This window comes from Microtus oregoni, unplaced genomic scaffold (assembly GCF_018167655.1).
Source record: "Microtus oregoni isolate MIOR12 unplaced genomic scaffold, Mior012 000021F_ref0000039, whole genome shotgun sequence".
In the NCBI taxonomy this organism is placed as follows: Eukaryota; Metazoa; Chordata; class Mammalia; order Rodentia; family Cricetidae; genus Microtus; species Microtus oregoni.
Window position 1 is genome coordinate 38710072 of NW_024543080.1, and position 144179 is coordinate 38854250.

Genomic DNA, 144179 nt, shown 5'->3' on the forward strand with positions numbered 1-144179 from the left:
TGAGTTTTAGCCTCTTTGGCAACTTCCAGCATTATACTAAAACAGATCTGTTTTCTTGGATTCTCTAGAGCAAAGATAACCCAAGAACAGGTTTTCCATCAGCCGTCAGAGTAAAGCTTCCTAGTTTCCCCTTCACTTGTTACCTTTTTTGCCAAGTCCCCCTCTCCCAGTGACATGTGGAGACAGGAGGATTCGTGGATCCACCACACCCTCAAACCAATGGGATTTACCGTGGAGATCTTTGCAACATCCCAAACCTCTTCTTTTCCTGATTTTCACTAATGGCCAGTGGCGTTCTAAACCCTGGGTTCTCAAGCTCAAGATCTGGAACATTTCTGAAAATCAGTTATCAAGAACTCAGACTCTGGAGTTAGACTGATATCCTATCTAGGTCTAACTAACTGTGGGAGATTTACACAGCCTCCAAGTCTGCAGTATTTGCAGGTTTTGCAAGACTTAAATGATGTTAAGGAGCCACCTCCCCAACTCTCAGGAAGCCATACATTTTGAGGGTCCATTACCAACTCTCCAGAAACATAAATAACTGTCACTTGCAAGGCATCCTAAGATCATGTGAGCCCTAAACTGGTGGTTCCAGTCAATGCAGTGGGTGGGGCAGTTCCTGGGGCTTCTGGGCTTATTGGTCAGTATCTGCTGCATTATGCTTCAATAACAAATATCTTCAAATCTAGCACTGTGTCATAAAGTAAAGAGTTCCAAACATGTGTGAAGAACACATCTTTCATATACAAAGTATGGAACTAGGTTGATGGTCTTCACGGTCTTCACAGCTGTATGCGAAGGAGCCCTCTTTCCCCAAAGCAGCTCTGTGTGGAGATCCAGAATGAGGAAGAGGTAACAGGGCGGTTGCCTAGAAGAAGTAATGGGCCCTTACCTTTCTTTCCTTGATGTTCTGGGAGAATAGGGGGAACCCTGGGTTCTATAGGACGTGTTTTGAAAGCCATTAATGCAGAGACACTTGAGGCCTATAAATCTGTGACTCTAGGGCCTGCAAAACCAGCCTTTGTCAGGAGAAACCAGTGGCTTCAATTAAGCTTTGTCACTTAAGATCAGGACTTTAATTTCCAGACACACCCTACCCTGGATCCTGCTGAAGGAGAAGGCCACCTTCCGCTGAAGTCTACTGTTTAGGCTCTCAACACATTATCTCAGCACTCCTGGCTCATCGTAACAAGACTTTCCCTGCATGGTTTCCTAAAGGAGAGATGTTGGTCCACTGCTAGCTGCCTAGGAGCTTGGTCAACGTTCAATGCAGTTGCCAGAATGGTGCCCTGATATCAGGAAGACGCCAGAGAGCTCTGCAAGCCAGCTGTAGTGGCTGGAGTTTCCTAGTTTCCCCAAGTAAAACTAATAGACACATACAATCAAGGTTCTAACCTGGGCTCTGCCCAGCACTGAGGACAGTGATTTCTTAGCTTCCAAGCTAGTTACCTCTGGGAGGATTAACTGCCTCTAGCCTGAGGTCCCTCCCAGCTTCCTGTCATTATGACTCCTTGGCCCTGGTGGAAGCTTACAGAAGGCCTCTGTGAACTCCTCCCTGTGGGTCCCAGTCCTGGGCTCTGAGAGGTGCTGGGATAGTTTGTGCAGCCAGCTCCCTGATGCAAGCTGAAATGGTCCCATAGTATTCTTATGCTGAAGTCCTAACTACTGATACTTCACTATGTGACTGTTTGGAAATAGAACTTTGCACGGCACTGAGGTATAACGAGGATGTACTGTTGACACTAACATGATGTCAAGAGAGAGCCATGAGGACAGAAAGCGAGACAATAGTCATCAACCACTCAGGAAGAGAATCTAACCAGAGACCACCTGGCGGCACACTGATCTTGAACTCACAGCTAGAGGCAGTTAATCCTCCCAGAGGTAACTAGCTTGGAAGCTAAGAAATCACTGTCCTCAGTGCTGGGCAGAGCCCAGGTTAGAACCTTGATTGTATGTGTCTATTATTGTATGTGTCTGGAGTAGGAGGAAACAAATTTCTGCTACTTAAGCCCTTTGGTCTTTGGTACTTGTTTATAGTATAGTGGCCCTAGCAAGCCATGATTCCTCCCTTTACTTGAAGAATATGGAGTGCTTCCTACCAGCCCCAGATGGCCAGAGAAGATGGCAGCTCAATGATAATTCTTGCAGTAGGACATCTGAGCTGCGAGGCCGAACCTCACACCTGTTCCAAGCTCAGTCCTCCCTCAGGAGCCTCTGTGTTTCCCACCTGCTCTCTGAGCTCAGCAATGCCCCTCAGGGACAGAACAGCCAATTGACAAGTTGCTAAGTGAGGACTCCCAATGGAGTTCAGCTGAGCTGACAGTGGTCTCCAGGGATGGCGCCAACAGATCAGATCGCAGACCCTTAAAGCAGCAGGTGGTTCCCTGGCGCAGGGGTAGAGGTGCCAGATGAAACACAAAATGTCTCTAATGTGAATCTGAGATAAGCGATCACTATATTAAAGCGTGTGCCAAGCAATGTGCTTTTATTTGCCCCATCTACGGGCCCTATCTAGGGATTCTCAGTGAGCTATCAAGGGCGGTGGAGAAAGAGAGCTGAGATACAGCAACCGTCAACAGGCACTGTCCTGGTGGCTGCACACAACGAGGGGACAACAGACACCACCACCCACCATAGTTGAGCCAAATGTTAAAGGGAGAAAAAGACTGCCCCGGGGGCCACACATCTCAGTTACCATCCAGGCCTACTGCCCTCTTTCTGGAGTCCGGTTAAAGAACCTTGGCTTTTCTGTCTCCTATGGCTGCCACAAAGATCTATCACGACAGTGACTCAAGACAGCACGGATTCCCTATCTCCTGCTCTTGAAAGTCAGACTGATAACTCAGAGTCAGAAGGAAATTCTAGGGGAGAGTTTGTTCTTACCTTCTCTGGCTTCTTGAGGATGTGTGCATGCCCTGCTCTTGGCTCTCCTTCTCCATCTCCAAGGCCCACGCTGCAGCATCTTCAAAACTCTCCTCTTGTTCCCTCACCACCTCGTTTTCCCCATTTCTCTCACCATTGCATCCTCTCTCTGTGTAACTATCTTGCTCGCTCGAGCTGTCTCTCTACCCGCTTCTCTGACTTTCCTGACTTTTCCTTCTCTGGCTTTCCTGATCTTTGCTCATAAGAATCCTCGTTACTACATCAGCTCACATGAAGAACGACCCTAATCACGTGATCTGGAGGCTAGGGCACAATAGCATCTGTGGGGCCCATTAGTCTGCCTACCACAGTGTTTCTCCCCTGTGACAACTGTGACTTTATCAAGGCTACTGTAAGGGGAAAACACAGGGTTTGATGAGAGTTCTGGTTCCTAGGACATGCAGCCAAATCAAGGTTCTAAGTTTTAGACACTGAGGTTTTAAGAGGTTAACGGGTGTTGCACTAAAAGAAGAAATAAGGATTTGGAGCTAAAGTACCTAGATAGATAGCCCTTAGCCAGAACACCTCCTTGATGTCAGTACTGTGGCACCTGGGGGACATTTCTGGTGCCCTAAGACTAACTCCAGCCTGCTTGCAAGATTTCACTTAGCTTTGGCAGCTAGTGCAAGACTCCTTCTTTCAAGATAGACACCCCAGAGCAGCCATGAGCTTGGCGTTGTCTCAGTCACAGTCCCATCTACAGAAGGTTGTGGGATACTGTGGAAGGTTGGGGGATGCTGACCATTCACGAATCCTTGTGACTGTTTGGGAATGCTGTGGCTGCCATCACTAAGGGCCTCGGGCTGTGTAGTTCTCCAGGAAGAGATCTGTCTTGCATTTCTGAAGCTGAAAGCCCAAGATACAGAATGAGCTGTCTGGCTCCTTCCAAGGACTTGGAGGGAGAATCTGCTCCAGGCATGGAGGTTGGTGGCCAACCTGAGTGTTCTTTGACTTGAAGAAGCACCATCCCACTGCTGCGTCCAGATGCCTGGGGTCTTCTTCCAAGTGCATGTCTCTGTATAAGGACATGGGTCACCTCAGATTAGGGCCATCCTAGTGAGTCAATGACAATTGCAAATGCCATCTCTAAATATGGCCATAGTCTGAGGTGTTGAAGGCTGGAGGACTTCAGAATGGGTTTGGGAAAGACAAAGAGCACCCATAATCACCTCTTTGGAACTTCATTGTTTCCAAACTGCCCAGCTTTCTGTGAACTAGGCATGAACCACCATACACAAGGGTATTTGTGTTCTCATTCACTAGGTGAATGAGGAGGATGCCTTCAAGTGCAGGCAACCCCTTGGCTGCCCAGTCTAGATCAGACGTGCATTGCTCTGAAGATGTTCACTACTTTTGGAGGTGAGCACAGACCTCAGTTTATGGCATAGCCCTTAAGAAATGAGTTCTAGATCCAAAGCCATGCTACCTACCTATGAGGGCAGAGCAGGAAGGTGCATCCTTAGGGCACAAGGGCACTAGCCTCCTAATAAGGACCAATGGGCAAGACATGGGTCTACCATCACCAAAGGATGTCCTCTGGTAGGGAGGTGAGTCCTCCACAAGGCACTGATTGGGTGGCTGGGTCTTCACTCAGATTTCTGCCAGGGGACCACTGACGTAGGAAAGTTGAGCATCCAAGGAGGCCAGCTCTGGGACAGCACAGCCCACACCTGTGGGAGAAGGGAAAGCCATTCTCAGGTCACACATGCAGACACAGTGTTTGACCTTAAGCATCCTAAACTTCCAGATGTCATACCAATAGGTTTTGTGCATGTCTGGACACCCAAGCCGCATTTTGGGGATTCCCCAGGAAAGCGGGAGGGGAGGGAGGCTATCGCCTTCTCAAGCAGTAGCATACAGAGAACAAAGGAGGGGATTTCAGACTCTGGGGCTTTGGCCCGAGGGTCTCTTTGAGACTCAGAGAGATGTGTTGTTGCCAAACCCTGGGGTGATGTTTGTGCAGCTGGACCAACAACTGGACTTTGGGAATCTCTAATCTAGAACTTATTTGTTAGCCTGTTTGATTTTTCTTTTCCTAAGGTAAGGATGGCAAAATGACAGACCTCATCAATGCCCCTATTTGTGAGCCACTGGAGAGATGATTGAGTCACAGGCTGGGGGTGACTGAGGACTAAAAAGAGGTCAAGGGCAGGGAAGAAAAATCAACCTTTCTGTTCTGAAGGCCTCGTGAAACAGGAGACACACGTTACATGGATTGGGAGGGACATGGGGTCAATGTCATGAGACCCTCCTAGCACCTGCCTCAAATCCTCCCTCTGAAGCTGGACTGGGGACGTCCATTTTCAAACCATTAAGAACTGCCTGCTTCTCCGACTGGGTCAATCCCTGCCATGTGGTTCCTGCTGCTCACAAGACTGAAGGTTGCCTGTTCGCACCAGCTGTAATTGTGAATGAGCTTTACCCAAGGAAGAGGAAAGCTTCCATGAGTAGCTGTCATTGCCTATTATTGGTTTCCACTCCAGGACTTTATCTCTTCGTGCAGACTGCAGGTTCACCCATATGGCCCCTGCTACTGGCAAATGGCAAGACAGTCTCCAAAGGCGAGAGGTTCTGTGCATGTGCACAGAGGGCTGACCAAATGAAACAGGCTTACCTTCCTTTCTGCCCATTTTGGCCTGTCAAAGTCTCATTTTTAGCTTTCAAAAGCGAAATATGTTAATTAGTTATGAAAAATAACCCTTATTATTGAGTATCCTGTGGGAAAGATAATCTTATTAAAGTGATTCTGAAACACTGGCCTCTTGTGTGTACAAGTAGAGTTTTAGAAATTCAGGGACACCGGAGGACAGCTGGGTCTTTTATGGTGAGAAAAGTGTTAGCCTCACAAGGCAAGCCAAGAACAGGAAGCTCCTGACAGAAAAAGGGGGGAATCTGATGGACGTTAGCACAGTGGAGTGAGCACCCTAGAGTTTGGGGTGGTAGAAAGTGGAGGAGCATTTAAGACAGGTGAGTATTTACCTGACAGAAGAGAGACACTGGTCAGAAACATGGTTTTCTTGGGGTGAGGTTCATCCATTGTACTCTAAGTGTGTTAACTCCTGAAATTGCCCTAAATTTAGGAAACTCAACTGCATAATTGGGGTAGTGGAGGTACATTGCACCATCTTTTGGCTATCACGATGTTTGTGGCTCAGCAGGAGCTCCATGCCCGAGCATCCACAAGGTCCTGAACTCTCCAGCACCACCCGTGAGTGTGGACAAGGGGGACCCTTAGAGGAATAAAATTATGGTACATGAGCAGGGACTTGGGGATGAGCGATGATATGACTTAAAGGCCCTGAATGCTGAGAGTCATTGTCCTAGCTCCAGGAGGAGTCAAGAAAGTGTGAAGCAGAATCGGAGGTTGCTGAAGATGGTCCGTGATCTCCATAACTATTGCAACTGACTGTGTGGCTTGCTCTGACCCAAAGAATGGGGTGAAAGTAACACTGAGAAAGTCTGGAGCTGACTAGTGGGGGGCCTTGAGTATCCCCATCATTCATTGTCATTAGCAGCTGTTCCTAGGGTAAAAACCAGGGCAACTCTGGGCCTCACCTGCCACTCAAAGCTAAGTCCACAGAGCATTAAACAGGCCTGCTGAACCGTTGGTTGACAGAAATGTGAGGAGAAAGCCAAGCTCTACATACAGCTCTAAACTCGGTCTGCTTTGTTACACAGCATCAGTACATCAGTAGCTGACTGGTACACTGTCCTTCCTTTGTTTCCTACTATCTGTATGTGTTTCCCATGCTTTCCACCAGAAACTTTCTGTCTAAACATCTTGGGCCAAATCTTTAACTCTTGGAGTAAATTTAAGCTGCAGACTTTCTCCTCCCCCTTGTGTATATTCTTCAAGTCACTTGTTTCTACAGAAAGACTTTACTATTAGACTGTTAGGCATATTCAAACAGATGAAAATGGACATACACAGGCGTTTCTCCTGGGTCTCTTGATGTCACACTCTCAGGGTAATGCAAACTCTAGTATACAGCTAATTTTTATTTTTCAGGAAGACTCAAAATCCTCAGCAAATGCCATGCATCTTTCTCAGCCTCTTGTTACTGGGAGAAGGTGGGAGCATGGTGGCACCCCCAGCCAATAGATAGCAACATCTCCTCCCTGTCCCTGTTCCATCTCTGGCCAGCTTCCCAGTCCAAATGGCAGAATGCATTCAGGGAGGTGATTAATGTTCACAGAAGACTCCAGAGAACCTCTCGGGGCCCTTCTGTTTATTAAATCAAGAAAACCATGTTTAAATATAATGTCAAGGGTATGACATAGACCGACGGATCCAAAGCAGACTGCCAGCCTTAACCTTGAAAAACTAGGTGTTCTTCAAGCTTTGACTCGAAGGCTTAAAGTCTCTGACAATTGCTTTTTTTGGTTGTTTTTTTTTGGGGGGGGTTGTTTGTTTTGTCAGGAAGGTGCAGAATTCTGGAGAAGAGGTCAGAACTGGCCATTTCTGTCCATCAATAATACTATGAATGATAAAGACGGAGGTCATGGTTTTCATGCTAGGGTGAACACTGTGTACCAGGCAAGGCCCCCACCTGGGCTAGAGAGGCTCAGTGTGTCCATCCATCACCCGTAGAATTCTCACATGCCTCTACTCAATCCTTTGTAAGTAGCAAAATGCTGTCACACATGGAGTACCTGAAAATGTCCTGTATCTTCTGGTTTAGAAAGCACATTGCTATGCTGTAGGCAGTCTGTTGACGGGTTGGAAAGCAAATAGAACAGGGTGATGTGGTTTCTTGTGATAAAAGAGTGCACCCAATTAGGTGAGGGTGACAAGAAGCAGTAAGATGTTGCCTGGGGCTGTCTGACAGACACAATACATGCCGCCTTAGGACTTCTTACGTCCCCTTATACAGCTGAAGATACTGATACACAGAAAGGCTAGGTAACTCCATCTGTATCACACAGCTAATGACACATGAGGAGCTGGAAGGCAGGTCCAGGTACACTTTTATCTACCAGGCTACACACAACCTCGTGGAGCCAGAGAGAATGGAGTGGAAGCAAGCAGCAGGAGGGGGCAGCTATGTAAAGAAAGGTCCAGGGGAGAGTGTTCTAGACACACAAGGACAAGATCATTTCAATCCTATACGCAAGAGATGAGGGGTCGTGGGCCAGAAGGGAAGTGACAGGTTCAGGAATGGTTTTCACTGTGTTCCTGATAAACTAATAAAACCACAGGACTCATGTTCCTTAGCACTACAGTATGGTGTTCAATTCGTGAATTTGTTTGTCTTCTATGATGTCTTAATTCTTTTGTCTTTGGCAATTTCGTACATGTATTTATGTATGTATATGATGCATTGTAGACATATTCACCTCTCCTTAACCCTTTCTTATTCCCTCCCACTCTGATGACTCCGTGTGTGTGTGTGTGTGTGTGTGTGTGTGTGTGTGTGTGTGTGTGATGTGAGAAGTCCTTCTGTGTACGTGTTGCTTTTATGGGTTAATGAATAAAGAAGCTGTTTTGGCCTGTGATAGGGCAGAGTGGAGCTAAGCGGTAAAACTAAACTGAATGCTGGGAGAAAGAAGGTGGAGTCAGTGGGAAACCATGTAGCCACAAGGAGACAGATGCTGGACCTTTGCCCAGTAAGACACAGCTACATGGCAATACACAAATTAATAGAAATAGGTTAATTTAAGATATAAGAGCTAGCTAGCAATACACGTAAGTGATTGGCTGAGTGGTGTTTTAATTAACACAGTTTCTGTGGGGTTTTTTTTTGGGGGGGGGGTATCTGAGTGGCTAGGAAATGAACAAGCAGCCTCTGCCAACAAATTAGCACCAATGTGGTCAACTAAATCCACTACATGAGGTAGCTTGAAAAGGAATTCTAGACACACAAAAAAGGAGACTTTAATACAGCTTCTTGCTCTGTTTGCTGGTGAAAGCAGAGATGTGGCTCCTTTAAGAGGTTTCCTGACTCAGCTTTAGTGGCAAAAACTGCGAGGTTTCTTTAAGGGAAGGCTTCCTGGTTCATGCTAGTTACAGGAACAGCTCCAGCTCTCTTTTGATGTCCACCACCCACCTCAGGTCTGGATGCTGTGTGCCCACTCAGGGGTCTGGAGGAAAGTGGCTGAGACCGTGTCTCTGGCTCAGCACTTCCCATCTGGACAGGCAGCAGGATCAGGTCTGCAGGGAGTTCACAGGCAGGAGAGCATGGCAGATTCCCACTGCCATGCACAGAGATATTTCCAGGCTGCACAGTGTGCAGATATAAAGGGTTTATATGCTGCACTGTACTATCCAGAGTTGAGGTGGTGAGGGTGGCTCCCACCCAGCAATCCCAGAGTCAATGAACAGACCTTTGTCATGTTGTATTGGAAGGAGCAAAAGGTCAAAGCAGTCTTAGTCCTAGCCACACCACTTAGCATTTTAAGAAGTGGTCTTGGTCAGAAAAGGATTTTAGATATGCAATAGGACAGATTCTGGGAAATGAACAAGCAGCCTCCGCCAGCATGTGTGTATAGATCTCATACAGGTAGCAATAACTGCTAGGTGTTCATTTCTGCACCAACCATGTCCTGTCCAGATGACAGCATCTTACAGTACTCCTCCCCACCTTCAGGCTCTTACAGCCTTTTTCACCCTTTCTCAGACCTCAGATGGGGTGAAACAAATGTCTTGTTTAGGGATAGGAAGACACAACAATCTCAGAATTTTGATCAGCTATGAGTCTCTGCAATAACCTCAGCCTACTGAAAGAAGAAGTTATTCTGACCAAGGCTGAAAGCAGCTCTAGTCTATGGATATAAACATAAATATTTAGAAGACAATTTGATATCGTGTCTATTTATCAAAGCATCAGTAGTAGAATGTCCCCCATTGACAGGGAAAGCTGTGAGCTCCCCAGCCACAGGTTCTTGATCAGGTTTACAGAAGCAGGCATATATTATTTTCCTGACCAGGTTTACAGTAGCAGGCCTCAAATCAAGTCAGAGAGTAGTTGGTTAACCCCCAAACAGTCATGCCACTATTACACCAGTGTGCATGTCTTGCTCGGCAGGTCCATAACATAGTATTCAAGTCTACAGCTGGAGATGACTGTTGACTTTTCTCCTGCAGCAGCTTCTATTGTACCTTCCGACATTATGAAAGTCAGCCGGCAGGGAGGAAGCTACCAGCTTAGCATCAGCTTGATGTGTTCTGTATCCAAAGTGTGTGGTCTCTTTGGTAATCAGCCTTATTGTCTAGTTCTGGTATATATTCGATAGCCTGCATTGTCTGGGAAGCCTCTAGAGACTCTCTAGGCAACAACTCATAATGAAGCATCCCATGCCCGGCACTAAGATTTTTCATTTAAAAACTCATGGCTCCTGGGATCAGTATTCAATTCTCTTTGGAATGATTAGTTAGATAACTAATTATTGAGTGTTATTGTGCCAATATGATCTTGGCTTGAATCCTAAACCCTTCACTTGTTAATTGTTCAACCCTGGAGAGGTCACTAAGCTTCTCTGATTCTTTATGTACAATGGGGATGAAGGCCATCCCACAAGATCAACTGTGGAGAGGTTTAAGTGGGACAACTTGTGTTGAGTCAAGGGGGAGGCTGTCAAATGGCAGATCCTGTGGAAATCTCAAATTTCTTCCACTACAGGCAAAGCATGACAAGAGCATCATGCAGAACTGAAAGATGACAAGGACAGTTTGTATGTCTGGCAGCTCAGAATGCTGCTCAGTGGCCAGCTCTACTGGATCTTGGAGGAGGCGGGGACTATAATTGAACCCAGATCTACCTGCAGACACACTGAAACAGAATTTGTAAGGGAAAGTCCTGGGTTTGTATGTTGAATAAACACCTGTCCTACCTCCATGTCATTCTTATCATCAAAAAGGAGGTTGAGAGTTGGGAATGGTGACACGCATGATGACATTCCAGCATTCAGGAGGCTGAAGCAGCAGGATTGTGAGTTAAAGGCTAGCCTGGGCTATTGTAGTCAGGTCATCTGAAACAAAACAAGTTTATTGGCTTACACTTCTGTCATTGGTTATTGACTTACACTTCTGTCATTGGCTATTGGCTTACATCTCCGTCATTGCAGAGAAGTTACAGCAGCAGGAACCCAAGCAGCTAACTCCATCACAGCCAGAGTCAAGAGCAAAGACATAACAATCCCATCCTGCTTTCTCACAAGCTTTCACCTGTCTGTATACTTCAGGAAGCTTTGCCTTGGGGATGACGTGATCTACAATGAGCTAGGCTTTCCTACATCAATTAACAGTCAAATCAACCCCTCAAGGACATGCCTAGAAGCCAACCTGACCTAGACAGATTCCTCCATTGAGTCTCTTCACAGGTGGCTCTAGGTTGTGCCAAGCTGACAGCTTTAACCAACCTGCAGTCACCAAACCCACAACCTGAGGGTAGAGGCAGAAACAAGGACAGATCCTTCCTAGCTCATCAAGCATTTCTCAGGCCTGGCTACAGCTGTTCACCTACTCTGAGCAGAAGAGGTAACAATGATTTGTTTCCCACTTCTATAATATAACCTACCAGAAACAGAATTTTCTTCTCTTAATTGGCACAAAAAGAACTCCTGAGAGGCATGGGACCAGCTTTCGGTTTCCCATTTGGGCTGGTGAGGAGAGCTAAGAACATCTCACACATCTCTCTATGACACCTTTGCTTTGCAACTCAGTGTGCCCATTGTCAATGCTACGTGGTTGCATTAAAACCTAACTTACAAATGGGCCTCGGTACTCTGCTATAACCATCCTACCTGGACAAAGTGGACACACTCGTCAGCTCTCTGTCGCGATATGAAATTCTGAGGTAACTAACCCACATAGCACAGGAAAGGGAGGGTCTGGATGACAGTGTCAGAGGTTTCAAATGCGTGGATTTTAGAAAGAAACCTATTATGCCAACGTGGGAGGTATGGTGGTCTGAATAGGTACAGCCCCAAAGCCTCATTGTTTGAATGCTTGGCCCACAGGCACTATTGGGAGGTGTGGCCTTGTTGGAGTAGGTGTGGCCTTGGTGTTTGGAAGTGTGTCTCTGTGGTCAAGGTGTCTCTTCACAGCAATAGGAACCCTGACTGCGACAGGAATCCACTGGCACTCTTGTTCTAGCCCACACTGTTTGCTTTGGTGTGGTGCTGGGGGTTGGCCACACACTTCACTGTCCCCCTGAACCACATCTTCAGCCCTCCTTTTACCTTTGTATTTTGAGACAGGATCTCACTAAATTTGTCAGGCTGGTCTCGAACTCACTCTGTAGCCCATGGAGGACTTGAACTTATCATTCCCCTGTCTCAGCATCCCAAATAGCAAATACAGCTCTGCACCCCCAGGCTTGGCTCATCTTTCCATCCTTACTGGGCTGGGCCTGACTTGGATGCTCCAAATATAAGAAAAAAAAAATCTACTTTCCAGGTCAAGTTCGAGTTTTCTGCCCTCTGCTGGCCAACACAGTGCGAATTTTACCTATCTCCACTTTAAACCCTGGTGACATGTAAAAGCTCTTGCAGAAATGATGGCGCTGTAGGCTCCCCGCTGACTTACCACAGCATTCTACTTTCAAAAGGATGGACACAACGTGCAATGCTTGGTAAATAATGTTCTTCTAAGCTTACATTATAAATTAGCGCTCAAAAGAGTCTCCAGTCAGTAATGCTGGTTGACTGGCGGGGTCCAGTGCTAGCCCAGACTCTAAATTCTTTCTCTGGACCAGATCCCAACATAAACTATCTCTCTCTCTCTGGATCGGCGAGGAGGCGCAGGAATAAAGACACAACTCACATGGCTTCATCGGGAGGGAGATTCTCCATGATCCCTCATGAAATCCTGAGTTTACATCCTGAAGAACCCCTCACGTTTATTCTCCAAACAGCCTTATATAGCAAAACATAAACTGAAGGGGAAATCCATTAGCATTCTGTTTCCTAGGTAACCAGGTGAATGGCTTTTAGTCACGTCTACCTCTTTGACCACACCTTTCTATGCCCATTTTGTCACGTCCACAGCTCGGTCACCAGCTTGGAACTGACACCTCTTCTCAGGTGATCTACATAATTGCAAAGCAAGGAGCAGCAGATCCTGAGCTTTTCTTAGGGTGGTCTCAGCAGTCTGGAAGGGTAGGTGACCACCTCAGGTGGGGACCTATGGCTTCATACCATAGCCTGGCTCCCATACCATATAAAAATATGGGCCTGCAGTTGACACTTATCTATCCCTGGACCTGGCACTAGAGCTGTTAAGTCCAGGAAGACACAGACTAAATGACAAAGGAAGTGGCCAGAGATATGGCTCAGTTGGTAGAATTCTCCTCTAGCGTTCATGAGACTTTGTTTTTTGTCCCCAGTGCTACACAAAATCAGGCACTCTGGCTGGCGCACACCTACAGTCCTGGAGAGGTGGAGGTGGAGCTCAGAAGTTCAAGGTCATCCTGCACCACAGAGTTTGAGACCAGCCTGAATGCAGCCCTTGTCTCAAAAAGAAAAATCAAAAACACAGAGGCCACATGGTAGTGGCGCACGCCTATAAGCCGAGCACTTGGGATTTTTGAGGCCAGCCTGGTTTACAAAGTGAGTTCCAGGACAACTGGGGTTACTCAGAGAAACCCAGTCTTGAAAAACAAACAAAACAAAACACAGAGGCAGCCTCCTGATGATGCTCAAATCTGAGCCCAAGAATTCAGAAGAGCAGGACTTGCCAGGAGAGCCCAATGGTGGGCCCAGTCCCCACCAAAAAGGCGGTTCCTGTGAGTGTGCGCATGTGCATACGTGTGTGCATGTGCGCATATCCAACTGTCATGGATACGTGTCGCAGCAAAAACAACTCCCTTCATACAGCACCCTCCCATCAGAGGTCAGAGCAAGGTCTAGTCTAGTAAGTTTAACTACTCCAGAAACAAAACAGAGACAGATGGAACAAGAGAGAGGGGCAGAGACAGAGGGAGAGAGAGACACAGGGAGAGACAGAGACAGAGAGAGAGGGAACGAGAGAGAGGAGCAGAGACAGAGACAGAGAGAGACAGACGGAGGGGGGGCAGAGACAGAGTTAGAGGGAGAGAGAGAACTTTCATATCAGAGAGTCTCTGGAGACTTCGTGCAGTTCAGAAATGGTCATTCAGAATGAACAGCTCTGGACTGGACCCTGATTGTCCGTGCAAATGGACCCCATGCCTGTCAAGTGATTTCTGCTGCTGCTGTTTCACAGACCCACAGAACCTGCTCTCTGGTCGGGGTCAGGCGGGAAGGCTGCGTTGTGGTCCAGGGGATGTCCTCTCACCTAAAACTAGATGTAAAGTCTCTGGGAAAGAGCGCGTGAGAGACAGTGAGGGGGACAGTTGCTTTATGGTCTTTATTTGAGCACTGGAGCTACCCACCCCAGTGAGCTTGCATGAAGTATGGACAGACACTCTTCTGGACTCTGGGACGGTACTATAGTAGGGCAGAGAGACGATGACGATGCCCGCTGTCTAGCGGGTCTCGTCTTCCAGTGGACGAGAAAGGCAGTAAATGCACATTGCAGGAAGAAGCCCTGCAGACACAGCAGGGAACGAGGCCAGAGCAAATCTGCTGCTGCAGGCCGCAGGACAGGGCCTTCCCTGCCTTCAGTAGCAAAGGCCCATGCTAGAGCATTAGCCACCAGAGTGAGACACTGTCGGAGCCCATGGGAGACGGTGAAACTTCCCAAGGATGAGGCTCTGTATAAGGAAGACAGACCACGTGGTGGTGGCGCACACCTTTAATCACAGCACTCAGGAGGCAGAGGCAGGCGGATCTCTGTGAGTTAGAGGCCTGCCTGGTCTACAGAGTGAGTTCCAGAACATCCAGGGCTACACAGAGAAACCTTGTCTCATAAAAACAAAAGGGAAGCTAGAAGTCATTGGGAGCTGTGCCTTTGAAGGAGCTAGTGGGGCTCTGACTCCCTTCTCTATTTCTCTGCGCTATGAGTGGTCAGGATTCTTATGCCTCATGCTGCCTTCATGATGCGTACCTTATCATGGGTCCAGGGCGCCTTAGCAACCAGGTCTAAAGCCTTCACAAGCAGAAGCCAAACTAAGCCTTTCCTCTTGTTAGGCTGATTATCTCGGGTATTTTCTTACATTGATGGAATGCTTTTTAAATGGCTTGATTGTGAGAAAACACTGTGTATTGCTTCTTTGTCCTCTGCGGAAAGAGGCTTGCGGTGAGTGCCACATGCTTACCTTTAGAGGAAAGAAAACAAGGGTGATAACTGGAAGGAATAGCCACTCCTCCTGAGCCAGGTGTGGTAGCACAAGCTCGTGATGCTGGGAGTGGGGAGACTGAGGCAGGAAGATCTCGAGCTCCTCACCAGCTTGGCTGCAAAGCTAGATCCTGTCTCGAGCAGAAAAATAAAACTAAGCCAACAAACAACAATTCAACCAGGCTCCTCCCCACCTGAGAGCAGATTCTTCTTTGTCCTTAGTCCTTTACCCCAGTCAGCAATATTCTAACAGTTCCATTTCTGAGTGATTTCCGTCGTGTTTCCTGCCTTCTCTTGTCTGACAAAATTGCCTTCGGTGAGTGTGTATTGAGCCACACTAGGGGTTTCTTCCAGGGTCCCTTGCTATAAGTCTAAGCAGACCCTGACCAGAAGAGTGAGGGCCAAGGGTCCCCATAACTCCAGGGACAGGGAGGTTCTGCGGCTCCCTGGAATGAGTTTTCCCTGGTACCGGGTGTCTCCAGGCAACACCTGGGTGTTGGCCAGGCTTGGAGCAAGCAGCTCTGCTGGGTGAGGCTTTCCCACTGAATCCTGGAGCTGTGCCAACAGCGGCAAGCAAGGGTGAGACCCACACAGTGTGCTTCATTCCCAAACTCACCCCTCCCTGCCCCGCTCACCTCTCCACTAGCGCTTATTTAAATAATTACCAAATACTACTGCTTGGTCCCTCGTGCAGGCCCTGTAGGTTTGAAAATAGACGGCCTAAGACCTTCTATCACCACCCTCTCCCCCCACCCCAAGATGCCTACCCATTCTCAAAGGCAGTTGAGACTCGGAAGCATCAGAAATCAAGCGAATAGCCTGCCTCTACCTGAGGAGGGGCGAGTGAGGAAAGAGAGGGAAGTCTGAGTGACACTGGGCATCAGAGAAGCAGCCAGGAGTTTGCAGAGAACGTGATATTTGGGCCAAGCTCAGTAGATCATGCTAGATTAAAGATGACAGGGATGAGGGAATAGGCATTCCCGGCAGAAGCAAAGGACACAACACAGACAGAAGAGGAACTGACAGGGGCAGGTGGGGGTGCAGAGCCAGGAAGAGGGAAGAAGCCAGGATACAAATGAGGCAATGGGAAGTGGGGCTGGATCCGCTTGGCTTCCCTAGGTATACTCAAAAGGTTCTCCTTTTACACTAGAGCTCTGACAATGACCTCGGCCCTGGAGAATGGTTTACATTTTTTTTTACCTGGGGCGGGGGGAGGCTGAGCAATGTGTGTATGTGCCACATTATGCTTATGAAGTCAGAGAACAACTTTTTGTTTCCTTGTTTGTTTGTTTGTTTGGTTGGTTGGTTTGGTTTGGTATTTGTTTTTTGTCAAGACAGGGTTTCTCTGTGTAACAGTTTTGGTTGTCTGGGAACTTTCTTTGTAGACCAGGCTGCCCTCGAATTCGAGAGCTGGGATGACAGGCATGTACCACCATCTCCCAGTTTAGAGCACAACTTTTGGGAGTTGACGCTCTCCATCCACCATGCTGGCTGCAGGGGCTGAATTCCAGTGTCAGCCTTGGCAACAGTCCTTATTGTCTGAGCCACTTTGCCCATGCGAGGGTAACAGGATTAAGAGAAAGCTGTGATACTACTTTTAATTCAAACATCCCATTGGTTTATATGGAAAACCAAAGTATATGAGGAGAAAAACTCATTAAGAGGAGCTTGGAGTAACTAAATATCAATGTAGAAGACTGAAAATAGATCCATATCTATCACCATGCACAAAACTCAAGTCCAAATGGATCAAAGACCTCAACATAAAAGCAACCACACTGAACCTCATAGAAGAGAAAAAGGGATGTAGGCTTGAAGCATTGGCACAGGAGACTACTTCCTAAATTCAACTTCAATAGCACAGACACTGAGAGCAACAATCAATAAATGGGACCTTCTGAAACTGAAAAGCTTTTGTAAGGCAAAGGACACAGTCAACAAGACAAAACGACAGCCTACAGAATGGGAAAAGATCTTCACCAACTTCACATCTGACAGAGGGCTGATCTCCAAATTATATAAACAACTTAAGAAACCAGACATCACAATACCAAATAATCCAATTTTTAAAATGGGATTCAGATCTAAACAGAGAATTCTCAACAGAAGAATCTCAAGTGGCCAACAGCCCTTTAAGGAATTGTTCAACATCCCAATTATCAGGGAAATGTAAATGAAAACGACTTTAAGATACCATCTTTCACCTGTCAGAATGGCTATCACCAAAAATACTGAGGGCGGCTTATGCTGGAGAGAACATGGAGTAAGGGGAACACTCCCCCACTGCTGGTGGAAGTGCAAACTTTTATAGCCACTCTGAAAATCAATATGGTGACTTCATAGAAAATTGGGAATCAATCTACCTCAAGACCCAGTGATACCACTCTTGGGCATATACCCAAAGGATGCTCAATTGTACCACAACGACACTTGCTCAGAAATGTTCATGACAGCATTATTCGTAATATCCAGAACCTGGAAACAACGTAGATGCCCCTCGACTGAAGAATGGATAAATAAAATGTGGTACATTTATACAATGGAGTATTACCCAGCTGTAGAAAACAATGACATCATGAAATTTGCAGACAAATGGTTGGAACTAGAAAAAAATCATCCTGAGTGAGGGAACCCAGACTCAGAAAGACAAACAAGTATGTACTCACTCATAAGTGGATACTAGATGGAAAGCAAAGGATAACCAGACTACAATCCATACATCAGAGAAGTTAGGTAACATGGAGGAGCCTAAGAGGGACACATGGATTGCCCTGGGAAGGGGAACTAAATGAGATCTCCTGGGTAAACTGAGGGAGGGGATTAGTAATGAGAACATGAGGGAACAGGATGGTTGAGTTGGGGGAGGGTCAGAGTGGGAGAGCAATGAAAGAGATATGTTGATAGAGAGAGCCATTATGGGGTTAGGGAGAAACCTGGTGCTAGGGAAATTCCCAGGAACCCACAAGGATGATCTCAGCTAAGACTCCCAGCAATAGTGGAGAGGGAGCCTGAAGTGGCCTTCCCCTGTAATCAGATTGGCCACTACCCTGTCATCATAGAGCCTTCATCCAGTAACTGACAGAACCAGATGCAGAGATCCACAGCCAAGCAACAGGCCAAGCTCCAGGAATCCAGTCGAAGAGAGGGAGAAGGGATTAGATGAGCAGGGGAAAGACAAGACCATGATGGGGAACTCTACGGAGACAGCTGAACCAAACTCGTGGGAACTCACAAACTGTAGACCAACAGCTGTCAAGCCTGCATGGCACCTAACTAGACCCTCTGCATGGAGACAGCTGTGTAACTTGATCTATTTGAGGGGCCCCAGCAGTGAGACCAGGATCTGAGGATCTGAGATAGCTTATTGGAGCCCATTCCCTGAGGTGGGAGGCCATGCTCAGCTTTGATGCGCAGTGGGGAGGGGGGCACGATGCAGTGGTCTTGGTCTGGTCCCAACTTAATGTGCCAGGGTTTTTTGACTGCACATGAGAGGCCTTACCCTTTGCCAGGAGTGGCTTGGGGGTAGGCACGGGGGGCAGGAGGAGGGGTGGGAGAACTGTGGTTGGAATGTAAAATGAATACAAATGAATAAATAAATAGGAGCTTGGAGAACCCCATGCAAGAAGTGATGGAGATTTGGATACTAGTGACCTTGGAAAAAGTCAGCCAGAGACAAGAGATGTTCAGCTCAACAGGATGGCCATGTAGGTTCAGAAAAACTTTTACCTTTACCTCCCAGTTGTATGACTGTCCTAGATCCTGCAGGGGTACCTAGAAGTGACAGGGCTGGACCACTCATGGCAGCTCAAGAAAGCGCCTCATAAGGGAGGGTGCTGGCCGTTAAGACGCGGCAGGCTCTAGGACTCTAAGACACCTCTTTCCCGGATGCTAGAGTACCTGGCCCAGAAACCAGAGGATGGAATTAGGATCTTTCTCATCTCCTTGCATTTTCAGGTGCCTACCTACAGAACTTCAGCTCCTCATCCCCAGATCCAAGGCTCTGCTCATTGAGACGATCAACCTGTGACCTGATTTTCTTTAAAAAAAAAAAAAAAGTAAATGAATAATCAATATGTCTAATCGCTTCGGATGCCCAGCCGACATGCGGTCTCGTGTGTTTGGCTGCACACTTCTTCCTGCTGGTTCAAAGGAATCTGACTAACATCAACATTTGCTTTTGGGACGCTTTGAAAATTTATCTTTGTCGTTATTTGCTCTCAAGTCCTTGCCCTGTGTGAGAACCACAGCATGCAGGGCCTGAACTCTAATTGCTTCTGCATCTGTGGGATCTCACGCACCTGTGTTCCCTCACGCCCGTCTTATCTCATGTGGACTAGCACGCCTTTGAGTTCCAGGTGATGAAGCCAATGATATTGTTTAAGTGGTTGCTGGTCACCTCACCTGCTCCCCTGGGAAGGTGGTCTCCTTCCCTATAGGTGGAAGTTTCTCATTGGAGGGCAAGGGCCTTGGACAGTTCCCATTTCCTCCTCTTCTTATCAGTTCCAGGGCTCTGGATATTCTGTGTCTTTATCAGCCTGTCTCTGGGCTGCACTCAACTGGAAGTTCTGCCTCACGTCATGTCCCCTCAGCCTCCAGGACTCAAGTGAAAACACTTCCACCGAGGGGTAACTGTGGGGTGAATGTGTATGTTCTCAGAAATTCAAAATCTGAGCACATCTTCCTGGGAATGGATTGTCTATCTACACCAGAGAAGGCATGCCTGTCGTCCTTCCCCTGAGCTCCGTGTTCGTCGTCTCTGCTCTGGCCAGAAAAAGCAAGAGGGAACGATTGGGTCTGAAACTCGGGTCTCCCACATCCACACTCATGCTTTTGACTCCAGTCCAGAGTCAAGGTTGTCCCCGCTGACTTTTGAGCTTCTTTACAGAAAAGGAAACAAATAGCGAAGTAAAGAGGTAGGCTGCAGCAAGGGAAGTGATCTGTCAGCTGACAGCAGACAGGACACAAATACCCAGCTGTAGAAAGAGCTGCAAGAATCGATCCTCAGAAAACCAAACCAACCAACAAACGGCTTAGTGAGTTGAATCGACAACCCTCAAAATGTTGTCTATTCAAAAGAAATACACTGGCCAAGAAATATTCAGAAAAAAAAATGTTTAATATCCTTATCCATTAGGAAAGTCAAACAACCCTGAGATTCCATCCCACCCTAGTCGGAATGGTTGTCACCAAGAAAACCAATGCTGGAGAGGATGTAGGAAAAGAGGAACTCTTCTTTGTATGTTGTTTGCTTTTTGAGACAGGGTCTCTCTGTGTGGTCCTGAGAGATCACCTGCCTCTGCCTTTGTAGTGGTGCGGTGAGTATAGGGGTTCATCTTTTAAAATCCTGAAAAACAAAACTACTATATGACCCGTTTATAGCACTCCTCAGGTATAGAGCTGAAGGGCTCTGAGTCAGTAGACCCCAGGGACACTTGTGCATTGTGTCTGTAACTGCGTATTCATAGCGACCAGGGAATGAATCTGACCTAGCTGTCCATCATTTGGTGAACAGATCAAGATAGTGTGGTCGATATACACAGTGGAATCTATGTTGGATAAAGAAAATGAAACTGAACATTTACAGGAACATGGGTAGAAACCAAAACCCTGCTAAGAGAAATAAGGTAGACCCAGAGAGACAAAACCCACGTGTTTTTTTTATCATATGTGGAACTTATATTTAAAATTGTGTGTGTGTGTGTGTGTGTGTGTGTGTGTGTGTGTGTGTTAGTTTGGTTTCTATTCCTGTGGTGAAGCACCACGACCAAAAGCAGCCTGAGGAGGAAAGGGTTTATGTGGCTAACACACCCATATCGTAGCCATCACTGGAAGAAGGCACAAACCTGGAGGCAGGAACTAGAACAGACGCCATGGAGGAATGCTGCTTACTGATCGCTCTCAAGGGCTTGTTCAGTTTGCTTTCTTATAGCAGCCAGGACCAGGGGTGGTAGCACCCCCCAGGGGGCGGGGCTACTTCACATCCATCTATCAAGAAAATACCTCAGGCCAGCAGCGGTGGTGCGCACCTTTAATTCCAGCACTCGGGAGGCAGAGGCAGGTGGATCTCTGGGAGTTTGAGACCAGCCTGGTCTACAGAGTGAGTTCCAGAACAGTCAGAGCTACACAGAGAAACCCTGTCTCAAAAACCAAACTTAATTAATTAATTAAAATTTAAAAAAGAAATGCCTCACAGACCTGCCCTGGGGAATCTGATAAAGACATTTTCTCAACTGAGACTACTCTTCCTGGAGAACTTTGCCAGCCTGTGTCAAGCTGACAAAGCACTAACCAGAACAGTATGTAAATACACACGTGTGTTCTTAACGGAGTGTGGATAGGTTAGGAAACTAGAAAGACGATTGTGCGAGGGTGGGAAGAGAGCCTGCGGAGGTGGGAAACAGAAAGGCAATAGCGTATCTATGTTAAGAGAGCAGAAAGGGAGGGAAAAGAACCAGGCTGGGGGTTCAGGTGCAGGCAATGGGGCTGGGTGGGGAAATAAATGAAAACAAGGTATAACAACACACATATGTGAGGATGTGATGATATACTTTCCATACCAACAGGGCTGGCCTTTGACAGATAGATCCACTTCAATGGCTTGCCCCTTATGCTTCTCCACATCCTGTAGGTGGTTCTGTATTTCTTGGGAGAGGGGAGTCACAAAGTGTACCAAGTCACAGCTGAGAGATTTTGAGAAGGCTGACATGGGCCAGCACCCTGAGACGTGGGGCTTCTTGGGTCAGCATCAGCACCACCTGGAACCTCTCTATAATGCCACTTCTTGGACCCAGTATCCTTTCTACATCAGACACTGTGCAAGCAAATCCTAGAGACCTGTGGTCTAACCTCACATGACTCTTCAGGTCAGGTCTGGTAACTGCCAGTCTAGGGTAAGGACATCTGCTCTGTATCCAAGCTCTCCATCCACAGTCAGTGTGGCATCATTGATGGCTTGTGACTGCCTTGAGTCCGGCTCAGCACAGCACTGAGTGGGACAATCATTCCCACTGCAGTCCACAGGGAGGCAGCAGAGAGTCAGGTGAAAGCCCACAGGGAGCAAGACTAACCTGCCTGGATTCAAGCACCCTGTTCACAACTTGGGCCATTTCTGAAATGTGCTCAAAACCCGAACCCTGTACAGGGATTTGATGATTCTCCATGGGATCCAGGGGCCCATCCCAAGATAATCAAAATTATGGAATGAGCAAACCTAGAGGGCAACTTGACCTGGCAAAGAGGACTTGGATTGAGAACAAAACGTTCCGGTAGAAACTGCGGAGCTGGCTCAGTAAATAAAATGTTGACCACACAGCCATGAGGACCTGACTCAATCCCCACCACTCACAAAAGAAGAAAACTGAATGAATGAATGAATGAATGGCTATGGGCACATGTTTACAGTCTCAGCACTGGGGAGGCAGAGACAAGAGGAATCCCTGGGACTAGCTGGCCAGACGGTGTGGACAAATAGGCAAGCTCCAGTCTCAAAAACATAAGGTGGAGTGTTAACAAGGAAGACAGGCAGTATCCACCTCTGGCCTCCGCACACACGTACACAGGAATACAAATGAACACGTCAGTGTAAGGAAGCAACAGATTTTGGACCTGTACCAGCCTAGGTCTGCATTGCATCTACGCTGTGTATGGTCCCACTGCATCTATGCCGCAGCATCTGCCAGGAAGTACTCAAGGCAGCACTTTTGCCTGTGTGGAGAAGTACCAGCTCCTGCCTCTGGTGCTGCTCGGGAGGCTGAGGAGGGCGCAACGGAGCTCTCACCAGCGCTTGATCCTCAGGACATGGGTGACACACTGTCACTCCGGGTGAGTCCTGTGCTCGTCACTCAAACCAGGATCAGGGAAAACGAAAGAACAAGGTTTAACTAAGGTGGGTAAATTTTAATGGAGTGTAATGTTTTAATTTAGCAAACATATACATTGTTAATTTCTTGATCTTTTTATACTGGGCCAAGGCCTCTCCTTGAGACTGTGTCCACTAATTAAAGTTTTCTGTCATTTATTTTTCTTGCAAAAATGTCACCCCAAATCTCTGACCTTGGGCTTTGCTTAAAATACACTTTTCCCAGTCACTTGTGAAACTAAAGGGTCAAAGAGACATGGGGAGGTGAGGGATGAGGCACACATAGAGATGCCAACAAAGGTCAAAGGTTAAATGAGGGCGACAAAGGCTCTGTTTGAGCCAACCCTTTCCCAAGCCCTCAGCTGTCTTCTCCCCCAGGCCTCCCATTGGCCTACATGGAGCTGAGCAAACAGTAGCAGTTCCTGGCCACTCAAAGCCACAGCCTTGGGATGACCTTCCTCCCACGGAGTGCCTGCTTGAGCAAACTCAAGGCCGGGGAAAGAATCTGCTGTTTGTTCCGACACCTGAAACGGGGGTCCCATCTCCTCCACCCATCTGGCATCAGTTAGTAAATCCAGATGGACTTCAGTAAACCAAGCCCCACCAGCCCATCCATACTTTGGGAATAAAAAGGAGAGACAGGGAAAATGGAAGGGGGTGGTATCCAAACACTGTTAAAGGGGAATTCTTCGGGCATGAAATAAAAAGAAAAAAGAAATGGAAGACATGAGGAAGATGAGAAAAATGAGTTAACCCAGGGTAAAGGGGGTGGTGTTGGGGGTGGGATGTATAGAAACACAAATAATTATATCACTATGTATATAAAAAAACCACAAGAATTTTTTAAAATATCCTAAAATCTTCCAGAGAAGAAAATACAAATCCAAACAGAGGAGTAAACTGTAAGAACAAAGCCCAAGCCTCACACAGGGTACAGGACAGCAAGTCAGGGACTCTGGGAGGGAGAGTCTACATAAGAAAAAGAAAGAAAACATGTACAATGATTCTTGATACACATCTAAGTATTTGGAAAGCAGGTATGGTAGATTTTTAACCAAGTGTAAGGTGTTTGCTACTGATCTCCAGCACTAAAAATCGTCAGACACACACAGTAACTTTGAATTTTGGATCTGATGGAGCATTCTAAAATAAAGAGTTGGTTGTGGAGAAAATGGACCAGAGAAAAGCAATGCACTCAAGAACTTCAGGAAAGGCAAAAAGATTTTTGAAAAGGGAATCTAATTCCAGTGTATCCTATATACTGTTTTGTTTTCATACTTTCAGAGAAAGACTCCTAGTAATGGGGGACTTGTTTAACTCTGTGACACCATGATTCTGTGCCTGTCTAAAACAACTGATGGTTCTAATAACGCACTGAATGGCAAATAGCAAGGCAGGAGCAAGGATAGGCAGGGCTGGCGGGGCTTACTAATAGAAGGAGAAAGGCGGAGAAGCTGCAATGAGAGAACAAGGGAAGGAGAATGTCAGGGGCCAGCCACCTGGCAAACCAAGGAGTCAGAGTGAAAGTAAGATACACAGAAGTAAGAAAAGGAAAAAAGCCCAGAGCAAAAAGTAGTCAGGATAATTTAATTTAGAAAAGCTGGAAAGAAGCCAAGCTAAGGTCAGGCACTAATAACTAGGAATAAGACTGTGTGTGATTTATTTGGGAGCTGGATGGTGGGCCCCTCAAAAAGCCAGAAGAGTAAAACATGGTACAAGCGTGGAAATGTAATTTGGCAGATGCTTGGGGGGGGAGTGGGGGTGCGACACAGACTTGAGAAACACAGGCATCAAATCAACATGGCCAAGGATAATGGACAGAAATCGCCAAGAACCCAGATCTTGGTTCCTTTAAGTTGTTGATGTCAGGGGTTTTGTCAGAACATTGAATTACGAAGTAGTGTGGAATCCTTAGCAGGCCTGCTGATGAGACTGCACTCATGTCTCCTTTCGGGGGCTTCTTCCACATGGAGACCCTGTCTCACATACGACAACGCAGACACTGTTACCTAAAACCATCTCAGAGTAGCTCATCTCCACCTTTTACCGCCCACTGCCGTCTTATCGAGGAACACTCCAGTATGGTGGTACCCATGAATTTGAGAGTAGCTCCTACAGTGCTCTAGTAGGCCAAAAAGAGAGGAGTCATCCTGCGGGCCGTGTTGCAGGGGAGCAGAGGGGGAAAGGACTGTGCAGGCTGCGGGGAAGTGTTACAGCGAACCCCCAGGCTAGTCACATACATCAAACTGATTCTGTAACATGTTACTCTATTGGCTAAAAAAATCAGGGGTTTGCAGCTCCCCTGCCCCAGCACTTCTAAAGTACACATACCTTATATGCTTCAGTCTCTAGAAATATCTGTTTCAGGTGCCCTGGGCTTCACATCAGCACCTGCCAGGTCATCTTTCTTACTGCTGGTCCACGGCGAGAAGTCAGTGTTCCAACCATGTAATGGAAAAGGTCAATATTCCATTCCAAAAGACCCCTTAGTTGTGTTCATGCTCAGAGCAGGCCTCTGAGACATGTAGTGGTTTGGATGTGTGCGTGTTTCTGTGTTTTCCAATTCAGTTCTCTTCTGTCGGCCCCTTTACTGCTTCAGATTCAGCTTTTCAGCTCACCAGGCATCTCTACACCCATCCTGAGGTTCTTGTCATCTAGATGTGAAGGGAATACACATGGCCTTCCAAGCACCAGGCCGCAAGGAGAATCCTGTGCAGCCCCCACCCTACCCTGTATCAGACAGCCATGCTGTTCTGGCTTCTTTTATGTTAACCTGACAGAAGCTCAAGTTATCTGAGAGAAAAGAAACCTCAATTAAGAAAATAAAATAAACCTTTCCCTCAAGTTGATTTCTTGGGTCATGGTGTCTTCTCACAGCAATAGTATCCCTACCTCGGACATGGCTTAGCCAACGTACTCTTCTTACTGCATAGACTTCTTTTTATTTTAAGACTTTAAGTTAGTAAAAACCGCCCTCATGAAAAAGAAATCCAGTTACAATAGAGATGATGTTTTTGCTTTAACTTCTGGGTACCTTCCATTCAGATACTAAACAGCTGTGGTGTCTTGACACTTGGGTCACCTAACTGGTTGTGCCTAAGAATGAATAATTTTTAGAAAGGCAACGTTCATAGCCCTGGAGACGGACTAGCTAAGGATGTAAAGAGAAACTGAATTTCAAACTGGCTGTTAGCTACTTTGCAGTGATTTGGAAAACATTTGACACTATTAGACAGTGAAGTGCTTTCCTTTGTCCCGTCAACCAGTCCTGCTTCTGCCTAGGACCACTAGGTTTTCATTTCTGAGAATCTGCAGTTAATCCTTCCCTCCTGGGGACTCCTCTACACATACTGGAGTCGTTTCTGGACAGGCAATGCAGGACTGCTGCGGTTCAGTTTTGTGCTGCCTTTTCCCCTAGAAATGCCTCCTGATTCTCCACAGCAGCTCTGCCAGGCAGGGACTGCAGTACTGCTGGCTGCATCTGAAGCACCTGGCTGTGGCGCTGCTTAGAAATAAACCAGGTCTAAAAATAGACGATGCTGTGCAGATAGCAGAGACCAGGAATCTCACTATGGAAGCTTACACACAATAACCTCAGAGGTTGGAATTGGGATGACTCTGTTGTCTCCATCTTCCCGTGACATTTCTGAGTCTCAGGCCAACTTGACTTCCCAAGTTTGCTCCAGCTCAGTCACTTAAGGGTCTCGTCTGCCAGCTACAATCAGGGGAATGCACGCCAGCACTGCCAAGGGCCTGCTGCATGTAGAAGGGACATTTGTGGAGAAAGCTGGAAGGCACAGGCAGTTTAAGCATGTGCCTTTAGAGTTGGGCCTCCTTTCCACAAGCTGCCTGGTCTATTGGTTCACAGGAACTCCAGCACGAAGCAGTCTCTTACCTTAGCAACCTCAGCATTTTCCCACCCACAACTGGAAACCCTAGCCTCCCACAGAAACTTGTCAGCCCCTGGAGGCTTATTTGGCCCATTTCTCCCACCTGCCCTGGTGAATCCCGAGGTGACTGAAGGATAGAGGAATGAGTGACCCTCTATCCTTGACAAGATGATTTCAAGCGACCAGGGCTTTTTTTAATCTGCAGTATCACATGCAAAAACCAACATTATCGTTCTTTTTGAGGGAAAAAGCAGCAGCAGACATCTGCCCTGCACTCTAGAGTCACACTAGCCTAGAAGACCTAGGTCAAACAGAATCTTAAACCCAGCAGCCAGAGCACAGGCCGAACAGAGCAGTCTCCAGCATATTCTCAACTACACTGCCCTCCACCTCAATGAGACAAAGTCTAGTGGAGACTCATCTAAACTTCATATACTAGATGAATGGTAGAAAATACATAATGGTAGATTGATAGGGCTTTGTTTTCATTTTCCTAAGGCCAACATGAAGTCAAGCAACATGGGATGGCTACCTCCAGTTAATACCTGTTTTCTGATGACGACCTGCTATTTTCACCAGAGAACAGAGATGTGCTGAGATGTTTGGGACCACTCCATGTGTATGCCATATGTATTTATGTGTAAGACCTGAACAGAGGCCAGAGCATCAAACGTGAACAGCACTGCTAAAAGGCAGTTTTGAATCTGCCACGACAGGAGCACACTTCAGCTTCTTCACCGAAGTTGAAGAAGGCCAGTGTTCTTCACCGAAGGCTCAAACTGAACAGTCCATCTCCATAAAGACACAACTCTCCACACCACCATCTGGAGTCACCCCGGGTCCCTGGCTCTGACAATTAAGGTGGAAAAAATCTAGTGTGATACTTTGGAGGGTATCTCTGGAAGATCTTGATGCAATTGTGACACCCAGCTAACTTAAATGTGACCTTGAGAAAACTAACAGTTCCCAGCTAGTCTCCTCTCTAAAATAGGCATTCTGGCTCAAGTTGGTTAGGAAAGTAACTTTCCAGTTTATAAGTGGCAACGAATGTGACTTGCCCTGCCACTTTCCCCATTGTCCTGGAGCATGCCAGGCATCAAGCACACTAGGAAAGCATTCTGCTACTCAACAGGATCTCCACTCGTCTCCATAAAGCCTGCCTCTCTCCTTGTTCCTTTGGCCCACGTTTATACACTATCTTAATGTACTGAGAAACATCAACTAGGGTTTAAAGAGGCAGATAGATAATTTATCATCTAAACAGCTAAAAGTGTGTATCTGGAGGCAAGAGTCTTCAGGGAGAAACTATGGTTAACAAGGCCCTATGGATGGAGCTTTTGACTGTTCTCTCTCTTGGTGTAAGAGCAGTGAAACTGGCTATCTGAAAGCCTGAGAAAGACCCTCACCAGAATCCAACTGTGCTGGCTCCTAAAGCTGTGAGAACCATTCTCCAACACTGATACTTAGTCTATGGGACTCTGTCAACAGCAGCAGTACTTGGTAGAGTCATCTCCAGAAGATGACTGCACCATAGTTGAGCTCTGGGCCTGGAATATTACAGAACCAAGCCCTGGTCACTAAAAGATAAGTCTTAATACTGGGAGGCCAGACATGGTAGCACATGCCAGTAATCTTAAACATGGAACAAGCACCAAGAGCTTAAGGCCGTCCTCAACATGAGACTAGTCTAGGATACATGAGACCCCCAAACAAAAGCTAAATAAATAAATATGAATACCCCTTCTGATAAGTGACTACACATATTATCCCTTACCTTTTCTCTGAAGCTCTTCCCAAGGATTGATGATGTCCTTCTGTATGCTGTGAATGTGTTGCTTTTATTGGTTGATGAATAAAGCTGTTTTGGCCAATAGTTTATCAGAGTAAAGCTAGGTGGGAAATTCAAACAGAGAGAAAGTAGGTGGAAGTCAAGAAGACGCCATGTAGCCACCCAAGGAGAAAGATGCCAGAACATTAATTACTGGGAAGCCACAACCTCATGGCCATACATAGATTAATACAAATGGGTTAATTTAAGATGCTAGAGCTAGCTAGAAATACGCCTGAGCCATTGGCGTATATAAGAGTGTTATAACTAATATAGTTTCTTTTATTTGGGTCTGGGCGGCCAGGAAACAAAAGCTCAGTCTCCATTTACAAAGGATTACACCGTTTGTGCCTTTGGAACCTCTAAGCCACCAGCACACTCACAATTCATGAATTGGCACTGCTCTCTCAGGAAAATAAATACTAAGAGTAGAGCATCTCTCAATGCCAATTGTCCAACTGTCCCCAAACCTCCAATTATTTCCCAAAACATTATTATGCCATGGAGAATTTGTGACAGAGGAAATCAATTTAAGAGGCCACTGTAACAATAATCTGGTCACAGCCTTCGTGTGTGTGTGTGTGTGTGTGTGTGTGTGTGTGTGTAGGGGGTAAGATAGACAGTTTGGAACGTAAGCAAATCCTTGGAGCCCAAATCTGTCCAGCACTGGCAGGAAGCATGTCTGGATAAAGAACAATGACCAGTGTGTACCGAGCAATGGCATAGGGGGTGGTAAACACTAGGCACATTCATTGAGCCAGAAAGGCCTCAATGCTGCACCTACCTCCCACTCACATCTGCTTACAGAGCATCAGATTTTAACTGACACTTCCCCAAAGTCAACACTAATTCCAACAGCTGTAAAATAATCTATTTGCATTTAGTATACATGCCACTTACACACCTTTTCTTGTATTACAGCTTATCTGCAGTTCTTGGGTTAAAAAACCAAAACTCACCATGTTTCCTGCATCTACACCTTAGTCCTGATGAATACTCCTACTTCAGAGTGTCAGTGATCCTACCCCTAACTAAGGGTCTGTACACAGGGGCCCAATCAGAAAGGGTCTTGGGCTCCTTTCTCACGGTTTTCTCTTGGCCCTGTGCTCTAGGTGTTAACCCCAGGTTGGAGTGAGTCAGTTACCTCATGGGCATTAGATATGTAAAAGCGTCATCTGTCTTTATCAGCTGTTTTCTATTGCTAAACATTTTTAAGGGACTCTTTTATGGTGTACAATTTTGTGTTATTTATTTTTTGAGATTTTCCTCTATGACCACTCATGTTATTGTATGTGCAATGTAACATAGCTTGCCTTCTGTACCATTGTAATCAGGGACCATTTAGGGATCAATAGCCAAAGACACAATATATTAAAACCAATCTTTTCAAGACTGCTCAGGAAGAGATCATATACTACACATTCACAGTATGGACCACAAGCTTGCTACTCTAAATTATAAGCAAAACAGCCTACTGACAGTCTCAACCTTTAAAGACTTCACAGTGCAAATTTCAACTAAATTACTTCTTAAGATAGAAAGAAACAATTATAGCAAGGTTTCTTTATCAAAATTCTTACAACTCCTTTTTTGAAGGTCAAGGAAGCACTAAACCTGAGATCAGAAATTGTATAATTTCTTCCTTTATATTTGTCTCAATAATACATAAATATATTCAGCCCTATTTTGGGGAGCCCCCAAAGGCATGAACTGCCATTATGTATCTTTGGTGTTCTATACAAAATGACAACTCTGTACTAGAAAAGCAAGCCACTGATAAAAGCTGTCTCCAGTTTTGTTGGGGTTAGCTTGAGAGATGTGCCCTTTGAGTAACTCCCAAACACAAGAAAGAGAATCACTTTTAAAAACACTGAAAAGGAAACTAATTTAACCTAATTATTACTTCAATGTCATCTAAAAGACAAGGTAACATTCTAAGTCCACAAACTGTAATAAAAAATTTAATTTTATCATTGTGAAGTATTCTGAAATCAAAGACGATGATACATGCATCAGGCATATCCCACAGAAGACATTTACAACGGTTTACATTTCCTTTTTATTTATTCCTAGAAACTGCCCATATTGCAGATTTTTCATGGATGAAATACGGAATTGAGCAGATTCTTTTTCTACAAAATTATGGTATAAACTTGCTCAATGTTCTATCTTATTGCTAATAACCCTTACAGGCGCACAGTTTGTAAAGTAAACCCCTTAAGGACTGAATGTGTAGCATGCTGCAAGGTACAAGAAATAAGCTAAAACTGAGCTTTCACATAAACCTACATCGGGACTGACACAGTACTGAACGCTGGCAAACATCACGACACAGGGAGAAATTAACAGGTGAAACAGCTCAGTCCTCAACGGGTTAAGTAGAAACCCTCATATATTATTGTTTCTAACCATCCATCCCAAGTTACAGTGCTTGAAAAATAAAACAAAAGTGACACAGAAAACCACACATTTGTTCAGTACTCACCAGAAACACAGCTGCTTTGGAAAACAATGTCCATTAACCTGGTTAATAATCAAATAGCATTTTCTTTCAAATAGGAATCCCCGCCAACAGATTTTCTGATTAAATAACTAGTTGGGGTAATAAAAATCACATTAGAATTTCTTTGTGGTTGGACAGATAGACCAGTTTCTCTCAAGACAAAAGCAGTGGTGGCATCCTGCCATACCTGGCATCCCAGCACCTGGACACTAAGGCAGGAAAGTTCAAGAATGTCCTGAGGGGCATGGGTGAGATCCTTGTCTCATGAAAAAAACAAACAAAAAAGCCTTAGCAAGTATGCTTGAGGCCCGGGATTTGACCCCAGTACCACACAAAACAGAAAGGTACAGAATCGTAAAAGATGGCAGCAAGAGTGACAAATGACTCCGCTAGTCAGCTGAGCATGAGGAAGCTGCTATGGTTTAAGAACAGTCTGCAGCAAGTTCAAATTCCACTTGTGCTCTGCTCTACAATCATAAAGGGCATCCCCTATCCCACACTTTCAGTTTTTAGCCTACCTCCCAATCTCTTGACAAATTTAAGGAGCTAAAAGATATGCTGGGTCTCAGGTTCTGCACCTAGGCATGTTTGGAGAAGCTGTGCAGACTCATTCTAAACAGAATGGAAACACAAACCAACACTGCAACTGAAGAAATCCCGTTCTAAGAAGTCTTCATGAGGGCAAATACCCAGGATCTGTAACAGCATCTCTGGGAGGAAACATTCCGAGTAAATGGGGGGGAAGAGGCAAGACTCCTATACATCATGTATTAAAAATGATTTACAAATCCATAAAAATGACTTTTAATGAAAGCAGCTGACAAAAGAACTATCAATAACATGGTAAAACAGACATATCAGTTCACTCTATTCTGTGGTAGGACTCTGGCATAGAACCATAGGAAAGATGCCTTTATTGTTACATTCTTGGACTTTGTAAAAAAAAAAAAAAAGAAAAAGAAAACCGGAAAATGACTTATAGTCTAGTTATTTCAATTCTTATCAAAATAAAACAAAAGAACCGAAATAAGATATAAACATTTAAAAAAGTCAAAGTTCACTTTAATAAAGCCATGAACTTGAACAGTTACTGTAAGCTACAAACCTGGGTAAGGAATAGTTTGTTCTTCAAAAGCATCTCATCTGTTCTCAGTTAACTTAATGCTTTCTTAACTAAATCCCAAATCTAGAAGGAGAGATGTGTGACCTGGGACAGCACAGCGATACTGAGACCGCTCAGGCTCTGAACAGCCTGAGGTGCTGCTTCCTCTGCAAACGAGGAGTGGTACTTGGAGGAAAGATGAGAAGAGTTACTGCAAAGGTAGGTAAGGCCACAGTGAGCTCTGCCCTTGACCACTGAGGCAGAATGAAGGGATGAGGAAGGGAGGACACTGGCTGGAACAGATCTGGAGAGAAATAGTGAGCAGAGCACAGCCTGGGGGTGATTAAGAAGGCTGGCAGTAACAGAAAGCTGCAGCCACAGATTCAACCAGCACATTTTACAGATGGCCTTCCCCTTGAAAAACCAAGGAGGAGGCAGCTTAAAGATGTTCAGAGTGGCATTTACAGTAGCAGTCTTCAGGAAACTGTGGGTAACAAAGCAGGTGGAAAACAAGGCTCTGACAAAGGATTCTTAACAAGACTACATGAAAACTTTCAGAAGGCTGGGAGTCAGAAAGACACCGAAAATGCTGGAGAAGTTACAGTTTGCATCAGAAGGTACTTGTGGCTCCTGTTTTAAGGGACAGTAAAAGCTTACCACAATCTAGAGGTAGTTTTTACTCTACAAAGGAGAATGGCATCACTAGACTGTGTCCTTTAACACACACATGTGGTTCCTGTAATAAATGTAGCCCAATGAGTCTGCTGCAATTCCCAAGAAACTGAACAAGGCATCACCAAAGTGCAGGAATGGAAGCAAAATAAAACTGGCAATATTAGCACACAAGGCTGACACACAAGCCTGAATGCAATCAAAGTTTAACAGAAAAGAAAAAAATTGGACAGAACATTTCTACTAGGGAAAAATAAACAAAGGGCAAAATGGGAAATGAAAATATAAGTTACATTTGTATTTTTATAAACTTACAACTATCTGTTTCTAAGGTACTGTCTTCTGGCTATTTTATTTAGTTCAGTTTATTTAGTTATCATCTAATAAAAGCCATCTTATGATCTTATGTTCAGAATTATGAAGTTCTGGCCTAGGCTAAAAAAAGGAAAATAAAGTACAATAGATCATCTTGCAGAGACTTTCCTCATTTTACCCTAAGGGCACCATCTTGGCAGCAAATAATTCTCATGATATTTTTTGTCATTTGCCAACAAGGTGGGAAACACCCTGTTAAATGTAAGCACTGGGAACATTCCAAGTTAAAGATAAAATGTTTAACTTACACATAATACAAGTTATGTACAGATTTGGGAAAGGAAGGAAACCCGAACAAACCCTGGAACACAGATAAACTGATGAACAGGCAGAGGCGCAAACCTTTCAAATGGTGATGTTCTGTGCCATTAACTCGGAAATGACTAAATGGTCACGCTGAACTCCACGTACATGTTAGAATCTCTTGGATTACCACTATAAATACATTTTTTTTTTAAAAAAAAGGAAAACAGAAATAACTACCAACAGTATCTGAGAATAGACTAAGTTAACATACATTGCATGTATTGCAGGCAAGGCAGAGGCATTTTTTTAAAGCTTTTGCACAAACTTCATATAATCTTAAAAAAAATATGCAGGCCTTTACAAAATTTGATTTGCTGAAATCAAAATAATTCCAACTTATGAAAAAGTCATAAGACTTCAGCTTAAAAAAGTTCCAGCCTTAGACCAAAAGAACCTGGAAGTGTTCGGTACTCAGATTGAACAAGCATGGTCAGGCTTGAACCTGAATGTACTTTAGAGCCAAAGCTCAGAGGGGTGGAGAGTGCAACCTACTGGTAATAAGGTATACTACATACTGGGATATAAAAAAGGCATGGTGAAAATGTACCTTTACTAAAGCTTATGCAAGTCCCTTGGTCCATAAAAACTACGTTAAGATTTGTGTCTTCTAGCTTAACCTGTACTCCAGCCACATATCTATTTCTTGACCATTTAATCAAAACCAATCAAAAACCAACCAAAAAGGGGTGTGTGTGTGCGAGAGAGAGAGCTGAAAACTGTGATTTCCAACAGTTTGCACATTTTGATGTTTTCCGTTTTCCTGTGGCTTCTGCGTTTCTCATCAGCACTTGCAGGTAATGGGGGTTTGAATAGATCACCTGGTATGAAAAGTTTTCCCAAGAAACCACAAAAGACTGTTCATTTTATCCTTGCCTTTCTTTCTTTCCTTTTTTTGTTTTTTCAACTTTTTGCCACATTCAAGTCAGTTTAAGTCCTAGCAAAAAGACGGTAGTTAGGACACCACGGTTGCTGTGGACGATGTGACACTGGTAGAATTTGTGCTGGCGTTCGTGTAACTTCCCTCGCTGTTTGTGTTTGACTCGTTGGTGGGCACTTGGCTTGAGTTGGCTCTGAGGATTGCTCCTGCTGCGCTGCAGTGTGGCCTCGGCCCTGGTTCTGGGGTGTAGGTAAAGGTAAGGCTGGTAGAATAAATGATTCCATCATTACGGACCAAAGTTACTGGAACCTGGACTGGCTGCCGGACCCATCTCCAACCTTCTCGGAATGCAGAAATGTCTGGGACCACACAGAGCATGCTCTCTCCACATCTGAGGAGGAAACACACACCACTTAGAAGCATTTTCAAAGCAAAGCAGTTCTGCATTGCCCAGACCCTCCCAATCCTGGGTGATAGAACAGGCTCTAGCAGTACCTGTACATTGTTTCGGCTTCTACATCCCCAAACCATACTCGTAAATTTGGAGTAAAATTCTGTCCTGTAAGTTCAAGCATTGCTACGTCCCCGCCGCCATTCAACTGCAAATCAGAGAAACCATAACATTGAGACAGCTTTTCACTTTCCACTAAACACAACTTGGGTTATACTTGCTTTCATTTTCATGAAGGTTAATTTAAGTTCAGATTTATAAAACATTTCTGTTAAATGACACAACTTTGAAACTATTTCAAGATAACATTCAATGTGATTTAAACTTTTTTCCATGTAAACATGCCGCTTCCATTTTTATTTCCTATCAATAGTACAGAATCAATTAAAATAATCAGCATCACAATACAGTAAGTTTATAGCAGGTTATTCTAAGAACAGCAGTAAAGGCAAAAGTCACCTTGTGACTAAGTGGGCTCACCTGAAGACTTTCTACGACAGGCACAGGAGTGACTGGGGCAAGGACAGGGCCCATTCCCTCATAGAATGTATACTCTGCCTTATCTGTGCTAATGATTGTCCAGGAAGCTCCATCATTTATCATTTCTTTATTTGGTTCTTTCGGACATGGAGTGGCCTTAAGAAAAACAAATGTCTATACATTGGTTTTATATACATAACAGTATACGAAAATTTACCAAGTAACATTCACAGACTTCAGTTAACAATGAGAGAATTTAGGGGGGAAAATCTGGGAACATCCTAATACACTTAATCCCCAACATTCCTAAATTAATATGAAGCCCCACAGGCAGTAATTTTTGTTAGACCACAAACTCTTCAGTGAAAAATTAAGTAATGAGTCTTAGAAATCATTCAAGGGTATCCTATTCCTATAGAATTCCTTTCTTTTCGTTCTTTCTTTCTTTTCTGTTTTTGCTTGTTTTTCATGACAGGATTTCACTGTGTAGTTTGGCTGTCCTAGAGCTCTCTCTGTGGATGAGGCTGGCCTTAAACTCCAAGATCCACCTGCCTCTGCCTCTAACCCTAATGAGTACTGGGATTAAAGGCGTGTGTAATCACTAAGTGGTTCATTACTATACAATTTCACTAACAGATCAGTACCTGTGATGTGAAATGCAAGTGGACTCCCAAAGAAAGGGAATCATGGGAGATCCTTGAGCTTGCAGAACTATTAGTTAGGAGCTTTGGCACTTTCAGCAGGTGTAAACAAAGTCTGAACTAGCAGCCCCAAAACCTGGACTGGGATCCAGTATAGCTATTAGTGTGGTATGGAGTCATCGCTCTGCATGAAACCACAGCTATCCTACTACAGCATCAATCCATGTCAGAAGTGCCCTCTTGAAAGTTTCTGAGTAAATGCAATTGAGTATTAGCACTTAATTCATGACAGTTTTACTACTGGGGGGAGGGAGCCCTACTGAAAAGTGGATGAAGATTTGAACCCTCTTGCTAAATGCTTTATATACACAGTGTGTGTTTCTATACACCATTTTGGAGGATTCACAATGCTCTACTATTAGATATTCTGAGGCTCTCTGAATGGCAGATTAAAAATCCTGAAACTTGTAAACAAACTTCTCTAAGAATACTCTAGTTTTGAGTTATTTTTGAGATAGGTCATGGGCATGCTTGAGAGTAGTGTGTTAAGGAGCAATGACCTAAGATAAACATAAGAACCCATCTTCTCGTAAGTGGATATAATTAATAGCCAATAAGAAGTATGTCTCCGTAAATGGCTAATCCAGCAGTTTTTCAGCAAATTTTACAGTCATTACTGATCTGCAATGCTGGGGACTGAACGCAGAGTTGGGCAGTATCCCAGCCTTATTTGTATAGCTTGGATTTCAGTCATTGTATAACATACCTGAAATTGGATTATTCTTTCTTGAGAAAGGCACAAGTACATTCTTTCAGTATCCTTAAGGTAAAATGCACATTTGTGGAGTTGTGATACGGGGTCATCTGCATCCAGTAATGCTGTCTGCTTATCAACTTTTCTAATTATCTGTATTTCAACAATTTAAAAAAGTAAGTCATTTGCATGCAGCTTTTATTTTGTATACTGTCCATAGAAGATACTACATTATAATGTATCAGTCATTTATTTTATACCTACATATTAAAAAACATTTATAAGCAATAAGGTATCAATATAAACTTTATAAACATATAATGTAGAAATCACACCTTCAAAGAATACATTAAGAAATAGGGCAGCCCGTTATTTTTTGTCTAGACTAGAGCTTTTTAAACATTAATGTACACAAAAATTGTCTGGAGTCCTTGACTTAAAAATGCCTAATCCACTATGACTCATTTGGGGCTCAATATCCTGCATTTCTAACAAATGAGTGTTGTGAATGTTGGTAATGGACAGAAGTATTTTCATTGTCACTTTCTGTTGATCTTTTTAATAATATACTAATTTAATGCCACAAGGAACATCTACAGTAAGCTATTGAGTGTCCTAGTCAAAGGAGACAGACATATTGTGGCAGGATCAAATATTTCATATTTCAAAACAAACACACTCATCAGAAAATGGACTCAGAGAAGAAGCAAAGTCCTTAAAGTCCGCATTTTAATAACTGAGAGAAGAGAGTGCGAACCCAAAGCAGGCTGTCTGATTACACCTCTTTTATACTCCAGAACTTTTATAATCGAGATCGATGGCTCTCAACCTCCCAATGCTGCGACCCTTCAATACAGTTCTTCACATTGTGATGACCTGACCCCTCCAATCATCAAATTACTTTCATTGCTATTTCATAACTGTAATTTTGCCACCACTATGAATTATAATGTAAATACTGTGTTTTCTGATGGTCTTCTACTTGACAATTCCTGGGGGTCATACCACACAGGTTGAGAACTACCAGTCTAGATGGTCTATAGAACCCATGTGGGTACATGAAAGACTGTGTTCTAGCAAGCGTTACATGACACAACACACAAAAGGTGGTCACTAAGTTCCATGGAGAGAAACTGCTGCTTGTTCCCAACAGCATACAAGCACATTTAGACACTCGTCTCAAAATCAACAGTAAGTCTCATCCATCTTCCTTCCCTCTTCCTAAGCCTTTTTCTCAGTTCTTGAGAAAGAAAGATATTGTCCTCACAGGCCAGTCTTCTGAAGCCTCTAAAACAGTGGTTCTCAACCTTCCTAATGCTGAAGCCCTTTAATATAGTTCCTCATGTTATGGTGACCCCAACCATAAAATCATTTCATTGTTACTTCATAACTAATTTGCTAGTTATGAATTATAATGTAAATATCTGATATGCAACCCCCACAAGGCCACCACACAGATTAAGGACCACTGCCCTATAACCTTTTGCCTTGAAGTTTTCCATTTCCAAGGCCACCACCAGACCAAGAACCTCCAGAGAGGTGACCCTCATGCATTTCTTCGCCACAGTACTTCACAACCTCTGAAGCACCTGACTTGGACATTTTTCCAAGAGCTACATCTGGTCTATCAGACTTTTACAGTGACATTATATGTCACACCCAGTCAACATTTCCATTTATGATATTTAATATTCATCTTAAACTCACTGTTCTACAAAGCAGAATTTTGGAATTTTTCAACTTAGGGGAAAAATAATGTCTTTACAGTTTTATAACCTAATGAAGAAAAAAGGTACAAATCCTGTGCATTGTTCCTAAAGCAAGAAATATCAACTCTACCTAATTTTAAACAAATGTATTAGTCAAGTAGCCTAATAAAAATTATGCTTGTATTTGTAGGTTTTTGAAAACTTAGTCCTATATTCAGCTACAGCAGATAACACAAAAAATATAGTATAACTGCAACACTAAAGAAAAAAAATGACAGACACACACAGTTAAAAAGGAAACCAACATCAATTCATTCAAAATTGAGTATGAGAGTGACATCAGCAATGCACTTTTAACAAACTAATTCTTCAGGAGCACTTATAAACCGAGGCAATGGCTAACATGGGATAATCAAGATACTATTATTTTCATGTTACAAAATACAAAAACCGAACTCCATCCTTTCTGATTTGTTTCTACCTCATATTCATTGAGGTAAAGCCAAGTCTTACCAATCTTGGGAGTGCCATGCCAGTAACTGAGCACACAAGTTTGACAGTCTGTCCATAGTGGATGTAACCATCTCGAACTGTGAACTCCTCTCCTTCTGATTCATCATCATCCACTAGAGCAGGTGCAAAAATAGACAAAATTGCAATCTTTTAAAACTTAGTACATGATTAAGAAAACAAACAAAATGACTATTCATACATTTTATGCCCTCAAAGAGAATATTATTTTTACACTAAAAATATCAGATGCACATTTTTATACTCACAGAGATGAATATAAAATGCTCCCCACTGTTGTGAACTAGCATGGAAGTTTCCTCCTTCTACATGCAGGTATCTGGTACTAACTGTCTGGGATCTAAGCCGATTAAACAAAGCCACCTTTGTTCCTGAGGCAATGCACACTGCAAAGACAAGGAGATTCCTATATTATATGACTGGGGCAGAGGTTCACAAAACAAAGGACTTCTGCTTGGCAAATCATGAATATTTTTACAATAATACAAACAATGAGCAGATTCTGTTGGCAAATATTTTATTTAGCTTTCTAAAACAGAGGATAGCAAAAAGAAGACAAGGAAAACAAGGTTTTAATGATATAAAAAGTTTTAAATGGTTGGACTTCTTTTTTTTAAAAAAAAAAAAACTAGTTTCAGTCTTTTCTTGTTTGTTTTGTTATTTTTCAAGACAGGGTTTCTCCTGTAGCCCTGGTTGTCCTGGAACTCCCTCTGTAGACCAGGTTGGCCTCTGCCTCCTAAGTATTGGTATTAGCCACCATTGCCGGCTAGCATCATTTCTTTTTTAATTAATTTTATTTTTTAAACTTAGTTTAGGCTTTACAAAAGACAGAAGTAAAAAAAAAATGCAAAGAACTTTTTTGTACCCTTTATTCAGCTCTTAACACCTTACTCAAGAGAGTTACACATAGTACACTTAATGTAGTGATGAGTATTAGTTAAAAAATTATTTTTAAAACAACAAATGTCTAATGTTAGACACTTGATTAAATTGACTATAACAATTATGTACACATAAATTCTTGGAATATTACTGAATGAAAAGGCCAACTATGAGACGCTTTATACATTGAGGTCCTACTAAGCACCATACACATTTCTGTGTGAACGTAGGAGTGCCTCCACGTGCTTCATCCCACTCTGTAAAATATGTGTAGCAAGGTCTCTAGAAGGATGTTTACCAAAGCAAACAGCTACATTATGATTTTAAGAATTCTGCTATCTCCCAAATGCCATAAAGTGTTGTATTGTATGAAAACAATACCTGTTGTATAATGTATAAAATGAGTAAAATTAAAAAAAATAAAGATGTACTTTAGATATGGAAAGCACATCTACTTAAGAAAATATTCTAAAAGTAAAATATGTTCTTTGCACTAAAAACTATCAATACAAACCCTTAAAGTTAAAAATATAAAAAAGAAAGAGAACAGCAACCCCTACCCGAACCAAAACCTCAACCCTCTGCAATCTGAACTGGAAAACTGCCTGAATACAAGATGTCACATGACCTCACATGACCTGGAACACAAGAGCATATGGCTATCAATGAGGCCTTACCTTTCCAAAACAAAATATCAGATGCACATTTTTATACTCACAGAGATGAATATAAAATGCTCCCCACTGTTGTGAACTAGCATGGAAGTTTCCTCTTTCTACATGCAGGTATCTGGTACTAACTGTCTGGGATCTAAGCCGATTAGATCAATCTGACCATGACAAACATGCGCTGAACCACCTTCAGAGGGGCTCCTCCTAGCATTCCTTTCTATCAGTTTTCATCTTGGGGCATCATCACCACCTTCTCTAAGACGGTAGCAAATCGATTATGCCCTTCTCTTCCCTTGATATAGGATCACTCTGGCTATCACTAGCAGGACTCCTATTAAATTGCCTTAGCAAAAACTTCCTTGCCCTTGCCCCCCCCCCCTTTTTCCTCTCTTAATAATTGTTTCATCCATTGAGCCCCTCATTTTCCTCCTTGGCTGAAAACTGGAACTTCCCGTTATTATATTGAAAGTGAACATGACTCTATGCTAAAGTCTCTTAGCCTAAAACAGCATTAAGTGAAGTCTGTCTTTCCACTTATCACTAGTGTTGCTTCTTCTAAACAATACCAATTTATAAAACATACATTGAACTACACCAAAAGAATAAAATTAAAAAATCTGAATGCATAAATTCCTAATGTCTAAGGTTAAGTGCAAGGAAACATAGATTAAAGAATACCCATGTAGATGTCAATGTTGTCTATTTATTGTCTATCCAGTAAATTTGAATTTTGACTCCTCTGGTTAAAAATTCAATTATTTTAGACCATTCTAAATTTAACTCTGACAGGACATTAGATGACACTAGAAGTATTTCTGCCTATGCTTGCTTTGTAAGTTATTTTCTTGTGATCATGGTACTATTAAAAAATAAGAAATTCTACCTTTTGTAGCCACACCATAATATTTATATATGAAGCAAATAGGTCTGAGATAACATCAAACTAAAAATAAGAGGAAAGCAGACTGAAGCAAAAGAATAAATTATGATGAAAATACACTGGCCAGAAATTAAGGTCACTATTGAAGTTAGAATTTCCATTTATTATGTAATTAATTCTGTTTGCTTTAGTGTGTCTAGAATTTTCCACATTAAATAAATGATAGGAACAAAGACTGAATGGGGTAAAATACAAATAACATAAAAATCCACAAGTTTATATGTTTGATTTTAGTCAAAGGCTAAGAAATGATCTTTTCTTTTAAAAAAAAAAAAATTAGCGTCTCTGTGAGTTCAAAGCCAGCCTGGTCTACAAGAGCTAGTTCCAGGACAGGAACCAAAAGCTACGGAGAAACCCTGTCTCAAAAATCAAAAAAAAAAGAAAAAAAAAATTCACTGGCTGCTATCAAATATTATTAATCTGAAAATTAGTAAGCAATCAATTGTTTATCAAATCTCTAACAGTTGTTATGTTGAAATTCTTCATTGAAAACCCCTTCATCTAAATATGTGGAAGCTATATAAAAAAATTAGAAAATCAGTACTTTGTGTCCTCAATGAAGTAACAGTCACTGAAACACTGGTTTACAGGTTTCTCAGGAGCATTAGAAGTAAACTAAACTGCTGAATTTACTACAGTCTTGATGTAACAAAAAAAGAGAGGTAACCAGATCTCTAAGATTTCTAGGGCAGTAAGAATGACCAGCTAATTTTACAAGTCTTTCATTACCAAGCAATAGAAAAACAGGAGGAAGAGAAACAAGGGACAAGTCAAGTTCAGAGTATAGAAATTCTATAGGATTTAAAATGATCCAGCTTCTTTAATAAGTAACTTATACCAAAGGGGGCAGGGAGAGAAAAATAAAGAAACTATCACAGATTAAAATTTATGGGGCTTAATTTATGGGGTTTGTTTGAACAGGCTAACTAAAAATGGAACAAAACGTAACAACCAAACAATTATAGAAAAAAAGACTGCAGAAATACTATGATTAATCTACTCATGAATATTAAATGACATTAAAGGACTGTCAACTTTGTGAGATATGCTTTAAAAAAACAAAAGTTATGCATTAAGAGTCATGATGACAGAAATGTTAGTTGAGAGGATAGGATGTTGGAGATTTACATCAAAATACTCCAGCAGTTAGAAACAGAAGAGGTGCTGTTTGTGACTGACCACAAAACAAAATTAGTGAAATTACTGAGGTTGGAGAGATTGCTGCATCATGCTTTCTTTCTTTTCCATAATTTCAAAGTTTATGCAACATATATAAGGAAAGTCAGCCAACCAATTTCAAACGTGTTGAAATGTAGACTACTCACGGACAGTACACAGCCTTGGAGTTTAACAATCTGCAATGAGACAGCAGTTCCTGCTGCAGAGGCCTTTAGACGCTTGGTTTAGTGTCTGTCTTACCTGGCTTCCCAGAGTTCGCTATAATGTTTTTTGAAATGGGTACTTCTGTCATTCTGGAAGGACAGATTCTTTTGGAATGGGAACTACCTTGGACACTGTAGGGCATTTAGCATCACATGTCAGGTGTTTAACATTTATCTTCCCTCCCAGTCACTGTGACAAAACAAGAAAATAACTTCCATTTCCCTGGAATAGTAAGAAACCACTCTAAGATAATTCTAATGAAGTAACTAAGATTCTCAGAACACTAATTGAGAATGAATCACTTCATTAAGCCAGACACTACTTATTTTCCACTTAAATTTGAAACACAGAAAGGCCAAAAGAATAGTGGTAATCAACGAACTGGCTACTGACAAAACAACCTTTAAGTTCTCAAAAGTTTGCATCATTAATGTAATGTGAGAATAGGGAACAAGTAAAGAAATTCAAGCATACATACAGTCAGCATTTTTCAATGACTGCTTCTTTTTGGAAGGTTTAGAAATGACTTTTATCCGCTTGCTGAGGAACACACCAATGTCATCACTGTTGCCATAGAACATTTTTACAGACAACATGAAATGCTTTCTCTTGTCTGAATCAGATATGTACAATGTTTTAGCTGTGCAGTAGTTCTGTGAACAAAAAGAAAATGGTGTTAATAGCAAAGCCTTTGCACCTTCAGCTCAGAATGGTATGGTCCATCTGACCCAGCATGAATATCACGCTGATGGCTCACACAATGAACTGCTAACATTGCTCTCTAAAGAGAAGTCTTTTAAGGAGTTTTCAAAACAAACAATGAGGAATGACAAATTCATGAAAGGTGAGCCTCCTCAGAAGATGGAGGTCAGCAAGGACAGACCAAACTTAGCTTAAGTGACAAGAACAAAAAGCTTAATCCAGAAAGTTGGATTTAAATCCAGTGTCTCCTAGACTCTTCTGGAGATGGACATTACAACCATTAACAAAGCTACCCTCAGGGTGGTTAGAAAACTATTACGTCTATTATTCCAGTTCCTCAACTTGAATGTTTTTTAGAAAATCCAGGTCCCCATAGTACAGGGAAGCAAGCATTGCCTAAATCAACTCAAAAAAGTTGCATAGAAGATAATCCAAGTATCTAGGGGCCAAGCTCTGACAGCTACGGTCAAAGAAAGCAGTGCTTGAGGACTTGGTCTTCCCAAGTCTAACTGTGAGAGAAGATCCACAGAGATGGATGTGGCTGGCTCCGACAAGATCATCTGACCAAGAAAAGCAGAACACGCAACATAGGCAGACACTTACCAGCAAAGGCATTAATTTGAATACCTCAGTTTTAGTTATATACAAAAATGACTCCAACATTTACTCTACAAAGCCCAAAAAAACCTATGATCCATATTTACTCTCTTTAAAGTCTTTGTTTTATATAGCTTTATGTGTTTCACAGAATCAACACTCAATTTTACAGAAATTATTTGATTTTTATACTTAAAAACTAATAAAAATAAAAAATAATAAGGCTATCATAACTTAGTAGAATTGTGTAAAAAACTTCTGGTTGTAGTTATCAAACTAGCTCCTACAATGTTTCTCTTTATATGACTGAATGCTGTAGTAACAGTGCTCGGCTGAAAGGGAACATTAAATATCTTACCTATCTTCAGGAATATACTAAGGAACTATTTTAAAAATAGATATGCTTTATCATACCATTACCACAGGAACCAAGTTTAAAGATACAAGAGAAAACACTCAGTTGCAGAAAAGCAGCAATACTTTGAAATGCTACTGCTTCACTTGTATAAAATGGTTCTAAAACTCACTCTATTCCCTTGATCACCCGAGAACAGTGGGCGTCCAGGCCAAAATACTGACATCCTTTACCAAACAGGGTAAATGATGTCCAAAATTCATTTCAACTACTTCTGTGGTGTGTTCCTTTTAAAATGTGTATGACTCACCAGAAAGTAATGAATTCTAGGTTCTTACCCTTAAAATTGACTAATTATGTACAGTTAGAAGATAAAAATACTGCAGTAGTTTATGTCTCTAGAACAAAGTTACATAAGAAAATTTAAATGTGATCCTGAATATTCTAAATTTTGGAAGGTCTTGTTGTGTAAAGGGCAAAATAAGACAACAGTAAGAAAAGCAAAACGCAATAGCCCTTTGCAGTAGCTATCTTATGTACTGAAATATAGAATCTTCAGGTTCATACATAGGCCCACCGTATTTTTTTAAATACTAGCTAAATGTCAAATCTGAAACTGTTCTGCTTCAGAACACAGGATAAAGTTAATGTACCAAAACAGTCACAGAACAAAATGAGGTATGTATCTAAACAACAGGACGACATCCTAGTGGAATAGCTATAAAAAAAAAAAAAATTCACTTAATTTTGAGTGCAAACATAATTGGGTATAGTCTGCATCAAGCAAGAGAAGATACTGCCCAGCATCAATGAAGCAGGTGAACAGAGCTGGTGAGACAGCTCTGTGAGTAAAGGCACGAGAAAGACAGACTCCTTTGAGTAGTCCTTTACCTCCTCATATGCACATGTGTCCTTGCATCCTACCAATGTCCAGAACTTGTATAAGATAGAACTGGGTAAAATGAGAATGAAGCTCAATCAACACAGTTACACATATGGTAGCTATATCCTTGGCTTTTTATTACTGATCTACTCATTAAAGAATTGAGTATCTAGGTATAGAGTGTGTTGATATAATTCCAGGAGAATAAATCAATCCCTCTGTAAAATATTTTTTAAGCTCGACAGTCATAATTTAAAATGGCTTAACAGCTCTATTTTCTTTTACAATAAGCATTCACTATTATAATAAACGTGATACCAAACCTAATTTAAAACCCATGGTCACCATGCCTTATTAATTAAAAACTATAAAAACGTAATGACATACAAATAGCCAGATTTGAAGGTCAGTTTTATGGTTTCTTAATAATGCTAACACTTAACTCACGACCCTCAATATTGTGGGTCATCCTATCCTAGTGTCAAATATAAAACATAAACACTAAGCTAGCCAAAAAAGAGTTATTACTAAATAAGGAAATACCTTTTAATATGTTATTTAAGAAACTAGGAAGCAGGGCGGTGGTGGCGCACGCCTTTAATCCCAGCACTCGGAGGCAGAGGCAGGCGGATCTCTGTGAGTTCGAGGCCAGCCTGATCTACAAGAGCTAGTTCCAGGATAGGAACCAAAAGCTACGGAGAAACCCTGTCTCGAAAATAAAAAAAAAAGAAAAAAAAGAAAAAAAAAGAAAAGAAAGAAAAAGAAAAAAAAGAAACTAGGTAATCTCTTGAGAGATCATAACCATTTTCTAAATATTAATAATAAAAAAATAGTGACCATTAGGAAGTGTAATAAATGAACAAACTATCTTCCTGAATTGCGACACTTTTGTTCAGACTCAGAGAACGCTCTCTCTACTGTCAGCAAAGCCAGTAGACAGAGCGTTCTCTGAGTAACCTGTATCCTGCACTGGTGCACTGGTGTGTTGGTTAGCAAAGGGTCACTATACCCAGGATCCATGCTCTATCTACCCTGTGTCAGCAGTCACTTTTCAGCGAGAGATGAAGATTGACGGGCTAGAGCAAACCAAAGCTGAGGGACATATTTTCATTAATATCTGAATAACACAGTCCTGCCAGACAGAAAATGAGGGACTTGTTTCCTGAACTATTAGCTTCTAATGAAGCCTGACTTAAAGCTAAGGCAGCCAAGAAGGTGGAAAAGTGTCCTGGTGCTGCCTTTAGATGCTAACACAAAAGCTCCACGAGTCACCAGACTATACCTGTCCTGCAGGTATACTTTTGATTCTGATAATATACATTTAAGCACCTGTTTTTAAAAATACTTAAAAAATATAATAAACACTGACACAAAAACAACTAAAAATAAATACAGCAAAAATGAGTGCAGTATGTATATTTTGAATTTACCTTCCCTTCCAAGTTCAGCTGCTGCATTTCTTGGTCACTATTTCCTATCCCAATAAATGCACAGGGCTGTGACTCTTGTTCCGAACAACCATCTCTTTCCATTTGTTCTTTTTTTTTCTTCCAACCACTGCCCATAAGATACACACAAGGAGGAGGGCAAAAAAATCTGTAAATAAAAGGGGGGTGGGCAGGGAAAAATTAAATTCAAGATCATACTTCATTTTTAAAAAAAATATATGAATTCATATATTTCATATATGAGTTCAAAAATCATACTTCAATGAAGTTCATTCCTAACAAAGCATTTTGGTGAGTCATCTATAAAACAAATCACTCTGTCAAAAGGACTGAAATCAAGACTTTCTTATCTGCTCTAATAAAATCTGAGAGTTATACCTTCAGTTAGATTACTCCTGCTTTGGGCAGCTTACCTTTGAAAACTCACAGCTCAAGGCTTTGAGCTACACTATTGGAATTTGGCAAATGCAAGACACTAAGCACAATAATCACCACAGAATCTGTGATTACAAATTAAGTTCAAATCAAGAAAACAGCATCATTAATCTTAATGTTATTCTTAGTATATTACATTTAACTTTATTTGGCAATTCCCCTGGGAAATAGCATTAAAACAATAGTTCAAGCGAGGCAACTAAGGAAAGATAAGTAGGTTACTTGATATGAGCTCTACAATGAGACCATGTTCTATGTATCTTTGCCCCTGAACACCTGCTATGCATGACTGAGAAACATCTTGAACCAAAAGAACAAATACACTATCTTCTTTCAGCCCATGACTACTAACAGATTTGTTCCGCTGTGTGCCAAAAATACACGTTCCCAAGTTCTCTCCATATAAAATGACTTTATCTTAACCTAACAAACAAAAAGCAGAGTTCAAACTATGAATTCATCCTTATGTAGAGCATAATGTACTTATTTGATGATATATAATATACTTTTGCCCGTGGACATGTACATACCTTAAAACGTTTAGGTCCTGTCTCGTTAAGGGGCCTGAAAACTCAAATGACTATAGTAGCTAGGCAAATTGAATAAATGAATGAACCAGGTATAAAATTAAAAGGCAGGAATATCTTTTATCCAAATAACTAGCTTTCTTGCCTTCTTCCTTAAAACAAAAGGTCCTCATGGTACTTCGAGTTCTCATAGGCAAAGATCTGTCAGATCTGTGAGTTCAAGGACAGTTTGGTCTATGTAGTGAGTTCCAGAACAGCACAGCCAAGGGCTAAAACAAAACCAACAACCCCCAAAAATACACACAAAAAAATCCCCAAAACCACTGAACAAGATTCCACCCTGAAAAATTTTCAAGCATACAATACAAGAAAAATGAAGACTCTACACTACCTTATGAGCTTGCCCTGCTTATTTTTCTATGGCCACTAGAATTATTCAAAATAACAAAAGAATAAATTCGTCAGTACTGAAACAGAGATTCTTTTGTAAGATCCAGATGAAATCACAGCTTTAATATTCCCCAAATTGTCACTCCTAAAAGCAAATTAACTAAAATTTTATTTCCATATAGTTTAGTAGTAATATAATAATCATTTAAAATATAAATATATATACAAAAGTGAAGATAAAGGAAATTAATGGGAGTATGGAGTAGATGCCCAAATAGTTAACCAAAGAAAAATTAAGGCGATTTTCTGTGTTTGAAACTGACTTTCAACAGCTGCTATAAAACATATGCTGCAGAACAATGTGGCTTTTCTTCTTTCTCCTTTTTCAGCATTTCAACTGACAAGCAATGCTGTTCTCTCCCACTTGGTGGCGATATGTACACACTTAAGATTTTATTCGTTTTAAAATTTAGTCATTCATTTAGTGAATGATTTAACAATTTTTTTTCTCCTCAAATCCTGAGAACACACATGGGGAAAAATCTATAGTTTCAAAATGGGATTTTATTTAACTTGATATGACAATTAAGTTTGATAAGACAAAACCCAAACTTGTCACCGACATCACCTGAACATCTATCTGGGCGCTCCTGACAGATTACTTCAGTTAACACAGTCCTTAGTGTAACTTTAGAATTAGAGTCTAAATGTCTAGTTAGTAGTTGTCCCCAGAGCATCTCTAGTATAGCTGCTTGCTCACCAGGAGACAATTCTGAATATTAATATCATTAGGCAAATTAACACAGCCTTCAGAGAACACAATCTTCCTAGAAAGTTTCATCTTTTAAGAATCATACTGACCTTTAATGAAAAAGTAAAACAGATGACAACTCTCAATGGGTGTACTAAATATGAGGCACAAATGCTAATACAAAGAATAATTTAAATTGTTGAAATAAATGAAATTTCCTGGCCAGATATTTTTAGCATTAGTCACTGAAATTATTTTTTATGACAGCAACATGGCCAAAGTGTCTGTGGTCATGTCCCCAAGTTACCTCATGCCTTAGCAACTCTTTTGAAGAACTGAACCTAGATCAGCAAGAAGATAAACCTTCCTTCCTCTTTTCAGAGACTGGAGACCAGACCCACCACCCCCTTTAACCCACAAGGGAACCTCAGCACAACTAGCCCATCGCAGGAGGATATTTGTACCTTACACGCACAACTCACATACATACATACGCTGGGCCTTAGTGCCTTATACACACAATGTAAGCCAATAGGGTTCTTCCTGTATTGTAAAGTAGAACATTTAGCTTGGAAACATTAATTCACAGGATTCAAAAGATATTGGAGAGTAGTTACTATAACATCAAGTGTTTTTTCCCCCATTCTTTTAATTTATATATGGGGGGTGTCAAAAGCTAAGATTCTTTAACTGTTTAACTGGGGTTATGGACTGACTAAGTCATGGTCAAATAAAAGGCGGTAAAAACAGGCTACTACAATAAAAGACAATCATAAAATGTTTACAATAACTTAATAAGCCACTGCAGTCCTGTGGTTCTGTAATTCTTACAGAGACTAACAAACCCTTTTATTACTTCACTAGGTCTCAGTCATCTACCATAAAATTAAATGCCACAATGATTTTTTATAGATCCTCTTGCACTAGCACCTAAAACAAACAATTAAAAAAAAAGAGTAAACGAAACTAATTGGCAGGATGCTTTGTCAAAATACCAGAGAATGAAAAGCAGAACCAGCACTACCCATGTTTGGAGCCATGTCATTAGCGAGTTTACCTCACGCTTCAGTGAGGCCTAGTCTCGTTTCATCTAATCAATGGGAAGGATGGGATGAGACTGACTGATGTTCAAGAGGATTACACTTTTCTCAGCATCTTCAATTCCTCAATCCTGAAACTGCTAACTCAGATGCTAACTTAGTAAAATGTAAGTCAGCATCAGCACTGAATCCAAGTGATAACATACTCCTTTGGGATTTCTCTTAATGGGAAAATAAAAATGTGAGTTTGTGTTTTTTTTTAAACTACAGAAGGGGGAAAACCCCCTAGAATTAGACAAAGTTGTAGAATTCCAATTCTGGTACCAAAAAAACTAACCAATGGGAGCAAAGGCATGTTTAGAGTCCCTTATCTTCATTTCCCTTAAAATTATCCACTCTAATATTGGTAGAGCTCTTCTCTGGGTCAATGGAGCTGCTAAACAAGCTCTCCATTTCCCATCAAAATGCACAACTGGCCTTGCATAGCATTCTTCAGCAGTGAGAAGCACTCCTGTTTTCCTTAGAAAACAACTGGCCAGTGTGAACTAAAGTACCCAGAAAAGGGTCACACCCATGTCACCAGGCTGCTTGACTGATTAGAATGCAAAGACTGTGGAGAGTTGGGATGTCAGGGCCAAATTCTCTTGGGCTATCTTCAGTTTCCTCAACAGCCATTCACTGCCCACCAGTGCCTGACCTAAAGTCCTATAACTATTATGTAACACCTGCTAGAACATTATTATTAGATCACTAGATTTCACCAATCCAATAGCTAAGAATGTCATCAGACAGCAGTATAACCTTTCCTGTAGCCCACTAACCATGAAAAGTTTTTTTTTTGATTTATGACTTTTTGTTATATAGCTGTAAAACTGACAAATCATATTCACACCAGAAAACAGCATTAGAGGCAACCTTAATCTGTGTTCCTGAACCATGACCATTCATGCTTGGCTCTAGAATTAAGAACTGTTTTCTGTTAAACAGAACACATATACACAAAATTTCATTATTTAAAAACCTGAACCTGACAAGTTTAAGGTCAGTCTGGTCTACAGAGCTGGTTCCAGGAGAGCCAAGTCTATACAGAGAAACCCTACTTCAAATATACATACATACCTACACACATACCCAAACCTGAATTTCTAGTGCCAACTTCATGAACAAAAGAGCATTTAGCTTGAGTTTGTTATTCACATCGACTTCTGTTTGGTTACAAATCAGTGACCAAGTTTCACATGTCACTTAAAACAAAATAGGGCTGGGGTTGTAGCTCTTTAGAGAGCCTGCTTACTATGATAAAGGCCTGGGATTCTACCCTACCACCCCACCACCCCAGTCTGCAGACACCTGGGACAGCTGAATAATAATTATAACAGGAGGATGTATGGATCCTAAATATTGTTTACACTAGTCATAATTATCAATTCAATAGCTTTATTTTCTTTTCAGCTCAGAGATCAAGGAAGAGACTTCCTGATTATCTCCTATCCTGTAAAGCACTAAAGAGGGCCTTAGTGCCCTACACACACAAATCAAGTCAATAGGGTTCTTCCTGTATTGTAAAGTAGCACGTTTACCTTGGAAACATTAACAGAACACACGATTCAAAATATATTGGAGAGTAGTTACTATAAACATCAAGGGTTTTTTTTGTTTTGTTTTGTTTGCGGGGGATCAAAAGCTAAGATTCTTCAAGTGTTTAACAGGGGTTATGGACTGACTACGACATAGTAAATAACAGAAGGTAAAAACAGGCTGCTGCAGTAAAAAGCAGTCATTAAAATGCTTACAATAACTTGATAAGCCACAGCCGTCCGTATTTAATTATACATTTATATTTTCCTACTTTGCTCATATGTCACTTCATTTGTCACACATTCAAAGATTTCTTCCACTCTTTTCAACCCAGTCTCCAAACTTTTTAATTCCTTCTGCTACAGTTAGGCATCCTCCCTAGCCAATCCCACAGTTTGGTACCAGCTCCCAAGCATGTTATCTTTACCCATAAATGCTTCACAGAAAATGCTGTCTGAAAGACAATGCTTTAGAATTCCTGGAATCAAGTAAAACAACAGAGATGAGGTTCTGCTACAACAATGACCTGGTCTAGGCCAGGTTCTGTTCACTGCCTTGCCCCACCCTGTGATAACTGCAGCTGAGTGAGTTATGCTGAACGAGGATGTGACCAAGTGGTAGACCATGTGCACTTTATGCATGAAACCCTGGGTTTGATCTCTAACACCAAGTTAAAAAAGAAAACAAAACAAAATACACAAGAAAACAAAAAATGAACTAACAAGAAATCCTTAAGCCAAACACAATGAGATATATGAGCTTTCATAAAAAAGACAACACAGAAATAACATTCACTAATTACCTTTACAGATAATTTCTATAGTGGTCACTTATGTTTGAGTATGAAAAAGATTTCTATTTCTTTTTTTTTTTTTTTTTTATGGACCTTGCAAGGTAGCCCAGGAATTCTTGGGCTCAAGTAACTGTCTTGACTTGGCCTCTAAAGCAGGTGGGCCTATAGATGCACACTGCTGCCATATGCAGTTTATGTGGTGGGTAAACTTACTTAACTAACAGGTATAGATAGGGTTAAGTTGGGAGCTCTTTACAATGGTTCCGAAGCTCAACTTAACCTGACCTCAAGATACATTTACAGTTATAATCTTTTAGCCTTTACTTATGTATTATTATCTGTGCAACTATATGCCTGCCTGCCTACCTAACTACCACAGCAGTGGGAACTGAACTCAGAGCCTTGTGTGTACCAGCACACCCTCTATCACTAAACTGTATTCCCGAACCTCTTAAAAAAAGATGTGTGAGCGTGCACATGTACGTGTAAGCCACATATGTAAGGTAGCCACAGAGGCTAGAAAAGGATGCCAGTTCTCCTGGAACTGGAGTTAGAGCCAGTGCAGACACAGGCACTGGAAACTGAACTTCGAGGTCCACTGGAAGATCAGCAAGTGTTATTACCTGCTGAGCCATCACTCCAGCACCAGCCCTAGACTTTTCTGAATCAGAGTCAGTTACTCTCACAGGCACTTGCACTCACCTTGTAACCCAGAGAAGCTTTGAACTTGTCATCCTCCTGCCTCAGCAGGAGTACTTTGCTTACAAAATTACAAGATTACAGAATTGTGTCACAACTGCCTCTTTCTTTTAAAATGGCACCAAAGGGAGGGGAGATTGCAGTTGTTTATCAAATTACACATTATCCCCAAAGGAAAACTGCTTTGCAAATGAGCTAATGTGTCTCCTCAGTGGAACACAGTCCCAAAGAAAACACTTAATTTTCTAAAATTAGGGATGTGCCCAGATAGTCTTCACTAAATTTTTCTGACTTGAACATGCCACAGTTCACCGTTTATCCCCTTTAAGAAGTCTTCTCTTCATTTTCTACAATGAAAATAAGCCCAGTAATAAATATAGCCTCAGATATAAATATAAACCATATGCAAATTGTACAGTAAGTACCTATTTGCTCAAAAAATCCCCAATAATCTTACCGTTTTTCATTTCCATACGACTTCTGTGCAACTTTTGCGTGAAGAATGAGTACTGTTTGATCCCCTCGTTCTTTTAAATAATTTCGCATAGCTTCTCTGAAATCAAATATAAATATTATTATTATTGGGATAGTATTTTTGACAAAATCTTTCACTATATCTGTGATGAGAGAAATGCTCATGAACATTTTTTTAAATAACCAAACGAAACAGAAACAAAAACATGAGCTACCTTAAAGAATGCTGTGCAAAGGACAATACATGCCCACATTCACTCTGCATCTGGTTGTTAAAATTAAAATTTACAGCTGGATGTGGTGGCGTACACCTTTAGTCCCAGCACTTCGGAGGCAGATGCAGGCAAGTAGATCTTTTTGAGTTCGAGGCCAGCCTCGAACAAAGTGAATTCCAGGACAGCCAAGGCAATTATTACACCAAAAAACTATGTGTTCTAGAAACACACCCCCCACCCAATGAAAATTTACACTGCTATAGCTTATCTTGTTCATCTAGCTTTACACTTGAGTTACAACAAAACATCAAATCACCCAAATTGCTATTGCCTGATCCCAAACTAACAGTCCCATGTAAGGATTTAGAAATGCCTGTCACCTATACACAAACATATACAATTGCCCAGAGGATGTTGTTAAAAGTATCGGATTCATAGAAGCAAATTGAAATTGCTGGAAATTGTATAAAACTTTAAAAGAATTCAATATTACATAAAATTAAAACTGTAACATGCTTATTAAGCAAATGTTTTATAAAAACATCAATGTACATTAATTCACTTAATTATCCTACCAAGCTAAGTGCCACACAGAGAAAAACAAAACAAAACAAAAAAACCTCTAGGTTTAAGCAGAAGCTCAATTCTTGAATAGTTTTACACATTACAAAATTAAAAGTCGCTGGGCAGTGATGACACATACTTTAAACCTAGTACTCTGGGAGGCAAAGATATCTGAGTTCTAGGCCAGGCTGGCTGTGATGGTTTGAAGAAAAGTGGCCCCCAAAAGGAGTGGCACTATTAGGAGGTGTGGCCTTATCGAAAGAAGTGTGTCATTGTGGGGAAGGACAGGTTTTTAGGTCTCCAGCACCATGTCCACCTGCATGCCACCACGTTGCACCACTGGTGTGAGATTGTCCTCTGTATGCTGTAATTACCATTAATGAATAAAGAAAACTGGCTTGGCCTGATAGGGTACAACAGAGCTAGGCAGGGAAAACTAAACTGAATGCTGGGAGGAAGAAGTTAGAGAGAACCTATGTAGCCCCACTGGAGACAGATGCTAGGAATTTTACCTGGTAAGCCACAATCACGTGGCGATACATAGATTACTAGAAATGGGTTAAATTAAGATATAAGTGTTAGCCAATAAGAAGCTAGAGCTAATGGGCCAAGCAGTGTTTTAAATAATATAGTTTCTGTGTGATTATTTTGGGTCTGAGCTGCCAGGCAGCCAGGAACAAACAAGCGGCCCCATTACAACACACCATGATGATAATGGACTAAACCTCTGAAAATGTAAGCCCCCCCCTCCCTGAATTTTCCTTTATAAGAGTTGCCGTGAGAAACCCTAAGACACTGGTCTACAGAGCTAGTTCTAGGACAGACAGGGCTATAGAAAGAAACTCTGTCTCAAAAAACAAAACAAATAATCAAATATTCTTACTTAATTTTAATTATTCTACTTACATTGCAAATAAAGACAAACATTCCAAACAGATGGATATCCAAATGATAATACTAAGCTGTCAACTGTCAAAAGTTATTAAATGTAGGGAATTATATATTTGTGTTACTTGCCTACTAAATTGCCTGGATAAGCCACTGAGCCTCACCCAGCTTTTATTTTCATATCTGAAAAGAGGTGCTAATACAACCCACTTAGCTCTGGGTGGCTAAAGGGGTCAAATGAGCTAACCTTAATGATGTATTCTTACTGAGAAAAAAATCTTTTAGATTGCAAGGCATGGCAAGTAATAGCACAGTGTAGGCAATGAGAATGGATCTCTACCGCTGAAACATGGTGTCTACCTAGGTCAAGGAGTAGGGGAATCAAAGACCATGCACTGAAGTAAGCCCTTAAATGACCAGGGACTGGATAAGCTGGCCATAGCAAGGGATTAGAGATGTCACTATGGCAGGTGACTGATAGTTCAGAGAGTAAGACTTGGACTTGGGGGGGGGGGGGCGCAAAAAATAAAACAAGGGGGCTGGAAATGTGGCTCAGTGATTAAAACCTTTGCAAGAGGGTTGGATTCCCAGAATTCATTTAAATGCCAGGTAAGTATGATGACCCACCTGTAATTCCAGCCTTGAAGGCAGAGCCAAGAGATCCTTGGAGTAAGATCAGTCATACTAGCAAGTTTGAGGTTTGATTAAAAGACCCTGGCCTAAAGGAATAAAGTGGAAGTAAGATTGAGGAAGATTCCCTAGCATACATGAAAAAAAGGCAAAAATATAAGCAAACAAAACAAGATAAAAACATAAAGTCAAGAGAAAGCCAACATCTTATCAAAATTTGTACAAACGTTTTAGGCAGGAAACTTGAAAAGCAGCTATATTCTTGAAAAGTTTTGACTACAAGCCTATTTCTCAAACTATTAATTTGGAAATTCTATTAATTCTATTAATATTTACAGTCTCAGTTATATCACAATGACTATTTGCTAATATTTATGAGGTTGTGGTTTCCTATCTTCTCAGACAGACTATAAAAGCTTCAAGTAAAAGAACTTGAGAGGTAGATTCTTTCTATAAAGATATCATTGTTAAAAGCCTGACACTGAGCTGGGCATTAGGGAAACAGAAGCAGGTGGATCTCTATGAGTTTGAGGCCAGCCTGGTCTACAAGAACTAGTTCCAGGACAGCTAGGACTGTTACACAGAGATAAAGACTGACACTGAGCAGTGAGGCTGCGCTAATTTTCCTAAGCAAGTATTAATATAACCAACAACCTTGAGGATGATATATGACCAAGCACATTTTAGAAATGGGAAAAGGTTGAGTAACTTTCCTGAATTGACACAGCAGAGTTTAGCTACCTCAGAGACAAAGCTGTACTACTTACAGGTAGTAAACTGGCTAAGAAATAGCTTTTGCTATGAAAAAGAACAGGGTCTGAATCTTAACTCTGCCACTTAATGAATCTGATGTTTTTCTCCTCTGTGCAGCTGCTGGAAGAGGGGGAAACATACCTCAAAGTAAGTTAACCCCTTACTGACGAGCAATTCATATCAGCAAGTTACAGATATCAGTACTGTTTTCTTTTTTAAAAGCCATTCCAAGCTCTTAAATATACAGGCTTCAGGAGAGAATCGGGATGGGGACTTCCACAAAAGCTTTGCAGGCATATTGGATAAAGGACTTAGGAGTGTTGTGTTACTGAGCATTTTATCAAACTTGAACAGAATTATTTCTGATAGCACACCTATCCATCTTTTCATCTAGGACATACTAAAAGCTCCTGCATGCTAGGCACTTGGCATTGTACAACTGTTTAGTACTAGAAGCAACTCAGGGTGTTATGGCTGCATGAGGCAGCTTAAGTTTTTCTTTTTTCCCTTCACTGAGTACTTAGAACACAAATAGAATAGTAACTAAAGTCTAGTAGTAATCATTAGTAACGGCTGTCTGCAACAGGGATTTGCCAAACAGCTTCTCACAAAAACAACAACAATAATAAAAGAAATATGTCAGTTACTTTCTGTCAACGTGACACAAACTTAGCCATACCTAGAAAGAGGGAATCTCAAATTGAGGAAAGGCATCATTAGAATGGTCTGAGGGAATGTCTGTGGGGTATTTTCTTAATCCTTCAGAGTTCAGATCATATGGGTGGGCCAGGCTGTGTAAGAAAAGTAGCTCAGTAAGTCATGAGGAGCAAGTCAGTTCCTCCGTGGTCTCTGCTTCATTTCCTGTCACCAGCTTTCTGCCTTGAGCTCCTCCTGCCCTAACTTCCTAAAAGTGTAAGATAAAACAAATCTTTCTTTCCCAAGTTGCTTTTGTCATGGTGTTCACCACAGCAACAGAAAAGAGTATTGAGTATTAAAATGTACTAACTGAATGTTAATCATTAATATTAATACTATCTGGCAATTAAGGCTTAGTAACTTATTTTCTGTAATTTAAGCTATTTAAAAAGTGATGGTGTACTCCAAAGAAACACACATAGTAAAATCCACACAGAGTTCACCAAATATAGCAGGGATTCTATCTTGCACTACTGACATCCTAGACACCTCAGCTGTACAGACTTAGGCCCTGCATTTAAGGATGCTTAAAGACACCACATCTGCCTTCCACTAGCAGATGCCAATAAAAGATCTCCTAATACAAAGACTGAGGTAGAGGGTGGGAATGAGGCTGTCACCTGGGTTGAAAACCACAAAAGTCAAAAATATTCCAATACAAGGTTACCTACCACCTACTGTCTTTTAGGGAGAAAAGGAAATAAAGTCAACTAATTGAAAAACTTGTTACAGGAGCTCAAGACCAGAATCAGTCTACTTGTATCTAGTTCTGCTTTCTGCAATTTTACCGGTACACCTTCAATTGAGATCTCAAAATATTAGTACTCATCAACTCTTTGAGAATTTCCACAGCTTATTAAAACACTGTAATTGTCCCTTTCGTCTCTTACTAAGTGTGTGCATGAAGGAAAAACAGCACATAAGAATGCAGTAGTATCCTTAGGTTCAGGAATCCACTGGGGGGAAGGAGTCTTGGAATCATCCTCATGGGTAAGAGGGGATGGATTATTCTACATTTAAAACAAACTCTGGAGTGAGTGAAGGATCTGGGAAGAATCAGGTAGGAAAAATGATCAAAATACATTGTATGTACGCATGAAATTCTTTTTTTTAAATTTATTTATTTATTATGTATACAACATTCTGCCTCGATGTATGCCCACACGCCAGAGGAGGGCGCCAGATCTCAGTACAGATGGTTGTCAGCCACCATGTGGTTGCTGGGAATTGAACTCAGGACCTCTGGAAGAACAGCCAGTGCTCTTAACCTCTGAGCCATCTCTCCAGCCCTGCATGAAATTCTTTTTTTTTTTTTTTTTGGTTTTTTCGAGACAGGGTTTCTCTGTGGTTTTGGAGCCTGTCCTGGAACTAGCTCATGTAGACCAGGCTGGTCTCGAACTCACAGAGATCCGCCTGCCTCTGCCTCCCGAGTGCTGGGATTAAAGGCGTGCGCCACCACTGCCCGGCCTGCATGAAATTCTTGAAGAATAAAAACATTTAAATGAAAGAATTATCTGCTGAAGGCCAGTACTTTACATGGTCTATGAAGTTTTCACCATGAGCACTTAAAAAAAAAAAAGCTTGCTGATCTATTAAGCAATAAAACAAACATTTCAAAATGGAAGTCATAAAACAATGTATGTGTATATGTATGTATACACATACACACACATATATAGGAGATATATACCTTAAATCAGCAAATTATATACTTGACAATAACCTTAACTTTTTTTGTTTTTTCTGTTGTTCTCAAAATTGGACTTGAAGAAAGAAAAGTTAAGATTGTACTGATCCAAGATGAGTACCTCGAGCTCCATTTTGCACTCACAAAATGAAGCTCCCTATTCTTTTTCTTTAATGTATACAGTGTTCTGCTCCATGTATGCCTGCAGGCCAGAAAAGAGCAACAGATCTCCTTTGAGATGGTTGCTGGGAATTGAACTCAGGAACTCCAGAAGGAAGAACAGTCAGTGCTCTTAACTTCTGAGTGTCTCTCCCAGTCCAAAGCTCCATATTCTTATCAGAGGCTATCATTTTTATCTTTATACTATCACAAGCAAGGCATTTCAAATTCAGCCTATTCAATACTAACAGTGTACGTAAACAAGCTGATGGTATTCCTAAAACAGGAACAAGGAAGTAAAGTCCTTTCTTTTCTCAGATGCTACCTAGTTTTCCACCAAAGGACTAAGAGTATTTGCTATTGGATAGCATACAAGGTCTATCTCCTCATCTTGCTGCAACCTACTTTTCTGTTGTTTCCATCAATGTGTTTTAGGTCTTTTTGATGTTGTTTGCTTTTTGATAAAACAGGGTTTCTCTGTGTAGTCTTGAACATCGTGAAACTAGCTCTGTAGCCCAGCCTAGCCTCAAACGCAGAGATTCACCTATCTCTGCCTCCCAAGTGATGGTATTTAAAGGCATGTGCCACCACCAACTGACTATATCAACATACATTTATATTCCCTTGAGTTATAACTGTCTGAGCTATTATCATAAAATTCCATGAAAATGAAAACTCTTCCACATTGAAACATTGTATTTGAAAAGACCTAAATTAATATTCTGGGTCGTGGTCATTTATATTTTATCAGTTTATATATTTATAAATTTATATATTTTTATATTTATTTATTATGTATACAATATTCTGTCTGTGTGTATGTCTGCAGGCCAGAAGAGGGCACCAGACCCCATTACAGATGGTTGTGAGCCACCATGTGGTTGCCAGGAATTGAACTCAGGACCTTTGGAAGAGCAGGCAATGCTCTTAACCACTGAGCCATCTCTCCAGCCCTAAATTTATATATTTATAACTTGTCTGTTATTCCTTCAAAGTGAGAGCTGTTTCATCCAACCATACATGGCATATTTATCAAGTTTATAATCACATTTGTACAAGATTGTCTTATATACTAGGAGAAAGATTGGATTAAAACAGCCTACGATGTAAAAGTATAGAAGAGTAGCGTTTTACTACGTAAAAATATAGAGAAAGTGGTGAAGGAAACGGCTCAGCAAGTAGAGCCGGCCTTGCAAGCCTAACAAAAGATTAACCTACTCCTGAAGGCTGTCCTCTCATCTCCAGACATGTGCCACTGATGCATGACACCCCCTTCCCAATAACAAACTAAAGAGATAAAGAGAATACGTGACTACTAGAAAATGTTCAAAACAGGTATCGACTTAGCTTAAGTCAACAAAAATACATAGTTTGTATGTCTCACACATAGGATTTTTAAGAACAGAGCAATGTTACTGTAAGAGCAAAAGGAGATAGGCTCTCTAAAAAGTATTATTTCTAATACAAACAAAAGATATTCTGAGCAAGAGAATAACAAAAAGTCATTCTAACAATTATATAAATTTTAAAGACATGGCAAATCTTATAATGGAAATCCTCTGTTAAATTCTAACAAGAATGAGTTAGCAGCTATTAGTCTGCAGTTATAGGAGGAAAAAATTAACAAAACTATCTCTGAAAGAATTGTGTAGCTTTCTATCCCTGGGACCCACCTAAGAAAGATGAGAAGATATTCCTTTCTCAAGTTGACTCACTTCCACAAGCACAGTGTAACATATGCATGCACACACGCATGTGCATGTGCACACACACACACACACACAGTAAATTTCTTTTTTTTTTTTAGTAAATTTAATTCTTAAAAAGGCAAATTTAGTCATGCTGAATAGTGCCATAGTCCTTGACTCCATTTATTTGTGCTTTTAACTAAAAATTTAAATTTTATAGAAAGAACTCCCCCGCCCCCAATGAGAGACTCTCTCATACCTTATGGTGGTGTTAGCATGAGTGCGCCACACCACCACCACAAGAAATTCTCAGTTCCCCAAAGCTGTCCTTTGGAGTCTGAAATCCTTTCTGCTCTTCCCCACTTGGAAAAAACAACTCATCTGTATGCTGTCAGTAAGGGCAGCCTGCATTTTCTAGAACTTTTTTCTTTTAAAGATTTATTTATTTATTATGTATACAGTGTTCTGTCTGCATCTAGAATGCAGGCCAGAAGTGGGTGCCAGATCTTATTATGGATGGCTGTGAGCCACCATGTGATTGCTGGGAACAGAACTCAGGACCTCTGGAAGAGCAGCCAGCACTCTTACAAGACCTCTGAGCTATCTAGCCCAATGTTCATCATTCTTAAATACAATTTTCTTTCCCTTCCTCCCTTTTTCTTTTTTCCTTCCTTCTTTGAGACAGGGCCTCACTATACAGCCTTGGCTGGTGAGGGACTTAGGTAGATTGGCCTTGCCTTACTTTGGCCTTGAACTCACAGAGATCTGGCTGCCTCTGCCTCCTGGAGGACAATATGGAATAAAAATGTGCACCACAGTGTACAGCCCACAATTATTTTTAATAAATATTTTAATAGTAGTAATTATTTGGTAATAAATAGCCTTAACAGTCATCAATGTGAACCAGAAGGATGTGGCTAGAACTCCGAAGTATATGGTAACATGATACATTATGAGGTTTAAAGGATGCAGAACAATAATAAAATGGGGTCCCAGTTTAGGTTCAAAAGAAAACACACACATATACACACAAACACCTCTGTCTTAAAAGATTAATTAGAAGGAAAAAGAAAAAAGGCCAACCACTGGGTTTTCTTATTTATCAACCCAATAAAATTTTTGAGTTTTTAAATTAATTCTTTGAAATATATGATTGAGAAATTAACTTATATAGCTAAAACACTGTATTTATATCATGCAAGTAAGTAAATCTTAGGTTTTCTTTAAAATGGGAAAAAGGAATATTCACTTCAAAAAGCATCTATGAAATCTCTCAACTCTCCCCTTAAACATCAAACTGTGATTGGTAAAACACAGCTACATGTAGGGATAAGTCCCGCCCCTTGGGGTCGTGTTCGCCTCGGGCTAATGTTTGCCTATAAATTAGGCAAGCTTGCTCCCAACCATCTCTTCTGCTTTCCTGGTCTCCGAGGGAACGGTGGTTCTGTAAGTCTATTTTACCATTAAAGCTGTATATATATTTTTACAATCTGTCTGCATTCGTTTACGCCGTTACATTTTGGCGTCCAACGTGGGCTATTTTGCCCCCAACTCAAGCACTCCCGGGTGCTGTTTTCTAGTTCGTGACTCGGGCCCCAGTGCCGAGTCCGAGACACACTCAGCCACACAGGCCCATTCTGCCTGCCTTGGCTAAGTTTGCAGCAGAACCCCACTGCCTGAATTAGCAGAAGCTCAAGTACCTGGGGTTTTGCAACAAAAGCCAACACAGTGGCAGATTTGGTCTGATACAAAGTGAGTTGGCCGGACAGTGGTGGCGCACGCCTTTGATACCAGCACTTCAGAAGCAGAGGCAGGTGGATCTCTGTGAGTTTGAGGCTGGCCAGGCGGTGGTGGCGCAAGCCTTTAATCCCAGCACTTGGGAGGCAGAGACAGGCGGATCTCTGTGAGTTCGAGGCCAGCCTGGTCTACAAGAGCTAGTTCTAGGACAGGCTCCAAAAACACAGAGACCACCACTGGCAGGAACCAATCATTGCAGGTAAAAAATTTTTCTTTTATAAATAAAATGTCTGAACACATTAGTATTCAAGAATTTAACAGTTTTTTTAATTGTACCATGTGGGAGATTTTACAAAAGGTGTCTATCATCCCACATCTATGGATCCTTCTGGGACTCGTAGTTTTCATTGTCACTAAACGGTTTGATAATAGAAATATGATAAAGTCTTTACGAGACGAGTCCAGGATTCTTAAGGCAGAGATTGAACGCTTAAAAACAATTGAGAATGACAACAATCTTCTCAAGAATCAATTTGAAGTTCTCCAGTTAAGGAGAAATTCATTACTATGGAAGAGGGAACAGCTGATTTGGATCGTAAGCCTCAGTCCCTTTCAGTAGGAACTGAAACATTAGTGGCTGATATTAAGGAGAAATTCATTACTATGGAAGAGGGAACAGCTGATTTGGATCATAAGCTTCAGTCCCTTTCTGTAGGAAATGAAACATTAACTGAGAGAATCAAAACTGCTGATTGTGACAATCGGATTTTGTCTAAAGCTTATGACAGATTGACAGAAAGATTGTCAATACAAGAAGGCACGGTTTATGCCATAAAAATTATGTCCAAAGATGAGATGTTGTCTCTAACGGACAAACTTCATACTTTAGAATCCTCAATGAAGGCTTTGAAACATAATTCTGGACAGGAGATTCAGACATTGCAGAAGGCAATGGTGAATAGAATTGAAAAGATTGAGGAATTTCTAAATTCTGATGAAGAAGAGCAAAGGGTAGAAAGGCAAATTTTAAGTACATCTGTGGGTAAATCTCTCCGGGACAATTTCCACAAAGCTCTACCTACAGCTCTACATGCCTTTCCAGTAATAACAACAGAGAAGGAGATTGGTTCCAAAAACCCTAGGGTCATCAAGGAGGATACATGGGAGCCTGTCCGTATGAATGATCTCAAGGAAATAAAACAGGTTGTCATGACTTTTGGGATGCAAGCCTCTTTTGTTAAAGAGATGCTAAGATCTTGGGCCACGACAAGCAGAGCAACCCCCTCGGACTGGCTCCAGCTGAGCTCCGCGGTCCTTGAGAGTGGACCACAATTGAAATGGAAATGCTTATTCAGGCAAGAGGCTAGACTTTTAGAACAGCAGGAAAAAGCGAAGGGAATTGATATTTCCCTAGATAAAATTCAAGGTGAAGGGCTCTTTTCCGACCCTCAGGAACAAGCTAATTTGGATGAAAACACACTCTCCATGTGTACTACAGAAGCCTTAAGGGCTTGGGACAGGGTACAAGACCCAGGACAGAGAATGGAATCAGTTGTCAGAGCTAAACAGGGTCAGAGAGAACCCTTTAGTGACTTTTTAAAAAGATTAACTAAGGCTGTACAAATAGGGATATCTGACCCAGAAGCAAGACGTATAATGATTGAGTCTTTGGCTTATGAAAATGCAAATGTGGAATGCAAAAGGATTTTGGGGCCTTTAAAGCTCAGATCAGCGCCCTTGGAAGAATGGGTCTTGCATACACTCAGTGTTGATAATTTTGATTATGGCACTGAAGCATGGGTAGAAGAAGCAATTTCCAATGGTAAAAGGAGACACCAGAATACCAAATGTTTTAATTGTGACAAAATGGGTCATATGAAAAGGAATTGTAGACAACGGATTTTGAGAAATAATAATGATAATGCATCTTTCAGAAATCATAATAATAATAATAATGCATCTTCTAGAAATAACAGACATAGGACTCAGCCTTCAGGTTTATGTAGAAGATGTGGAAAAGGCAGACATTGGACAAATGAATGCAGGTCTACAAGAGATAGACAAGGCAACCTGATACAGTCCGGAAACATGAGAGGGGGGGCCTCACAGGCCCCCATGGCAAACATGGTTCAGTCATTTCCAGTTTCTGCAGAGAACGTGCCTCGTCAGGACAATTAGGAAACCCCATGCCTACTGTTACAAGCAATAATGATCAGAAAGATAAGTTACATGTGTTTTGGCAAACTTCTAAAAATGATCAAAGACCTAAGCTGAGAGTGTGTGTGCATGGAATTTTTATTACTGGCCTGCTGGACACAGGTGCTGATGTAAGTATCATTACCCCAGAATCTTGGCATCCGTATTGGCCTCTTCAGAATGTAAATGTTCAGCTCCTGGGAATTGGAACCCTATCTCAAGTAAGGCAGAGCACGAGATGGGTTGAATGTATAGGGCCAGAGGGACAAATAGGAAAATTAAGGCCATATGTAGCCAATATCGCAATGAATTTATGGGGTCGTGACCTATTACAACAATGGAATACCAAAATTAACATTCCTGCTACTTCTAGAGCCTATATTTCTGAGAATAATATTAAAAGATATTACAAATGGAGAAAACGGGACATTCGGGCTGTACAAGAACAAGTAATTGATGTCCCTTCAGAGATACCAACAGCCTTGCCTCTAAAATGGTTGACTGAGAAACCAATATGGACAAAGCAATGGCCTTTAGCTGAGGAAAAGTTAAAGGCTTTAGAACAGCTGGTACAAGAACAATTAGATGCTGGAATTCTCCTGTATTTGTGGTTAAGAAAAAATCAGAATGGTGACAGATCTCAGGGCCATCAACAAGGTTATTCAACCTATGGGCCCTTTGCAATCTGGAATTCCTTTGCCCTCTTTATTACCAAAAGGATGGCCTCTCATAGTTATTGATTTAAAGGATTGTTTTTTCACTATACCTTTGCAAAAAGAAGATAGAAAAAAATTTGCCTTCACAGTGCCTACTTATAACAATTCTCAACCTTCGAGGAGGTACAACTGGACCGTTCTCCCCCAGGGTATGTTAAATAGCTCCTCCCTGTGCCAATATTTTGTGAACCAACCATTGCAAATATGCAAGAAATTTCCCAAATCTATAGAATACCATTACATGGACGACATATTGTTATCTGATTCAAACATGGATACCTTGGACAGACTGCTTGAAGAAATAAAGATACTTTTACCAAAATGGGGATTGCAAATCGTTCCTGAAAAGATTCAGAAGGGAGAGTCTGTTAATTATTTAGGTTATAAAATAGGTTTGCAAAAAATTAAGACACAAAAAGCACAAATTCGGAGAGATCGCCTATGGACTCTTAATGACTTTCAAAGACTGCTAGGAGACATTTCCAGTCTACGACCAGCTATTGGAATAACACCTGATCTAATAATTCATTTGAACAAAACCTTGGATGGTGATAAAGATTTAAACAGTCCCAGAGAATTAACAGCTAAAGCAGAAAAGGAACTGACAATGATTGAGGAAAAATTACAACAGACACATGTGGACAGGGTGAATCCAGAGCTTGATTGTATTCTCGTCATATTACCATCAAAAATTTCTCCTACAGGAATTTTAATGCAGAGAGATATTATTTTGGAATGGATCTTTTTACCACATAAACCAAGTAAGAAACTGAAAACTTATGTGGAAAAAGTCTCTGAGTTAATTATAAAAGGCAAGCTGAGACTTTGTCAACTAGCAGGCATAGACCCAGCAGAAATTATAGTGCCTTTCACTGCTGATGAAATAAAGAAATTATAGGAAGATAATGAACCATGGCAAAGAGCTTGTGCTAATTTTTTGGGAGACATTAATAACAACTATCCAAAAAGCAAGAGGCTTAACTTCATAAAGAGAACTTCTTGGATTCTTTCTCGAATCGTCCGCGATGCTCCAATAACTGGAGCCCGTACATTCTATACTGATGCCAATAAATCAGGGAAGGCAGGTTACAAATCAGAAGACTAGGGTAAGGTGGAACAAAGTCCGTATAATTCTGTCCAAAAGGCGGAATTATATGCCATTCTTATGGTGCTAAGGGATTTTAAAGAACCTATTAATATAGTCACTGATTCACAATACGCAGAGTTATTTTACATATTGAAACTGCTGAATTTATACCTGATGATACAGAACTAACCTCATTGTTTCTCCAGGTTCAAGATTTGATCAGGAACAGGCTTTGCCCTATGTACATAACACACATCCAATCCTATACGGGTCTGCCAGGTCCTCTAGCACAAGGTAATGCAGAAATTGATCAATTATTGATTGGTAGTGTGCTACAAGCCTCTGAATTTCATAAAAAACATCATGTTAATAGCAAAGGTTTGAAGAAAGAGTTTTCAATTACATGGCAACAAGCTAAGGAGATTGTAAAGAAATGCCCTACTTGCTCTTTCTATAACCAAACGCCACTGCCTCCAGGGGCTAATCCAAAGGGCACCCAAAGGAATGAAATCTGGCAGATGGATGTGTTCCACGTTGCAGAATTTGGCAAATTAAAATATGTTCATCACACCATTGACACTTATTCAGACTTTCAGTGGGCAACTGCTTTAAGTTCAGAAAAAGCTGATTCAGTAATCACTCATTTATTAGAAGTCATGGCTATCATGGGTATACCTACACAAATAAAGACGGATAATGGTCCTGCTTATGTTTCTAGGAAAATGAAACGGTTTTTTGATTATTACAATATCAAGCAAGTTACAGGTATACCATACAATCCTACAGGTCAAGCAGTCATAGAAAGATCAAATCGAACTATAAAGGATATGTTGAACAAACAGAAAGGGGTGGAAAACACCCCCAGAAATAGGTTACATAATGCTTTGTTAAGCTTGAATTTTCTCAAAGCTAATGAGAAGGGAACAATGGCTGCAGAAAGACACTGGATAATGGAAAAGTCTACTGAACTAAATCAACCAGTTTATTTCAAGGATGTGCTGACTTCACAATGAAAGCCAGGAGATGTGCTACGTTGGGGAAGGGGTTTTGCTCTTATCTCCACAGGTGAGGAAAAATTGTGGATACCGTCAAAATTAATAAAGGTTCGGTTTGAAGAAGAGAAGCCACTTGGAAAAGATAAATAACAATTCTTTCATAAGGATGGCGAGCATACTGATGGTAAGAAATACAGATAGGTTGGAGGCAGGGTTCTTTTCTTATCTCCACAGGAAAATACTCATCTTCAAAGAAATTAAGGGACCCTGAATATTTAATTACTGATGGATAGACACATTTTGTAAGTATATATATATATATATATATATGTCTTATTAAACATTTCTTTATAAATATGTAGAGCTGGTTTTGAAGTTGACTCAGGCTCAGTCCCTCTCCAATTCCAAGCCTGTTAGTAAGAGAAAAACCCAGAGTTTCTGGAGTTTCTGTCTCATGTCAAGAGCCATGATTTGGGAGAGAAAGAAATATGAGTTTAGAAAACATCTTTGCTTTTCTCCATATCTATCATACTTTTCATTGAATATATCTATCATGCCTTTCATTGAATATATATATATATGTATGTCTATATGATTAATGTTTAAGTTTTTCACAATGAACAATGAGTTTTTCCTGAAGTGACATTTGAAGTTTCCAGGAAGAAGATGGGGCCCCACAACAACTCTACCTGGTTGATATGACGTCATGATACTGATAGCACTACTACAAGACCTGTTTTGGATACCAGCTGCACAAGACGATCCCAACTTGGTTAGCTGAAATGGTGCACATCATGTACAACATTCTGGCCAGACCTCCACAAAATACTCAGAGACTATTTGCAATTTTAAAAGACATTATCTTGAAATTTAACCATAATTTTACTTTCACAGGATCCCCCAGAAAGAACGTCACCCCCATGACAGCTGGAAGTAATTCTAGAGGACGACGTCCCCTCTCCCAGTAAAGTTTACCCCTGGGTTTAGGGACATCATTTAGGGGTTGGGAGGTTGGGGGAGGAATTTTATAAGCTCGGGGATCATTTTGAAAAAAAAAAAAAAAAAGAGGGAATGATGGGTTGATAGATTTATAATTGTGAGTTACTGCTTTTAGACAAAAATATTGGTATCGATTCTTGTATATTGATACAAAGTTAAATTATATTGACTATTGTATGCATGCATGTTTCTATCTCTCTTTAAAACATTTTTTATGTATTGACATATACTGTATTGATAAATATATATTGTATATATTTACCATATTGCAGTGTACATTTCTCCTCTGATTAAGATACTTATATAATGTTTGTGTATTGATCTATATTTATCATATTGCAATGTATATTTGTACAGTGTTTATATTTGGAGGTCATTATCCTCATTTGTTACACAGTTGTTTATTGTCTTAGTCTTTAAGTTAGATAGATATTGAGAATTATATAGATAAATAGTCATCTAAGTTTGTCATTGATTAGACTAATCAGGTTCTCTAGATATATAGAGATTATACTCAGTCTAGATAGATAATCTTCGACCTCTTCAAAGAGCTGTAGAAAATGGCCTTTAACTCAGAGTTTCGTGATAGTGAGACACAATTGCTCCTGGCAACACCGCTCTATTCCCGAGAGAATGTTGAGCACCAAAGACACTCCACCTGGAGCCTTTCTATTTGGCAGAACTGGCCTTTGGGCAAAGAAATGCCCATACCTCAACCACTGACACAGATACAGAGCGTGCATCAATGGATAAAACAGGACTGTCATATCCTGCCAAGACAGGGTAAGATAGTTTTGAAAAGTTCCTTGCCTTTAATAATGGTATGTCAGTTATGTTAGGCCTTAGCCAAAATTGGTTGACTCAACATTGCAAACGAGACTTTGGGTGATTGCCCAGGTAGTCAGTTGTCTCTGTCAATTGTTGCACATTTTGGATATATCTCGTTTGTTGAGTAGTGTTTATTCCCTTCTCAGATCTTTGACGGAGTTGAAGATTATATAATTGTAGTTACTCTCTACATTATTTGGACTCCTTGAGATAGAATGTTTAGCAAAGCTTTTGTTCTCAATATTGTTTGTTATATTTATTATTTGTTGTTATTGTATATAGTTGTATTTGGTTTGGTTCTGTCTTATTTAGACAAAAAGGGGAGATGTAGGGATAAGTCCCGCCCCTTGGGGGGCGTGTTCGCCTCGGGCTAATGTTTGCCTATAAATTTGGCGAGTGTGCTCCCAGCCATCCTTGTCTCCGCGGGAACGGTGGTTCTGTAAGTCTATTTTACCATTAAAGCTGTATATATATTTTTACAATCTGTCTGCATTCGTTTGCGCTGTTACAGCTACAGCTGTTATTTTCACAATCTATTACATAGGTTTCTAAAAAGACTTCACTTTTTCATTTTTAAAGTATATTCTTTTAATCCTGTTTTCCCCCCACAGGAGAGAAGGAAGTGGAGGGGTGGGAATAAGATCAAGATGTAATTACCATATCTGGATGATTTCTAAGAGCTGTTCATATTAGTGTCTAAAATGACAGAATCTCCAAACACAATCAATGTTTAAATGCTAGTATGCTTACCTAGTGAGTCGCTTAGGTGGAGGCCGCTCACCAAACTTCCTGCAAAACAATTAAAGAAATAAAATAAATAAGCTGTCTGATAGATACCACAGTAAGTTATAAGCACCAGAAAGTGTCCCTTATGACTTAACAATCTCGATGAACAGTGAATAGAGAAATCCCCAACTATCATCTGTGCCCAGAAATAACAAACATACAATACAAGGTTCTTAAAAACAATAGCAGTCAGTGGGACCAGAGAGATTAGCAAAGCAGTTAAAACTGTGGCTGCTCTTGCAGAAGACACGATTCAATACCTAGCACCTACACATCAGCTCACAATCAACAGTAAGTCCAGTTTCAGGGAGTACGAGGTTTTCTGACCTCCTTAGCTACCAGGCATAAATGTGGTACTCATACATAGGTGTAGGCAAACACTCATACACATATAATAAATCTAAAGACAAAACAAAAAACTAATGGCACATTTTACAAATCTACTGAGTCATGATCAAATGAGGCCTACACCAAACTTTAAAAGCATCTTACAGAAAAACACTCAGACCTATGAGGTGAAGTGGATTAAAGCACCTGCTACCAAGCCTGATGGCCTGAGTTCAATCCCTGGAACCCACATAGTGGAAAGAGAGAACCAAGTCATAAGCTGTACATTAGAACTCCAAGATTTCATAAATAGAATTATTTTTGTCAATTACTACTCATGAATTACAGCTACAGAGTATAAGGCAAAAATATGCTCCTGGATTCTTTTCCACAGAGGATTTTTTTTAAAAACCAAAGATTGTAATCAAATGCACCACTATGTCATGTCGGTGCAATAAATGGGAGCTGATCCAGACAGAGCACGCTGCAAAAGCCATGGAGTTTATATAGCTTACAGAAACAAGTGAGAAATTACCAAAGTCTACTGATACATTAAAATAGTAAAAACTTTATAAATAGAAAAAATGGGGAATGAAATAAAATATTTTAATAACCACCACGTACCAAATCTAATATTCTAAACCAGCAAGTACTCTTCGGGATCTAACAAAAGTTAATTATATGATAAAGTAGTAAGAGAGTCATTACAATAAAAATTCAAATTCAAATTCCTAGGTACAATGTAATTCTGCCCAAACTAGATTAACAAGTAAATATCAGAGTACTTAACCCACCCCTTCTATAAATACTCACTAGATCATGTCAATGACAATATCAATATAGCATGCTAATATAACATCATGCCTGCTCCCCATAGGAAATGTGAAAAAAGATCATGCAATACAATTGCCTACTGAATAATTAGTAACTATATTCTAAATTTTATCCTTACACTCATAAGTATATACCCACAGATAAGCATATAGCATCTCTCACCATGGAGACTATCACAGAAAACCACAAAACAGAAATCACAGATTGTAGGGAACCTAGTCCTGAAGGACACATCTATGTCACAGCTCTTCTATCTATGGTTCAAAGATCATTTCAGAAGACAGGGCAGAAGCTGGGCGGTGGTGGCACATGCCTTTAATCCCAGCACTCGGGAGGCAGAGGCAGGCGGATCTCTGGGAGTTCGAGTCCAAAGCCGCAGAGAAACCCTGTCTCAAAAAACCAAAAAAAAAAAAAAAAAAGAAGAAGAAGAAGACAGGGCAGAAAGATTTTTTTAAGAGTCAGACACTAGGAAGCCTTCTGTGAAAGTCTCTCACAGAAATGGATGCATAAAGAAGGCCTAAATAATGACAATATCAAGACATGACAACACCAAGGTGGGGAAATCTTATGGGATCACACTCCTAGAGAAGGAACACAAGCAACTGATGACTGTTGATTGGAAGAATTAGCTTCTCCCAGGGGCTGAGACTCCTAACTGGTTGTCCAGTGCAAAGTGTCAGACCCTGAAAACATATATTCACAATCAACAAAAACAACTCAGCAGGTTGCATTTATATATTTGCGCGCGCACACACACACACACACACACACACACACGTAAACCATAAATAATCAGGGAAATTTGAGTCTACTAATTTGAGAGTGAGGAAGGGGACAAGGAAGAAGTTGGAGGGAGGAGAATTGGGAGGGTAGGGAAGTGATATAATTATATCTTAACTAAAAATGTATTTTATGGACAGCAGTGGTTGAACACACCTTGAATCCCAGCACTCAGGAGGCAGAGGCAGGAGGATATCTGAGCTCAAGGCCAGAGAGAAGGAGAGAGAATTCCAGGACAGTCAAGGCTACCCAGAGAAACCCTGTTTTGAAAAACCAAACAAACGAACAAAAAAAAGGAGCCTGCTGGGCCTGGTAACATTTACACAAAAACCCACACATCATTCAACCTTGCTGTTATGCTTGGTATAAAATAAAGATCCAATCATTGTTGCATGCAACTCTGATCTTTAATGGATATGCCATTGCTACATTTATTGGAGAGGGTGCTCACAAAATAGGTTTTCTGAAAAAAAAAATCCAATAAAATATATAACAGTTCACATTTCTAACTCTGAAGTTCACACATACCCCCTTCTCATGTAGCCCAAGCTACATGATATACTCCAGAACACTCCACTAGAGAACACTGATTTTTCCTCTTCCAGGAGGTATCACTTACAAATGGCTTCTTGTTTAGGGACAAGAAGCTTCTTCTAGATGGTAATTAACACAGTGACCCATAAACTAGACAATGTGCAGCACTCAACCCTAAATGCAATGTCTTTATGAAGGGATCTACGTCAAAGAGGAGGAGGAATTATTGTAAAAATAAATATAGAAGGAAAAAAGTCTCTTCCACACATAAAAGAACTGATTCACATACGACCTTGCAGAGTTGACAGCAGGCATAAGATTTGTGTAACTTAGCTGGGCGGTGGTGGTGCACACCTTTAATTTTAGTCCCAGCAGTCGGGAGGCAGAGGCAGGCGGATCTCTGAAAGTTCGAGGCTAGCCTGGTCTATAAGAGCTAGTTCCAGGACAGGCACCAAAGCTACAGAGAAACCCTGTCTCGAAAAACCAAAAAAAAAAAAAAAAAAAAAGATTTGTATAACTTTAAGCTACACAAAACCTACCAAGTAGAAGAGGGGGTTGGACATGAAGTGCTAAGTTTTTCTTGTATAGCCTCCAATCCTTTAGAATTTCTAATAGAGAAACCTGTAAACCCATTCCATTTACACATACTTCCTTTCTACTGAGAAAGAGATGTAAGAAGTTTCCTCCCACACCAGATCCCCTTCTTTCTATATTCACCAATGTTTTAAGGAAATGTACTACCACAAATGTACAAAAAGGGTAAAAGTTACCAAATCTCGGCATCTTAACATCTTTTCTGGCCTAAAGATAATTCCCATTAAAAACAACAACAAAAGCAAAAACCAACCAATTCAAATATCAAAACAAGAAAGGAGAGAGAAAAAAACAAAAAACAAGAAATAGTGCTGTGCGTACAGAACAATTTAGTAGTCATACCACTAAGCCAATGTTGGGCAATAGCACTATGGTTTTGGAAGAATATTAAGGAATTAAAAAGCAGGCGCAAAACATGGGGAAATCTCTGTCAATGGGATCCTAGGGCTTAAAGTAACTCTACTTTTATTAATTTTACTAACTGTTTGCTTCATGTTGAAATGGGATTAAAAAGAATTCAATGCAAGCAATACCAACAAATTACTTGCAGGAGAAAGTAGAAAACATTACAACCCAAACTTCTACAAACAGTATTAAATTATAATAAAGCACTGGGGTTTCTGAACAATGACTTGAGAAAGAAAGTGCTAGACAGAGATGCCTAACTCACATCTTCAAGGCATTTACCACCAACCAGTAAGAGAAACTGACTACATGATATACATCAGTATACATTCTGTGATAACAAATGGCATAAAGCACAAATGAAGCCAGTACTGACTGGGAAGGTGCTCGGTAACTGATGGAAAACCACAGGTCACCAGTATCAGCACATGTATGTCTGCACCAGATTTGTCCCTCACCAGTTATTTATTGAGCAGTTACTAGGGACCAAGTACAGGTATGCCCCAAACATCAGTGAGCACAAGGTACTAAACAAACTCATGCCCTTATGGAACTTTCGCAAAATTAGGGCAAATGGACAGTGAGATATGTTAATGTATTCATATTCATAATTCATAAAAGCAAAAGTTTCTTTGTGTATACTCTACCAACTGGCAATATCCCCGGCCTTAAAAATACATTTTAAGTAAACGTGTGATTTATCTTTAAACAGTTTACTCATTTTTTTCACCTACAGGTACAGAAAACAGCCTATTAAGTCATGTATCCTTTGAGAAAGATACTCATGGAGAGCTATAGAATTGAGAGATCTCAATACCCTGGCTATCTGGTCCTAGGCTCCAACTAGAAAAGAGTGTGTTAGCCTCTTTCAAACTTATTTGAATCAGGTCTTACCTTAAGAGTCAATTTAAAAGCAACAGTGCTAGAATTTGGCTCAGTATAACCACTGGTTCTGGGTAATATAACAAATATGATCAAGACGATCAAGGTCCTCCTGAACCATCACGTTTACTAAGAACATTCCTAACAGAACAAGCTTCCCTTGGGTTGATGACAAAGACAGGAAGTAGACCCCAATAGATGAAGGCATGCCCCCCTTGTTACTACTTTTTCTTAATTTTTAAAAACTCTTCTACTTTTGCTCTTTTTTTTTTTTTTTTTTTTTTTTTTTTTTTTGGTTTTTGGTGACAGGGTTTCTCTGTGGCTTTGGAGCCTGTCCTGGAACTAGCTCTGTAGACTAGGCTGGTCTCGAACTCCCAGAGATTCACCTGCCTCTGCCTCCCGACTGCTGGGATTAAAGGCGTGCACCACCACCACCCAGCTACTTTTGCTCCTTGAATTTAAAACAACTACAAACATCTTTTAACAACCTGCCAGCAATTTGTATCAATGCACTGGAGTGGAAAGAGATACATGCTGAAGACCATCATCCTCAACTGCACTCTGCACCTGGCTTTTCAAGTATCTCTACAGGAGGTTGGTGAAGGTTCTTGTGGCAGGGGTGGATAGGTGGGGGCTTAAAAAAAAAAGTATGCCGTTACAATAAAAATCTTCAAATTTGTAGCCTCAAAAAGAAGTATTTATCACAATCTGGGAAAACTCCTCCAACTGTATGTATCACTAAATGAAGCAGAGTGTAGCTCAATGGCAGGATGTGTACTTAGCATGTATAAAACCCTGGGTTCATGCGCAGAAAGCCAGCTCCCCATAAACTAAGGAAAGAAAAAAGACTGAATGAGACTGAGTTAAACACAAAAAAACAAACAATAACAACAACAACAACAACAAAAAATTATGCTGAATGCCATTTACAGAAAGCACTAAGAAATAATATCATTTTTGTACTACTATGGTGAAAATGTAGAGCATGAATCCAAACATGAGGAACAAATTCAAATTCTGAAATAGACAAAATAAGAAACTGACCCAGTTAAAGACACAAAAACAGGAGCATAAAACATATGGTTTGCAATGTATTTCAACCATAGAAGACTTTAGAAAATTAACAGTATCTGCATATAACAGATCAAATCAATTTTAATTTCTGAATTTTGATTACTATACAGTAACCATGTAGAGGAATGTTCTCACTGGTCAATGTTTTCATTTAAGGTATCCAGGTGACTACTGTAATAATCTTGAGACTAGTCAGAGAAACTGGTAATCACAGCAGAACAAAAGGCCAGCCCAGAGAAGCAATCACCGTTTCATCAAGTTTTTGGCCTGACTCTGCTGACTGCATAATTTGGTTGTGAAAACTGTCAGAAACCATTCATGGAGATGGTACATAACAGGCCTTATGGATAGTTTCTTGCCACAACTTTTATATTATTAGTCCAATTACGTAGTAACTGCTGTAGGTACAGAGCTTAATACCCAGGCCTGGGATATATGCAGAGAAGCAAACTATCATATAGGAAAGAGTTTAAATATGAGTAATCCTTTGAAAGACACTTTGGCAGTATCTATTCTAATTCAAGATGTGTATCTTTGACCTAGTCTTTCGATGCTATAAATTTACGTCCAGGTAGTTTTATTTGGTCCATGTAAAGACATTCATAAAGATATCCAATGAAACATTATCTACATCAATAAAAGAACCTCCAAACTGCATGTATAGTGAGGAATCCACTGGTTACATAGCAGTTCCCATGCATGATTGTACACATACAGGAGCATTAATCCTGAATGAGGTATACATTTTTAAATCATTCTGTGAGTATAGACATAACACACCTACATAAGACTTACACACAGTTATCAGTGTCAACAATAAAAATCCCTTTTGTTCTATAATGTATTACAAAGGATGTAAGATTTTCTTTTTCTTCGTATATCTTCAGTTTGATGGAGGTATCCAGCAAGACGAAAGGTACTCTCAAACCATTCTTGAAAGAAATTTGCCAGACTACAAAAACAACATTCAAGTCCTTATTCAAGGAAAACGTTAACACTTCCATAAGGAGAAATACAATATAACTTAAACATTAAAGACACAGGATCTCCATGACTTGGGGCAACTGCCAGATATCCAAGAGGAGTTTTGGTGAGAATATAGCGATGAGAGTGTTCCAGAAACCAAAGGACAGACCAGTGACTCACTGTGATGAACATGCAAATAAAGCTGACTGGAAAAGGGTATATGGTATGACACACCAAAGCTCCTAATGCCACCAGGAAGAATGAAGAGGTGTTGGAGAAGGTGGGAAAGATGGAGGAGAGAAGAAGTTTTGTTGTTGTTGTTTTCTTTTGTTTTTTGTTTGTTTGCTTCCTTGTTCTGGTTTTTTGTTTTTTAAATTTTCAATTGGGGAGCTGTGGGGGAGGCATGGAGAGACTAGGAAGTGAGCAGAATTGGGGTGACTGATGTGAGATTCCCAAAGATTCAATAAAGAAATTATGTTAAATAAAAAAATTAAAGAGATTCTGGTCATAAACTTGTTAATAACTTCTTCAGAAAATTTACTTCATCTTATGAACTGTTTTTTTCCATGTGTCTCTAGGAGTTTTGACCATGGTTTGCTAATCTAAAAAGTTGCCTTTTCCTATCCTCTCACTCTCTGGATAGAAGAAAGATAATCTCTGTGGGAGAGCAGGGCAGTCAGTGTGCAGATCTGAAAGTGCCATCTGATGAGGTATACAGTTGGTCATGGGAAGGGCTCTGTGCTAACTCCAGTGCAAACTAGAAGCAGGACCTAGAACAAGAAAGCAACTTCAGTTCAAGGCCAACCTGGTCTAAAAAGCTCTAGGGCAGCCAAAATAAACAGAGAAACCCTGTCTCAAAAAAGAAACAAAAGCCGGGCAGTGATGGCGCGTGCCTTTAATCCCAGCACTCGGGAGGCAGAGGCAGGCGGATCTCTGTGAGTTCTAGGCTCCAAAGCTACAGAGAAACTCTGTCTCGAAAAACTTAAAAAAAAAAAAAAGAAAGAAAGAAACAAAAAAACAAAAGATAGCAACTACAGGTTCAGTGTTCTCAAATGAAGCCATAGAAGGAAGTACTTCTAAACAGAATTTTCTGCAAAAATTCAAATGGTTAGTACATTAAAAGAATGGACAAGAACACCCAACACTTCTACAACAGCAATTCACTGACAAAGGCCATTAATTCTTTATCTCCATTCTTTGCTGCTCTAAGATTAGATGAAATTCTCCGCTGGGCGGTGGTGGCGCACGCCTTTAATCCCAGCACTGGGGAGGAAGAGGCAGGCGGATCTCTGGGAGTTCGAGACCAGCCTGGTCTGGTCTATAAGAGCTAGTTCCAGGACAGGCTCCAAAACCACAGAGAAACCCTGTCTCAAAAAACCAAAAAAAATCTCCTTGTTATCTCCTCCCACTGTTTCCTAACTTTGCCTCTTACAGCAGAGTAAACAGAAAGAAAAGCAACAGAGAGAATCTATCTTTACATGTACTTTCATTTAAGCTTCATCAACACTCCTCAAAGTTGGTAGTATTTAACTTACAAAACAGAGCTTTCCCCTACATCTTTTTTAAGATTATTTTTAATTTATGTGTATGAGTGTTTTATATATGTGCATGTATGCGCACCATGTATACCTGGCTCTCAAAGAGGCCAGAAGAGGGAATCAAATACCCTAACACTAGAGTTATAGGCAGTTGTGAGTCACTGAATGTGGGTGCTGGGAACCAAACCTGTGCATTCTCAAGAGCAGCAAGTACTCCTAACTACTGAGACATCTCTCCAGCCCAGCTATCCCCCAATTTCTACTTACACACAAATCATTCATAGACAATGAGAAAGTCCCACATAAAATCTATAAGGAAGCCATGTTCTTTGTTTCTCTTTAGTTTTTCTGCCCCAAAATGTTCTTTTTTTCTCTTTGTGATAATGTTCATTTGCTTTTCCCATTGTATCAACCACCCAGCATATCTTGTTTAATCTTTTTTGGGGGGGGGGGGGAGGAGAGCTCTTCTTAACCAATAAAGCTTTTATCAGTAAATGAAAACTGCATTCCAAGGATCAATTATAGTAATTCAGTCAGAAAATATGAAGACTGGCATCTGGTTAAATAAACTGGGGGAGAGGGGGAGGGAGGAATGACTGTGGTACTGGCTTTAATGGTTAGTCAAATACAGATTCTAAATAACTGCAAGAAGCCTAGAAACAAAGACAATACTGTCTCCACAATAAGCCAGACATGGAGCCATAGGCTATCCTTTTAAGCTGGCCAAGTTTTAAGACAGACATGTACATCGAGACAAACTGACAGTATTATAAGCTTGTCTTAGCCACATTAAACACTGACTGAAATACATATAAAACACAATAAGACATTCCACTGGTCCTTGGTTTGGTTCTTGTACAGCTGAAGAATAAATCCTATTAGTCAAGAACCCAAGGCCATCTGCCTTCTTCCCATTCAAACACCAGACACAAGACCTTGGAGGAGACAGGAGTCTCAGCTTCCTCTTTCTGCACTCAGAGTTGCAGAAGACACACCAAGACAGACAGGCAAAAACAAACAAACAAACAAACAAATAAATAAATAAATGGGAAGTGTTCTGTCCTGGGTCAATCTTCTAGCATTAAAGATTTATGTTATTTTCCTAGCATCCTCATGACTGCCTCTTGTTGGTCTACTCACTTCTCATTTGACCTGCCTGGTTCTGTGACCTCACAGTCATGTTCACAGTATTCATCTACAGGAAGAATTTAGAGCAAAGTCTTTTGTTTGTTTAAATTGTTAAGCAATGGGATGGGTGGGGCTAGAGAGTACAAAGAGAAGACACAGGAAACAGAGGCACTAGAGCCAAGAGGGCGACAACAGAAGACATGAGAAAAGGACTGCTTTAGGGAATGCCAGAGCCACTAAGTCAAAGGAAGCAGAAAAGTAATGGAGAATCCAGTAGCCATAAAATGACAACTGTCCATACCAAATATGGAAATGTTTTAGTTTAGTTTTTCTTCTGTGGGACGTGAAAAAAAGATCAGTTTCCCTATAAATAATCTCATACTTGGCTATCTTTTCACTGTGAAAAAAAGCTCCAGTTACTAGGTTTTGCTCTAGCAAAAACCTTGTTTTCCCAGTGTTTTTAGTTATTCTATAATTTCAGTCTCCACTTCTGTGAAATGGGATGCTGAATCAGTGTGATGCATGAGTTAACATATGAAAAGCACATACATAGCAAGGAGCGCCGCACTTCCTGTCAGGACTGAAGACTTTCTAGCCTTCAGACCAGTGGTTCTCCATAATCCTTTAATACTCATGCTGTGATGACCCCCAGCCATAAAATTATTTTCATTGTTACTTCATAACTGCTATGAATGGCAATGCAAATATCTGTGTTTTCCAATGGCCTTAGGTGACCCCTGTGAAAGGGCTGTCCGACTTCCAGGTTGAGAACTGCTGTTTCAGACTACCAGTATCTAACTCATAAGAATAATACATCTGTAGAAACAAAGACTGTTTCAAAAACAAGAAACCTTTTCAAATATTGTCATTCAATCTGAAAATCAAACGTTGAGCAAATAAGATTCTTACCCCATGATAAGATAGGTGTTTATTATAAAAACTTACCCATCATTAAAAATGTACTTATTTTGTAAACACTTATTCACCAAGAACGGGACCATGGGAATTAACAGAATAAGATCTGTTAATGGGTACAGAATAAGTTTGGGAACTAGGGCTAGGATTAAAAACTTCTGAAGGGGGAGCTAGTGAAATTTTCAAATGGATAGATCTGCTCCCACCTGTTACGGACGTGCTATGGATGCTGTCTGCCTCTATTCAGCCACTGACCCCAGTGACTCTATTCTGTCACTCACCTACAGGCTTTTTCACAGGAATTTGAACATAGACATCTTAATAAAGCTAAAGTAATGCATATTTAATTAATTTAGTTGCTCAACTGCTACCATCACCTTCATCCCCACTACCGTGATAGATAGAAAATGAATCCTATCTCGTCTTGCCACCCTACTGTTATGCCCCAAGATTCCCAGCTTACAATAATCATGAGTTTAAAAAAAAAAAAAAAGAGGCAGCTGTGCTCTCCCTAACAACTCTTTTCCAATGTTGCATTCTTACAGTCACAGTTTTTAAAGATTCTGTATTAACAGAGCAGCAACATCACCTGACATTGCATGGTATTTCTTTGCAGCTTCCCTATAATGGGCTCATGGCAATTGAGCCCCTCTGGCTGTAGGAGAACTTGGCTTCATCACCAATGAAAACTGTACTTGCTCATCTTAGCTAGGAGTTTGGCACTGTGAAGAACACAAGCTCGTCTACTTCCTGTTTATCTGTCCTTTCCTCATGACCTAGCAGTTTGACAGCTCACAGAAGAGCAGCACTGTGTAGTGGCATTTCATTCTTATTTTAATAAACAAAGCTTGTCTGCAGATCAGAGAGTAAAACAGCCCCACTGATCAGCCTTACTACCAGGCAGTGGTGACACACACCTGTAATTCCAGTAGCCACATTAGTTGCCGTAGAAACCAAATGGGGCATGACTTTAATCCCATTGGTGCACACCTTTAATCCCAGCCCTAGTGAGGATTATAAAACGGGAGGAAATAGCTCTCAACACACAGTATCATTCTGAGATTCCTGGAGGCAGAATCACCATTTCGAACTGTAGTCAAAATAAGAGTCAGTGGTTGGCTGTTTCGTTTTTCAAATCTTCAGGTTGAACCCCAATTTCTCTCTCGAGTTTTCACTAATTGTGCTTCATCACTGAATTTTTCAAAAGTGCCAATTTTTTTTGTTCCCTCATTTCCTTCACAGAAAGTGACCTGACCCAACATATTGCACTTATCAACTGGGTTCTGTGAATAAATCCTTTTTGAGTTATCCTACATCCAAACATCTAAAACAGTACTATTTTTAAAAGAAATTAAATTCAGCATAGTAAAAACTGTGCTTTAATGACAACATCATCACTTACTCAGAACACTTTAAAAGTTGTGTTATCTTAAAATTTCTTTTGTGGAGAGGGGAAGAAGGGAGGTAGGGAAGGAACTGGAAGGAGAGGAGGGAGGGCAAACTTTGGTTGGGATGTAAAAACAAAAAATGAATAAGCAAAAAAAATATTTTTAAGATATTTTTAGGGGCTGTAGAGATGGCTTAGAGGTTAAGACCACTGTCTGCTCTAGAGGACCTGTGTTCAATTCCCAGCACCTACATGGGAGCTCACAACTGTCTATAACTCCATTCTAGGGGATCTGGCTCACTCACATTGACATATCTGCAGGCAAAACACATAAAATAATGATAATTATAAAAAAAAAATTTAGGTCAGGCAGTGGTGGCACACTAGGGAGGCAGAGACAGAGATCTCTGATGGAATTAAGATCGTGCACCACCACTGCCCAGTCAGAGTATGTTCTTTTTATCTTAAAGACGATGGAGTTCTGTTGAGTCTAGTCACCGAACTCATTAAGTTAGATTATACTTTATTGTCTTCAGCTGTGTGCCAGGAAGGACAAGCTCACTGAAATAATACACAAGACGATACCAAAGAAAAGAAAGCTATTTCTGAAGATGCAAATGCCACAGCTCCCAGTATCATGAAGCAGAACATGGTGATCTTCATGTTGAAAAGCTAAGTAATGCTACTGAAAACAGAAGAAAAGGGGCATCATCTGGAGACAAGAGACAGCTAGACTATGGAGAAATCTGGAGGAAAAGAAACAAACTGAACTCTTCCAAACCCCAAACACATATGCTCTCATCATTCACTATCTCCCTACTAACAATGTTTGTTTGCACACTCCTGTGTAGACAACAGCTGTGGAGAAATTTGAACAAACATCTATTCCACCAGAAAGTCAACCAATGGTAGTCTAAAGCATGACTGTCCAATTTGTCCAAATTGGCAAACCAGTGAGTTTCTTGGACTTACTTATAAAGGATGGGCAAGCAGTGACATACAAGAACGAGGATAACCCCTAAAGAGCTGTCCAATGCCAGCATGCATAATAAATTCTCCATAGCGGCACAGAGAGATGGTGTCTCCCCTTTAGACAGCCTTTCACCTTTATATACTTTAGCTCCCAGGCTTTAAGACACATGCAGCTGGGACTGAGATGGAGAAAGGAAGGGCTGGAATTCCAAGTAAGTTTCTGATAACCTCCCTCCGTTCTTCTATAAAGAAACATCAGGAAGCCCCATCTTGAGGCTTGAAAGCAGTCACAGCTGTTCTGATGAAGATGATGGTTATGAGTGCTCAGAGGCCAGCATTCCACAACCACCACCATTAACAGGACAACTAATCCACTGGCTGGGAAATTACTTACTCGTCTACAATTTCAAAACAGTACTCCTAAGGGGTACATCATACACAACTCAGAGGAAAAAAAAACCCTATCTTTCAGCTCAATTTCTAAGAACTTGCAGAGAAAGATGAGTTATGTTGGTTATCTCTGTCCTCTTCTTCTGACAAAGAATCCTTCCCTTTTTTCCAATTCTCCAGTATAGAAAACAAATTCATAAATTCCACTCCTGTGAAACAACATCAGAAGCCTTCAACCTTTACTGTTTACTGCTTTCTAGGAAGCATAATTTTATTTTAGATAAAAGGTAAAATGTACCTATGCTGACACTTTCCTACTTTGAAGCATTATTTACTTAAAAATATTTACCAACATTCAATAGGTCTATAAAGTAAATATGTGCTTTTATGAAGCACAGGTACTTACTAATCCAAGGAAAATGTGGAAATGTTATATAAATCTTTACAGAAACAGAAATTCTAACATCTCAAACACCTTTAACACTGACATCTTTTTAAATGCTGAGCTTTACCTTTTGAATTAGAGAAACACTTGTTAAATGAACCATTCCTTTTATATCACAAGAAAAAATAAATGAGGGTTTCCTTGAAAATTTAACTCTATGTTCCATTTACATAAATGAAAGAGCAAATTATAACTAGTAAATATTACAAATGTCTTATAATGATGTGCCTCTGAATATTTATTAGGGCAAACATAACAACAGACAAAAATGGAACAAGAAAACATGATCTTCTAGTTAATATCTAACTCTTTGCAGATGAGACAGTGCATTCACTAATACCTGTAAGCTTTGGAGCCTGACAGCAGCTTGGCAACAAATACACAGGCTCTCATCAGCTTCCCAGCTTGACATTACTAGAACTTAGGTTTCTATAATCCAGTACCTACGTATGTCCTTGAAACAAAAGTCTAACAAGAGCCAAGAGCCAGTGAGGTGGCTCAGCAGATAAAGGTGCTTGCTGTGACATCTTGACGATTTGAGCTGCCTCTCCTGGACTCACATGACAGAAGGACTGACTCTACAAAGTTGCCCTCTGATCTCTGCATCCAAGTGTTCAAATGTTCTCTCTCATCTCTGCATACAAGTTCTCTCTCACACCGTGTGTGTGTGTGTGTGTGTGTGAGAGAGAGAGAGAGAGAGAGAGAGAGAGAGAGAGAGAGAGACTGAGACTGGCAGCGGAGGGGGAGGAAAGACAGCCTGGCTAACATCATCAAGCGCACTGTTGCACTGTGTTCCCATTCTCTTCTACTCCCCCCATAGACTCCTATAACTTACTAATGTGTGCGCACATACGTGCGTGTGTGTAAGTGGATCCCTGCAAGTGATATGGAGGAAATAGTATACATAACAATAAAAGTCACAAGCAGACAAACATACTCTGGTCATTTCTTTTCCAGCAAAGCAAAACCAATACCACCCATAAGGACTTTGTGGCTATAAAACAGAAGAGCTAGAACAAAAGCTGGAACTGAAAATACCCTATGATGAGTTTTAGCTGTAAAATCACTGGGAAAAGTGACAATTTCGGGATAAAACAGATAACTATAACCCAAGGGTCCTAATTTAATAATTATCACTGTCACTGTCCATCTACCAATGATTCTTATTGCCAAACCCTTCATGTCAATGCAATCATTTAACTATCAAATATAAATTATACTATATAGCTTTTCTGTTTTCCATGTTATTCTTACAACCTGTCAAGATAAAGAAAACAATATGAAATTTAGGAAAACAGACTCCAAATTTCTTAAAATAAAGTCATAACTCTTCCACCAAGAACATAATTACCAACTTTGCCAGCGCACTAAAATCCTCTCTGGACTTCAAACTGACTAGAATAGACCTGAGAAATTCTTGCCAGCAAAGGGGAGTTGGTTGAATTATGGTACACCCAAAATTAAAGTAGCTTTTAAGTAATAATGACATTAACATGGCAATATGCTAGATACAAGATTATCTAGCTATATATCATGATTTTTCAAACTGCATATTGTTTAGACTATCCAGAATACAAAATTATAAATGCTTTTATAAATACAAATACATTTAAGTCCCATAAAATCAAGAAGCATCTCAGTTATATTTATTCCTATACCTCCAGCATTAGCCAGAAAGTGTCAGAGTGGCAGTAAAAGTAGCTACAAGAATAGCCTCTCAAGAGCAGCCTAAGACTAAATCCCAGGTCTTTCACACAAGGCTGTAGTAAACTAACGAGCCTCTAGTAGTTTAGCCACCTTTTAGGTAGCATACTTTCTCCTTCTGAAAACCTAGGGTGAAGGCAGAGCAGCAGAGAAAAACAGGATTCCACAGACAGCATTATATCCCCTGGCACAGAGTGGTAGCAGAGGACTAGACAGAAGTCAGCCATCAGGGAAGGTCAGAAGTGACGGGACTGTTCTTACATACACATAGAAATGTCAGTGAGAATTAAGGGGAAAAAAAGCATGAAACAGGATTTTTCAAACTCTGACTACTACAGCTCAGAAGTTCTAAGTGTGCATCACACCCCAATCTACACTATACTGATTTATGTACTGTACCTTACTCTAGCACAGCATGGACTTATTTAAATGTAGACTGTGTAAGCCAGTAAAATTAAGCTGTTTGTCCTTTGATCATATTTTTCTTTATAACGGGCAAGAAAAATTTAACCACTAATGATGGGGGAGTGTCATATATCAATCTATTGATTTCATTGGTTAAGCAATAAAGAAACTGCTTGGCCCTCATAGGTTAAAACATAGGTGGGTGGAGTAAACAGAACAGAATGCTGGGAGAAAGAAGCTGAGTCAAGGAGTCGCCATGATTCTTCCACTCCAGGCAGATGCAGGTTAAGATCATTCCTGGTAAGCCAGCTCATGGGCTATACAGATTATTAGAAATGGGCTAGTCCAGGTGCGAGAGTTAGCAGAGAAAAGGGTAGATATAATGGGCCAAGCAGTGTTTAAAAGAATACAGTTTCCGTGTAATTATTTCGGGGCATAAGCTAGAGCTAGCCATGTGGGTGGCCGGGTGCCGGGGACGCAGCCCCACCATTCGTATTACTGCACACTAATAAAAAAAAAACAGAAAGAAAGAAAATTTAACCACTAAAGCAAGCAACTAAAGGCAGAAAATACTGCACCGTAACTTGCCTCTTATTTCTAAGTTTTTTTAGTCTTTCAAATTTTCTCCAATCTTCAACCACCATGAATCTCAATATAAAACATTCTTTAGAGACCATTAAAAGGTGACAGAGTTGGGCATGGTGGCACATTACTATAATCTCAGCAATACGTAAGCTAAAGAAAAAGGTTTCTATGTCTGAAGCCTGCCTAGGTTATATAGCAAGAATATGAACATCACCACCACCCCTGCCAAAAAGTAATACAAAAATCATATGATAAAAATAAAAATAAGAATGCCTGTAATTTTGGGACTCAGAAGGTGAACAAGGCAATCACATAAGTTCAATGCTAGTCAGCTAATTATGTTCTAGGCTAGCCTGGGCGCAGATGCTATCTCTAAAGATCAAAACCAAATATACATATCCCCCATGCAGTGCTAATGACTGAATCTGGGGCACACTAAGCAGGTTCTCTACCAATGAGCTGTATCTCCAATCTTCTTAGAACAAAACAAAACAAAAAAAATCAGTGTCTCAGTAGTTGAGTCTGGCCTTAAACTCACTCTAAAAATGCATGTGACTTCCAGGTAGGGACAAAAGAATATCCTCTGAATTCCTCTTCTTAGGTCACCGTTTTCATTGTAAATTAAAAGAGAGACATCTGACCACCAGAGTATTAGGGTTCGAGCATTTCACAATTGGTATAGGTAACACTAACTCAGGAACAAGCCCATCTCTATCTGACATTACTCAGATCACTAAGGCACTTCACCAGAAATACTCCTCACCAGAGGATACAGAGTGAGTAAAAAATTCCAGGTCTCCCAAGTCCGGCTAACTTTACACTGCACCTCTGACCACTATGGTGTCTATAGCATGCCCATTTTAGGCCACTTTTATTTTATTTTATTATTTATTTATTTTTGGTTTTTTGGGACAGGGTTTCACTGTACCTTTGGAGCCTGTCCTGGAACTAGCTCTTGTAGACAAAGTTGGCTTCAAACTCACAAATTCGCCTGCCTCTACGCCTGAGTGCTGGAATTAAAGGTGTGTGCCACCACCATCTGGATCTGTTTCTGGATTTTGTATAATCCAGAATATTGAATTCAGAGATCCATCTCCCTCACTAGTACTGGGATTAAAGGTGTGTGTGCCACCATTTCCTGGCTTCTACTGGCTTAACCTTTGCACTCTGATCTTCAAGTAAGCTTTATTTATTAAAATACAAATAAAATAGCACTACATATTCCATTAGAAAAAACAACTGTTAGTTTCTATGATATAACTACCATGGCAGGAAAACATCTTTTGCTTTTGTTTTATTCACAGTTCTGCTTATTTTTTTTTTCTTTACATGGTGTGAATGCTTTGGTCTGAATATTTCCTCACCAACAAGGCAGGGTAGTGGTAGAGGCTAAGGGAGGTGCTGAAGTGGGGTGGGGAGTGGGATGTTGAGAATTCTTTAAGTCCTAAGGATAGAGCTCTCAAGAATAAATTGGTGCCCTTACAAGAGAGGTCCTAGAGCCTTTGCACTGCAGGCATGGTCTGAACTAGATACGGAGCCCTCACCAGACACTGAATCTGCTAGCTCCCTGACCCTGGAATTTCCAGACACAGCAACTATGACAAGTGCCTGTTGATTTTAGAGCACTTTGTTTATGGAGTTTTGTGATGGTAGCCCCAGTAGACTGGGATAGTGTGGCAAACTCCAACTCTACTTAGAGAATACATTACAATGTCTACCATTAAGACAAATTCAGTTACTCTGAATTCAAAATAACTTGTGACCCTAACAAAGTATGAAGAACTCGCCCACTCTACTCACATACATAAGGCAGTTCTTAGCATATGCCATCTCCTAATAGAACAAGAAGAGTTAATACTAAAGTGACCTATTCATAATCTATTAAAGTCAATGGGCCTATAAGCATGTGTGTCTTAAATATATAAACACACTACCAAAACAAGGAGCTAGTGGGAGCTGGGGCTGGGGCTAAGGCTGAAGCTAGCAGGTAAATTGCTTGCTGCCCAAGCATGTGAACCTCAGTGTGGATCCTGGCACTCATGTGAGAAATGGGCACAGAAACACGAGTGCTGGTGGAGGTAGAAACAGGAGAATTCTAGAAGCTCACAAGCCAGTCTAGTGGGGAAAGTGAGCTCCGAGTTCTGTGAAAGGCTGTCTCAAGAAGTCAGGTGCAGAGATAGAGGAGGACACCCTATGTCTACCTCTTGCCTTAATACACATAAATATTGGCAAACATAACCTTTCACACAAACATGAACATGTATGCACACATCACATTTGCATTAAAAAACACCAGAAGCCCCATATAGAAAGAAACATATAGTTAGTGGAGAAAGCTACAGAAAGCACAGATTTTGAAAGACTGTTGTCCAGTATTAACTGTTTCCAACAGAGAGCATTTTCAAAGAAACTGACTCAAGCAATTCCCAGAGATCTAAGGTATTTTTATCATTACCATAATAATATTGGTCTTTTACTTCACAGCCCTCTAACCACTTTCCCTACCTAAATATTATGATTTACTGATCTACATAAATGCTAACATTTTACTTTTTAATCAACAGAATGGCAGGACACATTGTGCAAAGAAATACTTAAATAATTTACCTAAGTAACTAAAAATCAGTATATAAAACATGTTACTCCATAAAGGTTCTTTTTTTAAATTTTATTTTATGTGGATGGGTGTGTCTTAGTTTACTACTGCTATCATGAAACACCACTGCTGTGTAACTATCTTTGTACACTGTAAATATGTATTACTGTCAAGCTATAGGCCAGTCGACTCTTTATTAAGCAACGAGAGTAAAAACCACTTTTAAGAGTATCATTAAGAAGTCGTAAACACAGAAATCAGGGCTGGATAGACAGTTCGGTAAGTATTTCGTACAAGAAACTAAAAGCTAAGCATGGTGGAACATGCTTGCAATCCTAGTGCTGGAGAAATGGAGATTGGCAGATAGATCCTTGGGGATCGCTGGCCAGACAGTTTAGACTACTTGGCTAGTACCAGGCCAGCGAGAGACACTTCCAAAACAAACAAACAAACAAATTACAGATGTTACCTGAGGAGCAACACTGCATGATTGGGGGGAGGGAGTGTCCTCTCCTTCCCATGAACACAAACCTACATCCCTTAAATCAGCCTTCAAAACAACAAGCACTTGGTCAACTAACCCAAAACTTCTCCCAACATAACTGAACTCCTCAGTCCACTTACTTCAGAGCCACCTCAACCTAGTAAATATTATTACCCTTGGAACACATGTAAAGCATGTGTTTTCCTCCTTCTTGACAAAGTTTTAAGAGTTCTTTAACGAGTACTCTTAGAACTGGCCCAACTAGTTATATCAAAGAAATAAAACCTTACCATCTCTCCCCAAAATACAATTCATCTTCATATTATCTCAAAGTCACTGCATTGCTTTTAGGTATCATCAGGAAAGGAGTTTAACTGAACATTTCTTGCTATTTCAACTAGTCTTCAAGATTTAGAATCTTAGTAAATGACTTTTTAAATTTTATTTACTTATTTTTGGTTTTCTGAGAAAGGGTTTCTCTGTAGCTTTGGAACCTGTCCTGGAACTAGCTCTTGTAAACCAGGCTGGCTTTAAACTCCCAGAGATCTGCCGGCCTCAAGTCCTGAGATTAAAGGGATATCTCAAATTACAATTTTTTTTTAAAGTTTTCCCATGGGAGAAGAAAGTCAAGCACATTGAAAACTAGGTAAAGTAACCTTATTAAAGTAAAATCTCTACCAAAGCTTTTTACGAACAGAGAAGGTTTTGTAATTGTGAACCTTAGTATGGCTGCATGCTGAAAGCCTTCCCAAAGCACAATGAAACCTATCTTAATTCTATTGCAAGACACCCTCAAAACACTAAATAGAAGTTGTTATCTGATTAAGCAGAAAATGAAAATAGCACAATGACAGCAATAGGCCTATAATCCTAGCACTCAGGATGCTGAGGCAAGAGCATCCCAAACTCAAACCCCACCCAAGGCTAACAAGAAGACTGCCTAAGGGGGAAGGTTGTTGATGAAAGCAAAGCAGTTGAACAAGAAGCTAAGGAATTTATGAAAGGATGACTAGAGAGGAAGAAAGAATAAATAACCTGGGACTGAAGAAGACTGTTCATCCATTAGGTGAAGGAAGTGGCTTTCCTTCCCCTAGAGCATGATTAAAATGTGCACAATTCCAACTGTGGAAGCACATATCTACACCATATTCTCTTACCAAAGAACACTGAGTGGTATGGCTGGGAAATCACCCAACACAAACATGAACTTGAGGAGGTATTTCTCAGAAACAGCAAAAGGAAAGTCATCTGCTTGATGGAAATAGTATTTCAACTTCCCTGGTGAGAGCAGGGAATCAACCACAACAGCACAAACTTAACTGCTTCAAAATTTTTAATTATTCACATAAACTGGCCAGGAAATTAAAGTTAAATGTTACACAAAGGAATCTCTACCCTGCTAGTATTTTATGGCTAATTATTTTCATTTCTAGTCTACTGCCGTTGTTAAAATTTGATAATGAATGACAAGTAACTCACTGGGAATGCTTTTATATCTAAAAGTATGGTTAACAAAACAATTCACAAAATTGTTCATTTTATAAGGAATTAAAAACCCTTCTGTAGCCGAGCAGTGGTGACGCACACCTTTAATCCTAGCACTCCCAGGCAAAGACAGGTGGATCTTTGTGAGTTCGAGGCCAGCCTGGTCTACAAGAGGACAGCCCAGGACAGCCAGGGCTGTTACACAGAGAAACCCTGTTTCAACTGCCCCCCCCACCATAATCCTTCTGTAAACCTATCCCACACAATGTAACATAAATGTCATTGTAATTACTAGGAAAGATAAGACTAATTTTATTTATTTAAAAAGAAAAAAAAGGGAGAAGGTTTTATGGTACAGTTCAATAACAGTGTGCTTGCCTAGCATGTGCAACATCCTGGGTTCGAGACTAACACACCAAAAATTAAATTAAGTTAGACATTTAAGTAATTATAACCTCTATTTTCCTTTATAATCTATTTCCAGAATATGTTCAGCACTGAGTATTTTTACAGTATGAAATCATGTTAAACTGACTTTGCATATAATCTAAGGTTTTCTTTTTTTTATATTTTATTTATTTATTATGTATACAATATTCTGTCTGTGTATATGCCTGCAGGCGAGAAGAGGGCACCAGACCTCATTACAGATGGTTGTGAGCCACCATGTGGTTGCTGAGAATTGAACTCAGGACCTTTGGAAGAGCAGGCAATGCTCTTAACCTCTGAGCATCTCTCCAGCCCTAATCTAAGGTTTTCACAAACAGTAAACATAGGTAGGTGTGTGTGTGTGTGTGTGTGTGTGTGTGTGTTCTAAAGGAAGGGTGGATAAGTATGGCAGCAAAATCTTTTGATCCCAGCACTCTGGAGGCAGAAACACAGATCTTTGTAAATTCAAGGCCAGCCTGGTCTACATGGTAAGTTCCAAACCAGTCAGGACCACACAATGAGGCCCTGTCTCAAAAACAGATGTATGATTATAAATAAACAGACAGATAATAAATAAAATAAATTCTATGATTCTTTTAATTTTGGAAAATTGTATTCTATTTTACATAAATATAAAAAATACATAATAAATACAAGTAACAGCAACTACTTTGACTAAAAAAAAAATTCATGGTGAAACTCCAATCTTTCAATCCCTGAGGTCTAGAAAGTTATATCAGGCATCACAGTGATTTTTCTTTTCAAATAGAAAAACAGCCAGTTCCAAATAACTCAATGTTTATAACTGCTTAGTGGACACAGGTAGTGTTTGTCACCCATAATGCTATATACCACACACAGCAATTGAGTATCACCACTAGATGACAGAAAGAATACCCGCAGAATGTTTTACACATACAATATATGTCTGGAGAGAAAAAAAAACAATTATTAAAATAATCAAGAAAAAAATGTTCCAAATTCCTTCCAAGGCAAAGAAAGAAAAGAGCAGCATTAAGATGACCAAGGCAGAAACACTCACTTGATTAGTGTCTCCCCCGCCTCCGAAACCACAGGCCCAGCATTCACTGCAGCTGTGGCGAGTTTGTAAGGAGCCTTTCACTGCTCCACAAAGACTTATCACTACTGGGCTCAGTAGTTTTGAAGCCACATCCACAGCTGCTGTCTTATAAAAACAAAGACTTTAAAATGACATGTAAAAAAAAATTTTAGATACAACTAAAATTAAAAACACTTCAGTAAGCGAGAGAATCAATGGTAGACAGACACAGTAGCACATAAATCTGTAGCTAGCCTGAACTAACTTAAACACACACACACACACCTCTAAACAGCAACAGGAAGTCAATAACGATACATACAGTATCAAACTATGAGAACACTGAATGTCATAGTAATACCTTTAACTTACATGCTATTCGAAGTACTTTCTATAAAAGCTCCTTAGCATGCCATAACCAATAGTTGGTGCCAGAATGTTTCTCATGACTATACACTTATGTTCTTGCCACAAAATGGCCTCTAAAACTCATACTGAAATGCAAAAATAAAATAAAATAAATAAGCAAAGAGAGGTTGGTGCAATGGTACAGTAGTTAAGGGCATGCACTGCTCCTGCAAAGGACCCAAATTCAGTTCCCAGCACCCATGTCAGATTGCTAACGCTGCCTATAAATCCAGGTCCAGGAAATCCAACACCCTCTTCTGGACTCCTCAGGCATTTGCATTCACATGTACATGTGTGTATATGTGTGCATGTATCCTCTCTGCACGCACATGTACAAATGATTAAAAATAAATCTAAATAAATAAAACTAATAAAAATAAAACTAACACAAAGACCCACAACTGCACAATATGCAAAAAGTCTTTGGAGCACCGGGTCCCTAAATGGGATGTCTTCATCAAACTCCTTCCCCTCAAGGCTCAGAGACCTATGAAAAAGAAAGACTGGAAAGAGCCAGAAGTGATGGAGGACAAACTAGGGCTATATACGGATGAACTCAAAAAACTGCGGTAGCAGGCACAGCATCTGCACAGGTTCAAGACAGAAGGGGTCCCAGCACTGGGAAGGGGACATAGACATGGGCTCCCACACCTAACCAAGAGGCTATCTACAACTAATACCCACAGGAAAAGGAAAAAGCAGTTTTCTCAAGTGGGCATTAGCTACACCTCAGGACAGGCCTCATGCTGGCCAACATAAGAACTCAATGGTATTTTGGGGGACATTTTATTCCATGTTTGTTTTTTGTTTCATTTCACTTCTTGTTTTGACTTTTTTCTTATCAATGTTTGGTCATTTTGATTTTCATTTGGGGGGTGTTTCTTATTTTTTTGTTTTAGATTTGCTTTAAAGAGAGAAAGAGCATAAAGTTGGGTAGGTAGGGATGTGGGGAGGATCTGGAAAAGACTTGGGAAGAGGAAAACACAAAAAGTATAATATGAAAAAAGTCAATAAAAAGTTTAAAACCTGAAAACAGCTACATTAAAAAAATCAGAATTTTTCATTTTATATATTAGAAATTATATTATAGAATTTAGCGAGTCAAAAAAAAAGAATTTAGCGAGTCACCAGGTGATGGTGGTTGCGGTGATCCACGCCTTTTAATTCCAGCACTCTGGATGCAGAGGCAGGTAGATCTCTCTGTGACTTCAAGGCCAGCCTGACCTACAGAGCAAGTTCCAGCATAGGCTCCAAAGCTACACAGAGAAACCTCGTCTCGGAAAACAAAAAACAACAACAAAAAAAGATTTTAGCAGGTCAGACTAAGAATGGAGTCCTAATTTCTAAATAAAACAATAAGAATGTGTTAAATGTACAAGACACAAAAATTTTTTAAATCTTTTAAAAAAGAAATGAAAAATAAGTAACTAAACCCCACAAGGTACAGGCAAGATAGCTCAGTGGGTGAGGGCACTTGCTACCAAACCTGAGTTCAAGCCCCAGAACCCATATGGAAGAAGGAATCTCAATCTCTCAAAAATTAATGTCTCAATATCCCTGCCCCCTAACTGACCCAAGACTCCAAGTACAAGAAATAAGTTAAACCAGATCGGAGAGCATGACTGCTACTGAAGTCCCACCACGTGAAGAGAATTTGGTGAACTGGTGATTTCTGGAGGAGTGGTGGGAACCAGGGAGAGGGTGGGGTGCAAAGAACAGCAGCATAAGTAGACACGGTAAAGACTATTTCAGCAAAAAGGTAAAAACTGGGATGGAGAAAGCAGGAAGGAGCTGCTGAGACCAATGTCTCAGCCTAGACAAGGTGGACAAGGCTTCTAGGGCACAAAATCAACTTATCCTTGGAGCCCTCCAAGAGTCTGCAAACTGCAGCCTGTATCACCTCTTCTTGAGGATCTGCTGAAGCAGGCAGTAGACCCTCAAGTTTCTGGTACAAGAAGTATAGGGTAAAATTCAAAGTTTGCATTTCTGTCAGGTTTCTAAATGACTCTGACCTAGAAATGCTGTATACCTGATTATCCTCTTAAAAAGTCAGATCCTGGGGTGCAGAGATGGTCTAGTGGCTCAGAGCAGTTTTGCTCTTCCAGAGGACCCAGGTTCAATTCCCAGCACCCACATGGCAGCTCCAATTCCAGGGGATCCAATACCTCACACAGACATACATTTGGGCAAACCATCAATGCATATAAAATAAAAAAGAAGTTAGCTCCTACACCCTTTAATACCTATCTAAATAAACCAAACAATCAATCAATAAATGTCTTCCCAAACAGTTTAAAGGGATAGATTTCTTTAATTGTGAAAAGGCATGGGGGTGGTGAGTAAAGAATGCTTTCATAATCCTAGGATAAAGGAGATAAAACACAAAACTCCTGACTACATAAAAAAAAAATCTCACAAAAATAAAATCAAATAAGTAAAAAGCAAAAAGAAAGCAGCCAAGTAAAGGTACACACCTTAAATCAGGAGGCAGAGGGAGGAGGATCTGAGTTCAAGGCCATCCTGGTCTAGAGTTCAAGGCCAGCCAAGGCAATACAGAAAAACTTTCTAGAAAAACAGTTACACTTGGAAAAAGAAAAGTTCTCAAACAAATTGAGAAAAAAAAGACTTCAAAAGAAAAAGACATTTATAAATGCAATTCATAAATAAAATGTAAATGGACATTAAATCCCTTAAAAAATATTCATGCTTTTCATTTCCATGCATGCACAGATGTATCAGAGAAAAGAAATAAAATAGCTAGAAAGTAACTCCAAGCAGCCATTAAGAATGATGGGAAACCACACCTCCCAGACAGCCAACAGCAACACAGAATACTGCTTAATGACCCAAGTGGAAGAAAAATGTGCTGCCTAATTAATACTCTCGAACTGAAGAAACAGAAGCAAGGACCAACAGAACACATAATTTGAGTAGATAACCTATGCAAGTCAATACATGCCACAGACATCTAGAAAACTACTTCAAACTGTAAACAAGGGCCATCTACAGGGCAGAGACAAGGGAAACCTTCCTTGGCTCTACAATTGCTGTTCATGTTTTACGTATTACTTGGGGTGGGGAAAGACTTAAATTTATTTTAAATTTGAAAGGATATATATATATATATATACACACATTAAAATGTTACTTGTGTTTAACTTAAGATTATAATTTTTCTTTTTATATTTTATTAGTTTTGCAGTATTATAAATATCAGATGTGTCGAATTTATTCAACACATACAAGTTTACTCAAACCTCTAAGTCAAAAAACACTCAGACACAGTGGCTCACATTGTAACCACAGCAATGCGGAAAAATGCCAGTTCGAAACCACCCCTAGGGCAACCCATTAGCTTCAGGTCAGCCTGAGCTAAAGGATCCTGTCTCGAAATAATAATAAAAAAGCAAGAATAATTATAAAACCTATAACTTGACACTAGACATGTCAAGAAAATAATTTCTAAGTTGGAAAGAAAGTTATCCCACCTACATTTAGCATACCGTCTCTGAGGGTTGGGACTTAACACTGTGTAAAGAAACAACTTTATATATTTCACGATTTGGTTTGTAGTTAATACACAGATCTGATACCTTTTTATTTTTTTAAAGATTTATTTGTTTGTTTGTTATATGTGCAGTGTTCTACCTGCACACCAGAAAAGGGCACCAGATCTCACTATAGATGGTTGTGAGCTACCATGTGGTTGCTGGGAATTGAACTCAGGACCTCTGGAAGAGCAGCCAGTGCTCTTAACCTCTGAGCCATCTCCCTAGCCGCTCCCCTATACCTTTTTAAACACTCAAAACAAAACTTCAGAATGAAAATAGCAGTCACATAATTTTGCCATCTCTCACCATACAAGGCAACAACTAGATGGCCAAGCCAAAATTCATGAACAAGAGCTAGTTCCAGGACAGACTCCAAAACCACAGAGAAACCCTGTCTCGAAAAACCAAAAAAAAAAAAAAAAGTATAACCCCCAAAATGCTAAATGAGGAAAAGCTGTCCATAGCCAGACTTGAAATAACTTGGGGTGACAGTAGGGATGGCGGAGGTAGTTAAGAAAGTGACAGTTAACTAACTGCAGGATGAGGCAAACCTCATTAATAAGGCAGCTGCAGTAGCGAGGAAAAAAATATTCTTATTCTTACAAAAGTAAGAGACACCTGAAGACTACAACAAGATTTGGTCATCAACAAAAAAAGGAAAAATGAAAATAGAAGGAAGTTACACATAGAGACAGAAGATAACGCTTCCCAGGGAGCAGTCCCACAAGGGAACAGTCAGGACAACAGTACTATTATGAGGTATGCAGCTTACTAGATGGTAGACACGGATGCATAAAGTGTATACAAGAAACTTGCTTTGCAGAGCAAACAACAGGAGTTTTAGAAATACATACAGATCTAACACCAAAACAGTAAGACACAAAGTAACAAAGCAAAGAGGGAACAAGGAAAATTAATAATATTTTTGAAAATAGGAGTACCAAAGGAAAGATTATATACAAATGGTAGAGTTTTCTGCAGTCAGTCAAGGATATAAAAGCTAACCAACACCCCCCCCCCAGAACCGCTGACACATATACACACACACAACACACAAAATAAAAACTGGATTTTAACACTTATCAAGTAAGGGGTATAAAGAGGAGACCATGATGTCACAAGGTACCATAAAGAGGAGGCAGCAGCTGCTTCCTCTCAGATATGGAGATGAAAAGATGGACATAGGCAGTTCCATAGGGCCAGCCTCTTGCTGCAGGCCCTTCACAGTGTGTTCGGTCCTTGCAAGAACTGTGTTTTTTCTCCATTTCTCAAGTGTAGAAATCTTAGTCACAAAGCAAGTCAGTCATTCTTACTCAAGACCACCCTCTATCTATACACAATAGTTACAAGTCCAGAAACTGATCTATCTGCAGAAAATGAGTTATTTGGGAATTTGGGAGAAGGGGTGGATCTGAAAACAAAATAGGAGAGCATTAGCTAATATAACAGGATGTCAAGAATGCTTAACACTTATCTTAAATTTTTTAATAGAAAATTTAAAGATCAACTCTGTTACTTCAGAACATTTTTAGTATAAACACTAATATAAACTTTAAATGCATTTCTAGGAAGGTTAATTTTATAGCAATCTAATAGAAAATACTATCGCCCTTCCTTAAAGTTTTCTACCACATATACTTAAACCCGGAACTGCCTTGTCCCTCTTAGCAGCATGAAAACATTCAAGTGGAAAAGCAAATACAAAGCCAGTCAGTACAGGGTGGGGAAGAGCAACCCAAATGTAGAAGCAAAGCAGAGGGTTAAGTTAAACAAGTCTGACCTTAAACTTCCATGAGACAGAGATACAACCTGTACTTAAGGACTGACTTTATTTGAGGACTCTTCAACAAGTCCCTGATCCTTTTATTATTATTACTGTATTGCATTGTATGGGTGTGTTGCCAGTAGGTACATCTGTACGTCACTTGTTCCTGCTGCAAATGAAGGTCAGAAGAGGGCAAGCATCCCTGGAACTGGATTTAAAGATGTTTGTGAGCCACCTGTAGATGCTGGAAATCAAACCCCGGTCCAAAGCAGTAACAAGTGCTCTTAATAACTGAGCCATCTCTCCAGTCTCCCAACCCCATCTTTTTTAATATTGCTGGCTATCTTTTTGATGTGAGATTCCCCTCTATATGCTGTGAATATCATTGGTTAATAAAAGAACTGCCTTGGCCTGTTGATAGGGCAGAACTTAGGTGGGGGGGGGGGACCACGACGGACACACGACAGGGACTAACTGAATGCTGGGAGAAGGAGAAAGCCATGGAGCTGCCACTGCAGACATGCTGAAACTTTGCTGGTAGGCCACGATCTCGTGGTGACACACAGATTAATGGAGATGTGATGTGGGAGTGTCATATAGCAATCTGTTGATTTCATTGGCTAAGTAATAAACAAACTGCTTGGGCTCATAGCTTAGAACATAGGTGGGTGGAGTAAACAGAAGAGAATGCTGGGAGGAAGAGGAAGTGAGCTCAGAGACTCGACAGCTCTCCTCTTGGGAGCAGACACCTCAGAAGAGATGCCATGCCCCGCTCCTGGGCAGACACACACGATGAAGCTCCGACCCAGGATGGACGTAGGCTAGAATCTTCCCGGTAAGCACACCTTGGGGTGCTACATACAGATGATTAGAAATGGGCTAGATTAATATGTGAGAATTAGCCTAGAAGAGGCTAGATAGAAATGGGCCAAGCAGTGTTTAAATGAATACAGTTTGTGTTGTTATTTCGGGGCATGAGCTAGCAGGCAGCTGGGGTGCTGGGGACGCAGCCCCACCGCTCCTATTACTACAAAGATGAACAAAATAAAGATATAAGTTAGCCAATAAGAAGTTAGAGCTAATGGGCCAAGCAGTGGTTTAAATAATATGGTTTCTGTGTGATTATTTCGGGGCTCAACGGTCAGGAACTAATGGCCTCCTCCAACATCTGTTGACATAATGTTAGCATTTGCATTTATAAAAAAATTAAGAATACTCACAAATATTAACAATAGTTATTTCTTGCTATAAAACTATAATGGCTCTCTTTATAAGATACATTTATATAATTTTTTACATTTTTGTAATGTTTTTGCAATCAGAAAATGAATCAAGTACATACTGATGTGACATTAATCCTTAAGAAAAACATCCATGGCTAGGAATGTAGCCTGTAGAATGCTTGCCTCAGAGGCACAAGGCCAGGTGTTTGAAAGGAAAGAAAAGGTTCTGCAACACAAAGTAACTATGGAAAAAGCCAAGGCACAACTATGAAATAAATCTAGGTTTAAAACTCAGCCAGGTGGGCCGGGCGGTGGTGGCGCACGCCTTTAATCCCAGCACTCGGGAGGCAGAGGCAGGCAGATCTCTGTGAGTTCGAGACCAGCCTGGTCTACAAGAGCTAGTGCCAGGACAGGCTCCAAAGCCACAGAGAAACCCTGTCTCGAAAAACCAAAAAAAAAAAAAAAAATCAGCCAGGTGGTGGTGGGCGGTGGTGGTGCTAGCCTTTAATCAGAGGCAGGAGGATCTGAGTTCCAGGCCAGTCTGGTCTACAGTGAGTTCTTAAAGACTTTAACAAGTACCTAATTTACCAACTGACAATTTCCAGGAGTTAAGACTGAGAAACTTTAGGTATAAAATTGAGAAACCATAGATTTAAATAAATGACATGCCACTAAACTCTGTGTGCAAAATGTACAATGAATATAACAGATAAGGCTAGGGTAGAATGAATTGCCAATATTCATGAAATAAATAACCCCTGAGGGTTGATTGTTTAAAAAAATTACACCAGTGAAATAGCAATCTATTTAATCAAATAAAGGCATTCATTATTAAGCTGTAAGTGAATAAGAAAATCTTATCACCACTCTTTGAAAGTCAAAATGAATTTATTTCACTTCCTTGACATCTGCATAAGCAGAAATGATAGACACAAAAGATTTAATAACTCCGTAATTAAGAGTATTGCTTATAGACTTGATGATGAGTATGTAGTCGTTAAATGGTAGCGAGGAGGGGAGTAAGGCAGGGGTAACTATGTCCTCAGTGGGTAAGAAGGTATGCAGTAAGGAGACAATGCCCCTCCTAGGAGGCTGCCTATTCAGTAAGAAATAGACAATGCATTGTAAGTATTATCAAGAATAAAACATCTCTTGGATATGGTGATTAGTGCCTGTAAATTGATAATGGGCAAACTAAGTAAGGCAGGAGGAAAAGCAAAAGACTACACTACAGTTGCAACTCAAAGCCAGCCAAAGCTACATAGTAAATTCTGTCTCAATACAAACAGAAGGTATAGAGGTAAAGGACTGTAATCCCAGTAAGTGGGAGGCTAAGGAAGGACTACAATGAATTTGAGGCAGCCTGGGCTAAAAATCAATTCAAGGCCAACTTGGACTACACATTGAGACCCTGTTTCAAAAAGAAAACATGAAATAGGATGGCAGCAAAGGAGAAAGACCTGACAGCTGGCAGTGGCACTCCACTGGGCCTGGGGGGCTAGAGACCTTGCTTGCACTCTTGGTCTACACAAAGAAAGAGCTGGAGACAGTAACAGATGGCCCAGTGGCATAAATAACTAGAAAAGAATGAAAGCAACACAAGCATATGCCCCCCCCTCAAAAATACCAAACAAGAAAGATCTCAGTCACTGAACCTCTGTCTAACCACCTGTGAACTATCTAACTGTCTATGACTATTAAAAGGAGTGAGGATTTTAGAACCTGAAATTAGTAAGGTCTTCAGCAGCTCTTAAGCTCCCTGAATCTAATGGATTTGATATACAATGTATACTGCCCAGGACACAGCTACCATCAAATAGCATATTGCTGAGCAACACAGAGACTACTAGAACAGTAATGAGAATTCAGAACTGGTGAGTCAAAAAAAAAAAAAAAAAAAAAAAAGAAAGAAAAAAAAAACCAGGACAGACTACACTTCACCATCTGTCAAAAAATCCTCTAAGAAACACACTGCCACACTCTCCTCTAAAGAAATCCTAATGTTGTTTTACCAACAAAAAATTCTCCTACAATAAGACTGTATCTACGGGATATAGTCTAACACTGTTTAGTTTTCTAATTTTTAACACTCTGGATTTTCTATGTGATATTTTCATAGTCTTCAAAAATAGAGTACAGAAATGCAGAATGGTGAATCTAATCTAAGAGTCAATTTCTATATGAATCATATTAGTAGAAAATCCACTCTATGAAGAATGCCCGATTTATCACTTAAAACAAACGCCACCTAGTGGCAAGCGCTACATATTATTAAATCCTTTTCAGGCACAGCCACTCATCCAGCAAGTAGTAATCTGGGAGATGGTCTATGTAATTATTACAAATAAAATGGCTTTAAGAGTTCACAGAAAGAGTAGACAGATGTAACTCAGACAAATCAACATCTTTAGAGCAGGGTTAACTGTCACAGCAAAAATATGCATAAGTATTCTGATATCAATTAAATAACACTTTTATATATAGGTTCTCTTAAATTTATTCACTTCATTCACTCTTCCATTATGTCAACATATATGTCTTAATCATGTAGATTTTTTTCTTCCTTCTTTTTCATATCCCCTTCTCATTAACTGAAAATTCCACAGTACAAAGGCGGGGGATAGTGAACCATTTCTTTCCACCACCCCCTAAAGGATACTTCATCGTTTATTATAAAGCAAAATCCGTGCACAGATACCACGAGAAAAGCATGGGGAATCTGAAATGGGTCACCAGCTGCTGCATCCACTGCTCATTCCTAGGGACTTATTTCTTAAACATCTACTACTTCCAAAACTGAGAAAGGTTATTTTATATCCTTTACTGTATTCAATCCTCCAATCAACACCATGAGAACTGAAATTAACTAACATGCTCACTACCAAAGATCTACTTTAGTAACAGACAGCACACTGACTCTACAGTTCCCAATACTACACTCGCTCACAAAAAGCTGTTTTGACTTTCCATTCCTAGGCCTATCCCCAAAATGGACCTCTATTATGTTTCTCTTATGATTACCACCAATTTCAATCTATTTTACAACAAACCCCGGATCAACTAAAACCTGTTGGTATTCTATGCATCCCTGACTCAGTTTGATTGGGTTTCTCCAGAGAGTCCTAAACCACATTTCTGGCTTAACTAAAACTTCCCTTTACCACCCATCTTTATATAAACACTCCTTCAATTGAACATAATCAAGGATACCAGTGTGCCTACCAACACTATACATGTGTCTCAGCACTCACCACAATTTCTCTTTAACTTTAGTTATCTGAACACTTTCCACTAAATCATGTCCAACACAGCACACTGGATACTTTTAAGAGACTGTCACAGTGGAGTTCTTTACCAAGGAGTGCTCAACAACTGTCTCTTTACTACATATTGTTAATGAAATATTCTAACGGAGAACAACCTCATTTCCCCGAAGTTACCCTTCATGTCTTGGGACCTCTGCGTTTCTGCTTACTCCAATTGGTGGAAGGGTTAGGAAGAGAATTAACTGGTTTGGGGCATGGGAACTATTCTCACATTAGAACCAAAAGTATGATTTGAATAAGTACACCTGCAGATGAACTTTTACAAAAAAGGGGGAGGGCTGGAGAGGTGGCTCAGTGGTTAAGAGCATCGCCTGCTCTTCCAGAGGTCCTGAGTTCGAGTCCCGGCAACCACATGGTGGCTCACAACCATCTGTAATGGGGTCTGGTGCCCTCTTCTGGCCTGCAGGCATACATGCAGACAGAATACTGAGAATACTATACACATAATAAATAAATAAATATTTAAAAAAAAGGGGGGGAAATACTTTGTTCCAATGCAAACCAGTCTAATATTAGTATGTCCTAGAATCCTGAATAAATTAAGGTGTGTCGAAAGCAAAGCTGTTTATAATTTACAAGCCCCTGCAACACTGGTTCTATACTTCATAATGCAGCCTATTCTATTACGTTCTCTAACACAAAGTAACACTTTGACAGGACACTTTTATGAGAAACTATTCTAACAATTCAGAGTATCATCAAACTAAGAGTGCAAATTAGCTCTAGTGTCAACTAAACATACTAAAGGAAATAGGAATCATGGCAGAGGGATTTTCTAGTGTATTCTCTCACATCCATCAGATGCAGGCAGCACGTTCAGTTCAAGTCTTTGTAACTTATGATGCCTAAAAAATGGTTTCTGTCTTTTCGTATATAAGCCTAAAACAGTTTAACTGTCCCCAATAATGCCAGAGACCTCATCAATCTGACTCAACAGATGCTGTGTGTACCTCTGTGCATTTTCTCAACCCAACAAATATGCAAATATTTATACAGGTGAGGCAGTGGTGGCACACGCCTTTAATTGAAGCACTCGGGAAGAAGACGCAGGGGGTCCTCTGTGAGTTCAGGGCAGCCTGGTCTACATACTGAGTTCCAGGAAAGTCAGAGTTATTACATGGAGAAACCCTGTCTCAAAAAACCAAAACAAACAAGCAAAAAATATTTATACAGATAGACAATTACCATCACTTATACTTCTTCCACCCCCATAAATCTGTTGTGTATGTTTGAAAAACACATTAAGACTATCATTTCATTCACTAAAGCAGCATCAGGCCTAATGAGGCATAAGCAACATGATGTAATGTCAGATTGTAAGAGGCATCCAAAATGCCAACAGTGTCTGAAAGATAGCAGCAGCTGGGCAGTCAACATTCCTTTATTATTGTGGTTGTCCAAGCAGATCCATGAGCTGCAAGAAGTAAACCCCAAAGTTGGGAATGACTCAATGACAACATCCCTGGTGAATCCGTAATTTACCAAATGTGCCTGCTCAAAATGTCAAAGCACGTATCTCAAGGGCTGCGGTCCTATGTACTAAACACACTGTTGCCTTCCTAAAACATGACCCACAAACCACAGGATGCAATAGAAAAGTGTATCTTGAGCCTTGTCCATGAGAGGTTACCAAGGGAACTGACAGTAAAATAGCTCCATATTTTACTATTTACAAATCACTCACACCTTGTTTTATTGGACCTCTATAATTTCACATGTAACATCGTCACAATGTGCCTGGCAGATACATACAATGAAAGCATTACTCCCTACTTTATAAAGACAGAATCTGATGAAGAAACTATAAGTAACCAGTAAATAATCCTTCCTAAAAATGGGTTTTCCTGTAAATCATTAATTTGATTCCTTGCATGGATCAAAAACAAAGCAGTATACAATCCCCTAAGCTTTCGTGGACATTTTTATGCATCTGAGAAGTAATTGAAACACTTAAAAATAATGAAACCAGCTAGACAGGGTGGCTACATATACATAATCCCATGGATTATCATGGTTTTTGTTTGTTTGTTTTCAAGTCAGGGCTTCTCTGTTACAGTCCTGGGTATAAACCAGGCTGGCCTCAAACTCACAGAGATCAAATATTGTGACTGTGTGTGTTCTATGTGGATACATGTGTGGAGGCGTGAGGACATCTGGTGTCATTCTTCAGTCACTGACCATTTTCTTTTTCTTTCTTTTTTGGAGACAAGGTCTCTCTCTCTGGGGCCTGGAACTCACCAAGGAGGTTAGGATGACCTAGTGGGGAGCCCTACTACGGGCTCCAAAGATCCACTGTCTCAACCTCCCCAGACTTGGGATGCCAGCATTTGGGACTCAAATTCACACCCTAAGGACTAAAACCTAAGCTATCTCTCCCAGCCAAAAATCTTGTCTTTAAATAAATAAATAACCTAAATAACCTATTGAGAGATCTACTTGATAACCAACCATATAAAAACACAATGTGAAATTTATATTTGTCATTCTTGGACAATTTACAGCAGTGTACAATGTCCCAATGTCCTTCCATAAACCTCACTATATTTTCTGGATTTTGTTTTGTTTTTTTCGAGACAGGGTTTCTCTGTAGCTTTGGGGCCTTATCCTGAAACTAGCTCTTGTAGACCAGGCTGACCTCAAACTCACAGAGATCCGCCTGCCTCTGCCTCCCCAGTGCTGATTAAAGGCCTGTGCCGCCACTGCCCAATTCCTCGCTATGTTTTCTAATAGTATGTGACAGCCCGAGGCTAAAAATTCCTTTAGGTTAATCAGCAACAGTTTCTTAACAGAATTATAAGTGAGAGATACATAAGTATCTTTATTACATGAGAAATTTATATATACTAACTTTAGATTATATAGTCACAGTATATTCAGTTTCAAAGTAATGTAAGGCTTCTGTTTGAAATTTTTTTCAACTACTCCCTATCAAGTCCTGAGATATATAAATGATTAAGAAAAAATGTCATTTGTCACCAAGTAACTAACAGTATTTGAATATAATTACACTACAATTTAGTAACATACTTCCAAATGAATTACATCCATCTTTTAATAACACAGCAAGAGCATGGAACTTAGCCCAATATCTTCATTAGACTAGTCTCTTGACCTCAGTCTCAAAGAATAACCTATTTTTCAAGTTTAGGGAGGCATTAAACTGTTGAGCCTATGCAGGAACACTCCAAGTTCTTAAATATGAGCTTTGAAGATGAAAAAGGCATCTATGAAATAAATAGCTATGGAGAACCTGCTATGAAACACTAGCAAAGATTTAAGTATTTACCTTGAATTCTATAAATGCTTTCAACTACTATCTCACTTAACCTTCACAACCCTCTGAATTAGGAATAATTACCTTGCAACTGATGGACGAGGAAAGAATAGGCCAGAATCTATTACAGAGATTTAAGGGAAAAGAAAAACAGAACTGGAACCCAACACAGACAGAAAGAGCAAAGCTTAAAAGTGACCTCAAAGTCTGCTGCTTCTCCTAGTGAAGGCTGTAGGGGGAGCTATTGAAAGCTTTTTAAACTAGAGTGATTGATTTACTGTTCAGAAACACTGCTCTGGCCATGGGGAAGCTAGAGAATCTAGAGGTAAATCTAGAAGGGGAAGGAGGCCTGTGGTAAAAATAGGTGAAGTGATGTCAGCATGCACTGTGGCTTTAAGGACAAGACAGAGTAAAGGGGTTGTTTAGGCTGTAAAACTATCAGTTCTTAGTAATTAGAAAGAAGGAATGTGCACAAATGTAATCCCAGCGCTGGGGAGGTTTAGGCAGGAATATCTTAACCACCAGGCCAGCCTGGGCTGAATGGTGCAACCTTCTCTCACTGGTTCAGAAGTAAAGGTTTTTAGCTTACTAAAAACCGTCCACTCTTAAGTGGAAGCCTAACTTTGCTAGGGGGACCAGATGACACCTGACTGGCAAAAGGAGCTGTCAAAAGGAGCAATGGGTTTCATCAGTAGGTAGCAAGTGCAAAAAAAGTAACAAACCTTCCCTAAAGCCAAGAGTCAAGTCTAAACTTATGTCCTAGTGGTCAGAAAATATTCTTGAAAGCATATGACAAAGCATCAAAAAAATGTAGGCCAAATATAAAAGTTGTCATTACTATTAACAGACATGGCTAAGAGTACAGGGAAAACATTCTTTACTATCTTTTAAAAAGTATTACTACATGCAGAAATCAAAAAAGGCATCTCATGATTTTACAATGTGCCATTACACTTTGGTTTAATAGAGCTTCAATCTCTTACACAAGCTTATTTTGCTTGACCCTCTCCCTCTAAATTTATAAGAAAGATCTATCTTTTATACAAACTATAATACATGGTTGGGTTTTCTTTTCATTCTACTGTCACTCCTATAACTTGCCAAGAACTTAGTCCATACCTCCTACTTGACTTCCTATAAAATATGACCTACTTCACATCAGCTCATTTCAATAACAGTTCCTAGATCTTAAGCACACTGTTCATCCAAGGGGGTTCTGAAAACCCCAGGGTGCATCTCTGCAGATGTGGCAAGTTATTCCATTCCCATTCTACAGAGTTAGGAAACTGGCAGAGGAAATAGAATAACTTGGAAATAATCACAAAGCCAGATGCCAAAAATAACAACTTTTAGTCAATCCATGAGAAAATACTGCCCCTAGCTGGAATAACATGAATGTAGTATTGGGAGGAAGCAAAATGCAAAATAATGCTTTCAAGCCAAGTCTTATTTCTAAAAATGAAGTGAACCTCAGAATTAAAACATTTAAGAACTTTAAAACATAATCATTTTCTTCTAATGCCTTACCCATCCATGATACCAAAAGTTATCTAATGAATTACATCTGGCAATAGCAGTATACCCTTTGTTTTTTATCTTATCCATTTAAGAAATAGGAGAAATCTGTGAGTATATGACAAGAAGTGATTTTTACATAAATTTAACTGTGACTGCTCTAGAAGTGTGCAATCAATCTAAAATACTACAAACCAGTCTCAGTTTCCCTACAAACATTGGGGATAATAAATTTAAAGCTAAAATTGTCAATTCTCAGAAAGTTTTCCAGCTACAGTCCATCCCATATATGTCTAAATATACTGCTGTCTAATTAAGGTGCAGTTTTTTTATTTCATTAAAATTCTTAAATGATCACTTCTCTCAGCCTTTTGGCTAAGATAAAGTTTCCCATGTTTAGAAACAACACAACTCAATTGTAAAACTCACTTTATGGTGTCTTTATGTGATCACTCTTTTTCTGAGACAGGGTTTCTCTGGAGCCTGGAGTCTGTCCTGAAACTAGCTCTTGTAGACCAGGCTGTATGTGATCATTCTTAAATGCACAAATCAGAGCAAACTACATTCCATTATTACACACTATTTACACTGTGCTTTAGGTCAGAACTAGTGTGTGCCTGATTTTAACCTCCAGAGTTATGCACTAAGTAGGAGACAAATAAAAATTCTCACAAGAAAACTTCATGTATCACTCATAAAAAAAAATGATTTCCCCCGAAAAAAGAAATCAGCCTACTAATTCTAATCACCACGTTTTTAAAAAGTGCCAACATTTCCCAAAGTGCCAACATTCCTTAGACCTCATCTTCTACAAACTCATCAACAGCCCTTTGTGTCCAACTTTAAAGAGATGAAGCTTCCAATGACTCTATCTATGGGCAATGTATCTTCTAAAAGTAGTGATCCAACTAGCAGAAAAAAAAAATCCTGAACAATACATTCATTAATAACACCCCTGTTACATTAATCTTAGCACAACAATTCAGGCCATTAGTATACAATAACCTACACCACACCCCCTAGTAATCACCCCAAGCTTTTAACATCACCATAACAATAAGAGCTGAAAACAACTTAAAGCTGCAACAGAAGTAAGTACCTTTAAGATAACCAAACTAAAAGCTATCACTGTCTTTTTTGACTGCCAGTAATTAATGTATTCCACAAAGATCCTAAAAGCAGTCAGTATTCATCAAACCAAAACTGCCCTCTGCTCTCCCGCACCTGATCCCAAGGTGCCACACATTCAGAAGTAAAAAAATCACGAACTGCAAATTCAAACAATCATAAATGGTAAACTCTAATTTAAATTAAGAAGCAAACCATTTACCAAAAGCGAGATGTCTCTTCCTTAGAAAACAATTAAACTGTAGATCCAGATTCCGGGGGTGGTGGGTGGGATACAATTCTCCACCCCAACATTCACAAGTTTTCAACATCAAAATTCACTCACCTCCTACTCACACCAAATGAATATCCATTGTGAATATTTGAACTATTCTCGAACACCAACAGGAGAAGAAGAAAAAAAAGGAATATCTTTGCGCCTACTTCTAACAGTCTTACAATACACCCTTCATCAATCCTCGGGTAACCCAAGTGCAACGCTACTACGGATGCCCTTGGCCTGAGCCAGCAGAAGCAATAATGAAAGGCAATAACCATCAAGAATCTAGCTCTTTTTCCAGCACTACTGCTACCAAGCAAAACAATCACGAGTCCAGAAAGATGGCAAAGAAAATCTGAGTCGTTTAAATCCCAGGAGAACGGCGCACGGGGGAGAGGGGGAGGGAGCGTGGGGGTGGTGTTGGGGTGATCTCGAAAGAAAGGGGTGCGAAGCAAAGGAGGGGCGCGGAGGAGCAAACTTAAGTTATTCCCCAAGCATCTACCAGACTCCAACAACAAAAGCAAACCGTAGAGTCTGTGCGCACTTCGAAGCACCAGATGGAGTCCCCGGGGCTGAGACAGTTCAACAGACACAGTGGGCAGTGGATAAATCAAGCAAGCAGTGACGCGAGAGGAAGGGGATGCTAGGCGAATGAGCCACTAGATAGGGGAGACAAAGCCTCTGGGGGTGACTAAGGACCAAACAGAAAAAGGTGAGAAGAGATACAGGAGAAAGACAATGGAAGAAAGAGGGGCAGGAATCTGGTGCCTGGGCTGTGGCAGGTCACCCGGCTACGGAGGAGAGGGAGACAACAAAGGGGCACGGGAGGAAGGACAGTGAAGTGGAGATGCAGACGGGATGCGGGGCGCGCAGCGGCTCCCACCGAGGGCCTAAGGCGGCGAAACAAAGGGCCGGGGGCAGAGTCGCGGGGGGCAGCGCGCGGAGACAAAGCGCCCGGGCTCCGGGGACAGCGGCGGAGCGGACAGGCGACGCGGGCCGCCGGGAACAAAGCTGCGCTGGCTCCCCGGCCAGGCCCGCAGAAGGGGGCGCGCGGCGGGCACAGCGCCCACGGCCCCGCGCGCCGACCGCACTCCGCCCGCAGCCGCCGGCCTCGTCACCGCCCGCCCTCACGCACCGGAGCCCGCTCCACCGCGGCGCACGGCGAGTCCCGCACCGGCCCGCGACACCGCGTCGCCGCCCGCGCCCCCCTCCCGAGCCGAGGCGTGCCGCACAGCCCGGGCCCGCCGCCTGCCGCGGGCAGTCAGACGCCCGCAACTTTCCCGGTTCCCAGCACTCGCTCCCCCTCAGACTTACCCTGTCACAACAGGCGCCATCTTCCACAAACTCTCGCCAAAACTCCAACCCTCGCGAGATTCCCCCCGCCGCCTTTCCCTGCTCCTCTCCCCCGCCCCTTCCCTCGGCCTCGCTGAACGCTGCCACCCGGCCCCCGCGCCGCCTTTCCCCGCTCCGCCGCCGCCGGGAGCCTGCCACCTCGCGCCACCCGCGGACTAGGGGATCCTGTTCGCTGCCTTCCCTGGAAACCTACCCCGGCGATGGAGCATGCGCAGGCCGCTCCTCCGCAGGCGAGCCCTCCGTGTAGTCCATGGGGAGCGCTCCGGTTATCCGGGTTTTGAGACGCGCCATCGGGGGACGTACGTGGAGACTGAGGAAAACCGGAGGGGATTACTACGGGGACAAGGACTGGAGGGGTCAGGAGGCGGGGCCCCGGGGCCGGGAGGAGGGGTCCTGGGAAAATGTGAGCGTTTCACAGGCCTAGACGAGACACCTCCTCAAGTGGGTGTTTTCCAAGTGGCTTCCCGCTCGCGGCGGGTTCCCAGCCCTATTCATTCATTCAGCCGTTCATTGGACACCTCCTTTATGCTAATGTCGGGATCAGGTGCCCGAGCGGCGGAGACCGGACAGAGATCCGGACCCAGTGACCTGCCTGTAGCTGTCTCCATTCATTTGCCCCTGCGCTCCCCGCACACGTGGGGACACGGGCATGGTTACAGCGTGGCCCGACCCTCGCCCGTGCTCTGCAGACGGAAAGCTTCGGGGAGTCAGCTCTGTGGTCTTAGCCGCTTCTCCCCGATGGGGGTCAGCCTCGGGCAAAGGCGCCACCAGACGTCCACCGCGCAGCCACACATCAGAGTCCCCGAACGGTTCTCCCCCAGAGCCACCGCTCCGAGCCACACTTCAAGCCCCAGCACTCGGGAGCGAGCTTCCCGTCGAGCTCAGGCTGCCTAGGCATTCAGGGCGGTCTGGCCAGCTCGCGGGAGCTGCGGCGCGTAGGGGACTGCGGGGCAGCCTCCCCGCCGGTGGCCTGACACTGTCCCCCGCTGCGAGCTCGCGACAGCTCCCAGCCAGGTGCAGGCCCGAGCCCCGCCCCTCCCCTACCTGCTGTCCTCCCCGCTCCCCCCCCCCCCCCCCCCCCCCCCCCCCCCCCCCCCCCCGCCCTTCCCTTTCCTAGAGATTCCCAGCTCCTGGGCTGCCTCCCGCAGGGAGCCGCAAAACCCGGACAACTGGACTCCGCTGCCCGAAACCCGCTCCGAGGCGCCGCAGGATTGGCGCGGCGCGCGCCTGAGCCACTGCGCATGTGCGCAATGCGGGCAGTCGAGTCTCACGCTACACCTCCTTCCGACCGCCTTCCAGCGCTCGGCTCAGACACAACACTGGCCGTGGGAAATTTCCCAAGCCTCGCGAGAACGGGCTCCCCCCCCCCCCCCCCATCTTCGGGCGGCTCGGGGTGCGCCCTAAATCTCGCCGAGCTGGAGCCCGACAGGTGTCCGTCTCGTGCTGCTCCGGCGCGCGTGCCCGGGCGTGGAAGGCAGGGTCGGGCTGGCCCGTAAGGCGGGGCGGTGGGCGCGTGGCGGGGAGAGGCAGGCGGAGGCCGCCCTGGCACACTCACGCACGCGCCGGGCAGGCTTCCTGTCGCCCTCCCGAGCCTGGTACTTTCCTGAAATGTGCCAGACGCAGTGCCCCCCGCCTCTGGGAGCTGACAGACAGCCCCCGTGTCGGCTTTGAGTCATGCATCTGAGTCACCTAGTCGGGCCTCCACTCCACTTGCTTTACAACAACTTTAGATTCCCTTAACTACCAATGGGTGGTTTTTCTGTACAGTTGTCTTACTGGCTTTGTGAGGCGGGCAAGGCTCCGGGAAAACTGAACTTGGCTATGTTGCATGTTTGCATTGTCTTACAAGGACACGATCTGAAGTATCTTTTCTTTAGTCTCTTCCTACCCTTTAAAGGGATCCCTACAAGTCAGTTTCTGCCGCCCCTCTCCTCCTCCATATGACTTAAGATGCCGGCTTTGTTTCCTTCCACTTTCTATGCATCCCATTTTAGGTACTGTTTCACCAGTTACATTAGTGGCTGCTGTTTTCCATGCATCCTTTCTTTCAAGATTATTTGCCCAAGAGGTGTCAGAATATTCTTCAGCTAGTCACTTTTCAAATTGGCACTGTGTAGGACTGGTGTCTTACTGGCATCATAGACTCACGAATACGGACTTGAACTGCGTTTTGACATTTAAAGGACAGCGAGCCCCCAATAACTAATGTCTTCTGATTATACTATGGATGGAAACCAAGCTTTTGCGTTTTGAAGGTTTGTAGAGGTGTGGGTTTGCCTATTTCTTTGCTTATTCACGTAAAAAGGAATGTATAGCCTTTTAATATGCTGTATAAGAGCAAGCCTCATCTAGAGCAGAAGGAAAGCCTATAAACATGTCCTCTGAGCCATCTTCCCAAGGATGTGCAGACATAGTGAGGTCTGTGACACTAATGGTGGACCTGTGGCCATCTGAGACGCTGGAAAACCCTGTTAGTCATAAACCTAATCTCAACCCATCAGCTCCGCCTACAGTGTTTTCCTTTCTCAATAAAGGCAACTCCTTCGCTCTCACTTAAGGGGAGGACCTTGAAATTACTTTTACCTTTTATCACTCACCCAGAATTGAGTCAGCAAGAAAAATCATGCTAGTTACATCTATTAGTCTATTTTCAAATCGGCAATATGTAAGGAAAGGAAGGTGATATTGCTCCAGCTTTGGAGGGTGCAGGAGCATGATGCTAACACCTGCTGGGCTGTAAACAGTCCTCCTTAGCAGATGGTGTCACAACAGCAGAAGTACGTGCCTACAGAAGAGGTCACATCAACTGGGACACTGGAAACCAAAGACAGAAGGACCCACGCTTGTCTCTAGAGTGACTTTTTTTTAGGTAACCTTTTTATGTGTGTGGGTGTACACAAGCCACAAATGTGGAGGTCAGAGGACAACTTGCTGAACCCATTCTCTCCTAGTATGTAGGTTCCAGGGATCATTCTTTGGTGGCCAGACTCGATGCCCTAATTACCCAACTTCATAAAAATTCAAATTACTCAAATTACTACTGGAGACCCAGACTACAAATGAACTTGGGATCACAGGTGAGCTATGTTCAAAGCACAGTGCTGTATCTTCAAAACAGAGCTAGATCCGAACCTTCTCTACCTCCCTAGCTCCTTAGCTAGTGCCTTCCCCAGCTGGTTTACAGGCTGTCTCCTAAGTGATCCTCCTTCCTTCCATGCATGCTTCCCTCTGACTCTTCTCAGTGGGTCAATCCTTATCATCCTCTAAGGACTCCAGTGGTTTTCCCATTTGACTGTGAGAATTTAGCATTTGGCTCGCTGCCAAATTCTTCCACCGCCTTGATTCCAGCCGGTACTCTCTTCCTTCAGTGGAAGCCCTAGCCTGCTGCCCTTCTTGAAACTCCCGGGGCACATTAAACACCCTCAGCTCCAGTCCTGTGCCCTCTCCATGACCTGCAATGCTCTCCCCTTACTCGCACAAGAGGAAGAAAGACTCCTCTGAAGTCTTTAGGTAAATGTCGTACCCTGGCCTCTTTTGGCCACCCTTCACTAGAGTGACTGCTCTGGTCCTGCTTCTCACATCCTTTGTTTTCCTCAGGGCATCACAGCCTAAAGCACCACCGAGGACACTTGTGTGTTGTTTATGGCCCGACTCTCCTCGTGCTAGCGACGGTTGGAAACGAGGACTTTGGTCACTTCTAGTCATTCTTCAAGCCTCAGCTCCGGGAACTTTGTCTGATACTCAGTATTTGCAGGGGGATGGAGGAGAGATAATGCATCTCTCACAGGGCAGAGCAGAGATGATTTTAAGTGATGGAAAGAAGGTGCTTTGAAAGGGGGAGGAAAGAAAACCATTTTGAGGTAGACCAGTAATGAAACTACTTAGGAGTTTCCTGCTCTCCATGTGAGCCCCCCCAGGAAAGGAAAATGCTGTAAATGGACAATAAAGAAATAGATGTTTTCATGGGTGTCTTGTGGGATTAAAAATACAGTCTCTGTGGAAACTGTTTGGGTATATTTGTCCGTATGTGTTAATCATACAACTCTGTGTTGTTTATGCTACAAGTATACTAACCCGTTTGTTTGTTAGGCTACGTATATATTACAACACTTCTGATGATAAATGCTGGGAACCTCTTCTGGGTCTAGAAAATAGATTAAGTGAAGCAACCCAAACTCAGAAAGACAAATATTGAAATTTTCTTATGTGGCTCCTAGCTTATACATATGCATACCACTGGGTATAAGTGTGGGCATACAATATGAAATTAGAAAGGAGACCAGGTGATGAGAAAAGGGGAAGTTGAAGAGGCAGGAGGGGCAGGCAGTAAGATACCCGTGACATCAAAGTGAGAAGGTAGCTGAGAAGCACAAGGTCATGGGGACTGGGAGGCCAGCGGAAGGGAGAGAAGAGTTAGCAAAAATAAACTGTATTTGAAATCACCATAATGAAATCCAATATTATCTATCCTAACGTTAAAAGGTTTTAATTGTAAAGGGGTGGGAAGGGAGCTGGAGAGATGTCTCAGGGCTTAAGAGCACTGGGTATTCTTCCAGAGGCCCTGGGTTCAATTCCCAATGCTCTCTCTGTAATTCCATGTCTAGAAGATAATACTCTCTTCTAGCCTCCTCAGGCACAAAGCTCACAGATGGTGCACATACATACATACATACATACATGCAGGCAAACTACCTACACATGCTAAAAAAATGTTTAGCGTGCATTGCTGAAACTCTAAATGTGAGTTTAGTAGCGTGAGTCATGGAGCAGGTGTGCATAACAAACTGAACAGACTGTACCAGAGATGCCAGGCATGCTGACGCAGTGGCTGACTCCTGCTTGAAAGTAATTCTAACTGGGCAGTGGTAGTGCATGCTTTTAATCCCAGCACTCAGGAGGCACAGGTAGGCAAATCTCTGAGTTAGAGGCCAGCCTGGTCTATAGAGTGAGTTCCAGGACAGCCAAGGCTACACTGAGAAACCCTGCCTCAAAAAAAAGGAAAAAGTATTTTTTCTCCTTCCTTCTTTCCTTCCTTCCTTCCTTCCTTCCTTCATTTATTTTTTGAGGCAGGGCTTCTCTGAAGCTTTGGAGCCTGTCCTGGAACTAGCTCTGTAGACCAGATAGGCCTCGAACTCACAGAGATCTGCCTGCCTCTGCCTCCCGAGTGCTGGGATTAAAGGCTCGTGCCAATAACACCACCTGGCCTTTTTGTTTTATTTTGTTTTGTTTGGGGGAGGGTTGTTTGTTTTGTTTTTGTTTTTTGAGACAAGGTTTCTCTACCTTGTCCTGGGACTTGCTTAGTAAACCAGGCTGGCCTTGAACTCACAGAGGTCTGCCAGCCTCTGCCTCCCAAATGATGGGGCCTCCAAATGCTGGGATTAAATACCTGAAAAAGGTATTTCTAACAAAGCGTGAGGACCACCTTTCCCCCCAGAAGTTTTCACTCCAGGAGAGATTGCATATCATTTCTTTTTTTTACCTAATAAACGAAACATTTAAATAAGAAAGGAATGAGTTTGGAAGGGCACGGGTCCACTGGGCAGTTGAAGCAGGTGTAGCTCACTAACACAGTCACCTACAGTACTGCTTTTATTCCTTCTCTGTCTCAGCAGGGTGTCACTAAGGAGTCCTGACTGGCTGGAGCTTAGTGTGTGAACCAAGTCTCCTCTGAACTTCTAACAAGCCTCCTTTTGCCTCCCAACAAGGCTGATGGTGCTTTTAACCTAAAATCAAGTTGAATTAAGATTCCCACATTAATGAACCGTACCCCCAACACTGAGCTCTTAGCTATAAGTCATTAGAGAATGGGTTTAACCTCTCTCACCTGTAAAAGGTAGGTGATAGTGCCCAACTCGTAGAGTTGTTGCGGGGATTCACAGTGTCCCTGTACGTGAGCAATGCCATTCATCAGCAAGTTTACAACTCTCATTCTTGCCGAAATCCTTCTTAAGCACAAAGTGTCGCTTGAGCGTCTCAAAAACCCATTTGGCGATGGTGGCGCACGCCTTTAATCCCAGCACTCGGGAGGCAGAGGCTGGTGGATCTCTGTGAGTTCGAGGCCAGCCTGGTCTACAGAGCTAGTTCCAGGACAGGCTCCAAAGCCACAGAGAAACCCTGTCTCGAAAAACCAAAAAAAAAAAAAAAAAAAAAAAAAAGATAGCTAACTATCCAGATAAGTGGTAGTTTCTTTCTTTAGCATAGCCCATTCAGAAATGACAGTTGTTTAGTATCATTTCAAAAAGACTCACATACCTCAAGTAATTGAGAAAAAAACCCTTGTAGCCAGGGGGTACTTTTGAGTATATACATAAAACAAGGCATCCTGTCATCAATCACATGAGATGGCCACAACATGCATAAAAGAAGACTCCCTGGGGCTAGGGGATAGCTCAGTTTAGTTTGCCAGACATCACGGGGATCTGAGTTCAATACCACAGTACCTGTGTAAAGGTAGAGCAAGCTCCCCCACACACAGGTAATCCCAGCTGGGAAGGAAGGAACAACATGAGTGCTAGCCAGTGAGTCGAAGGGAATCAGCAAGTTCCACATTCAGAAAGGGACCCTGAGATGGGAAGCAACTGAGGAGGTCACCTAACGTTAAGCACTGGCTTCCAAGTGTGCGTATATGCACGCACACACACGCACACACACACGTATGTACACATATCCTATTTTTCCCTCATCCCTATACCCTTGTGTTTACAGCAGCATCTCTGTTGTGTCCTAGTGTATGTTAATCAGAGTCTCAGAAGGTTGCAAGAGTGCAGTAGGTGGTATTAGACTGTGCAATTCTATAAGGAACGTGAGCTCTAACTCCAAGATTAAAAAAGACTAAGGAAGCCGGGCAGTGGTGGAGCACACCTTTGATCCCAGCACTGAAGGAAGCAGAGGCAGGTGGATCTCTGAGCTCATGGCCAGACTACAGAGTGAGTTCGAGGACAACTAGGACTACACACAAAAAAATCCTGTTTGGGATAGAAGAAAACAATAAGGAAAGCACTGGAATACTAGAAGCGAGTCACGGAATGAACTTGAGAAACAGGCTTCAGGTGAGTCTGAGAAAGGAAAGCAAATGCCCATGCTTTCTTTCAAGTTATATTTGAGTTTTTACAAGATTCTTTGACCCTAGCAATTTGACTTTTTTTTGTGGGCCTGGTTTGCGTTTTTTTGCTTGGCTTGTTAAGGTGCAGCAATACTGGGAGGCCAAGTAGAAAGCAGGCCATTTTGCTCTAGCTAAGTGCAGCATGCATGAATGGATCAAATGTATGTAAAGTGTATGTACAAATTTCAAAACCTGCCGGAGCTTTCAACAGCAAATTAATAGGAAGAAAATGTTTCCATGTGTGGTTCATGTGTTTAGTTTCTTTTCTTTTTTATGTATTAGTATCTTGCCATGGTTGTCAGGTCCCCTGAACTGGAATTACAGACAGTTGTGAGCTGTCATGTGGGTATTGGGAGTTGAACCTGAGTCCTCTGAAAGAACAGTCAATGTTTTTAACCACTGAGCCATCTGTCCAGCCCCTGTTTTCCATTCTTTTTGTAACATAAGTAATATAAAGGCAGTTAACACTAAACAAAGAAATCATACCATGGGAATCATAAAATTCCAGTTTCTCATTCATAGAGTCATATATTAAAATTCTAACTTCACAGAATTTCCCCCTTTGTTATGTATCATATATTGCACTCGTTAAGGGATTTGCATTATGTCAGTGTTAAATATCCAATATGAAGAAACAGCTGGAGCCGGGCAGTGGTGGCACATGCCTTTAATCCCAGCACTCGGGAGGCAGAGGCAGGCGGATCTCGGTGAGTTCAAGACCAGCCTGGTCTACAAGAGCTGTTCCAGGACAGGCTCCAAAGCCACAGAGAAACCCTGCTCTGAAAACCAAAAAAAGAAAAAGAAAAGAAAGAAAGAAAAAGAGCTGGAGTCAAGGCCTTCACCACTAACCAGCTGGCCCACTATGGATAGATTCATTTTTTCCTAATCTGCAAACGGGGAACATAGGGTTTGAAATTGTTCATGAACTTACCAGGTACACAGGAAGCTTCTAACCCTGGGAATTTCTACACATTCTGTTTTCTGAACCCTTAGATGAACTATCACCTGCATTAGTGTTCTGTGGCATGCATCAAGTTAGATAATTGTAAGCATTTAATAGAAACAGTTGACCTTAGGTAAGGTCATGGCACTTAATTTCTCAACTGGCACATTTGCTCTTGAAAAGTCGACTCTGGGGCTAGGACACTGGCTTGGTATGAGAATCAGAGTCTGGATCCCCCATAAACCTATGCAAATAAATGCCAGGTGGGCCTAGTGGCCCATCTGTAATTCTAGCTTCTGACGACAGAGCACGGGGATCCCCAGAACAAGCTGGCCAGGAGCCTGGCCATATTGGTGAGCCCTGCGTTTGACTCATAGGCTGCTTCAAGGAAGGTTGTGGAAGAGCAATAGTGGGCGAGCCCTGACATAAACCTGGGGCCTCCAAATGCACAAACACCCCCAACACACAGATACAATCACTTACACACACAGAAAAAAAAGGGGGGGGGGTTAAAAAGTTAGCTGTGGTTATAAAGTTACTCATTATAATAAAAAACAAAGCTTCCATTTTCTTCTATGGACTGTGTTACTATTAAGCTTCTACCTTGAACATAGAGTGGTCTCTGTTACAGTTTCAAGGCAAGCCCACCAGAAAGGTTCTATGCGTGTGTGTGTGTGTGTGTGTGTGTATCGTGTAGCTAACATCTTTGTCCAAAACAGACTGAGTAAGAAGCTTAGCTTTGGAAACCATCTATTTAAGCAATAACAAATAGTGACTTTTCAAATAATTCCTCTGAAATTCTCACTGTCAAAGTCAGCTCAGTAACCCATCGCCCCCTCAAACATCACTACCAGAGTTGTGTATCATCACCTTCAATAGTTGCTGTTGACATTATGCTAGTTTTAGATATTAACTACTTTAAACTGTCGTGACATCAACATGTAGGGATTTTTTTAAAATTATTTTTAGATTTGTTTTGTTTTTTGTTTTTCAAGACACGGTTACTCTGTGTAGCCCTGGCATCCTGGAACTCATTCTGTAGACCAGCCTGGCCTCAAACTCAGAGATTTACCTGCCTCAGCCTCCTGACTGCTGGGATTAAAGGTGTGTGCCACCACGACCCCACTATATTTAGATTTATTTTTACTTTATGTACATGGATGCTTTGCCTGTGTGTGTGTGTGTGTGTGTGTGTGTGTGTGTGTGTGTGTGTGTGTGTATGTACCACGAGCATGCCCAGTGCCCATAGGAGAACAAATGCTCTTAACATCTGAGCCATCACTCCAGCTGCAACACTTAGGGATATTTGTTTCTTTGGTTGGTTTTGTTTTTTAAGACGAGTTTCTCTGTGTGGCCCTAGACATCCTGGAAACTCACTTTGAGGCTGGCCTCAAACTCAGAGATCCACATGCTGCTGCCTCCAAAGTTTTGGGTACTAAAGGCATGTGCCTCTACACCTGGCCTACAAATAGGGTTTTTTTTTTTTTTTTTTTTTTTTGGGAGTTCTTGAAACTTTTGTAAAAACAAAAGGCAAAAGAAGAAAAGGAAAAGTCTCTGGTAATTTCCGATTGAACTATGGATAAACCATGAGCACAGACATCCTGACATATAGTAGGCATGTTTGAAAACCTTCAGCTACTTCTAATGATAAGGACATTGGAAAATGCATTAGAGAATTGATTTAAAAGAATCATTAAGGACTGTGTTAGGATTTATAACTGGTATGGTCCTATGTAATTTTTGCTGCTTAAGTGATTCTTTAAATTTTATAATGATTAGCATCCTGTAAAAGGTAAAATAAATTATACCAAAATGGAAGGAATATTCCACCAGTGGAAAAAAAAACATTTCTCAAGCTCATAACTACAAATTGCCTCCCTTCTAAGTACTTTGGAAAGATTTGGAAATTTATTCATGCTTTTTTTTCTTCCAGTTTTCCAAACACGTGGCCTAAACTCTACCCTCAGAATTACTTTTGACTTCACTGAGAGTTATAAATTACTGTCTGGGAAAAGCATTTGGCTCCTAGTTTTCAATGTACTCTCAATTTCTCCAGAAATGTTCTTATGAAATGCAAATCTGGTGTTCATCAAGCAGTTATACCTACAGAGAGCATCATATTTTCCTTCAGCAGCAAATCTAAGCCCTTTATTTTTAACTAGCGTAGCTATATCTATATTTGCATGGTACTTTCCAAGTTCCCAAAATAAACAATAATCATAGAATCTAGGCAAAAAGAGTAGGACGTAAAAACCGAAAGATAACTTCTAAAGAACAGGTTACATGCAGAAGTATTTCGATTTACGCAGTACAGGGTTTCCAAAAGGATGTGTGCCAAACCTGCAACTGCTTTCTGTTCTAAAAGATGCCAGGGCTGGGCATGTGACTGGGTGGTGGTAGGGTACATGGCTGGTTATGTATGAGGCTCTGGGCTCAATCCCCAACACTGCAGTAAATAACAAATGCATGCTTTGTTATATAATTTGTGAACTTAATAAATATCATGCATCTTCATTGTCTGAGGCCTTCTCAAGGATATCAGTCATAATGCTCAATCCTCAGGACAATACCTAGAGTAAAGAACGTTCTTCTTTTTCACAGATTACTCTCAGAAAACATAATTCATGCTCATTCTACTCTTAGAAGTATAATCTATGACTCAAAGACAATCCTTTATTTAGGGACTATAGATATGTAAGCTATTTTATTATAAACGAACAGGAATATTATGTGGATATCTACATATAAAAGAGTAAAACTGGGGGCTGGAGAGACAACTCAACTGTTCTTGAGGAGGATCAAGTTCGGTTCCTAGCTTTCATGCTGGCCAACTTATAACCACTTTTAACTCTAACTCTAGGGGACTTAAAGCTAGATGCCTCCTTCTGGCATCTTCAGTCACACACACACACACACACACACACACACACACACACACACACAGAGCATTCATAAACATATACATATGAGTAAAAGTAAGTCTTAAAAATTGGACCATATGTGAACATAAATTCTCAAACTCACACACTCATAAAAGAAGGCATTTGGATAACCCTCAGGACTCTGGATTAGCGATGGTTTAATAGCTATCATGTGAAAAATATGTAATAAGCTGGGCATGATGTTACCCACTTGCAATCCCTGAATTTAGGAGGTAGGGGAAGAGAGATCAGGAATTTTAATCCAACATGGGCTACATAACACATAGCCAGCCTGTGCTATGTGAGAACCTATCCCAAAAACAAAAGCCAAGCAACAACAATGAAAAGCAAAATCAGATTGGATTTCATCCAAATTAGAATCTTTTATGCTTCGGAGGATGCTCTCAAGACAGGAAAACGGGAACTAAGTAGAAAGCTCGGTGGGTACTGTGGTTGCTGTGGCAAGCCTAAGACCCAACTCCAGACATGGCACCCATGTGAAAAGCCAGGAGTCTGTGATGCCATCCCAGGACAGGGCCAATGAAGAACAAACTGTTTCTGAAGGCTCACTGGCCAGCCAGTCTAGCTGAGAATTAGTAAGCACCAATGTTAGTGAAAGCCTGTCCATAAAGTAAGGTAGAAGCCACACTCATGAAGTTTCATCAACTTGACTGTTTAAACAAGACGTGAACAAGGATGGCGCCAATAACAGACATGTTAACATGGAGGGGGAAGGCTCATAAGGCCTCAGTCCTTGACCAAGAACTCCAGGGCACTAAGGAATGCCCTGGATTAGTGAGAATAGAGAGGGACAAATAGTCTTCCCTAGGTAAGAGCCTTCTGGTTGGCGATTTAATACCAAGTGGTCAGCTCTGAAATCATATCCATACAAATATATAGACTGAGCTGGGCAGTGATGGAATACACTTCAATCCCAGTACACAGGAGGCAGAAGCAGGTAGATCTTTGTGAATTCGAGTCTAGTCCGGTCTACAGAGAGAGTTCCAGGACAAGCTCCAAAGCTACAGAAAACCCTGTCTCAAAGAAAAAAAAAAAAAGGAGAAAAAAACCTTAGATTTATAGTATGCCAAAATAATAACAGTGTTATTTATTCAATTTTTACTCTAAGAACTATACCAGCACAAAATAAACGTGTCAACATTTTTAGTTACACATTAAGAAAGAAAAAGGGAGCAAGATTGAAGAAAACATGTGATGCTCTCTGGTCTTCGCACACCAGTGCACCCACACATATGCATATACTACACACAAAATAAAAATAAATAGAAAGTGAAGACACAAACCATCCGTTTGATATGAGCCCAGTATAGAAAATAAGTAAAAGGTTCTTAAAAGCGAATAATAAAAAGACAACTCTCACTCACACTGGTGAGAGAGCCCAGTGAGGAAAGGCACCTGCCACCAAGCCCAAAGACCTGAGTTCAGTTTCCAGTGCTCACCTGGTAAAAGCAGTAAACGGACTCCCTCAAGCTGTCCTCTGACCTCTACATTAGTGCTGTGCCCCCCCACACACACACACTTTAAAAAGATAATTCAATTTAAAAGTGGGCAAAGAAAGCTTAGGGAATATAGCTTAGTTGGTTAAGTATTTGTCTAGCATGCAGGAAGCCCTAGTTTGAATCCCTATGCAGAAGAAGAAGGACTAGGGAGAGGAGAAAGAAGGAAGAGGAAGTGGAGTTGGAGGTGTGACTGGCGATAGAAACCTTGCTTGGTGTGTGCCAGTCCTTGGGTTCAATTCCCAGCACCCCAAAAGAAAAGATGCGACTAGAAATTCCTCCAAAAATATGCAAACAACCATTAAACATATTTTTTAAAGTGTTTAATGCCATCAGCAACATCATCAGTGAGACAGAAATCAAAACCACACCCACCTCATACCTACTAAGAAAGCAACCAAAGAAAAAACAGATAATAACAAGGACCAAAGACTGACAAGGATTGAAACCCCCATACCCAGCTGATAGGGATGGAAAGTGATGCGCCATTTTGAAAAACACTGGCAGTTCCTCAAAAGGCTAAGGCAGACTTTCTAAATGACTCACGGAGTTCACGCTCAGGTATGTAACCAAGGAGAACTGAAAACATGAAATGTATGTCCATACAAAAGCATAAATGTTCATGGCAGCCTCATTGGTGATATCTAAACGTGTGAAACTGAAAATGCACACCACCCAATGAATCCACAAACGAAGCTCAGTGCATCCAGAAATAGACTACTATGCTGCTAAAAAAAAAAAAGTGAATTACTGCTAGTCATTACAAACTTCAAACCCTATGCTCTAGAGTAAGAAGCAAATTACAAGATACTGTATAGTGTGATTCAAATGTCTAGAAAAAGAGAAGTTTAACAGACTTGATAAAGAGGCAGGAGACTGGCTGTCTCGATCTGAGGATGTATGGACAGAGATGGTAACTGCCAAAAGGTGCAGGGTGTGAGTGGGGGCGGGGGAAGAAGTGAACATCGGCTGTAATGACAAGCGCACAACTGTGGGAACACACCGAGAGTCCCTGAATGTGCACATCTGCTGGTTTGTTTGTTTTGTCTTGTGAAACAGTGTTTCACAAACCCCAGGCTGACCTGGAACTCACGCTGTGCCTGAACCTGACTTCAGCTCCTGATTCTCCTGCCTCGTCTTCAGAGCCCTGGAGTTACAAGCATGTGCCACCACACCCAGTTTGCAGTGCTAGGACTGAACTTTGGGCTTGTGCATGCTCAGTGAGCGGTCTACCAACTGAGCTATGTCCTAGCCCTGAATATGCACTTTAAATCATTCAGTTATACAGCTTATACATCTTAATAAAGTTGTTAAGAGGACAAGCAAAAAAAAAAAAAAGACGAAGGGAAAAGAAGGGGAGGGGATAATTATATTTCATTCAATTAAATTGTTTCCGGTGTCATCATAGGCTTTGCCTAGGTGAGGTGTGCACTGATACAAATATCCAAGTAGGGACAATAAGTAATGAAAGGAACTCCACAGAAAACCCAGAACACAGCCATCTGTGTTGTTGATCTGTCCCTGATCCTCACACTAAAATTGAGATTGTTTTCCAGACAGATTCTTTAACCCTTCATACGTGGCATGGTCTTATTTGTGCGATGCCTGTGCACGTGTGTACAGGTGGAGTTGGAGGTGGACTTCAGGCCTCTTCCTCGACTGTTCACTGTGATTTTCTGAGACAGTCTCTCACTGAACACGGAGATCACAGCTTTGGAGAGACCTGCTGGTTATCAAACCCCAGGGATTCTTCCTTCCCTGCCTCCCCAGCCCTGGAATTACAGGTGTTGGCCACACACCATGGCACCTGGCTGTTTTATGTGGGTGCTTGGGATAGAATTCAAGACCTCAAGCTCTCTTGGCCAGCACTTTATTGACTGAACCACCTCCTCAGCTTATCATAAGAAGAAAAATTAATGGGTGGGAGCATAAATTACCGCCTTAATTCTAGTAGTTTTAATCGACGTGATCTTTGTGGCTCCTTCTTCATCCCTAAGACTTCTGCAACCCTTTTAAGGAAGTTATGGCTCAGAGAAATTAAGGAAGGAAGCTATGACCCAGAGAAATGAAGTAACATTTCCTAAATGCTCACAAATGGTTCCGGATAGCTCCAGTTTGAATGCTGTGTCCTAACCTTTCTCCGTAGCCCAATTCTCCGTAGCCCAATGGGTGGCCTACTACTGTCCTTTCTCTTTGCCACCTTTTAGTACAGCCCAGAGGACTGGGGGAGGAGTGATTTGAAGGGGAATTACGCAGGCTGTGCTAAAGTTTCCTTGAAGACCAGTTTAGGCTACTTCTGGAAGCTGTTGCTTCTGGGAAGGAACAAAACAGGAATGGCAGTGGAAATGGATGGAACACTGAATTATTTTATTTTTAAATGTGGAAGGTAAGAAGGGGAAGATGGAGTCAACAGTGCCTTTAAGGTTCAGCCTGGAAGTTAAATATTCTGGATTCCAGAGACCTTTGTTTTCTTCTCTTGAGGCTCCAGGCCCAAAGAGAACTCTGAGAGTTCCCTTGACTACAATTTTCTTAGGAAGTATATTTTCCATCTTTCTCCTCTTTGCTGTACCCTCCACCAGTGCACATGTCTCTAAAAGTTGTCTTTGCAAACTTAGCCCCTTAATGAATTTTTTTTAGATTTATTTATTATGTATACAGAATTCTGCATGCATGTGTGCTTGCAAACTGGAAGAGGGTACCAGATCTCATCATAGGTATTTTGAGCTATTGTGTGGTTGCGGGGAATTGAACTCAGGACCTCTAAAGATCAGCCAGTGCTCTTAACCTCTGAGCCATCTCTTCAGCCCTAATGATTATTTTTTAAAGTATCCTTTAACTTCCGCTCATTCCATTGAGTTCCAGTCTATGACAATGTTGCTTCTAACAATGCTACGATTACAGGAAACACACATAAACACACACACACACACACACACAAAACTTTACTTTTTAAATCTCAATTACATTTAAATGGGCAATATGTGCACATGGAAATTTAAATTTATAGAAGAGAACATCCATATTTGCTAGATTTAACAAAAGTACAAGATATACATTTGAATATTGAAATGTCATGTGCACCTTTAGTGAGGATTTTTTTTTTTTTTTTTTTTTTTTTACCTAGAACAAGACCACAGCCTAGTTGAGATCAAAGACATTTTCTTCGCTTTGGGATCAATTGGGATTGTAATATAGAAAAACACAGACTTGAGATTGCTTTAAAATGTGCAGGAGGCTTTCCAAAGTAGTAGGGAAGCTTACATCTGTTGGTCATGGGGCTGGTGACTATATTGATTTCTGCTGAGAAAGCGTGTTTGGTGCTGGCAGAAGTTAAGCTGCCTTCTAAAGAAGGGTTTGAACATACGTGGTCATAGACTTTGAGGGTTGGGGACAGAGTTCCTTGTGCAGGTGGTCTAGAGAGGCTAACACATGTCAAAGGTCAACTGGCCTGCAAGGAGTTGTCTATAGTTCAGTTCAAAGGTTCATGTGCAGAAAAGTCTCTGGGATCTGGTTAACGATGGCTCCTTAACTTCAAGTGCCCAGAATCAATGTTATTTCATTTTAAATTATTTTTCCTTGATAGCCTACATTTGTTCCATGTGTTATTGACACACTAAGAATATTTTGCTCTTTGTCTCAATTATTTACTTATTCATTTGTGTATTTCACAACCAAGGTTTAAACCTAAGATCTCACAAATTGGTCAAGTTCCCTAGCCCTGAGCTACAGCTCCCTGCAGTTGAAATGAATGTTTAATAATGTCCTTTATCTGGCATTGAATATGCACAGAAAAGTCAGACTCTCACTGGCCATGTTCTGCCTCAGAAGAAGAAAATTCTATTATGAGTTTTGTAAATAGCATTCCAGGAATATTTTTGTTTGTTTTGTTTTGTTTTTCACAACAGGGTTTCTCTGTGTAGGCCTAGACAGCCTGGCACTAACTCAGTAGGAGAGGCTGACTTTGAACTCAGAGATTCGCCTTCCTCTGTCTCCTGAGTGCTGGGAATAAAGGCCATAAGCAACCATGCCCTGCTTCCAAGATTATCCTATAAGCAATTTGGTTTCTAGCAATCAGTCCCAGGACAGAATAGGCAACTTTCACCTACAGCAATCAAAGAATCCAAAGGAGAAAACAAAATAAAACCGTGCACATGCGTACACACACACACACACACACACACACACACCTGAAAAATACAATGATGCTGTTTTCAGTCATGAGATTTTAACCCAACAGAAGATTGTGATGCAGGGAAAAAAGTTTGATTTTAGTTGGCGCCTGTTGAGAACTTTGCTTATATGCTGTAACTCCTGAGATCATCTGTAAGCTGGGATAGTATCATACATAGCTCACACATCTGGTACAAAGCAGTCAGTAGATCAGTGATCCCTTTCTGTCTGGATGTTTTAGGGTGACTTTCTCTAAAGGTTAGTGGTGAAGATATCTGCCTAAGATCACGGACCAGATAAACTCACTGTATCTCAGATCAACCTTCTGAATTTACCATCAGGCAGTTTTCCCAAATATGCACCTCATTCAAGAACCTTACGGCTTCATTTAGCTTACCTCCCTTTCATCTTATTGAACCTCCCCCTGCCATTCATTAACTCGAAAATAATATTTGCTGAATATCTACAATGAGTCAGGAACTGGGGAGGACAGGGCTGAACCGGAGGTGAGGCTGTCCTTGGGGAACTTGCATTAAGAATTCAAATATGAAGACAGAAAATCAAGAACAGCATATGTAAGGGATTTTCAGTGGTGATAAAAAAAAAGCCTTGCAAAAATTAAACTACAATGGTAAATGCTCGGGAGAGAGGGAAAGCCACTTCACACCGGCCACTGGCTTCGTCATAAAAATTTCTTTTACTTAACAGTGAATCTGACTCAGTTAATATGAGCAAAGTCTGAATTCCAATAGAAAAGTTGTCAAATCCACAAGCGGAAAACAATAGCCCTCAGTTTTCAGTTCCCCTGGCAAACTCCGCACTCAATAGCTACGAGACTTTCAGAAGTATAGATTCAAACATTTTTGCTGTTCTTTGGTTGTAAGCTATGTTATTTGCCTCAATATCAATCATTAGCATTTGTAATACACACTCCCTTGAATTTGTAACACACACAACCCCTGCTCTGCAAGTGGGACGATTTTTATTCCTATTTGAAAGGAATAAAATCCAAAATTCAACTGATCTGCCCCAGGCTACCCAGGTGAGATGTAGACGTATAAAGGGCCTGTGCAGAGCTAGCTCCTTGGTAAGAGATAAGGTCCTGGGTTCAAGCTCCAGGATTTCAGAGAGGAGAGGGGAGAGAGAAGGACAGAGACAGAGAGACAATTTGAAACAATCTTCTGAGTCCAAAGCCCCTTTGTGCCATTTCACTGCTTCCCAAAGCCTGCCTTTGCATTAAATAACCTACATAAAACTAAATGAAGAAATGCAGTAGGAGTGGGTCGTGTGAAGGAGTTTGGGCAGAACGGCTCCGCGCTGGTTCAGACGCGACAGTACTGTAGCCCACTCCCTTTTGCCTCGTATTTGCTTCGTAGGTCACACATCATTAGTGCTAATATTCAGAGATAATTATCGTTTTCATGAATTGTACCAGATCACTCTAAGGCAACCTTGACTCGGTCTTCTGAGAAGCCGCTCACTGTTTCCTGCTTGTGCCTGGCGAGCTTCATAGGGCTCCTAAGAACCACCTCTATTTTCCTTCGTCCCTCCTGGTGATATGATGCATTTTCATGATGATTAAAACCCAGACGGCCTATGATGCTATATTAGTCCACCCAGGCTTCTCAGAATCGTGTATTAAAATCGAAACTGAAGCTTTATGGAGGTGGGAAGGTCGACTCACAGGCAGTTCACTATAGAGTAGACGATCCTATCAGTTGCTGTAGAGCTATTCTGAGTGTTGATGCTATTTAAAATAGGCATGAGATTTGGGGTCCATATCTATATAATGCTGTTCTTCCGAACAAATCTTGAAGAGCTGATGAATTCACAGACCACTAAATTTTACTGGGGGCTAAAATGAGAAATCACAGGGTATCGTCACGCTAAACTCTGCTAGGGTGGTAAAGAGGAGGAGCCATTTTGAAATGATTCTGGCTTCTTGCTCTTCCCTCTCATGCTGCTGCTGGAGTGCGCGCGAGTGAGTGAGTGTGTGTGTGTGTGTGTGTGTGTGTGTGTGTGCGCGCGCGCATGCGTGTGTGAAAATATTTTAGTGCTTATTTTCAGTCCTTTTTTGGGTTAGAGATGAGCTGCTCCCGTAGGGCAGTGTGCACACTTAAAAGGTTCTCTGCAGCTTCTTCGTTCCACCTTTGCTCTTTGTGGCCTGACCCTGCTACACGGCTGGACTTCATCTTCATTGAAACCATCTTCAGCACCCGCCCTCCTGAATACTCTCAATGACACTACTTGTGTCTCTGCTTCTATGTTCCTGCCTCAATGATGTAACAATGTCTGGGGTCCTTTCTCCATCACCCTTCTCCCCTGAATCAGTCTCCCACTGTTGTGCTAAAGATGGGGTGTCAGGTCATAGAGTTTTAAGCTTGCGTTGATGGGCACTTAAAAGCCAGGAAGTTTCCTCTGATGTTTGTAGTCAACAAATATGAGTTGTTTAAAAAGATTATTTGGGTGTTGGGAATGTGACTCAGTGGTAGGGTGTTTACTTGGTGTTATCGGACCAGTAAAAATGCTGCGGATCCCCGAGTGGCTGCAGCGGGCAGCGGGTTCCAAGACCATGGTGGGCCACGAAGGCAGCCAGTGCCAGGCAGGAGCCCACGAGGGGCAGTGAGTCCCAGGCAGGGAGACAGAAGCTGCTTCTGTGTGTGTGTGTGTGTGTGTGTGTGTGTGTGTGTGTGTGTGTGTGTGTGTGTGACAGAGAGAGAGAGAGAGAGAGACAGAGACAGAGACAGAGACAAGAGACAGAGAACAGAGACAGAAAGGAACTCAGGCTGCAAGCTGAAGATCAGCTTGCCTCAGCTGAGGGGGGAGGTGGCTTGTCTCTTAAAGGGATAGGACAGACCATTACACTTGGCATGCATAAAATCCTAAGTTTCATACACACACACACACACACACACACGTGCACACACACCCCAGCACAGCTTCTAACAAAGAAGATCCTTTTATGAGCTCTTCTTCAGTAACTGTCAAGGGATTGTTTTCTTCTGGAGACTCTCAGCCGATGTGGAATTTAGCTCTGCCCATCTACAAATCCCTGTAGGGTTCGTGAAACAGCAAACCATAATCCCCTCGTGAAAACACACACTGGCTATTTGTGCTCATGCTTGGTCCAAATTTTACAATTGTTTCTGGATTTCTGCCACATTCTTCTCTAGATGGTCATTTGGGAGAGTTTGTTTATAATGTGTGTTTTGAATGAAATTTTAAAATTCCAAGACCACAGGATGTAAGACTCAATTGTGGGTTAAACTCCATTTTCATTTTCCCCCAAAGAGGCCCTGCTTACATTACAACAGTCAGCAGTGGATAGAAAACAGGAGAAAGGTATGTTTTTGTTTTTGTTCCGAGGATCAGCATTTGAAAGAATGAGAAGCACATGCTACCTTTAATAATCAGGGAGAGTTGTTCCAAAATGGCCCATAGCAGTCAGTGGTTGGTTCAGGTGAATTAAGGCATTAAGCGGGTTTATGGAAACCAGAACAAACAGTTTCTTTAGTGCTCGTGTGAATCGAGATGTTAAAATCACGACAGAACCCTGGACTGCTAAGACTGTCTCCTTCCTCACACAAAGTCAAGGTCACTGAAATGAACAGGGCAGCAGAAACTTTTTTAAAAGTTAAAAAAAAGTATAAAAGCTTTTATAGGACTCTTTCTTTCTATTAAATTCTAGGCTTTTCCCTTGTGGTCTTTGTTTATTTTCTATGATGATGCTAATTTGGGAACCCTCTGAGATTTTATGGGAAACAGTGAACTTTTAAATATAAGTTAAGGTTCCTTGCATTTAATTACAGCTTCAAGATTTTTTTTTTTTTAACGTTTCAAATGATAGACAATAAACTGGCGTGTCTGGTTTTCATGACTTTTCTGTCCTGGCTCCTCAGCTTTTGACACTTGGATCTATTGTTTGCTTTCTGCTACTTAAGAAGTAGACAACCAATAAAGCACTTGGGAATGCGGGCCAGCGTCTCTGGCGAACACCTCGGGCGGGCGGCATCACTCTCGGGTGGATTTCTCCACAAGCTGTTTCCCTATACTCTCTCTCCATAAATCGTCCGCACGCTCGCACGCGCACACCAGTGATTTCTATGACACAGCCTTTCTGGAATTCCATAAACACAGGATATCCAACATGGCTAACCACTTGTCTAGGAAAGAAAATAAGCAGACGGTTGCCCACAACACATCTTACATTCGGGCTGAGGAGTCCGCCAAGAAAGCAATGGCATTCCGTCGCTGCTTGAATAACAACCCGATCTGGAAGGCACCAGGGCTCCTTCCAATGGCTGTTTCTTGTTAACAGAATGAGCTGCAGCCTCCGAATTAAGGGTTTATTTTATTGTTGACCTTAATCATCAGAGAGGGTGTGGTAGGGAACCAACTGCAAATACCAAGTTTATCATAGGTACAAAGGAAAATACTCTTCTTAGGGGAAAAAAATAGGATAAAAACATTAAAAAAATTGGTATCGGATGAAGATATTTAACTGTTCTCTATGGCAAACCTCCTTAAAGCTTTTATAAAGCATTAGAAAAGAAATACTACTTACCCTTATTTGCTAAACTATTGACTAGTTTTGAGCTTAACACAGTCCCCAAATGAGAATACCATCCACAGCTCCTGGCTTCAACAGTGGAGTTCCATGCTAAATTCTCCTCCCAACTATTTAATGCTGTAAAAAACAAAGGGGGGGGGGTACTGACAGAATTGAGGTAGGTAGGATGTGACGGCCTTGCGTTCCTGTAACTGCAGTGGGAGATCGCTATGCTAAGTATTACTCACATTTTCTGTTCTAAAGGTGGAGTTACTGAAACTGCCAGTTCTGGGGCTCAAACAGTTCCTGTAAACTCAGCTTTCAACACATCCACATCCGAAGGAAAAGACCTCTGTGAAGGAAGGAGCGCCTCCTCCATTTGCCTTTCTGGACTTACCGGGCTCATTAATTCAGGCGCTCTGATAATGGGTCTAAGTGGGAAGAACCCATTTTCTCAATTATCCTTGTCTGATAAGCTGCGCAGCAGTGAAAGGTGTTACCGCCATTATCTAATTATACCATTCCTCTAGTTTCACCCCGTGGGCAACTCACATAGACCTACTAGGGAGTTCTGACCTTTCCACTTTCTTCTTCTGCTTCTACAGCCCGTCTTCCACAGTATGTCTGGTTTTGCTTGTTTGCTTTAGCCTTTTGGAAACTGAGGGTTGGTCTCACTGGGCCCAGACTAGCCACAAACTCAGTTTTCCTGCTTTAACTTCCCAGTTCTCACTGGGTGTTGGTGGCACACAGCGTTAATCCCAGCACCCAGAAGGCAGGTGGATTTCCAAGAGTTCGAGGCCAGCCTAACAAGAGCTAGTGCCAGGACAGGCTCCAAAGCAACACAGAGAAACCCTGTCTCAAAACAAACAAACAAAAAATAGCATAACTTCTCAGTTCTGAGATTACGGGTGTGTGTCACTACCCCCAGCTCTCCAGGACATCTGGAATGATCTTTGAAAAAATGTGAACTGTCTAATCACCACTCCCTGTTTGACAATCATATCTCCTTCTGTTGAGCAGCTCCCAAGCTCAGAATAGCAGATTTGTCCAGAAGGGGAGCTGGTCACCACTAGCATTTGTGACTACAGCAAAGGGGATATTGTGGCCATCAGTGACCCTTAATTGACCTCAACTGCACGATAGAATACTCTAATGTGATTCCACCGATGGTATAATGTGTATAATGGCACAACCAAGGCTGAGAACAGGAAGCCTGTCTCCAAGGGGAAACTCACATGCATCTTTTAAGAAGTAAGACCCTGCCTTCATCAAACGGGGGGGGGGGGGGGGATGATGGTGCTGAATTCATTGGGGGAAATCTCTCCGGCATTTTTACTACCATGGAGAATGCTGCATTCATTTGAAAGTGTGGAGCCAAAGCTCCAACATTTTATCCCTTTGCTGATGTCCATGTTGGAGACGCATGCAAGTTGTGATCAATTCCTCATGGTCACCAACGGTGCATTTGGTACCCCCAGTTTCTCAGCATTCCCAGCCAGTCATCCATGACAATTTTGGCATCATGAAGGAATTCATAACCATGGTCTAAGATATCGCTACCCCTTAGAAGACTGCTGGTGGCCCTGTGGGAATGACTGCACTGTCATTCTGGTAGCTGCTGGCACTGACTAGGCTGGGGGCTAGGTAGTAAAACTGAGCTCACTGGTAAACTCACTGGTATGGCCAATTATGCTTCTGCTCCAATAGGGTCCACTGTGGATCTGACTGGACATTTAGATAAAGTCTCCAAAGGAAGTAGTGAAGAGGCTGGAGTGGTAGCTAAAGAGGCCTAACTTAATGTCAGTTCAGCCATGACAAGCTGCAAACTAACAATACTGAGACTAGGCCTCACCGTTACAATAACCAGGGAAAGCCACAGACTATACCTTTGGGGAGACCGATCAGAGCTGAGACAAACAAGCACTAAATGTTCCAGAACATTAAAAATAGCTTACCTAACTTGTATATAGGTTGCTAATTTGCCAGGACCAGTCCCTGTTTGACAAGACTTCTGTTACCTCACTCCTGTCCAGTCAGGAGTTCAACCCTCATATGAATCTGGAATCCAACCCCCCGCCCCCCGCATCCTTTACTCCTTAAAAACCCTGCCATAGCTGAGCTCAAGACCCTCCCTGACCCAACTGCTGTGTTGGAATGGATAGAGAACCGAAGCTCAAGGTTGCAATAAAGACTCTTTGCTTTTGTATAGGTACTCAGATTCCTGAGAGTCCCTTGGGGTGAAGCAGTAGTACAGAAGGTAAGAGCACTGCCTGCTCTTCCAGAAGACCTGGGTTTGATTTCCAACACCCAATGGTGACTCACAATCAACTATAGCTACAGTTCCCGGGAATCTGATGCCCTCTTCTGGCTTCCTTGAACTCCAGGCATTCATGTGGCACCCACACATATGGGTAAGACTCACATGCACAAGAAGTAAAAATAAATCTGTTGGGGTGGTAGTGAAGACAGCGTGGAAAGGTCTCCTAAAGGGCACACTGGTCTACACTGGTCAACCAGGCTATGTCTTGAGAATTTAGTAGTGACTTCCACTCCTCTTGTTCTGATGATGGGACCGGACCGGCACTGGCCTTAGTAACTATTTTAAACATATTTCCAGGCTTGACAATGAATTTGGCTATATGGATAGAGTAGAGTTTATGACTGGCCTGACCTCCAAGGAGCTTCACTGCCTGGACCACCAGCCCCAGAAGAAGCTTGAAAGAAGATGTTCTCAGCTGTGGTGATTCCCTTCCCCCCAAAGGATCTCAACAAACGAGAACCTCCCTTTCCTTCTGGTTCTACCCCAGAAATGAAGGGTTTAAGGAATGCCTGACTTCTCAGTAAAATCCAACACCCCTCCCCCCCCCACACACACACAGAAAGAGAGAAACATCAGATTTCATGTTACTCTTAAATTTAAAACTTCCCACACACATGCCTATTATTTTTGTCATCTCCCAAGCACTGTACCGTCACATAGTTAGCATTGAGAATCTGTTAACAGAAAGACCATGTGTTTTACAGGAAACAAAGAGGCTGAGAATCCAGGGCACATTTCCAGATGCCAGAGATAGGGTAGACCACGACAGCTGGCTGAGCGGAGACTGAGCAGCCTGGGCATCTGTGGCCAGGAAAGACAGGGAGATTTCTCAGACCTAACTGATTCCTGAGGGCCCCTGTAGAAGACCTTAACAGGCCTGTGAGACCCTTCAAGGTGTGGTTTCTGGCCACCTTTTCAGCCTCGGGTTTCTTGTCCACCCTCCTCCTTGTAGTTTATACTCTGACCCCACCAAATATCCAGGAACAAATTCAAATGTGCTGTGTGCCGTAGGACCCAACTTTCCCATTCCTGATTGTGTATTCCAAGGAAAGAAAACCAATATTTCAAAGAGGCAGCTGCTCCTCTGAGTTTACTGCTGTTTAGTCCACGGTAGTTAAGACATATGAGCAGTGCTGTGGAAGCTGAGAGAAAGGAATTGTGCCATACGGATGGGGATGTTGCTGGTGAGAGAGTTTACCTAACACACATGAAGCACTGGGTTGAACCCACAGCAATACTCAGACACACCCCAGACCAAACAACTGTATAGCATTTCTCTGTCTATATTACTATGTAAGTCTTCATACAGGGAGAGATATGACACACACAGTAGAATATTATTTCTCTATAAAACTCAGGACATGAGGGGCTCAAGCCTGTAACCCCAGCCCTTAGAAGGTGGAGGAGGTAAAAGCATGATTCTAAGCTCCAGGTTAGCCTGAGCTACATTATAAGACTGGAATACATAGTGAGACCTTGTATAAAAACCAAACCCCAAAATAAACAAATAAACCCTAACAAACAAAACAATCAGTAGATCCTAATACTTGAAATAACAAAGATGGCTGGGCGGTGGTGACAAATACCTTTAATCCCAGTCCTCAGGAGGCAGAGGCAGGCAGTTCTATGTGAGTTTGAGGCCAGCACGGTCTACAAAGCTAGTTCCAGGACAGCCAGGGCTACAAAGAGAAACACTACTTCAAAACAAACAAATAAACAAACAGAAAAGAAAATAAATGGCAAAGATAAACCTTGAAAGCGTTACACTAAGTGATTGGTGGTGCACACCTGTAATCCCAACACTGAAGGCCAACCTATACTATTTGAGACCCTACATCCAAAACCACAATAACACACAAATAATACAGGCAGAGGGAAGCAAATACTGTCCAACATTTACCTGGGGGCTCAAAAAGGTTGGATTCAGAGACACAGAGGGTAAAAGAACAGCGGGAAGGGCCGAGGGCGCTGGCAGACATTATCAAAGGTACACACTTTCCCTTAGACAACAAACAAGAATTAATGAATTTGCAGGAGAAGGGGTGGAGTGGGAATGAGTGGATATGGGAGGAAAGAAGTGGAGAAATGTTTTAATTAAATTACAATCTCAGCAGGGCAGTGGTGGTGCATGCCTTTAAGCCTAGCACTCAGCCTAGCACTCAGGAGGCAGAGAGGCAAGTGGATCTCTGTGATTTTGAAGCCAGCCTGGTCTACAGAGTGAGTTCCAGGCCAGTCAGGACTACACAGAAAAACCCTGTCCCCCCCCCCCCCCCCAAAAAAATTACTGTCTCAAAGATACAGCAAAGACAGAAAAGAAAATGAGCAAGTTCTTCAGGCGCAAGGTGTAGAATAGTAATCAGAGCTAAACAGGCTGTGTTGTGCATTTGAAGTTTGCTAAGGGAAAAGGGAGAAGCTGTCCTCAGTGCCACTGTGAGCTGACAGATCTGTTAACTAACTTGACCTTAGTAATTATTTCACAATATACATGTATAATAAACCATCAAATTGTATACATTAAAACTGCACAAATTGATAATTCTCTCCCAAAAAAGCTAGGGGAAAGAAAAGTAAAACCTTAAAAAAACAAACAAAGCTGGGGGTGGGAGCGAGACCTTTGATCCCTGCACTCAGGACGCAGAGGCAAGTGAATTTCTAGCCTGGTCTATAGAGAGAGTTTCAGGGCAGCCAGGACTACACAGAGAAACCCTCTCTCAAAAAAAAATCTAAACCAACCAAACAAACAAACAAAGCACAATCCGAGAGACGAAAGGGGCAAAGAGAAATAATGTCTGGTAAGGCTGAAAATGCCTCAGAAGGACTATGTTGTTATCTCAAAAGTTCATCAAGAGCCTCCAAGCTCAGCAAACTTGACCAGAAATCCATTTATTTCCCTTCCGACAACCTTTCAGCCAGGACTCGCATCCTTGCTTCTAATTACTTAATTAAAAGGGCTTCGTAATAAAAATGTTGTCATTTCTCTTCCACAAACTCTAGAACGATGGAGATAATTGTCAATTGTTACTTCATGCTCCCAAATGACGATCCCTTCCCAGTACAGTAAGCTATATTATTCTGCTCTCTACTTAGAAGAAAATACATGTGTAGCTTCTCTGAAAAAAAAAAAAAAGCACAAAACTTCCAACCATAAATTTAGGGGTACGTACGTGTTCTACCAACTATTTCCTCTGGATGGAGGACCATAGCCAGCTTGTCTTCCCAGCGACTATTCAATTCATGCAGTTCCTCAGAATATATTAATCCATTTCACCCACCTCAGTTAAAGTTCTTAATTCTCCCTTAATTGTGTGTGCGTGTTGGGAGGTGACCCACAGATTAGTATTGCTCTCAGCTTTAGTCAGAGAAGCTCCTGTGTGCAGTGGGTGGCCGTTTTAATACGAAGACTCATAACTGGTCAAAGTGCTGAGAATAAATGGCTGTTGAGTGCTCAGGCCTAAATGGGACATCAGTATCAACCCATCAAACGTTCAGGGAAGGGGCTGGAGAGATGGCTCAGTGGTTAAGAGCATTGCCTGTTCTTCCAAAGGTCCTGAGTTCAATTCCCAGCAACCACATGGTGGCTCACAACCATCTGAAATGAGGTCTGGTGCCCTCTTCTGGCCTGCAGGCATACATGTAGACAGAATATTGTATACATAATAAATAAAAAAAAAAAAAGTTGGGGCTGGCGAGATGGCTCAGTGGTTAAGAGCACTGACTGCTCTTCCAGAGGACCGGGGTTCAATTCCCAGAACCCGCAGCTGTCTGTAACTCCAGTTCCAGAGAATCTGACATCATTATACCAATGCACATGAAATAAAGTTAAATAAAGTTTTTTTTTTTTAAAAAAAAAGTTCAGGGAACATCACCGAAGAGGGGGCAGAAAGAAGGCATAAACCTGAGGGGGAATTCTAGGAGTCTCTGTCTTCTAGACATGACATGGATTTTGCAAACATGAACTCAGGGCAGCAATTGTTACTGCATAAGACTGGGCATGTCCACATTCTACCATGGGTGGAGGGAAGGCTCACGAAACCCCTCCCTTCCTTGAGGAGCTACACAAGGCAATTAATGGTTTAATGGCTGCTAGGAGACTGGGGCTTCTTGGTATAGTCACTGGTAAGTTGCTCTTGCTCAAGTACATAGCCCCACGCTCAACTCATCAAGCCACTCTGATTAAGTACAGCGGGGCATGAAGCAGAAAGGTAGCAAATTAGGAGAGAGATTTGTTGGGGGAGCGGAGGGGTTCAGTTGGAGGGAGAAAGAAATAAGAGAGGGTAAGGTGGGTGTTTGATCAAAGTACATGAGTGAAATTATGAAAAAATAAATCATTTTTAAAAGGTCATATTGAACAAGTCTATTAGCGGTACATTAACCCACATCCCAGACAAGGACGGGGATACGATGCCTCTCCACATCAGCTTCTTAAACCCTTATTGCTTCTGGACTCTGGATTATTCCAGAAAGATCCATGTTCATTTCCTGCCTTTTCCATAGGCATTCATTTGCTTCTCTGCAACTGTTCTCAGCCATCAATTATCAACATAGAAGTCATCAGCAGAAAGCAAAACATCTTAAACAGATACTTATTTGCTTAAGACAAACTGTGTTCAAGGGGATTTCTTCTGTTTTTTTCATGAAGGGTTCTTTTCTTTACTATCTGCCTGTATCCTTGAAAGACGACCAACTGGCCTCAACGAAATAAAAGAGCTAGAGTATGTTTTTTTTTTTTCATTTAGAATTCTATTCTGAACAAAGGAGATTCCAAAATAAATAGGAACATTTGTAGTCACTATAAATCTAAGAGAAAATATATTAAACCATCTACTTCTGGGGACTGTCTAGGGTGTACTTTTTGGAGAACTGTGGGTGCTCCAGAGAGGGCATATTGTTTGTGGGGCTCCATTTGAGTTTTCTTCTGGCCAAAAGGACAGATGTTTGCACCTGCCTTCCCTTCATTTTCAAGCTATCGTTATCCATCCCAGGATCCTATAACACGGGACATAAAGCTTTGGTTTCAAGTCATCACTAGCACAGAAGCTTGGGTATATTTGAAATTCCTTTTAAGGGGAAAATGTTGGGCAAGGCTTTAGTATATATAACATTGCTTCTCACAGGAGGCCAAAGTAGGCTGAAGTAAAGGAGCATATTGGTGTCTCATTCGTAAAGTTGCAAAATCGTAGCATATATTACACTACATTATACTAGTCTTCCTTGTTCCATGAGACTAGATTACCAAAGCCCTCAATTAAAGGGGTGATAGAGAACATTTGAATTAGAAGTTCTTAATAGAGGATGCTAAGTTAAATAAGACCTAACAGTTCTTTGTTACCTGGGATGGCCCAGCAGCTAGCTTAGCCACTCGTTCAGATGTATTCTCTCAAACTATTTCTCAGTTTAGAAAGCAATTAGAAGACAAGGGGCCCAGGCTGTATTTCCTCAAGCTCTTGTTCAAATTTACCTACCAAATGATAAGCAAAGCATATCCTCTTTGGTATTATTTCAGGTTGGTATAAGAATGCCTGCTATAACTAGGCCACGCTCCCGGAGTCCAGTTGAAGAGAAGGAGGGCTTAAATAAGCAAGGCGGGGTGTCGTCAAGATCATAACGGGGAAATCCACAGAGATAGCTGACCCGAGCTCGCGGCAGCTTTTGGACTCTGGACCAACAGCTGGGGAGCCTGCCTGGGACCTAACTAGGCCGTCCGCATGTGGGTGACAACTGTATGGCTTGGTCTGTTTGTAGGGCTCCTGGCAGTGGGACCACGATGCATCTCTGGTGTATGAGCTGGGTTTTTGGAGCCCATTCCCTATGGTGGAATGCCTTGCTCAACCTTGATGCAGTGGGGGAGGGCCTTGATCCTGCCTTAATTTGAGTGCTAGGCTTTGTTGACTCCTCACGGGAGACCTTACTTACCCTTTCTGTGGAGTGGATGATGGGCAGGGTGGTAAGAAAGGTGTGTGTGGGGGAGCAGGTGGAGGGGAGAGAGGGGGAACTGTGGTTGGTATTTAAATGACTAGAAAATTAAAAGATAAGAAAGAAATGTCTGCTGTAGTAAGCATGACTGAAGATGCTGACTAAGGGCTCCTGTTGATTGCGGATCCAGGCAAGGACCGTTGGCTGCTCACGCTTGTAAGAAAGGGAATCCCTGTCACCTACCACAGCTTCTTTCTCCACCTTCTTCTCCAGAAAAGAAAGGAACCAAATTCATGGTCAGGTGTTGTAATCCAATCAACTCACATGCCTGGAAACTCTTCCAGCTTTTTACGTAAAAGCTTATAAATTGTCCCAAGTAGTTTTAAAGCAGTGGCTTTCCACCTTCCTAACACTGTGACCCTTTAGTTCCTCATGTTGTGCTAATAGCTGTTAATTTGCAACTGTTATGAATCGTAATGTACATTATCTGATATCAGATATACGAACCCCCACCCCCAAAGAGGTCACAATCCCCAGATTGAGAACCTCTGTTTGAGAAGTTGAAAATAAAATTCAAATTATAAAGATGTGGTAGTTCTTACCTACAGGCCAACATTTGGGAAGCAGATGCCACAAGTTCCAGTCCAGCGAAGACTGGGTAGTAAATTCCAAGTCAGCTTGGGCTACAGTGAGACCCTGCCTTAAGAAAGAATTTGCTGAATATCCTGACAAAAGCCACCTGATCCCATTTCCTCTTTCTAAATGGAGATGTTAATGCCGTTGATTCCCTAAATAGGGATATAATGGCTAATCTGGATTGCTCCGGAATTGTTAGTGCCGGTCCTTCCAGACACTCTGTGGTAAGGCTGACCCAATCTAAACAACACACAATGAATGAAGGAGTAGGTTAGGCCTCTTTCACACACACTGTGATGTGGAAGTGTAAGCTGTATAAACCCTTTCCTCCCCACGTTTGGCCCTGGTATTTTATGGTAGCAATGCAAAGCAAACTAGGATTCGAGGCACAGGCTGTAATCCAGCAGACTATGAAACTGAGGCAGGAGGCTGGCAAATTTCCAACTAGCAGAGAGTAGCGAGAACCACCTCCCACAAGTTGTCCTCTGACTGCCACTTGCACGGACACACACACACAAATGTACAAAGACCACCCATGTGTAAAAAGCATGTCTTTAAAAAGAAGAAAAAGAAAGCAATGGTAGCACATGCCTTTAATCCCAGCACTGGGGAGGCAGAGGCAGGTGGATCTCCATGAGTCTGAGGCCAGCCTGGTCTACAGAGTGAGTTCCAGGACAGCCAAGGTTACACGGAGAAACCTTGTCTGAAAAACAAAATAAAACAAAAAAGAGAAAAATTTAAAAACAGCCAAACCTTTACTTCTATTCTAATATAAAACATGTTAAATAGAGTTGATTTCGTATGTCATAATTTGAAATGTTTTTTGGTGTGGGGGAGGATGGTTTGAAACAGAGCCTTTCCACAGCTCTGCCTGTCTTGGAACTCACTCTGTAAATCCAGCTGGCCTCAGACTCTCAGAGATTCACCTGCCTCTGCCTCCCAAAGAGTTCTGGGATCAAAGGTGTGGACCACCACTCCCAGTATAATCCACATTTCTTAAATGCTTATTTGAATTGAAACTACGTCCGTCCTCCTTCTCTCGCCTTTTTTTTTTTTTAACAGATTAAGAAAAAATTTACATCTCTTTACTTAAAGATGGAACTTAAAATTCAAGTGTGACCTCAGGGGTAGGAGGATTTTGACCCAGGCTGGAAAGTCTATTCTAGAAGGAAACTCACCAGACTGGGACGTGTTTCTTCTTAAGGCTTTATTTCTCCCAGTGACATGATACTGTCCACTGCCAACTCCTTTATAGATGATTCATAGGTAGAGATTGCATTGGGCAGTGTGGGCAGTGCGGGGAGAGGAAGGTTAGGACGAAGATAATTATTTACATCTTATAGAACTCTTGCTTGATGAAACCGTGTGTGAAGTTTGCCTAAGAACCCATCAGTGGGGGCTGCTGAGGTGACGACTCATCTGGTAAAGGCATTTGCCACCAAGCCTGACTACCTGAATTTGGTCTCCAGAACACACGTAGTGGAAGGGGAGAGACCCATCTCTGAGGGCCACCATGGAGTGCATGCACACCCCATACTTCTCTCTCCTCTCCCCTCTCTCTTCCCTCACTCCTTTTCTGTTATTGTTGTTTGTTTTTGTTTTTCAAGACAGGGTTTCTCTGTGTAGCCCTGGCTGTCCTGGAACTCCCTATGTAGACCAGGCTGGTTTCGAATTCAGAAATCTGCCGGCCTCTGCCCGCTGTGTGCTGAGATTAAAAAGGAGTGTGCCACTACCACCTGGTGTCCCCAAAACCAGAGTTCTATTGTGGAGATTATATACTCCTCCCACCCAGTAAACTTCTTGACGTCCACTGGTTGTCATGTAAGCGAAGCTCCCAAAAGAGGCTCTTTAATGATACAAACCAGCTGGGCCTGTAATCCCAGATTTAAGAGTCCCAAGCAATTTACTGACACCTTCACACCAATGAACATAATAAAGTTAAATAAAAAAAAGTTTAAAAAAAAAAAAAAAAAAAAAAGAAAAAAGGAAGGAAGGAAAGAAGGAAGGAAGGAAAGAAGGAAGGAAGGAAAGAAGGAAGGAAGGAAGGAAGGAAGGAAGGAAGGAAGGAGTTATAAGGGGAGGAGCTGGGGACTGTAGCTCAGTGGCGGGGTGCATGCTTAATACACACAAGCTCCTGGAGGCAGGAACAGGAACAGAGCGGAATTTTCTCTTGTAAAGTCCATCGGGAAAATAACCAAGAGGTGGGAAAAAGACCTTGGACATCCTTCAGTGGAATCATAGGTGCTATGGCACAGACTTCCTGAGAAAATTTTGAGCCTATGAGGGTGTACCCCTTTGATTGTCTGGGTCAGATTGCCTTATTTTTTTTTATCATATTTAGAGGGAAAAACATTAGAAACTGCTAGCAGTGTAGGCATGTCCTGTCCGTGGCAGCTCCTACGACTCTTGTTCTGAAAACACACATGCAATTCATCTCATTGTTTTGGGTAGACAACTTGAAACATTACCCATTTTGCTCGGCGTGCTATTAGCCAGCGGTTCATGTATCACTATAATTCCTTTCAGCATGGGTGATTTCATGCGTTTGCATCTGTTCTTCACAATGTCCCCAGAATCACTGGGCTGCTTATGAATTAGTGAGTTGAATGAATTCTTTTGGGTAAGTCCATTTTCCTATTTGGGGGAGACTTGTGATTTTTGCTTCTAGAAAGTTACATTTAGTAGCCTATCTTTTGGTGAAAAATTGAAGATGAACCTAAAGTTGTGCTTAAAAAAAAAAAAAAACTTAGGGATTTTTTTGGAATTCCTGTTTAGAATGTTGGTGTTGTGGCAGTCTTACTTATATACAGTCCCTAGCATGCAGCAGGCGCTTAGTAGATACTCTGCAAAGGAGCTCAGTTGGAAACCAAGACACACAGACAAACACACACACACACACACACACGCACACACACACACAATTCTCTCAGCTAAAGGGGAAAACATGAAGACATCACATGAAAATAACTTGGAAAGTTAACACAGCTCTGAGTCCAACTTTTAAAAGCCGGATTAATGCCTTTGGGGAAATGAATGCATATAAAGACTAACGATGCCTGCATAACCCTTCCTCTGGGCTTTGTGAGCGAGTCATGAGGGCACGTCTCTGCGGGGAGAAGCAAGAGCTGGTAAGGATAAACAGCACACCAACAGTGACTGGCTGGTCCGTCCTTCATCACTGTCTTCCTGGGGAGGAGGGCAGGCCTTCTGCGTCCTTTAAGGTGCACGTGCTCACACATCACATTTTCCATGGCGTGGGCCTGACTTTCTTGGGAACTCAGGGCTTGGCCAGGCTGGCACTTGACCTTCCCTACTCCCAGGGGAAACCCACAAAGGCCAGCTATTGGCGAGCCCTGGCTCACAGCCTTCAGGCTTAGAGCCCAAGACTGGTTCCAGGAGAGGAGAGAGGCTCGTGTCTGGTTGGGGTGGGCAGCCTGGCAGAAATCCCTAAATCATAAAGTTGTCAATTCCATCAGTGTTTGTGTTTGGTTTTCATGACTGTTAGCATTACAGAGGGGGGCTAGAACAAAATCTTGTCAAGTATGGCTCCTTGCAGAAAATGATGCACCACCAACTAGGAAGGTAAAATCATATGCAGCTTCATAGACTGAAGGACAGAGCTATTTGACCACCAAAGGAAAGGGGGTCTCTCTAAAGGCACCAACAGGGACACGAAGCTATATAACCCAGGATGACCTTCAACATGTGATTCTCCTACTTTCGCCTCCATAATGCTAGGACCACAGATAATATATCGCCATGTATAGCTTATGGGGTGCTGTGGATGGAACCCAGGTACTAAGGCGTGCTAGGCAAGCACTCTACTAACTGAGCTACATCCATCCCTAGCCCCCAAGGTTGTTTTTTCCTCCCTTTAATAGAGTGCACTCGGTTGTCTTAGTCAGTGTTTTATTTCTGTGAAGAGACACCATGATCACTGTAACTCTTATAATTGAAAGCATTTAATTAGGGCTTGCTTACAGTTTGAGAGGTTTAGTCCATCATCAGGAAGCATGGCAGCTGCAGATAGACGTGGTGCTGGAGAAGGAACTGAGAATTCTACATTTGGATTGGTCCTGGCTTGGGCTTCTGAAATCCCAAAGTTCACCCCCAG

At 41.6% G+C, this 144179-nt stretch overlaps 1 protein-coding gene, 1 long non-coding RNA gene and 1 other non-coding gene across 4 annotated transcripts; 2 read left to right on the top strand and 1 right to left on the bottom strand.

Moving 5' to 3' along the window:
- Positions 1–5899: 5899 nt before the first annotated feature.
- LOC121460974 lies at positions 5900–6059 on the top strand. Its single transcript, XR_005976125.1, has one exon. It is a non-coding gene; the product is annotated as a U1 spliceosomal RNA (small nuclear RNA).
- A 24586-nt stretch (positions 6060–30645) lies between these two features.
- On the bottom strand, positions 30646–110319 carry Rbpj (recombination signal binding protein for immunoglobulin kappa J region). 2 transcript variants are annotated; one of them, XM_041671262.1, is made up of 11 exons: positions 110188–110319; positions 70238–70276; positions 53633–53728; positions 46945–47110; positions 43456–43630; positions 39350–39487; positions 39084–39196; positions 36874–37014; positions 35467–35622; positions 35031–35134; positions 30646–34926 (listed from the first exon to the last, which is right to left on the bottom strand). In XM_041671262.1, exons 1-11 carry the CDS (start codon positions 110283–110285, stop codon positions 34611–34613), a joined length of 1542 nt encoding a protein of 513 aa, XP_041527196.1. In that variant the 5' UTR covers positions 110286–110319; the 3' UTR covers positions 30646–34610. The 2 variants fall into 2 exon arrangements, with proteins under 2 accessions (XP_041527196.1, XP_041527197.1); XM_041671263.1 differs by lacking the exon at positions 110188–110319 and adding an exon at positions 109956–110017.
- Positions 110320–112223: 1904 nt separating this feature from the next.
- Positions 112224–113984, top strand: LOC121460876. Its single transcript, XR_005976116.1, has 3 exons — positions 112224–112249; positions 112946–113071; positions 113592–113984. It is a non-coding gene; the product is annotated as an uncharacterized LOC121460876 (long non-coding RNA).
- The last annotated feature ends 30195 nt before the right edge of the window (positions 113985–144179 follow it).

Bases quoted from the DNA above. Each gene is read 5' to 3' on its own strand.
- Rbpj (XM_041671262.1), bottom strand. From the start codon at position 110,285: ATGGCGCGTCTCAAAACCCGGATAACCGGAGCGCTCCCCATGGACTAC. The intron at 53,729-70,237 runs GTAAGCATACTA...ATTTGATTTCAG, and splicing joins CCACCTAAGCGACTCACTAG to AGAAGCTATGCGAAATTATT. The intron at 35,135-35,466 runs GTGAGCCCACTT...TCTGATTTGCAG, and splicing joins CTGTCGTAGAAAGTCTTCAG to TTGAATGGCGGCGGGGACGT.